Below are 144,179 nucleotides of genomic sequence, written 5' to 3'. Positions count from 1 at the left end.
ACACAGAAAGCAAGTAACAAAATGGTAATAAGTGCATACCTCTATCCATAATCACTTAAGACATCAATGGACTAAATGCTCCAATCAAGAGACAGAGAGTGGCTCACTGGATAAAAAAAAAATTAAAAATATAAAAAAATAAAAACTATACATATGCTTCTTACAAAAGATTTATTTCAGAGCTAAAGAGACACATAGACAATAAAGGGGAAGGAAAGAGATATTTCATGCAAATGGAAATGACAGAAAAGCTGGGAGCTAACAATACTCATATCAGACAAAAAGATTAAAAGTCTATAACAAAAGACAAAGAAACATGTTATGTAATGATAAAGAGATCAATATAAGAAGAAAATATAACACTTGTTTACATAAACACACCTTATATAAGGCCACTTAAATAAGTAAAGTAAACAATAACAGACAAAAAGAGAGAAATTGACAATAACACAATAATACTACGGGACATTAACACCCCTACATCAATGGACAGATGATCCAGACAGAAAATCAAGAAGGAAACAGGAGTCTTAAGTGACACATTAGACCAGTTGAATTTAATAAATATCTATAAGATATTTGATTCCCAAACAGTAGAGTATGTATTCTTTTCAAGTTCATGTGAAACATTCTCAAGAATAGATCACATGGTAGGCCACAAAGAAAGTCTCACCAACATAAGAGGATAGAAATTATATGAAGCATTTTTTTCTGAACAAAATGGTATGAAGCTAGAAATCAGTTACAGGTAATAAAATGAGAAAAAAACAAACATGTGGAGACTTATCAAAATGCTACTAAAAAACCAATGGGTCAATGAAGAAATCAAAGAGGAAACTAGAAAATACCTCATGGCAAGTGAAAATATAAACATAATTTTCCAAAATCTATGGGATTCAGGAAAAGTAGTTCTAAGAGGAAAGCTTATAGCAATAGAGACCCACCTCAAGGAACAAGAAAAATTTTAAATATACAACTTAATTGATCATCTAAAGGAATTAGAAGAAGAACAAACGAAGCCCAACATCAGTAGAAAGAAGGAAATAATAAAGATCAGAGAGGAAATAAGTAAAATAGAGATGCTCCCTCCCCCAAACAGAAAAGATCAACAAAGCCAAGAGCTGGTTTTCTGAAAGGATAAACAAAATTGATAAGTCTTTAGCCAGGCTCATCAAGGAAAAAAAAAGAAAAAGAAAAAGAAAGAAAGAAAGAAAGAAAAAAAACAGAGAGGACAAAAATAAATAAAATAAGAAATGAAAAAAAGAAATTTCAATCAATATCACACAGATACAAAAAATCATAAGAGAATACTGCAAACAGCTATATGCTAATAAATTCAACAACTTAGAAGAAATTGATCAATTTCTAGAAACATACAATCCACCAAGACTGAACCAGGAAGAAACAGAAAATCTGAACAGATTGATCACTTCAAATGAAATTCGATTTGTAATTTTAAAAAAAACCTCCCAGCAAACAGAAGTCCAGGATTGGGCGGCTTCAACTGGGAATGCTTGTGACAGAAGCCCAGACCACAACAGAAGTGAAGTGCCATTGATGAGTGATACACAGAGGGCAGGGCCACCTTTGCAGCTTCTCTCCTCACACACCAGCCCCTGCCTCCAAGGGCACTAGAGAGGGATTCCACCAGAGCCAGCTCAGGTGCCCCTGTAATCACCTCCTCCACCACCCGACTGCCTGGGTGGCCTGCTCCTCCTGACAGCAGTCTCATGGGCTCTCATATTCCAATCGCTACCCCAGCACCTTCCTGCCTGAGTAGCCAGCTCGCCCTGACAGCCACCTCGGCTCCTTCCTGCCTGATGGGCTCCTGTGCTCCAGCAACCTCTGGAGCAGATTCTGGTGGGAGGAACACATGCAGAGGTGGGGATAAAACCACAGCTGCGTCCCAAGAGCTCTGTGACTAAGAAAGAAGAGCTGAAATATCTTCTCACAGCTCTGGGAAATATGGAGTTACAACTCTGCAGAAGGCTTCCTAAATTCAGCACCTGCAAAATATCCAAAAGGACTACAAGTGCTCCTGCAGCTGGGTCAGGTCTGGTTTTGGCAGCTGTGGGCTTTGTGGGCATGTACACACAGGTGTTGGGCCAAGCCAGAGTCTGAGTGGCCTCCGTACCTCCCACAGCAGGTCCAGGTGCATGACTACTGCAGTCCTGGGAACTGACCTCAGTGGATCTGCACCAGTGGCCTGATGAAAACAATGCTTGAGAGACACCAGGGCCAATATCCATCATACTCACCATTAAGGTGGGACTGGGAGCAGAGCCTAAAACAGTGTACTTTGTGAGCCCACACAGTGGGTGAAAGGAGAAACGACAGAACACATTCACAAGTGAACAGCTCCAGAGCAGGAATACTCAGTGGCTTCTCTCCCAGTGGAAGTGCTCCAGTTCTGCCTAACTTACACTGCAGATCAGAGACACAGCTAAAAACAGATCTGAGGGCCTCTATTCCAACAACTAGGGAGCAGATCCTGCCCCTGACACAGCTGTGACAACCACAGAACAAAGGAGAGACCCTGCTCAATATCCAGGGTAGGCTCTGGTCTCCACAAGACCAATCAAACCACCTACCAAAGGGATAATGGCATGAGTCTCTGGACTAATCTCATCCAGCAGGGGGCAGACACCAGAAGCAAGAGGAACTACAATCCTGCAACCTGAAGAAAGGAGACCACAAACGCAGTAAGTTTGACAAAATGAGAAGACAAGGAATTATGTTGCAGATGGAGGATCAAGATAAAAACCTACAAGAACAACTAAATGAAGAGGAGATAGGAAAACTACCTGAAAAGGAATTCAGAGTAATGATAGTAAAGATGATCCAAGATCTCGGAAAAAGAATGGAGGAACGAATCGAGAAGATACAAGAAATGATTAACAAAGACCTAGAAGAACTAAAGAACAAACAAACAGAGATGAAGAATACAATAACTGAAATGAAAAATACACTAGAAGGAATCAATAGCAGAATAACTGAGGCAGAAGAATGGATAAGTGACCTGGAGGACAGAATGGTGGAAATCTCTGCTGAGGAACAGAACAAAGAAAAAAGAATGAAAAGAAGTGAGGACAGTCTCAGAGGTGTGGGGGACAATATTAAACACACTAACATTTGAATTATAGGAGTCCCAGAAGAGGAAGAAAAAAAGAAAGGGACTGAGAAAATATTTGAAGAGATTAGAGTCGAAAACTTCCCTAATGAGGGAAAGGAAATAGTCACCAAGTCCAGGAAGCACAGAGAGTCTCATACAGGATAAAATCCAAGGAGAAACATGCCAAGACACATATTAATCAAATTCACAAAAATTAAATACAAAGAAAAAATAATAAAAGCAACAAGGGAAAAGTAACATATAACATACAAGAGAATCCCCATAAGGTTATCAGCTGATTTTTCAGCAGAAACTCTGCAGGTCAGAAGGGAATTGCATTATATATTTAAAGTGATGAAAGGGAAAAACCTACAACCAGGATTACTCTACACAACAAGGTTCTCATTCAGATTCAATGGATAAATCAAAAGCTTTACAGACAAACAAAAGCTAAGAGAATTCAGCACCACAAAAGCAGCTTTACAACAAATGATAAAGGAAGTTCTCTAGGCAGAAAACACAAGAGAAAAGAATAAAAGAGGAAGGGAAGAAAAAAGACCTACAAAAACAAACCCAAAACAATTAAGAAAATGGCAATAGGAATATACATATGGATAATTACCTTAAATGAAAATGGATAAAATGCTCCAACCAAAAGACATAGATTGGCTGAATGGATAAAAAACAAGACCTGTATATATGCTGTCTACAGTGGAACCATTTCAGGCATAGAGAAACATACAGTCTGAAAGTGAGGGGATGGGAAAAGATATTACATACAAATGGAAATCAAAAGAAAACTAGAAATACTCATATCAGACAAAATATACTTGAAAATAAAGATTGTGACAAGAGACAAGGAAGGAAACTACATAATGATCAAGGGATCAATCCAAGAAGAAGATATAACAATTATAAATATATATGAACCCAATATAGGAGCACTTCAATATATAAGGCAAAGCTAACAGCTGTAAAAGGGGAAAACAACAATAACACAAAAATTGTGGGGGACATTAACACCCCAATTACACCAATGGACAGATCATCCTGACAGAAAATTAATAAGGAAACGCAAGCGTTAAATGACACATTAGACCAGATAGATTTAATTGATATTTATAGGATTTTTGAACCGAAAGCAGCAGAATGCACTTTCTTTTCAAGTGCACACAGAATATTCTCCAGGACAGATCACTTTTTGGGTCAGAAATCAAGGCTCAGAAATTTAAGAAAATTGAAAACATATAAAGCATCTTTTCCGACCACAATGCTATGAGATTAGAAATCAATTACAGGAAACAGTGTGTATAAAACACAGACATATGGAGGCTAAGGAATATGTTACTAAATACCCAATGTATCACTGAATAAATTTAAAAATCAAAGGAAAAATAAATGAAATAGAGACAAAGAGAACAAGAGCAAAGATCAATGAATATAAAAGCTATTTTTCTGAGAAGATAAACAAAATTGATAAACCTTTAGCCAGACTCTTCAAGGAAAAAAGAAAGGAGAGGACTGAAATAAATAAAATTAGAAATAAAAAAGAAGTTACAATGGACACCACAAAAATGAAATGGATCTTTGTGACTACTACAAGCAAATATACACAAATAAAATGGACAACCTAAAGAAATGAACAAAATCATAGAAAGGTACAACCTTCTAAGACTGAACCAGGAAGAAACAAAAAATATGAACAGACACATCACAAGTACTGAAATTGAAACTGTGATTAAAACTCTTTCAACAAACAAAAGTCCAAGACCAGATGGCTTCACAGGTGAATTCTATCAAACATTTAGGGAAGAGTTAAGTCGTACCCTTCTGAAACTCTTCCAAAAAATTACAGAGGAAGGAACAATCCCAAGTTCATTCTATGAGGTCACCATCACCCTGATACCAAAACCAAAGATATCACAAAAAAAGAAAATTAGAGGCCAATATCACTGATGAACGTAGACAAAAAAGCCTCAACAAACTACTAGCAAACCGAATCCAACAACACATTAAGAGGATCATACACCATGATCAAATGGAATTTATCCCAGGGATGTAAAGATTCTTCAATATAGACAAATCAATCAGTGTGATACACCACATCAACAAATTGAAGAATAAAAACCATATGATCATCTCAATAGATGTAGAAAAAGCTTTTGAAAAAATTGAACACCGTTTATGATAAAAAAAAACAAAACAAAACTCCAGAAAGTGGGCATACAGGGAACCTATCTCAACATAATAAAGGCCATGTACGACAAACACACAGCAAACATCATTCTCAATGGTGAAAAAATGAAAGCGTTTTCACTAAGATCAGGAACAAGACAAGGATGTCCACTCTCATCACTTTTATTCAACATAGTTTTGGAAGTCCTAGCCATAGCAATCAGAGAAGAAAAAGAAATCAAATGAATCAAAATTGGAAAGATGTAAAAATGTAAATGTTTGCAAATAGCATGATACTATACATAGAAAATCCTAAAAATGCTACCAGAAAACTACTAGAACTAATCAATGAATTTGGTAAAGTTGCAGGATACAAAATTAATACACAGAAATCACTTGCATTCCTATACACTAATAATGAAAGATCAGAAAGAGAGATAAAGGAAACAATCCCATTTACCATCACATTAAAAAGAATAAAGTACATAGGAATAAGCCTATCTAAGGAAGCAAAAGACCTGTACTCAGAAAACTATAAGATACTGATGAAAGAAATAAAGGTGACAAAAACAGGTGGAGAAGTATGCCAGGTCCTTGGATTGGAAGAGTTAATATTGTTAAAATAACTATACTACCCAAAATAATCTACAGATTCAATGCAATCTATATCAAATTCTCAATGGCATTCTTCACAGCATTAGAACAAAATTTTAGAATTTGTATGGAAACACAAAAGACCACAAATAGCCAAAGCAATCTTGAGAAAGAAAAAGGAAGATAGAGTAATCAGGCTCCCTGATTTTAGACTACACTACAAAACTACTGTCATCAAAAGACTATGGCACTGGCACAAAAACAGAAATATAGATCAATGGAACAGGATAGAAAACCCAGAGATAAACCCACGCACCTATGGTCAACTAATCAATGACAAAGGAGGCAAGGATATACAATAGAGAAAAGACAGTCTCTTCAATAAGTGGTGCTGCGAAAACTGCACAGCTACATGTAAAAGAATGAAATTAGAACACTCACTAACACCATACACAAAAATAAACTCAAAATGGATTAAAGACATAAATTCAAGGCAGGATAGTATAAAATTCTAGGAGGAAAGCATAGGTAGAAACCTTATTGACATAAATTGTGGTCAAGTATTTTTTAGTCTACCTCCTAGAGTAATGAAAATAAAAACAAAATAAACAAATTGGACCTAATGAAACTTAAAACTTTTGAACAGCAAAGGAAACCATAAACAAAATGAAAAGACAACTCACAGTATGAGAGAAAGTATCTGCAAAAGAAGCAACTGACAAGTGATTAATCTCCAAAATACACAAACAGCTCATGCAGCTCAATATCAAAAAAACAAACAACACAATCAAAAAAATGGGCAGACAAGCAACTATATGCCAATAAAATGGACAGCCTCAAAGAAATGGACAAGTTATTGGAAAGGTAAAATTTTCCAAAACTGAACCAGGAAGAATTAGAAAATATAAACAGACTTATCACAAGTAATGAAATTGAAACTATTATTAAAAATCTTCCAATAAACAAAAGTCCAGGACCTGATGGCTTCACAGGTGAATTCTATCAAACATTTAGAGAAGAGCTAACACCTGCACTTCTGAAACTCTTCCAAAAAAATTGCAGAGGAAGGAACACTCCCAAGCTCATGCTATGAGGCCACCATCATACTGTAAGCAAAACCAGAGAAAGATATCATACACAAAAAATTAGAGACCAATATTAATGATGAACATTGATGCAGAAATCCTCAACAAAATACTAAAAAACAGAATCCAATAACACATTAAAAGTATCATACACCATGATCAAGTGGGATTTATCCCAGGGATGCAAGGATTCTTTAACATATGTAAATCAATCAATGTGATACACTACATTAACAAACTGAATAATAAAAATCATATGATCATCTCAATACATGCAGAAAAAGCTTTTGAAAAATTCAACACCATTTATGATAAAAATTCTCCAGAAAGTGGGCATAGAGTGAACATAACTCAACATAATAAAGGCAATCACACAGCAAACATGATTCTCAATGGTGAAAAAATGAAAGCATCTCCTCTCAGATCAGAAACAAGAAAAGGATGTCTACTCTTGCCACTTTTATGCAACAGTTTTGGAAGCCCTAGCCTCAGCTATCAGAGAAGAAAAAGAAATAAAGGAATCCAATTTGGAAAAGACAAAGTAAAACTGTCACTGTTTGTAGATGACATGATACTATACATAGAAAATCTTAAAGATGATACCAGAAAACTACTAGAGCTCATCAATAAATTTGGTAAAGTTGCAGGATACAAAATTAATACACAGAAATCGGTTGCATTCCTATACACTAACAATGAAAGATCAGAAAGAGAAATTAAGGAAACAATCCCATTTACCATCGCATCAAAAAGAATAAAATACCTAGGAATAAACCTACCTAAGGAAGCAAAAGACCTGTACTCAGAAAACTACAAGACACTGGTGAAGGAAATCAAAGATGACATAAACAGATGGAGAAATATACCATGTTCTTGGAATGGAAAAATCAGTTTTGTGAAAATGACTCTACTACCCAAAGTAATCTACAGATTCAATGCAATCCCTGTCAAATTACCAATAGCATTCTTCACAGAATTAGAACAAAAATTTTACAATTTATGTGGAAACACAAAAGAACCCAAATAGCCAAAGCAATTTTGAGAAAGAAAAATGGAGCTGGAAGAATCAGGCTCCCTGACTTCAAACTATACTACAAAGCTACTGTCATCAAGACAGCATAGTACTGGCACAAAAATAGAAATATAGATCAATGGTATAGGATAGAAAGCCTAGAGATATACCCACGCCCATATGGTCACCTAATTTATGACAAAGGAGGCAAGGACATACAATGGAGAAAACACAGGCTCTTCAATAAGTGGTGCTGGGAAAACTGGACAGCTCATGTAAAAGAATGAAATTAGAACACTCCTTAACACCATACACAAAAATAAACTCAAAATGGATTAAAGACCTAAATGTAAGAGGGGACAATATCAAACTCTTAGAGGAAAACATAGGAAAAACACTCTTTGACATAAACTACAGCAAGATCTTTTTGACCCCCCTCCTACAGTAATGAAAATAAAAACAAAAATAAACAAATGGGACCTAATGAAACTTAAAAGCTTTTGCACAGCAAAGGAAACCATAAACAAGATGAAAAGACAACCCTCAGAATGGGAGAAAACATTTGCAAATGAATCAACGGACAAAGGATTAATCTCCAAAATATACACAGGTCATACAGCTCAATATGAAAAAAAACAAACAGCGCAATCAAAAATGGGTGGAAGAGCTAAATAGACATCTCTCTAAGGAGGACATACATGGCCCAGGGGCACATAAAAGGATGCTCAACATCACTAATTATTAGAGAAGTGCAAATCAAAACTACAATGAGGTATAACCATATACTTGTCAGAATGGCCATCATCAAAAACTCTACAGTCAATAAAACCTAGAGAGGGTGTGGATAAAAGCAAACCCTCCTACATTCCTTGCGGGAATGTATATTGGTACATCCACTATGGAGAACAGTATGGCAGTTCCTTAGAAAACTAACAGAGCTACCATATGATCTAGCAATCCAACTCTGGGGCATATATCTGGAGAAAACCAATCAAAAAGATACCTGCATCCCACTGTTCATTGCAGCACTATTTACAATAGCCAGGACATGGCATTAACCTAAATCTCCATCAACAGAGGAATGGATAAAGAACATGTGGTACGTATATACAATGGAGTATTACTCAGCCTTAAAAATGAACCAAATAATGCCATTTACAGCAACATAGAAGGTCCTAGAGATTGTCATATTGAGGTAAATCAGACAGAGAAAGACAAATATGAGATGGCATTGCTTATATGTGGAATCTAAAAAAAGGGGGTACAAGTGAACTTATCAAAAAACAATTAGAGTTACATATGTAGAAAACAGACATTTTTACCAAGGGATAGAGTGGGAAAGATAAATTGGGTGATTGGGATTGACATATACATACTACTATATATATATAATAGATATATAATAGATAGCTAATAAGAACCTACTGTACAGCACAAGGAACTCTACTCAATGCTCTGTAATGGCCTAAATGGAAAAAGTATCTAAAATAGTAAATATAGGTATATGTATAACTGATTCACTTTGCTGTACACCTGAAACTAACACATTATAAATCAACTATACTTCAATAATTTTTTTAAAAAGAGAGGCCAGCCATAAACCCATGTACCTATGCTCAATTAATCTATGACAAAGGAGGCAAGTATATACAATGGAGATAAGACAATGTCTTCAATATGGTGCTGGGAAACTGTACAGCTCCATGTTAAAGAAGGGAACTAGAACATTTTCTCACACTGCATACAAAAGTAAGCTCAAAATGGATTAAATACCTAAATGTAAGGCCAGAAACTAAAACTCCTAGAAGAAAACATAGTCGGAACACTCTTTGACGTAAATCATAGCAATATTTTCTTGACTCTGTCTCCTAAGGCAAAGGATACAAAATGAAAAATAAACAAATGGGACTTAATTAAACTTAAAACCTTTTGTACAGCAAAGGAAACCATAAAAAAAAAGGAAAAGACAACCCTCAGAATGGGAGACAATATTTGCAAATGATATGCCTGGTAAGGGGTTAATATCCAAAATATATAAAGAACTCATCAACTCAATACCCCACCCCCCAGAAATAAGCAACCTAATTAAAAAAGTGGGCAGAATACCTGAAGAGACATTTTTCCAAAGAAGTTATATAGATGACCAACAGGCATATGAAATGATGCTCAACATTGCTGATCATTAGAGAAATGTAAATCAAAACCACAGTGAGATATTCCCTCAAGCCAGTCAGAATGACTACTATTGAAATGTCTACAATAAAAAACAATGGTGAGGATGTGGGGAAAAGGGAACATTAGTTCACTGTTGGTGGGAGTGTACATTGGTGTACCCACTATGGCAAATTGTAAGGAGGTTCCTCAAAAAACTAAAAATAAAATTACCATATGATCCAGCAATTCCAATCCTGGGTACATACCCAAAGAAAACAAAAATGCTAATTCAAAAAGATACATGCTCCACAATGTTCATAGCAGCATTATTTACAATAGCCAAAATATAGAAGCAACCTAAATGTCCATCAAGAAATGATTTGATAAAGAAGATGTAGTAAATAAATATATATATAATCTATATTTATATCAATCTATCTTCTATCTATATTAGCCATAAAAAGGGAAATTTTGCCATTTGCAACCACATGGAAAGTATTATGCTTAATGGGAAAAGTCAGAGAAAGAGAAATACTCTATTTTATCACTTATATGTGGAATCTAAAAAATAAAACAAATGAACAACTATAACAAAACAGAGAAAAACTCACAGATATATAGAACAAACTAGTGGGTACCAGTTAGGAGAGGGAAGGTTGGAGGGGCAAGGTAGGGAAAAGTTGGAGGTACAAAAGACCATGTGTAACATAAATGAGCTATAAGAATATATTGTACAGTACAGGGAATATAGCCAGTATTTTATAATAACTTTAAATAGAGTATAATTTATAAAAATAGTGAATCACTATGTTGTACATCTGAAACTAATATAATATTTTAAATCAACTATACCTCATTAAAAACACAGATAATTGCCTGTAAATATCCATTCTCACCTTCTTCTTTAGTAACAGAACCCTAGATTGGGAGCTGATACTGTAGAAAAACTACATTTTCAGCTTTCTTGTAGATAGCATTGGCTATGAGATGTAAGCAGGCATTCTGTGATAGTTCCTTAAAACATGGATGTCTTATTCAGCTAAAAGATGTTTACCTTTTGCCCTAACCTTTTTTGCTACCTGGAACGTGACTAAGTTGTCCTGACCAACAGAAACCATGTAGTGAGCGTGACACAAATTTGAAGGTTGAAGTTACTTACATGTTAAGTGTAACAAAGAAGCAAAATAAAAAGAGCTGATGATATCATGGAACCAATCAATGAGCCCTAGATTGGCTACCTCCTGAATACATTTTTTTTGTGTGTGAGAAAAGCAACAACAACAAAAACCCTACAACTTCCTTAAGCCTATATTTTTTTTCAGGTATTTTTTTACTGACTATAAATGCAATTCCTAGGCAATTGAGTCTTGGAAGTTAAAGAATCTGGTTCTAGGTAAATGCCCATTAACCTGGAAAATGGAAGTTACAAGAAACAAATCTGTCATGTGTTTCCTTTACTGGGACCACACACATCGTTACATGTCTTCCCAGGTCCTGCCTAATAACCCAAACAACTTTAAATGCCAAGAGCAGGGGATGGGTAAAATATGTCTCAAACTCAAAACTGTCTCAGTTCTCTCTTCAAGTATGCTAAAATTTTGTCAAGGTTTTATCATCAATCATCCATTTAGGAGATTAGGTCTACATTGGCACATTAATGCCTCTGCCCTTAGGTTTGATATGCTGAACTCCATAGTAGAAGAGACAAATAAACTAAAGAGGGTATAAAAAGCTCATCTTTTAGAACAAAAGAGTAAATACATGTATACTTTATCAATTTTTCAACCTTCCCAAACACTTAGCAGCTTTCAATTAGCAACAAATATATTACCCAACCATAATAAAGGTAGAGATCATATGATCATAGCAAAACAAACTTACTAGATTGAGCATTGTGATGTCACACAGGGAATATATACTAATTTTGATTGCCCACAGACTGTGGACAATAGTGAAATAAATGTAAATGAAAATTTCAGCTGAACAATTTATTTCATGCCACAGAGGAAAAATAAAAATGGATTACAAATGGTAATAAGTTACAGTCGAATTATATTGTAACCATTGTTGCTTTTAAGGCTAAATTGAGAATTAAAACTACTTACAGGCGTCTTATAGGAAAATAGAAATCAAATCATCTGTGAAGTACTGAGCCACTGGTTTATTGTAGTGTGAATCACCAACAGCTATGAAGGACTAAGAACTGAGAAGCTTGAGTAAAGGAGAGATGGTAATCTTCCAGCTTGCAGAGATTGTGGAATTGTCAAGAACAGAGAGAATGAGAAAAGAGTTACTTTGCAAATTCAGGATAAATACCAAATAAACAGTGAGCTATGAGGAAGGGATTGGGAAAATGCGAGGCAGGCTGGCCAGACATAAACATGAAAGGGAATAAGACAAAATAGTTAAAAGAGAAAAGTGAAAAAAAAAAATCAGATGTTAGCTAGCAAGGAAAAATGTGATGGAAATATTACAGGCATGTTGGGCAATAGGGTGCTAAACACTGTTCTCTATTTTTTTACCTCTACCTGTCACATTTAATGTTTTAGAGTTGAGCATCCCCAGCATTGTTATGTATATTCACTTAGATCAAAGCATCAGGCAAAGTCTTGTAGAATAAAATCCATAGAGAAAAGGATCTATTCATCAATATAGGACATTAGAGAAAATATTAAAGCTCTCAAAACCAAGAGAGTGAAGTAATCACTGAGTAGCCAGATAGACACAAATTCCTTTGCCAGAAGTGTTTAAAAATAATTTGAGGAGGGAAGTGGCTTATTAGAGTGGCAACAAGGGTGATAAAAGGAAAAACTTGGAAGTACATATTATAGGAAATAATGAAAGATTAAAGCATAAACAATAAAATTTCCAAATTCCTGAGTCAGCAAAGGGTTGCAGGTTATGATTGCATAATTGAAGAATTCTGAAAGAAAGTTCTTAAATTGTGCATTAATCAGGTATTTACCATTTGCAAATGATGGAAAACTATAATCAGACTGGCTTTAGCAAAAAATATAAAATAAAGGGCCTCTCCCTCTCTCTCTCTCTCTCTCTCTCTGTCTCTCTCTCTCCCCTCTACGCTGTACTCTGTGCTTCTTTCACAGTCAAATTCTCCCCAAGTGTCTCTCCTCGGAAGCTTCGGTCTTACTTCCTACTGGGTTGGTAACCTCCAGTAGATAAATAAAATGTTATCACCTTCTGTGACCAAAACCAGATTTCTGAGCCTAATGTCTTCCAATCTTTGACTACTCTCAAACTATTCTGGATCTTGTTTTCTCAAGACATAAGGATTTGAAAATAAGCAGTGGGAAATGGAGCTGAGAAACTTGTGAAGATATAATAAGTAGAGCTCAGAAACTAGGCTGGGATTTCTAGATTTCTAATTGAGAATAATTATTATATACCTTTCTCTTAGAGATCATCCACACTGCAATAAGGATATCCTGCATTCCAGACAGCTGACAGTGTGTGAAAATTTAGACTTGCTAGAGAGGAAAGGGGACTGAATGATGTAGTCTAGGCTGTAACTGAAATAGAAGGTATCCCCTTCCTTCCTTGACTGGTGGTGGAAGGCAGTAGTAGAAGATTTATTTGAAGTCCTTGATACCTTGTTACAATACACATGATAGAAGAGAGGCCCAGTCTCTTTCTTTTGGTCTATAAAGTCCAGCAAAGAAAGGCATAGAAATGTAAATAACATAAAATTTGGGACCAAATAGTGGGGAATAGGAAGGGAGAAAGTTTAAAAATTCTCCTGTATCTAGAGAAGAGGGCCATAACAAGATGTATTTCTCAGAAGGAAACAAGAAGAAACTAGAATGTGAAAGGAATTTTATGTCATGAAGACAGAGGAAGATCACCACAAAAGGCCAGTCAAAGGCAAATAGTGGAACTTTAAGGTCAGTCAATTTTATTTTCATTGCTGGATAATCTTTTAATGCCAACTTAAAGTGTAGCTGAAATGAAGAGGGCACATCCCTCCTGGTTTATGAAATTGTGGTAAAGGTGTAGAAATCTCATTGGAAAATATGACCTTTGTTCAGCAACCACTATGTTGTATTCACCTGCTGTCATCTTCTGCATTCACAGTTTTTGAAGTTGAATCTTTTTAAAGGAATAAATTCTCTCACCAGGCAAAAGGATAGATTTGATTACAAGTCTACATCTTTCCTGCATCTAGCACTTAGAGGTCTCCCCAGCAAATGGGAGGGCAGTAAAACCTTTACATTTAAATCTTACAACATTAGTCCCTAATGAACTATATTCTTCTTCCTTGGAAGATGTGTGTGTGTGTGTGTGTGTATGTGTATGTGTGTGTGTGTTGATATAGAAAATTGTTGCCCTTCTAGGTTAAGATAGGGATAGGGGCAAGGAAAGAAGCGATGCTTAGGGAGACAAAGAGCCTGACTTTGGCTAGGGCTATGAGATGAAATGCAAGACGTTCAATTAAATTTGAATTTCAGATAAATAATAAATGATTTTTAGTATAAGTGAGTCCCAAATATCTCAAATATTGCATATTAAATAATATTTGTTGTTTTACTGAAATTCAAATATAGCTTGAAATTCTGTATTTTTATTGCTTAATCTGGCAACCTTAGTCTCAAAATGGTAAATCTAGAGGTGAGAAGCTGTCAGTCTTCTATGGTATCTCTAGAAAGATATTTGAGTGATATATTTTCACGACCTACACAATCCACCCCATACATCATATAGATCTACTTACCCATACAGGTTTTAGAAGTAGCTTCTCCATGGTTCCAATGTATAACATATTGAAATTTGGGGGGATAGATGAATGTATTTTGCATGTTGGATAGACATAAATCTCTGGTGCCCAGATGGTAGACTGTGGAAGACAGAATAATGCCACCTCCCAAAATATCCACATCCTAATCTCCAAAAACTGAATATGTTACCTTTCACAGAAAAAAGGACCTTTTAAAAGTGATTAAGTTAAGGATCTTGAGATGGGGAGATTATTCTGGATTATCCATAGGGGCCAAGTATTACCATAGAGATCCTTATAAGAGGGAGTCAGGAGGGTCACAGTCAGAGATGGAAGCAGAGGGTGAATAGGCAATGTGATGTTAAAAGAGAGATAGAGAACATGTGACAAAAGAGCCAGAGGTAAGAGTCAGAGAGAGACTTAAAGTTGCTACACTGCTAGTTTTGAAGATGGAGTATGAGACTATGAGCCAGGTAATCAGGCAATATCTATAAGCTGGAAAAGACAATAAAACAGGTTCTCCACTAGATCCTCTAGAAGGAACAATCCCGCTAACACTTTGACTTTAGCCCAATGTGACCTATTTTGTACTACGGACTTCCAGAAGTCTTAGAAAATAAATGTGTGATGTTTTAAGCCACTATGTGGTAATTTGTTAAAATAACAATAGGATACTACTACAGCGTTAGACTCACTTCCTGAGGGTAAACCTAAAGGGACAAGGCCAGTAAAATAAACTATAACACTTATCACTGCATTTGGTCTAGGAGTACACAAATTGTACTCCTCCTTCTTCTCCTCCACTATTATAATTTCCCTTCTCTTTCATCTATTACTTCTTGCAGGTTTTGATGGCTTTTCTGGGTGCTCTAAAACCTTTATCTTTTTAGAGGTCTGCTTCCTTGGTAATTATGCCTTTCTCAGGTGGGGGATATTACAGGTCTTTCCATAATTACAATTGAACAGAAGAATTCTATGTGTTCCCAGGTAGATCACCTGGGCTCTACATGTATTCTTTTCTATCCCTATTGTATAAAAACATCCCTACCTCTTCGTGCTGATCAGATTCAGTTACCTCTGCCAAAATAGCAACTCCTTTTCTTACCTGCTAGTCTCTAGACATGAGGAGTTCAACATGCCAAGGCAGAAGCTGTGGCTTATAGTTCAATGGGACTTTTGCTTTCTCATGACAAGAGTGTGCCCCTTTTTGGCAACCTGGATCATCAATTTTATACACTTTGTATTTGTAAGAATGGGAAAGCACAAAATCTTCCAGTGGGTCGTTGAGAATGATAGTGAGTGGAGTCATTCTCGTTTCCACCTTTTGATCCTATTGGAGACACAGCAGCATAGAGATTTCTGATTAAGTGAGCATTCACCTTGAGTAATCCAGGATGATAACCCATCTTTTCAAAGTACTTCCTCTGACCTGACAATCCAACTCTTCCTTCAGCAAAATACCCCAGTTACTCTATTAGGCAAGATTCTTCTGTATGGTTTGGTATATAACACAGTTGATGGATTTTTTGATCATAGGTCCATTCCTTTTTCTCCTTCACTGTGCAGGATGTCCCGTAGTAGGATGATATGTTGTGTGGGATTCTATGACTATGGATTAAACATTTAATAAGCCCCCCCAGATAGTGATACTAGTTGAAGGACTGTCAGCAGGAGATGCAAAGTTATCCATCCTGTGAGAATAAATTGCTGTTCCTCCCAAGATACACAGAACCAAGACCATTGTATGTTTTAGATTATTAATATTAGCAATAATCTCAGTCATTATAATATAGTTTTATGAATGCTATCTTGCATCAGTTCTGAGTTCCTGTCCTGGGGCTAGTCAGTTAGCCTTCTTGAGCAGCTGATTAAATCCACACCCCTAACCAGCTCCCTTATTGTGCTTTCACACTTTGAGCCACAGTACACACACACTAACTATCCCAGGGCCTAGTAATAGACAACCAGGGACATCCTAATTCAGAGCCTGCTGAAATTGTTCAAACTAATCAATCCTAAAGCTGCTTGCCTTGCCTCTCCCATTTCTTCCTACAAAAACCACAGTAAGGTCCTCACCAGCAGTTTTCCTCTCTCCCTCTGCCTCCTGACCAACACTGGTGTTTCCCTTGAGAGGCCCTGCATGACATCAGTATTCTCCTCAGGAACTAAGTATAGTCAGTCCTGCATATCTGCGGATTCCACATCCACAGATATGAAGGGCTGACTGTACTACGCCATTTTCTATGAGGAACTTGAGCACCTGTGGATTTTGATGTGCCAGGGGAATCCTGGAACAAATTTCCCGTGACTACCTAGGGATAACTGTATACCACAACAAGACTCTTATTTCTCTCTTTTGATATGCATCTGGCCTCACCATACCTCATCCAAAGTAATATAGTTAAAACAGTCTTCTCCCATGGGAAGTGAGATTGTTTTTAAGTCTGTGATCACGACAAATGGAGTTTCAGAGGTTTCTACTTGGCCTTCTCCACCAGATAAATTTTATTCTACATGCTAAAGACTCAACGTGGAGGTTACTTCAGTTGGAAGTATATTGATTCAAGTTATACATTTGGAGACACATTGGAAAAATGACTACTAGGTGGGTCCTTGGACCCTGATGGCCCACTTTGAGCTGGACTTCAGGTAGGACACCTTTTGTTAACTGACTCTTTTATGCCTCTACTCTAGCAAGGTGGCTGTGATTATCCATTGGATCTCTAGGCATCAATGTCAATCTAGTCCTTTGTCTAATAGTCATTGAAATATCAAAGTATTCCGTTTTCTTCGAACTTCTTGTAGCTGTGTGTTTTCCCTATTTCGACTAGTCCTTTCAGCTAATGCTAGAGAAGTGTTAGCTCATAATAGAAAGAGGTGGTAAATATCAGGAAGCTCAGAGGGTCCAGGAGAGTCTACAGAGTCAAAATATTCCAGGGCAACCATCCAGATGCACCCATTCCACATTTCAAAGCCCCAAATATGGGACTGGAATTACCATAACAGACTTGCCTTGCTGAGAAATTAAATGTGTCTGAAGCTCGGCCTTACTATTAAATTCAGTGTCTGCACCTTAGCTATGTCCACTCTTTCAATAAAGAAAATGTGTCTTTTTGTAAGTTACCAAAGAGGTCCACTGGTTTTCACACTTAGTCTTTTTCTTTAATTTTTATTTTATATTTGAATATATTAATTTACAACGTTGTGTTAGTTTCAGGTGTACAGCAAAGTGACTCAGTTATGCATAAGCATATATCTATTCTTTTTCAGATATTTTTTCCATATAGGTTATTACAGAGTATTAAGTAGAGGTTCCTGTGCTATACAGTATGTCCTTGTTGATTATCTATTTTATATATAGTAGTGTGTATCCGTTAATTCCAACCTCCTAATTTATCCCGTCCCCCCTCCCCCGCATTTCCCCTTTGGTAATCATAAGTTTCTTTTTGAAGTCTGTTTCGGTTTTGTAAATAAGTTCAGCTGATTCATATTTTTAGATTCCATACATAAGAAATATCATATGATATATATCTTTGTCTGACTTACTTCACTTAGTATGATAATCTCTAAATTCATCCATGTTGCTTCAGATGGCATTAGTTCATTCTTTTTTATGGCTGAGTAATATTCCATTGTATATATGTACCACATCTCCCATATCCATTCATCTGTTGATGGACACTTAGGTTATTTCCATGTCTTGGCTATTGTAAATAGTGCTGCAATGAACATTGGGGTGCATGTATCTTTTTTGAATTATGGTTTTCTCCAGATATATGTCCAGTAGTGGGATTGCTGGGTCATATGGTAGTTCTATCTTTAGTTTTTTAAAGGAACCTCTATACTATCCTCCATAGTGGCTGTACCAATTTACATTCCCACCAAGAGTGTAGGAGAGTTCCCTTTTCTCCACACCCTCTCCAGCATTTATTATTTGTAGACGTTTTGATGATGACCATTCTGACCAGTGTGAGGTGATACCTCATTGTAGTTTTGAGTTACATTCTCTAATAATTAACGAAGTTGAGCATCCTTTTATGTATTTTTTTGGCCATCTGCATGTCTTCTTTGGAGAAATGTCTATTTAGATCTTCTGCCCATTTTTTGATTGGGTTGTTTGTTTTTTTGATAGTGAGCTGCATGAAGTGTTTGTATATTTTGGATATTAATCTCTTGCTGTCACATTGTTTGCAAAATTTTCTCTCGTTCTGTGGGTTGTCTTTTTGTTTTGTTGATGGTTTCCTTTGCTGTGTGAAAGTTTTTGTTTACTTAGGTCCCATTTGTTTATTTTTGTTTCTATTTTCATTATGCTAGGAGGTGGATCCTTAAAGATATTGCTGTGATTTATGTCAAAAAGTATTCTGCCTATGATTTCCTCTAAGATTTTTATAGTATCTATCTTTACATTTAGATCTTTAAGACATTTTGTGTTTATTTTTGTGTATGTGGTTTGAGAATATTCACACTTAGAATTTAATAGTTTGTTAACTGCCCTCAGTTTCTCATGATGCCTATGGAGGCTATCAGTTCCACTTAGCAATAAACAAAAAACTCCACTGTCCTTACAGATATTGTCTTTCTCAATTATTTCAAACCCTTTAATTTTTGCAAATGTAAGGATATTCTACACTGGAAAAGTGTCAGTACAAGTGAAATCATTGGCAATTGTACTGCCACGTTTTCCCAAAAACATTCATTTCCCCACATACCAGTGAGAATGGGGTTCTTTTGCTAGCTGAGATATGAGTGACTCAAACTCTTTCTTACTGGTACTATTTACATCCACTTGGTTCCTCTGAGAAGCAGATTCCAAGGTGGGATTAGATGTGCAAGAGACTTACTGGTGAGAGGGATAAGGACTTATGTTGGAAAAAGGTAAGGATAGCTTTCACACTGTGATGTGTATCTGACACTTGTGAAAAGAGAAAAGAAATGAAGGACGATTAGATAGGAGGAGTTTCAGCACTCTTCTAAAGAGAGTGCTGGAGCACTGCAGCACTCTTCTAAAGAAAGTTCTGGGTTAGCTGATGAGACTACCTTAAGTTAATGTTACCTGATAGAAGATTCCAGAGAAATGGGCCTGTCCTAGTACTCTTACTGTGCTCAGTCATTGGCTGGGAAGAAACCTATAGATGTGTGGACATAATGTGAATGTAGCAGTATTCCAAAGAAATGACAGGGTTGTCAGTCAAATATACTTACCACAATCTAAGAACTGAATGGTGCATTTTGATTGCCGTCATATGTGATTAGAACATTTTTTTCAGACATATTGTGGTCCAAGTTCTCTTATCAGCTATTGAACTTTATTTGACCTCTCTGAACCTTATTTTACTGCCCAGTTTCATTAAACAAATGTGAAAATTTCATTCTAATAGGGCTACTGTAAGTGCATGATAAAGTATAAGTAAAGGATCTTGGGAAATTTTCAGATACTAGATAGATATGAGGACATTTATTATCATACAAAATTAGGTAAGTTAAAGGAAGACTTCTCTTCTATGCATATTTAATTTTAAATCACTGAATTGAAACAAGAAATTATATTTCAGGTATAGCTTCCATGTACAAATGAACTACTCTGTAGCTCAATTAATTAATTTTATTCAAATGATACATTCAGTCTGTTCTGTCCCAGGTATTTTCCCAGACTTCTCTCAGGCTCACCCATTTCAATTTGCTCTTTCTTGCTCTCAATTCCTTAACTAACCCTCCTATCCTTTGGCTTAATGTCTTACTTCCAATTATTTGCCTCTTGTCCTCTTTGTTTTGGACAGGGTTTTCTGGCTCTGAAAAGTGTACTAATCCTTGATCTCCATTTGTGTTCACCCACTGGCTAAACATATCAACAGATTTGTAATGAGGTGTGCTTCCCACTTCTGCCCTGGTTCTGCATAGTTCATGCTATCTAGGCTGTCTCCACCTATCCTCCAATGAGGATGTTGGAATCAGACACTTATTAGATTCTAATTTCTGACTGTTTAACACCGCAATCTATTTCTAACACCTAATACTTTTGGTGCTCATTGTTAAATACATTAATGAATAATCAATCATTTTTCTCATATTTTGGGTCCTAGGCACATTAATGGCCTTCCCAGTTTCTTCCCCAGTCTTTTCTCACTCTTATTTCTGCCAGCTCTGATTATGGCGTTGCTTGCTCAAAAACTTTTAGTTAATATCTACTGCCTTAAAAATTCAATAAAGAGTCCTTTGTACTCAAAATTCTCTTTTTGAGAGATGCTTCCTAGTTCTAAGTCTGTGCTAATGCTTACTCATTGACGTAGAACAGCCTTTGAAATATGTAAAGCTGTTTTGCTCACATACTAAGACCTATGCCAAATGCTATATCTCCCTTGATTAATTGTTCTTAATCAAGGGACAAACAAATATTCTTGAGAATCTCCCCCTTTCCATGGAGGCCATTATTCCTAAGAATATATTTGTTTTCTAAACAGAGTGGATAATGGATATGGGAAATCCAAGATTATAAGAATCTGGACAGAGCTTTTGCTCTACATAAGGAAAGGAAATATTTGTATAGATATACCTAGAGGGAAGGTCCAAGGACCTTGAGGTACAGAGGGGGCTGAATAGGAGATATTTGAGGCTTTTCTGGAAAGCAATTATAAGTAGGAAGCCTGGTTAGGTGGCAGTTGAAAAGGAAGTGATTCTGATGTAAACATATCTAATTTGGGATTATTAAAACATACTGTTATGAAATATAAACTATTTGTCCTTAATTTTCACAAAATATGCAGCAAAATATCCATTATGCACCCTTACTGTGTAGAATAAATTTTCTTGGAAGAGTTGGTTGAAGGGTGATATAGGATGGGTGGAATAAAACCAAGTATGGAGTTCTTGGGTTGGCCAACAGGATTAGCTAACACTGAAATCAGTGTCTACCACATGTGGGTTAAATAACATTGTCCAAACAAATGTGATTTCTCCCCTTTTGAACACCCCAAACATTTTGTCTATACATCTATTTGTCATATTCTGCCATGTGTTTAAACCTTGTTTACTTGACTTAGACTCTTTTCTTGACTACTTCATTAAAAGTACCTTGAAGGTAGGAACTATATGTAGTCTCTCTGTATCCCTTAAAGGGGTAATTTTTACATAAAGTACCACTTATTCTCATTGATGTTGCTTGAGAAACTCATAGGTGTGCTATAATAGTTGAGATAATTTTTTTCAAAATTATCCAATTTCTGTTATTGAAACAAATGCAAGGTAGCATTTTTAAAATGTGTATTTCACATGATTAAATTACTTTATGTAGATATTTCTGTGTATTTTACTTTTTGGCAATATTTGTTTACATTTTTGGAGGGGTAGAATATTTTAATTTTTCCCCAACAATGTATTGTTTAATATTCTGTGCTAGTTTAGACCATGACTTGGCAGTCAGCATGGTTTGATTCCTACTTCTGCCACATTCTAAATGTGTGACACTGAGAAAATTTTTGAGCTTTAGTGTTCAACCTGTACAATTGAAATGCTAGAAACACCTAACTCATAGGAAAGCTGTAATGATTAGATGAGCTAGCCTTTAAAAAGAGATTTATAAATGGCAACTGTATTAGTCAGCTCTTACTACTGTAAAGGAATATTCTAGCCTGGGTGGCTTAAACAAGAGTAATTTATTTCCCCATGGTTCTGGAGTCTGGAAAGTCAAAGATCAAGGTTCCTGCAAGGTTTGATTTCAGGTGAGAGCTCTCTTTCTGGCTTGCAGATGGTCATCTTCTCACTGTGCCCTCAAATGGTTGAAAGAGAGAGGGTGAGCTCTCTGGAGTCTATCCTTATAAAGACATTAATTCTATCAAATCAAAGTCCCACATGTGAATCTATATGCTACATTATTTCAATGTCTATGTTAAGGGTAGTTGAATCAGACCTCATTTAACCTTAATTAACTCTTTCTAGGCCCTATCTCCAAATACAGCTGCATAGGTGTTAGGACTTCAACACATGAATTTTAGAGGGATATAATTCAGTCCATTGTAGCAATCCAACTAGTATTTTTAAATGTTGCATATCTGTACAATGTACCAGGTTTTGTATTCAGTAGATATACAGTAAACATTTGTAAGTTAATTTTGTGGGGGAAGGCAAAAAGTGAGAGGAATATCACTCTTCTTCATCTGCTCTTTCCTTTAAAATCTCTCTCCATCTTACTCTTTCTCTTTTCCATTCATTTACACTATCCTTTCTTACCAAAGTTGAAGCAGCATATGAGAGAGGGAGCCAGGCAGTTCTAGGAGATATGGTCAGGATTGGGGGATTGAATCAGGCTTAGGAGAATCATTTCAAATTACCCACCTTCAAGTCTTCCTTAATTGACTACATTATAATCATTAAATGATCCTAATTACCTGACATATGTGTAATTGAGTATGTAACATAATAAGAAGTGTATATGTTTCCTCAAAGCACATGTCTCATCACTAAAAAATATTTCAATGAAAGTGAATACAGAGCTTGAAGAAGAAAAACTTCATTTATATTGTGAAGGTGTTTTATTTCATAAAGTTACAGACAAATATCCAACACTGTGTGGCACAGTTCTACTTTACCTCAATACATGTGCTTAAGAAATGTAATTACTTTTTATTTATTTATTTCTCCAAGCTACATAAAAGCCTCACAAAGCTAGGAGGAGAAAAATACTGATACACATCATCTCATTCCAGCCCTGAGGAATACCTAGGGTCCAATGGAAGGTCTTGAGAGGATGGAGAGTATGTGCCCATATGGAATTCTTTCACAGGCTCTAGTGAAATCATCTCAACTAGGGAAACATGTTATTTACAGCATTAAAGCAAAGCAGAAAATATTTACCTAAAGGATAAGCAGGAATTCATACTGTCAAGTAGATGTTGGTATTTGGGGCAAGATTTTATTTGAGGATAAGGACAATCACTATTGCTGCTTCATGTCTTGGAAATATAATAGAAAATCCTTAAGCTGCATCACATGACCATGGAACAGAATGAAGCAACTAATACTAACTGGGGAAACTGCAGCCATGGTCTTAGTATCTAGTATTAACCCAATGGATCTCAAAATTGAGCATGCATGAGAATCACCTCAAGGGGTTTTAAAAACACATATGCTGGACCCCACTTCAAATATTACTAAATCAGTAGGTATGAGATAGGGCCTGATCACTTGAATTTATAAAGAATTTGGTGGTGATATTGATGCTGTCTGTCTAGACACCACACTTTATGTTAACCAACTGAGCTTAAGACTAGCCCCATCGCCTTCTAGGAGGCACCTTTTATAAATATTTGCTAAACTCTGGTGCCAAACTTTTTAGTTGAGAGATGTTCACAGCACAGATTCTGCAGGCCTCTGTCGCCACTAAAAGTATTCCTTATGAGATAAGGAATTAGATACCTTATATAGAGGTATAAAGTATACCTCTATAACCTCTATAGTATACCAATATAACCTATTGTAAGTCTGTCCATTTTAGGAGCAGGAGAAATCTAGAAAACATAGAGACCATGGATTCTGAAGCCATCTCTTCAACAGCTGAGGAAAATGAAGTCCTAAGAATGGAGTGGACTCTCATAAGGGCATAGTGATGGAACTGGCATCTAAATCTCCTGATTCCTGATGTACATTTTTTTCATCTGTCATTTTTACCCTTACAGTATGACATTTTAAGATGTGGGGTGCAGAAACCTCTGTCACAATCAATTGGAGACTTTGTTAAATGTACATTCATGGGCTCTGTATCAGTCTACTAAATCAGAATGTGTGAAGATGGAAGCCTGGCACGTGCATGTCTATTAATTTCTGATACTTATCCTTAAAATCACTAGTTAAAAAACAAACACACTAATCTTCTACATGTGAATCTAAATGCTACATCATTTTGTTGTTGAACCATAGTTGATTTATAATATAGTGTTAGTTTCAGATGTACAACATAGTGATATAGTTACATATTTTTTCAGATTATTTTACATGCTAGACTATTACAGGATATTGAATATAGTTCCCTGTGCTATACAGTAAATCCTTGTTGCTTATCTATTTTATATAACATATTGTGTATCTATTAATTCTATATTCCTAATTAATCCCTCCATCCCTTCCATTTTCCCTTGGGTAACCGTAAGTTTGTTTTCTATGTCTGTGAGTTCATTTCTGTTTTGTAAATAAATTCATTTGGATTAATTTTTAGGTTTGATATCACATAAAATTTTCTTTCTCTGTCTGAGTTACTTCACTTAGTATCATATTCTCTAGGTCCATCCATGTTGCTACAAATGGCAATAATTAATTCTTTTTATGGATGAGTAATATTCTGTGGTGTGTGTGTGTATATATATATATATATATATATATATATATATATATATATATCCTCATTCTTGATGTATATATTTTTTCATTTGTCAATTTTACCCTCATTGTATGGCATTTTGATGTGTGGGGCACAGAACACCTCCATTACAATCAATTGGAGACTTTGTTAAATGTAGATTCTTGGGATCCGTATCAGCTATAGTGAATCAGAATGTGTGAAGATGGAAGCCTGGCATGTGATATATATACATATATATATATATATATCACATCTTCTTTATCCATTCATCTGTTGATGGACACTTAGGTCACTTCCATGTCTTGGCTATTGTAAATAGTGGTGCTATGAACATTGGGGTGCATGTATCTTTTTGAATTAGAGTTTTCATCTTTTCTGGAGTAAGTCTGCTACATATGAATGAGTTCCATTTTGAGAGCATGTTCGTAAGTCCAATTTGTTCGTAACTCCAAAAAAGTTAGCCTAGGTACCCAAATAACAAAATCAGCTATTTAGTACTGTACAGTAATAGGTTTATAATACTTTTCACAGAAATAATACATACAAAACAAACACAAAAAATAAATAAAACATTTTTAATCTTGCAGTACACTACCTTGAAAAGTACAGTAGTACAGTACAACAGCTGGCATACAGGGGCACATTCGTATCTTTGAAAGTTCGCAATTTGAAGGTTCTTATGTAGGGGACTTACTGTATATGCCCAGGGTGGGATTGCTGAATCATATGGTAGCTCCATTTTTAGTTTATTAAGGGACCTCCATACTGTTTTGCATAGTGGCTGCACCAGTTTACATTCCCACCAATAGTATATGAAAGTTCCCTTTACTCCACACCTTTTCCAGCATTTATTTGTTGTAGACTTTTTGATGATAACCATTCTGATCCATGTGAGGTGATACCTCACTGTGGTTTTAATTTTAATTTCTCTAAAGTTAGCGATTTTGAATATCTTTTCATGTGCCTCTTGGCCATCTGTATGTCTTCTCTGGAGAAATATCTATTTATGTTTTCTGCCCATTTTCTGATTGGGTTATTAGCTTTTTTGTTATTGAGTTGTTTGAGCTGTTTATACATTTTGGAAATTAACATCTTGTCAATCTCATCATTTACAAATATTTTCTCCCATTCCATAAGTTTTCCCTTCATTTTGTCTATCGTTTCCTTTGTCGTGCAAAAGCTTTTAAGTTTGATTTGGTCCTATTTGTTAATTTTTGTTGTTACTTATTTTGCCTTGGGAGAATGACCTAAGAAAATATTGCTACAATTTATGTCAGAGAATGTTTGCCTATGTTCTTTTCTAGGAGTTTTATGGTGTTATGTTTCATATTAAGGTTTTTAAACAATTTTGAATTTATTTTTATATATGATGTGAGGTAGTTTTCTAATTTCATTGATTTACATGAGGCTGTCCAGCTTTCCCAACATTACTTGCTGAAAAGACTGTCTTTTTCCCACTGTACACTTTGCCTCCTTTGTCGAAGATTAATCAACCGTAGGTGTATGGGTTTAGTTCCAGGCTCTCTATTCTATTCCATCGATCTATATAACTGTTCTTGTGCCAGTAGCATGCTCTTTTGATTACTGTAGCATTGTAGTACTGTCTCAAATCTGGGAGGGTTATGTCTCCAGCTTTGTTCTTTATCCTCAGGATTCATTTGATGATTCTAGGTCTTTTGTGGTTTCACATAAGTTTTAGGGTTATTTGCTCTACTTCTGTGAAAAATGTCCTGAGTATTTTGATAGGGCTCACATTAAATCTGTACTTTGGGTAGTATGGCCACTTTAACAATATTAATTCGATCCAAAAACATGGGATATCTGTACATTTCTATTAATCACCTTCAATTTCTTTTATCAATGTAGTTCTCAGTGTATAGATTTGTCACCTACTTCGATAGGTTTATTCCTGGGCATCTTATTTTTATTAACATGGTTTAAAATGGGATTTTCTTAAACTTTCTCTTCCTGATATTTCATTGTTAGTGTAAAGAAATGTAACAGATTTCTGTACATTTATTTTGTATCTTGCCACCTTGCTGAATTTAATCATTAGTTCTAATAGTTTTTGTAAGGGGTCTTTACGGTATTTGTATATAGAGTATTCTGTCATCTGCACATAATGACAGATTTAACTCTTCAATTTGGATACCTTTTATTTATTTTTTATTCCTGAATGCTGAGGCTAGGACTTCCAATATTATGTTGAATAGAAGTGGTAAGAGTGGGCATCCTTGTTTTGTTCCAGAATTTATCAGGAAGGCTTTCAGCTTTTCATCGGTGAGTACTTGAGGACAAAGTTTGCTGTGGGTTTGTCATAACTGACTTTTATTCTGTTGAGGTATGTTCCTTCTATATGCATGTTGGTGAGCGTTTTTGTCATGAATGGATGTTAAACATTATCAAATGCTTTTTTTGCATCTATTGAGATGATAATGTGGATTTTCTCTTCTATTTTGTTAATGTGGTGTATCACATTGATTTATTTCTTTATGTTGAACCATACTTGCAACACTGGAATTAATCCAACTTCATCATGTTGTATGGTCTTTTTTATGTATTGTTGTATTTGGTTTACTAATATTTTGTTGATGATTTTACATGTATATTCATCAAATATATTGGCTTGTAATAATTTTCTTTGTAGTGTCTTTGGTTTTGATATAAGGGTGATGGTGGCTTCACAGAATGACTTTGAGAGTATTCCCTCCTACTCAATCTTTTGGAATAGTTTGAGAAAGTTAGATAACTTATTATTTGTATGTTTGGTAGAATTCCTGAGTGAAGCCATCCAGTCCTGGACTTTGGTTTGCAGGAAGATTTTTTTTTTTTTAATTACAGATTCTATTTCAGTTCTAGTGATCAGTCTGTTCAAATTGTCTGTTTCTTCTTGACTCAGTTTTGGAAGGTTGTATGTTTCTAGAAACTTTTCCATTTCTTCTATGTTGTCCAATTTGTTATTGTGTAACTGTTCAAAGTGTTTCTTAGGATTTTTTTTTTTGTATTTCTGTGGTATCAGTTGTTATTTCTCTCCTCCTTTATTTCTTATTTATTTCTTTGGGTCCTCTCCCTTTCCTTCTTGGTAACCCTGACTTGAAGTTTCTTGATTTTGTTTATCATTTCAAAAAACCAGCTCTTGGTTTTATTGATATTTTGTATTGTTTTTTTAATCCCTATTTTATTTATTTCCTCTCTGATCTTTATTATTTCCTTTCATCTGCTGACTTTGAGTTTTGTTTGTTCTTTTCTTTAGCTATTTTAGCTGGTAGTTTAGGTTTTTCATTTGAGGTTATTCTTGTTTCTTGAGGAATGTCTGTATCATTATGAACTTCCCTCTTAGAACTGCTTTTGCTGCATACCATAGATTTTGTAATGTTCTGTTTTTATTGTCATTTATTGTCAAGGTATTTTCTGATTTCCTCTTGGATTTAATTGTTGAACCCCTGTTTTTTTTTTTTTTAATAGCATGTTGTTTCAGGGGGCATGTAACCACTTTTTTTTCATTTTTCTTTCTGTGGTTAATTTCTAGTTTCATACCATTGTGGTCAGAAAAAATGCTTGAAATAATTTTTTTTCCTCTTAAATTTGTTAAAGCTTGTTTTGTGTCCTAGTATGTGGTCAGTCATAGAGAATGTTTCATGCATGCTTGTTGATTTTTGGTCTGGAAGATCTGTCTGAAAGATCTGTCTATTGATGTTAGTATAATGTTAAAGTCTTTTATTGTATTCCTGTCAAATTCTCCCTTTATATCTATCAGTCTTTCTTTTGTATATTTAGGTGCTACTATATTGGGTGCATATATGTTAAGGAGTGTAATATCCTCCTCTTGTATTCATCCCTTTCTCATTATATAGTGTCCTTCTTTGTCTTTATTTATAAATTTTGTTTTAAAGTCTATTTTGTCTGAGTACTGCTAACCTTGCTTTCTCGTCATTTCCATTTGCATGAAAATCTTTTTCTGTTCCCTCACTTTCAATTTATGTGTCTTTTGCCCTAAAGTGAGTCTCTTGGAGGCAGCATATTGTAGGTTCATTTATTTTTAGACAATCTGCCACTCTATGTCTTTTGATTAGAGCATTTAGTCCATTGACATTTAAAATAATTATTGATAAGTGTGTATTTATTGGATTTAAACCTTGTTTCCCAGTTGATTTTGTATCAATAGTTCTTATGTGTTCCTTGCTTCTTTTGTGTGTGTGTGTGTGTGTGTGTGTGTGTTATGATGGTTTTCTTTTTTATTATGCTTGAGTTCCTTTTTGTTTTTTGTGACTCTATTGTATGGTTTTGATTTATGGTTATCCTGATTTTCAAGTATGTTAGCCCAGAACTATATCTACTTGTTTTAGACTGATAGTCATGTAAGTTCAAACACATTTTAAATGTTGTACTTTTTTTACTCCCCTCTCCCACAGTTTGTGATTTTCTTGTCCTATTTTATATATTCATGTTTATCCTTTTTCTGCTAATTGTAGTTGTAATTGCTTTTACAAAAATTTTTGATGGTTTCTTCATCTATGTTCTGGCTTATTTAAATGATCTTCAGTTCTTACTACATGTTCGCCCTTTCTATTTCGTTATTCCCTTTCCTCTAGATTCTTGCTTCTTTCCTATTTAGAGAAGACCTTTCAAGATTTCTTTTAGGTTAGATTTAGTATTAATGTATTCTCTTAATTTTTGCTGGTGGTAGTCTTGCTGGATAGAGTATCCTAGGTTGCAGGTCTTTCCCTTTCAGGATTTTGAATATATCACACTACTCCCTTCTGGCCTATAAATTTTCTGTAGAGAAATCAGCTGATAGCCTTATGGGAGTTCACTTGTAACTGACTTTTTGTTTATCTCTTGCTGCCTTTAGAATCCTCTTTTAAAAAAAAATTGTGAGGATTTTATAGTTTTAAGCTTTTACACTTAAGTCTTGGGTTCATTTTGAGTTAACTTTTGTATATGGTGTAAGGGAATGACGCAAAATTTTTTTTTTTTAAAGTAGATATGCGGTTTTCACAGCAACATTTTATTTTTCCATGAAATGGCCTTGGTTCCCTGGTTAGAAAATCATTTAAACATATATTTGAGAGTTAATTTTTGGACTATCTATTCTATTTCATTGGTTATTGTGTCTGTATTTATGCCACTCCACACTGCCATAATTTCTGTAGCTGTTAAGTAAGTTTAAAATCAGGAAGTGAAAATCCTCCAACTTTATTCTTTCTATTTTCAAATGTGTAATTGTTACTTAGGGGTCCTTGAGATTTTCTATTTCTGCAAAAACATCATTGAGATTTTGATTAGGATTACATAGAATCTGTAGGTCAATTTGAGTACTATTGACACCTTAAAAACTTTGTTGTTCAAGCCATGAACAAAGGATGTTTTTCCTCTTATATGTTTTCTTTAATACTTTCAGCAATATTTTGTACATTTTAGCCTACAAGTCTATTGACTACTTGGTAAATTATTCCTCAAGTTTTATTTTTTTTTATGCTATTGTAAATGGAATTGATTTCATAATTTATTTTAAATTACTAGCATATAAAGTAAAACTGATATCTGTGCATTGATTTTATGTCATGCAATTTTTTTCTTTATTCTGTAAATGAAATATATTGCATTGATTGATTTTATTTTCTTTCCAGGTTTATTGAGCTATAAATAACAAATAAAATGGTATACATTGAAATTTATAATTTGATGATTTGATACACATATATATCGTGAAATACTTGCAAAATCAAGTTATTTAACACATCTATCATATCATATAGATGCATTTTTTTTTTAAAGAGCAGGTGATATACAAGCTGGCTTTTTTAAAATTTTTTTTATTTTTATTTATTTAAACACTATTTTATTTATTTATGGCTGTGTTGAGTCTTCGTTTCTGTACGAGGGCTTTCTCTAGTTGTGGCAAGTGGTGGCCACTCTTCATCGCGGTGCGTGGGGCCTCTCATTATCGCAGCCTCTCCAGACGTGCAGGCTCAGTAATTGTGGCTCACGGGCCTAGTTGCTCCGCGGCATGTGGGATCCTCCCAGACCAGGGCTCGAACCCGTGTCCCCTGCATTGGCAGGCAGATTCTCAACCACTGCGCCACCAGGGAAGCCCCTAGATGCATTTTTTAAAATTTATTTTATTGAAGTATAGTTGATTTTAGATGTCTAAATTTTTTGTGGTGACAATGCTTAAGATTTATTCTCTTAGCAAATTTCAAGTATACAATACAGTATTATTAACTAAAGTAACCATACTGTACATTGGATCCATAGAACATATTAGTCTTGTAACTAAAATTTGTACCCTTTTAAAATTATCTCTCCATTTTCTCCACCACCCAGTCCCTTGTGACCACTATACTTACTATTCCTTGATTCTACTAGTTTATAGATATAGTTTCCACATATAAGTGATATCATACAGTATTTGTCTTTGCCTGGCTGGCTTATCTCACTTAGCATAATGCCCTCCAGAATCACAAAGATCACAAATGGCAGGATTTTCTTTATTACAGCTGAATAATTCTCCATGGTGTATATACACACCATATTTTCTTTATCCATTAATTCATCAATGATGGACACAGGTTGTTTCCATATCTTAGCTATTGTGGATAAAGCTGAAATGAACACAGGAATGCAGACATTTCTTTATGAGAGTAATTTTATTTCCTTTGGATTTATACTCAAAATGGATTGCTGGATCATAAGGTAATTCTATTTTTAATTTTTCAGGAATCTCTACAACGTTTTCCATACTGGCTACACCAATTTACACTTCCATCAATAATACACAAAGTTTCCTTTTTGTCAACATCCGTGCCAACACTAGTTGTCTCTTGTCTTTTGCTACTAGCCATCTGAACAGGTGTGAGGCAGGTTTTATTTGCATTTTCCTGATGATTAGTGATGTTGTTGAACAACATTTCATGCACTGTAGGCCATTTGTACATCTTCTTTAGAAAAAGTTATTTTGCCTGTTTTTTTCAACATCATTATTGCAGTATAATTGCTTTACATTGTTGTGTTAGTTTCTGCTGTATAACAAACTGAATCAGCTATACATATACTTATATCTCCATACCCCCTCCCTCTTGCGTCTCACTCTCACTCTCCCCATCCCACCCCTCTAGGTGGTCACAAAGCACCAAGCTGATCTCCCTGTGCCATGAGGCTGCTTCCCACTAGCTATCTATTTTACATTTGGTAGTATATATATGTACATGCCACTCTCTCACTTTGTCCCAGCTTACCCATTGTCCTACCAGAGTCCTTAAGTACATGCTCTACATCTGCATCCTTATTCCTGTCCTGCCCTTAGGTTCATCAGAACCACTTTTTTTTTTAATCCATATATATGTGTTAGCATACAGTATTTGTTTTTCTCTTTCTGACATACTTCACTCTGTTTGACAGATTCTAGGTCCATCCACCTCACCACAAATAACTGAATTTCATTTCTTTTTATGTCTGAGTAATATTCCATTGTATACATGGGCCACATCTTTATCCATTCATCTGTCGATGGACACTTAGGTTGTTTCCATGTCCTGGCTATTGTAAATAGTGCTGCAGTGAACACTGTGGTACATGCCTCTTTTTGAATTATGGTTTTCTCAGGGTATATGCCCAGGAGTGGGATTGCTGCGTCATATGGTAGTTCTATTTTTAGTTTTTTAAGGAACCTCCATACTGTTCTCCATAGTGGCTGTATCAGTTTACATTCCCACGAACAGTGCAAGAGGGTTCCCTTTTCTCCACACCCTCTCCAACATTTATTGATTGTAGATTTTTTGATGATGGCCATTCTGACCGGTGGGAGGTGATACCTCATTGTAGTTTTGATTTGCATTTCTCTAATGATTAGTGATGTTGAGCATACTTGCATGTGTTTGTTGGCAGTCTATATATCGTCTCTGGAGAAATGTCTATTTAGGTCTTCTGCCCATTTTAGGATTGGGCTGTTTGTTTTTAGATATTGAGCTGCAAGATCTGCTGGTATATTTTGGAGACTAAGCCTTTGTTTGCAATTATTTTCTCCCATTCTAAGGGTTGTCTTCTCTTCTTGTTTATGGTTTCTTTTGCTGTGCAAAAGCTTTTAAGTTTCATTAGGTCCTATTTGTTTATTTTTGCCTTTATTTCCATTTCTCTAGGAAATGAGTTAAAAAAGATCTTGCTGTGATTTATGTCATAGAGAGTTCTGTATATGTTTTCCTCTAAGAGTTTTATAGTGTCTGGCCTTACATTTAGGTCTTTAATCCATTTTGAGTTTATTTTTGTGTATGGTGTTAAGAAGTGTTCTAATTTCATTCTTTTACATGTAGCTGTCCAGTTTTCCCAGCACCACTTATTGAAGAGGCTGTCTTTTCTCCACTGTGTATTCTTGTCTCCTTTATCAAAGATAAGGTGACCATATGTACATGGATTTAACTCTGGGCTTTCTATCCTGTTCCATTGATCTATATTTCTGTTTTTGTGCCAGTACCATACTGTCTTGATTACTGTAGCTTTGTAGTATAGACTGAAGTCAGGGAGCCTGATTCCTCCAGCTCCGTTTTTCTTTCTCATGTTTGCTTTGCTTATTCGGGGTCTTTTGTGTTTCCTTACAAATTGTTAATTTTTTTATTCTAGTTCGTGAAAAATGCCATTGGTAGTTTGATAGGGATTGCAGTGAATCTGTAGATTGCCTTCGGTTGTATAGTCATTTTCACAATGTTTATTCTTCCAATCCAAGAACATGGTATATCTCTCCATCTGTTTGTATTGTCTTTAATTTCTTTCAACAGTGTCTTATACTTTTCTGCATACAGGTCTTTTGTCTCCTTAGGTAGGTTTATTCCTAAGTATTTTATTCTTTTTGTTGCAGTGGTTAATGGGAGTGTTTCCTTAATTTTTCATTCAGATTTTTCATCATTAGTATATAGGAAAGCAAGAGATTTCTGATCGTTAATTTTGTATTCTGCTACGTTACCAATTTCATTGATTAGCTCTAGTAGTTTTCTAGTGGCATCTTTAGGATTCTCTATATATAGTATCATGTCATCTGCAAACAGTGACAGCTTTACTTCTTCTTTTCCGATTTGGATTCCTTTTATTTCTTTTTCTTCTCTGATTTCTGTGGCTAAAACTTCCAAAACTATGTTGAATAATAGTGGTGAGAGTGGGCAACCTTGTCTTGTTCCTGAACTTAGTGGAAATGGTTTCAGTTTTTCAACATTGAGAACGATGTTGGCTGTGTGTTTGTTGTATATGGCCTTTATTATGTTGAGGAAGGTTCCCTTCTATGCCTACTTTCTGGAGAGTTTTTTTTTTATCATAAATGGGTTTTGAATTTTGAGGACATTGATTTTTTGTCTAATATTTTTCTGCAGCTCTTTGAGACAATCATATATGTTTTAGGTGTCAGTATGTTATTTTGTTGTATCACATTTTTTGATTTGCATATTTTGAACCATTCTAGAACCCCTGGATAAATCCTATTTGATCAAGCTATATGATCTTTTTATAAGCTTTTGAATTCAGTTTATTAGTATTTTGTTAAGAATTTTTGCGTGTATCTTTATTAGGGTTATTGGCCTGTGTTTTCATTTTCTTTTATTTTCCTTGTCTGTCTTTGGTAGCAGGGGAATACTGGCTTCACAGAATAATTCTGAAACTATTTCCGCCTCCTCAATTTTTTCAAGGAGTTGAGAAAGATTGATGTTATCTATTTTTTAAATGTTTGTTTCAATTCACCCAATAATTCATCTGGTCCGAGTAATTTATTTATTTATTTATTTATTTATTTATTTATTTATGGCTGTGTTGGGTCTTCATTTCTCTGCAAGGGCTTTCTCCAGTTGCGGCAAGTGGGGGCCACTCCTCATCACGATGTGCGGGCCTCTCATTATCGTGGCCTCTCTTGTTGTGGAGCACAGGCTCCGGACATGCAGGCTCAGCAACTGTGGCACACAGGGTTAGTTGCTCCGTGGCATGTGGGATCCTCCCAGACCAGGGCTCGAACCCATGTCCCCTGCATTGGCAGGCAGATTCCCAACCACTGAGCCACCCGGGAAGCCCTGAGTAATTCTTTTCTTGGGAAGTTTTTGACTACTGAGTCAACCTACTTACTAGTTATAGGTATACTCAGATTTTCTATTTCTTCATCATTTCAGTCTTGGTAGATTGTATCCTTTTTTTAAAACTTTACCCAATTCTTTAATGTACAATTGTTCATAGAAGGTTTCTTATGATCTTTTGTATCAGTTGTTATGTTTCCTCTTGCATTTCTGATTTTATTTATTTGAGTCTTATTTTTTGTTAATGGAGTTAAATGTTTGTCAATTTTGTTTATCTTTTCAGAAACTGCTATATTTGTTGATCTTTTTCTAGTCTTTATTTCATTTATTTCTGCTCATATCTTTGTTATTTCTTTCCTTCTACTAATTTTGGACTTTGATTTATCTTCTTTATGTAGTTCCTTGAGGTATAAAGTTAGGTTGTTTCATTGAGAGCTTTCTTTTTGTCTTAATTTAGGGGTTTATTGCTGTAAACATTTCCTCTTATAACTGCTTTTGCTGTGTCCCATAAAATTTGATATGTTGTGTTTCCAGTTTCGTTTATCTCAAGATATTTTTCAATTTTCTTTTTAATTTCTTATTTGACCCATTCAAGAATGTGTTGTTTTGTTTTCAGATATTGTGAAGTTTCCAGTTTTCCTACAGTTTTTGATCTCTATTTTCACATGATTTTGGTCAGAAAATGTTCTTCTTATAAGTTCAATGTTTTAAATTTGTTAAGATTTGTTCTGTGATTTAACATATGATTGATCCTGGAGAATGTTCCATGGGCACTTGGGAGAATGTATATTCTACTGCTGTTTGACAGAATGTTCTATATATGTCTTAGATCACTTTGCTCTAAAGTGTAGTCCGAATCCATTTTATCCTTATTAATTTTCTGTGTGCATGACCTATCTATTGTTGAAAGCAGGCTATTTAAGTCTATTATTATTATTAAATTGCTGTCTATTTCTCTCTTCAGAGCCATTAACATTTGCTTAATATATTTAATTGCTTCAATGTTGGGTATACATATATTTACAAGTGTTATATCTTTTTCATAAATTGATCCCTTTACTATTATTCAATGACATCCTTTGTCTTTTTTTTTTAAATTAATTAATTTATTTATTTATTTATTTTTTGGCTGTGTTGGGTCTTCGTTTCTGTGCGAGGGCCCTCTCCAGCTGTGGCGAGCAGGGACCACTCCTCATCGTGGTGCACGGGCCTCTCACCATCACGGCCTCTCCTGCTGTGGAGCACAAGCTCCAGACGTGCAGGCTCAGCAGTTGTGGCCCATGGGCCCAGCCGCTCTGCGGCATGTGGGATCCTCCCAGACCGTGGCACAAACCCATGTCCCCTGCTTTGGCAGGCGGACTCCCAACCACTGCGCCACCAGGGAAGCCCCTCCCTTTGTCTTTTGTTATAGTCTTTTACTTAAATATTTTCTCTCATATATTTATAATTACCCATGTTCTTTTTTGCTTGTTTCCATTTATGTGAAATCTTTTTCCATCTCTTAACTTTTTCACTTTTAGTCTATTTGTTCCCTTAAAGCTGGAGTGAGTCTCATTTAAGCAGCATAGAGTTGGGTATTTTTTTATCCATTCAACCACTCTGTGTCTTTTGATTGATAAATTTATTTTTGTACATTTAAAAGTAATTATTGATAAGTTATGTACTTACTGTTGTCATATTATTGTTTTCTGGCTGTTTTGTAGTTCATTTCTTCCTCTCTGCCTTCCCTTGTGATTTATTGATTTTCCATAGTGGTATGTCAAAAAAAAAAGTTTTTGACAAATTCCGTCACCTGTGACAACATCTTTAGCACTGATGAGGTGAAGACAGGCTCTTCATGTCTTTCTCCTTTGGAGCTGCCAGAAAGGTCAAAACAATAGTGACAATTCTTTGTGAATGAAGTCTGTTCTACAACTTTCAGAACCAGAAATGTGGACTGTTATTTTCAAGGCTATTTTTGCACTGGGTATTGGGAAATGACACTGTGATAATTTAAAATGCCACAAAGCTAATTTTTCTTACTGAGATTTATCCATTTTCTTGAATAAGCAATCCCTGTGTTTCTGCAACACTTTGGTTAATTTCCACGATTCTGAAAAAGTTAATTCTTTTTCTTTTTTGACTTTTTTTAAGTTTTTTTGAAAACATCTTTATTGGAGTATAATTGCTTTACAATGTTGTGCTAGTTTCTGCTGTATAACAAAGTGAATCAGCTATATGTATATATTAATTCTTAAAAATTATGGAGTGGCAGAAATTCAGAGTTTCTTCTACACTGTTTTCTCTGAAATGTTCCAGTGAATTTTGTAATTTACATATTGTAATTTTTAGTTACAAATTTAAATTTAGTTCTGTTTTATATTTCTTATCTTGAGTTGAGATTTTCTATTTTTAATTTTTTTCAAGAGCCTGTATTTCTTGTAGTATTTTTTTTTTTTTTAATGATAGCTGCTTTAAAGTCTTTTTCCGGCAGTTCTGACATGTGTGCTTTTACATTGTTTGTGTGTGCAGATTGTCTTTCTCTTGGTAAACTGACATTTTCCTTGTTCTTATTATGTACAGTGATTTTAGATTATATTCTGAAATCTTTGAATATTGCATTATTGGATATTCTGTTTTATTTAAGTTCTGTTTTAACATGCAGTGGACCTTTGGGTTCAAGCCTCAAGTTCTGTGGGTGGCAGTTTCAATATCAATTCCATTTTAAAGTCATTTGCAGCATTATTTAGAACCGTCCCATGTATATGCCATTCAGTGATAAGTCTGGACCACTGGGAGGCAATCTATCACAAAGCTATTACTATGTTCTCAATGCCTTTGTTATGCTGAATAGAATGAAATACAAGCAGTGAGCCTAGGAATCTATGCACGTCTTTATATGGTTGGTTTCAGAACTCTCCTTTCTCCATGATATTGCTAGTACTTTATGGTTCCCAGGGCCTCCCCATTTTGATTTTCCAGACAGAAAGCAGGGACTTTATTTACACTGTGTGCTTTCTATGTCTGTGCTAACATTCAGCGCCAAGCAATAATAGGACAGATGGTAAAATATCAGTTGGGCTCTGCCCCACGCTTTTGGGTCCACGACTACTCCAGTACAAAAATAAGATCCACCTCTCTGAGGTTGTTAGGCTTCCATTGGCCCCTATTTTTGCTATTCTGACCATCATAGGATTAATTAGGAGAGGAACAAGAGTATCAAGAAAAGAAAAATAAAATCAAGTTATTCTTCTCTACTTTTACTGAGCATTAGGAAATACTCTCTCCAATATTTGAGCCAGAGTTAGAATGTTTATTCTGAAGCTCTGTCTGTTGGTGCCAACTCTGACTTCCAGGTTTTGAGCTGTGGTGGATTTTGGCCAGGCCAAAAGAAACAAACAAACAAAAAAAAAGGTAAACTAATGACAATTTTGGTACTACTTCAAATTCTTTTCTTCTTCCCTAATCCATTTGTAACTATTTAATATCGATGTTTTCAAATAACTGTACCATGCATTCTGTCAAGTTTTTATAGCTACTTTCTGTAGGAGAGATTGGATGGGAATGTATTTACTACACCATACTCAGAAGAGGAGCATGTAGGTATTATTGTAATCCATGTTTTAGGGGTGAAAAAACCAAGGCTCTTATAAATGTGAAAACATGTCAACGATCAACAGCAAAGAAGTGGCACAGCCAGAATATATACCTCAATTTATGTTGCTGCAGAGTCCTGACATTGAGACACAATACCATTCTACCTCTTACCATGAAGATACTCCAAAACAAATATATGTTTTGTTCTTGACTGTCCAGCTGACATTCTTTCCAACATGTCTAAGAATTCTTAGATACAATATCTGGTAGCTCATGCCAATTCCTAGAAAAGCAGTCTTATGTATGGTTCAACCACATTCCTCCATTCCCATCCACCATTCCACAGCTCTCTCATCTCTAAATCTCAACTCACAGTGCACTGACAAAGCCTCTACCTATACTGTGAATTTATTCCTTTCTGCCCTCTCTACCTAGCCCTATCTCCTGACACCTCTCACTCTGAATACTTGTATAATGGCTATAGTTTTCTATAAATTTTCTCATTTATTACATTTGTCTGTTTTCATGTCCACTCTCTATCTTCCTTTATTTTAGATATCTCTGGAGCCTGTTTGCATTTAAAAAATTTGTATCCTGTGACATTAGTACCAGGAAATTATTTTACACAGTAGTTTATTTTTTTTCATTTAATTTATCAACAAACATGTTCCTCTATGTACCAAGTACTTTGAGAAATGTTGGGAACTCAGAGATTTAAAAATCAAACAAACAAACAAAAATACACTTGCTTTCTTCAAGAGACTCAAAATTTCTTCCTTCATTTCCTTCTTTCTTTCCATCTTTCTCTTTCTTTCCTTCTTTCCTTCTCTTTCTTTCTTTCTTTTTCTTTCTTTCTTTCTTTCTTTCTTTCTTTCTTTCTTTCTTTCTTTCTTTCTTTCTTTCTTTCTTTCTTTCTTTCTTCTCTCTCTCTCTCTCTCTCTCTCTCTCTCTCTCTCTCTTCTTTCTTTCTTTCTTTCTTTCTTTCTTTCTTTCTTTCTTTCTTTCTTTCTTTCTTTCTTTCTTTCTTTCAAGGGGACAAAGAGAACAACTTATAAAAGTTATCAAAAACAGAATGGTTAAGTTATGGGAACATAGAAGAGGATTCCCAATGTACATTTGAGGTGGGGAGTATTACAGAAGGATTCTGGTTAGATACTTGGCACCTAACTGCTCAACCTGTTTCACAGAAATTAATGTATATACTTAGTTCTGCCAATCTCTTCTGTATCATTTCCACAAACATTCAGTGGCCAATGGAAACAGTTGGATCGATGTCACTGTGTCACTGTGACTATATCACTGGGCCTATGCCATTGCAGTATCTACGCTTCAGCCCTAAAAGATGAAACTATTTTATCAGCTGCTCCAACATGGAGAATGCATCTTTTTACTCATCCCTCATGCAGTCTATCCTAGACTTCTTGACACTATTGAGTGGGCAAAGCCAGAAGAGTCAGTTCCTTACACTGCAGTTTAGATAAGGCATTTTCCTTTCAGTTCTGTTTTTTTGATTCTGAGAGTTGCTTCTTCCTTGATGTATATTTGACACCAAGAATTGCCTCACATTAAAAAGTGAAATTTGCCTGTACATAAAAGCCCAATAATTTAACAGCATATTAAACTTATAACAACCCTAATATACATTTATTTATTTATTTATTTTTAACATCTTTATTGGAGTATAATTGCTTTACAATAGTTTGTTAGTTTCTGCTTTATAACAAAGTGAATAAGCTATACATATATATATATATCTCCATATCTCTTCCCTCTTGCGTCTCCCTGCCTCCCACCCTCCCTATCCCACCCCTCTAGGTGGTCACAAAGCACCATGCTGATCTCCCTGTGCTGTGCAGACCCTTCCCACTAGCTATTGATTTTATATTTGGTAGTGTATATATGTCCATGCCACTCTCTCACTTTGTCCCAATTTACACTTCCCTATCCCTGTGTTCTCAAGTCAATTCTCAAGTAGGTCTGAGTCTTTATTCCCGTCCTGCCCTTAGGTTCTTAATAACGTTTTTTTTTTTTTTTTTTAGATTCCATATACATGTGTTAGCATATGGTACATGTTTTTCTCTTTCTGACTTACTTCACTCTGTATGACAGACTCTAGGTCTATCCACCTCACTAGGAATAACTCAGTTTTGTTCCATTTACTGGCTGAGTAATATTCCATTGTATATATATGCCACATCTTCTTTATCCATTCATCTGTTGATGGACACTTAGGTTGCTTTTGTGTCCTGCCTATTGTAAATAGAGATGCAATGAACATTGTGGTACATGACACTTTTTGAATTACGGTTTTCACAGGGTATATACCCAGTAGTGGGATTGCTGGGTTGTATTGTAGTTCCATTTTTAGTTTTTTAAGGAATATCCATACTGTCCTCCATAGTGGCTGTATCAATTTACTTTCCCACCGATAGTGCTAGAGGGTTCTCTTTCCTCCACACCCTCTCCAGGATTTATTGTTCATAGATTTTTAATGATGGCCATTCTGATGGGTGTGAGGTGATAACTCATTGTAGCTTTGATTTGCATTTCTATAACAATTAGTGATGTTGAGCATCCTTTCATGTGTTTGTTGGCAATCGGTATAACTTATTTGGAGAAATGTTTATTTAGGTCTTCTGCCCATTTTTGGATTGGGTTCTTTCTTTTTTTGATACTGAGCTACATGAGCTGCTTTTATATTTTGGTGATAAATCCTCTGTCACTTGCTTCATTTGCAAATATTTTCTCCCATTCTGAGGGTTGTCTTTTCATCTTGTTTATGGTTCCCTTTGCTGTGCAAAAGCTTTTAAGTTTCACTAGGTCCCATTTGTTTATTTTTGTTTTTATTTCCATTTCTATAGGAAGTGGGTTAAAAAGATCTTGCTGTGATTTATGTCAGAATGTTCTGCCTATGTCTTCCTCTAAGAGTTTTATAGTGTCTGGCCTTACATTTAGGTCTTTAATCAATTTTGAGTTTATTCTTGTGTATGGTGTGAGGGGGTGTTCTAATTTCATGCTTTTACATGAAGCTGTCAAATTTTCCCAGCACCATTTATTGAAGAAGCTATCTTTTCTCCATTGTATATTCTTGCCTCTTTATCAAAAATAAAGTGACCATATGTGTGTGGGTTTATCTCTGGGCTTTCTATCCTGTTTCATTGATCTATATTTCAGTTTTGTACCAGTATTGTACTGTCTTGATTACTGTAGCTTTGTAACATACTCTGAAGTCAGGGACCCTGATTCCTCCAGCTCTGTATTTCTTTCTCAAGACTGCTTGGGCTATTCTGGGCCTTCTGTGTTTCCATACAAATTGTGGAATTTTTTTTTCTAGTTCTGTGAAAAATGTCATTGGTAGTTTGATAGGGATTGCATTGAATCTGTAGATTGCTTTGCTTATTATAGTCATTTTCACAATGTTGATTCTTCCAATCCAAGAACATGGTATATCTCTCCATCTGTTTGTATCATCTTTAATTTCTTTCATCAGTGTCTTATAGTTTTCTGCATACAGGTCTTTTGTCTCCTTAGGTAGGTTTATTCCTAGATATTTTATTCTTTTTGTTGTAATTGTAAATGGGAGTGTTACCTTAATTTCTCTTTCAGATTTTTCATCATTAGAGTATAGGAATGCAAGAGATATCTGTACATTAATTTTGTATACTGCTACTTTACCAAATTAATTGATTAGCTCTAGTAGTTTTCTGGTAACATCTTTAGGTTCCTCTATGTATAGTATCATGTCATCTGCAAACAGTGACAGATTTACTTCTTCTTTTCTGATTTGGATTCCTTTTATTTCTTTTTCTTCTCTGATTACTGTAGCTAACACTTCCACAACTATGTTGAATGATAGTGGTAAGAGTGGGCAAGCTTGTCTTGTTCCTGAACTTAGTGGAAATGGTTTCAGTTTTCCATCATTAAGGGCAATGTTGGCTGTGGGTTTGTCACATTTGGACTTTATTATGTTCAGATAAGTTCCCTCTATGCCTACTTTCTGCAGGGTTTTTATCATAATTCCATGTTGAATTTTGTCAAAAGCTTTTTCTGCATCTATTGAGATGAGCATATGGTTTTTCTCCTTCAATTTGTTAATATGGTGTATCACATTGATTGATTTGTGTATATTGAAGAATATTTGCATTCATGGGATAAACCCCACTTGATCATGGTGTATGACCCTTTTAATGTGCTGCTGGATTCTGTTTGCTGATATTTTGTTGAGAATTTTTGCATCTATGTTCATCAGTGATATTGGCCTGTAGTTTACTTTCTTTGTGACATCTTTGTCTGGTTTTGGTATCAGGGTGATGGTGGCCACGTAGAATGAGTTTAGGAGTGTTCCTCCCTCTGCTATATTTTGGAAGAGTTTGAGAAGGGTAGGTGTTAGCTCTTCTCTAAATATTTGATAGAATTCACCTGTGAAGCCATCTGGTCCTGGGCTTTTGTTAGTTGGAAGATTTTTAATCAAAGTTTCAATTTGAGTCCTTGTGAAAGGTCTGTTCATATTTTCTATTCTTCCTGGTTCAGTCTGGGAAGGTTGTACATTTCTAAGAATTTGTCCATTTCTTCCAGGTTGCCCATTTTATTGGCATATAGTTGCTTTTAGTAATCTCTCATGATCCTCTGTATTTCTGCAGGTTCCATTTTTACTTCTCCTTTTTCATGTCTATTTCTATTGATTTGAGTCCTCTCCCTTTTTTTCTTGATGAGTCTGGCAAATGGTTTGTCAATTTTGTTTATCATCTCAAAGAACCAGCTTTTAGTTTCATTGATCTTTGTGATTGTTTCCTTCATTTAGTTTTCATTTATTTCTGATCTGACCATTAAGATTTCTTTCCCTCTGCTAATTTTAGGGATTTTTTGTTCTTCTTTCTCTGATTGCTTTAGGTGTAAGTTTAGGTTGTTTATTTGAGATGTTTCTTGTTTCTTAAGGTAGGTTTGTATTGCTATAAACTTCCTTCTTAGAACTTCTTTTGCTGCATGCCATAGGTGTTGCATCATTGTGTTTTCATTGTCATTTGTTTCTAGATTTTTTAAATTTCCATTTTGATTTCTTCAGTGATCTCTTGGTAATTAAGTAGTGTATTGTTTACCTTCCATGTTTTGTATTTTTTACAAGTTTTTTCCTGTAATTGATATCTAGTCTCATAGCCTTGTGGTCAGAAAAGATACTTGATATGATTTCAATTTTCTTAAATTTACCAAAGCTTGATTTGTGACACAAGATATTATCTATCCTGGAGAATGTTCCATGAGCACTTGAGAAGAAAGTGTATTCTGTTGTTTTTGGAAGGAATGTCCTATAAATATCTATTAAGTCCATACTTTTTAATGTATCATTTAAAGCTTGTGTTTCCTTATTTATTTTCATTTTGGATGATCTGTCCATTGGTGAAAGTGGGGTGTTCAAGTCCCCTACTATGATTGTGTTACTGCCGATTTCCCCTTTTATAGCTGTTAGCAATTGCCTTATGTATTGAGGTGCTCCTATGTTGTGTGTATAAATATTTACAATTGTTATATCTTCTTCTTGGATTGATCCCTTGATCATTATGTAGTGTCCCTTTATCTCTTGTAGTAATCTTTATTTTAAGTCAATTTTTTTCTGATATGAGAAATGCTACTCCAGCTTTCTTTTGATTTCCATTTGCATGGAATACCTTTTCCTTCTCCTCACTTTCAGTCTGTATGTGTCCCTATGTCTGAGGTGGTTCTCCTGTAGACAGCATATGTCCAGGTCTTGTTTTTGTATCCATTCAGCCAGTCTAGGCTTTCTGGTTGGAGCATTTAATCCATTTCCATTTAAGGTAATTATTGATATGTATGCTCCTATTACCATTTTCTTAATTGATTTGCGTTTGTTATTGTAGTTCTTTCCCTTCTCTTGTGTTTCCAGCCTAGAGAACTTCCTTTAGCATTTGTAGTAATGCTGGTTTGGTGGTGCTGAATTCTCTTAGCTTTTGCTTGTCTGTAAAGTTTTTAATTTCTCCATCGAATCTAAATGAGATCCTTGCTGGTTAGAGTATTCTTCATTTTTCCCTTTCATCAGTTTAAATATGTCCTGCCACTCCCTTCTGGCTTGCAGAGTTTCTGCTGAAGTTCAGCTGTTAACCTTATGAGGATTCCCTTGTGTTAGTTGTTGTTTTCCCTTGATGCTTTTAATATTTTTTCTTTATATTTAATTTTTGATAGTTTGATTAATATGTATTTTGGTGTGTTTCTCATTGGATTCATCATATATGGGACTCTCTGTGCTTCCTGGACTTGAATAACTATTTCCTTTCACATATTAGGAAAATTTTCAACTCTAATCTCTTCAAATATTTTCTCAGTCCCTTTCTTTTTCTCTTCTTCTTCTGGGACACCTACAATTTGAATGTTTGTGTGTTTAATATTGTCCCCGAGGTCTCTGAGACTGTTCTCAGTTCTTTTCTTTCTTTTTCCTTTATTCTGCTCTGCAGTATTTTTTTCCACTATTTTATCTTCCAGGTCACTTCTCTGTTCTTCTGCCTCAGTTATTCTGCTATTGATTCCTTCTAGAGAATTTTTAATTTCTTTTATTGTGGTGTTCGTCATTGTTTGTTTGCTCTTTAGTTCTTCAAGGTCCTTGTTAAATGTTTTTTTGTATTTTCTCCATTCTATTTCCAAGATTTTGGATCCTCTTTACTATCCTTACTCTGAATTCATTTTCAGTTAGACTGGCTATTTCCTCTTCATTCTTTTGGTCTGGTGAGCTTTTACCTTGCTCCTTCATCTGCTCTGTGTTTCTCTGTCTTCTCATTTTGCTTAACTTACTGTGTTTGGGGCTCCTTTTTGCAGGCTGCATGTTCGTAGTTCCCTTTGATTTTGGTGTCTGCCCCCAGTGGCTAAAGTTGGTTCAGTGAGTTGTGTAGGTTTCCTGGTGGAGGGGACTAGTGCTTGTGTTCTGGTGGATGAGTCTGCATCTTGTCTTTCTGGTGGACAGATCTTCGTCTGGTGGTGTGTTTTGGGGTGTCTGTGAGCTTATTATGATTTTAGGCAGTCTTTCTGCTAGTGGGTGGAGTTGTGTTCCTTTCTTGCTAGTTGTTTTGCATTGGGTGTCCAACACTGTAGCTTGATGGTCATTGAGTAGAGCTGGGTCTTGACATTGAGATGGAGATCTCTCGGAGATTTTTGCTCTTTGATATTTTGTGGAGCTGGGAGGTCTCTGTTGGACCAATGTCCTGAACTCGTGACTCCCACCTAAGAGGCACATGCCTGACACCCAGCCGGAACACCAGGATCCTGTCATCCACATGGCTCAGAATAAAAGGGAGAAAAAAAGAAAGAAAGAAAAAGAATAAAATAAAGTTATTAAAATAAAAAATTATTATTAAATATAAAAAATTAAAAAGTAATAAAGAAAGAAACATTAAAGAAAGAAGAGACCAACCAAATCAAAAACCAAATCCACCAAAAATAAGAAGCTTTAAAAACTATACCAAAAAACAAAAACAAAAACCCAAAAACTGGCCAACAGAACCCTAGGAGAAATGATAAAAGCAAAGCTATACAGACAAAATTACACACCAAAGCATACACATACACACTCACAAAAAGAGAAAAAGGAAAAAAATATATATATATATATCGTTGCTCCCAAAGTCCACCACCTCAATTTTGGGATGATTCGTTGTCTATTCAGGTATTCCACAGATGCAGGGTACATCAAATTGATTGTGGAGTTTTAATCCACTGCTCCTGAGGCTGCTGCGAGAGATTTCCCTTTCTTTTCTCTGTTCGCTCAGCTCCTGGAGTTCAGCTTTGTATTCGGTCCCACCTTTGCCTGTAGGTTGCCTAGGGGCATCTGTTCTTTGCTGAGACATGACGTGGTTAAAGTAGCAGCTGATTAGGGGGGCTCTGGCTCACTCATACCAGGGGGAGGGAGGGTCGCGGGGTTACACTGAGGTGGCAGAGGCCGTCGTGACATTGCAACAGCCTGAGGCGTGCCATGTGTTCTCCCAGGGAATTTGTCCCTGGATCATGGGACTGTGGCAGTGGCTGGTTTCACAGGCTCCCAGGAGGGGAGGTGTAGATAGTGACCTGTGCTTGCACAGAGGTTTCTTGGTGGCTGCAGTAGCAACATTAGCATCTCATTCCTGTCTCTGTGGTCTGCGCTGATAGCCGGGTCTCGTGCCCCTCTCTGGAGGTCATTTAGGCAGTGCTCTTAATCCCCTCTCCTCGTGCAACATGAAACAAAGAGGCAAGGAAATGTCTCTTGCCTCTTTGGCATTTCCAGACTTTTTCCTGGACTCTTACCAGCTAGCTGTGGCACACTAGCCCCCTTCAGGCTGTGTTCATGCAGCCAACCCCAGTTCTCTCCCTGGGATCTGATTTCCAAAACCGGAGCCTCAGCTCCCAGCCCCCATGCACCCCACGGGGTGAGCAGACAGGCCTCTCTGGCTGGTGGGTGCTGGTCAGCACCAATCCTCTGTGCGGGAATTTCTCCACTTTGCCCTCTGCACCCCTGTTGCTGCGCTCTCCTCCGTGGCTCCAAAGCTTACCCCTGCCCACCCCCCGTCTCTGCCAGCGAAGGGGCTTCCTAGTGTGTGGAAACCTTTCCTCCTTCACAGCTCCCTCCCACTGGTGCAGGTCCCGTCCCTATTCTTTTGTCTCTGTGTTTTCTTTTTTCTTTTGCCCTACCCAGGTATGTGGGGAGTTTCTTGCCTTTTGGGAGGTCTGAGGTCTTCTGCCAGTGTTCAGTAGGTGTTCTGTAGGAGTTGTTCCACATGTAGATGTATTTCTGATGTATTTGTGGGGAGGGAGGTGAACTCCACATCTTACTCTTCTGCCATCTTTAATGTCTCCTAACATACTTTTTTTTTTTTTTTAAAGCTTTGGGGCCACTTGTTTGTTTGTTTGTTTGTTTGTTTTAACAAGTTATATATTTTAATTTTTATTTATTTATTTATTTTTGGCTGTGTCGGGTCTTTGTTTCTGTGCGAGGGCTTTCTCCAGTTGCGGCAAGTGGGGGCCACTCTTCATCGCAGTGCGCGGGCCTCTCACCATCGCGGCCTCTCTTGTTGCGGAGCACAGGCTCCAGACGCGCAGGCTTAGCAATTGTGGCTCACGGGCCCAGTCGCTCCACGGCATGTGGGTTCCTCCCAGACCAGGGCTCGAACCCGTGTCCCCTGTATTGGCAGGCAGACTCTCAACCACTGCACCACCAGGGAAGCCCCTAACATACATTTTAAATGAATCTATTACATGTATAAACAGAAGGCATTTCCAGTATGTTTTCAGGTATACCAAATTTAGAATTAATAATTTTTTATTTTATCATTTAATAACAAAATTCTTATACTTCTATTATGGTTCTAATTTCTCTATGCCTTGTACTCCGGGTACAGATATATCACTCTAATAGATTGCAAAGTCCTTCAGGGCAGACTATGTGTCTTTGTTGTTTGTTTTTTTTCTCTTCCTCTACAACAGCACTTTACATGAAGTCAGAATTCAAAAAATGGGTGTTTAATAAATTGGTTTTAATGCACTTTTAATGTAGGAAGTAAATATAATTAACTTCACTGTGGAAAATATTTTGTTAAAATACATCTAGAGAAAAAGATGTAGAAATTGATTTTTTAACTAAAATAATGCTTTGTCTTCAAAATATACTTTTCTAAACCAGATTACAATTTCAGTTTCCCCAGGTGTCTCTGTAGGATTTGAAAAGGTTCTAAAAAGGTAATAATCAATTTTAATAGTTTCTTAAGAAAATTGTATTTCCTTATATGTTTAATGTGTCCATGCTGTGAGAAATAGATAAATTACTGGACAAAATTATTCCTTCCTGTGAGAATATCTGTGTTCAGATAATCATGAACATTAAAAATCCTTTGGTTTAATTTCCTAATTTTAAAGAAAGGAAAATTATAACAAATAAATGAAGTGACTAAACCAAAATTACAGGCTTAGGTTGATGGAGAATTTGTAGTATTATCCATAGTTTAAACAGTCACAGTTTTAAGAGGTCTTTCATATATATGTAGAGCAATGTAAATTAGAGTTAGTTGGTAAACTAATAGTGTAAAATCTAGGTAATAGGGTCAGCCTGCATAGCATATGAAAAAATCTACTTTGGATGGTAGTTCCCTGAGAACAGCATGTAGCCTGATTTCCTAATCCCATCTCAGGCTCCTCAGTCACCTAAGGTGAGGTGTGGAGTGGTGGTCTGTGCTGGTGTATGATGGCTCTAGGCTAACTTCTACACAAGTTCTCACTTGATATCCTAATTTTATCACATTTATAGGCTTAATGCAGACAGAAATTCTGAATTCTCACCTACGACTCTGAACAAGCTGGCATTACCAGTAGAGGATATTTACCATATTCAAGGTATTATATGAGTCCACACAGATTGTGTGTGGATTCACTTCAGTTCTTTGAAGGTGATTTCTTGCCAATAATTTTGCCTAAAGCATGTCAAATGGTTCCATTTTATTTAGCTATTTTTATAGTTCTCAGTTATGTGTAATTCTTTATTATTTTTTAATTCTCAAGTGAAGGAGGCCAGATAAGGTCCCAAGATTGGTGTACTTGCTTCTAAACCAAAAACTCACAAAATTTTTGCTTGGGATTTTCCTTTAAGTATTTCATTGATTTATTCAAATACTGTTTAATATAAATTTAATACCCACTGTGCTGCTTGACTCTAAGTGATGTTATGTTCTGAGGTATACTAAGATATAGTCTTTGCCTCTAAGGAACTTGCAGCCTAGTGGGCTGCAGTTGGGGGATAGAAGGGCTACAAGAATTATAAATATCTATGCAAAAGGAAAAATTCTGCAAGTAACATAAAAATGGTGCAAAATGGAATGGGGATTTGGAAAGATAAGAGCTTGCATTTTATTCAGGAAGTCTTTGCTCATTCCCAAAAGTGATCTTTCTTCCCTGAGAGTTTCCCACAACACTTTCTCAACATTTTTCTTATGCAATTTCTCATATTCTACCTTATATGTATTTATATACTTATGTTTCTTCTATAAGAAACACATAGATAGAAAAGTAGAGTTCTTTATTTGAGTGGGGTTCTTCTCAAATGGATTTATTTTAATTGGGATAATATTAAGAAGAATGAATAAAGTGAGTTCTAAAGTCAATCACTGACAGCTCCTATAAACTTAATTTGGAGGTGATGCCAATGAAATGGTACAGTATAAATCTTGGACAAGAAATGCGAAAATAGGCTACAATTGTAAAAATCAACATTTTCAGAATTCTAGAAATTAATCTAAGGCTTGCAGCAATCGAAAAAGCTTTTATTTTAGAGAAAAAGGTTATTACTTGGTAATATCAGTGAGCTTTTACACATTTTAACTTGACCTATTCCTATATCTTCCTCTACAGCTCCATGGTAGTGTTCAAGTTCTACAGCTCATGATTCACAATTAAATATAGCAACCTGGCATCAACTAGGGGAAAAACAGGGTTAGAGCTCCTTCAAAACCTCATTTTCAGGGATTTGTCAATTATATGGCCTGCCTCGTGGTTCCCTGAAAGACACAACTTGAAAGGCTTTTTTTTCACATGACTTGGAGTTTGTCAACTGTGAAGTCTTTTCCATGTGGGCATATTTTGAAAATATTTACAGGCAATTGTTTAACTTTAAGACTGTCTGAGATAGTGGATAGGAGCTGGGACCAACGATAGGCTAACCAAAAAGCTTAACAAGAAAAATATGGAGAATTAGCCCCCATTGGGGCCTTGAAAATTTTTAGCATATTCTTGCTAATGTAGAAGGAGATGTATTCATAGGACTATGTGCATATTAAAACTAAGAAGCCTCTAAGCTCTTGCTGTGGCTGAACTCAAGGCTCTGTACAAGCAGGAAAGGAAGGCTAAGCCAGTTATAAACTACTTTAGTGAGTGTTGAAGATGTGTCCTCACACACAGAGAACCCAGGAAATGACTGTGAGACTTTTTGGTTCCAGACATTTGAGGAATTATATGTGCAATCACTAGCTGATTGCTGACATAACTGAGAAGGTATTTCATTGGCTAAACAAGCCAAAGAATAAAGACTTTACAAAATAAGATAAGAAATGTCACTAAGCAAGCAAACAATGCCACAAACAACAAACAATGAAAGCAAACACTGTACAGGGACAATCTGATTTATAGGGCTAACACATTTTTTATTTAAAATATCCAGTTTTCAACAACAAAATCAATCATGTCATTCAAAGAAGCGTGAAAGATTGGCTCAAACATGAATAAAAAGGCGATCATTAAAAACTTTCCCTGAGCGAGCACCCAAAGACTTTAAATTGGTTTTAAATTGGCTACAGAATATATTTTCAAGGAACTAAAGAAAAACATTTGATAGAATTAAAGGAAATACGAGAACAACATCTTACCAAGTAGAATATCAATATAGAGATAAAATGATAAAAAATTGAATAGAAACTCTGCAGTTGAAAGTAAAATAATTGAAATAAAAAAAACATTCTAGAGAGACTCAAATGCAGATTTTAGTAGGCAAAAGAAAAAAATCAGTGAATTTGATGACAGGGCAATTGAGAGTGTCTAGTCTGAAGAAATGACAGGGGAAAAAAAAGAAAATAAACAGTCAGAAAACTCTGAGACATCATCTTGCTTACCAACATACAATAAAATAAATTCCAAAGGATAGGAGAGAGTAAATGGTGCAGAAATAATATGTGAAAAAATAATAACTGAAAAGTTCAACTTTATGAAAACCATTGATCTAGACATCCAAGACACTCAGTGAACACAAGTAGTACAAACTCAGAGATCCAAAACTAGACAGATTTTAATAAAATTATTTGCGATGGTTAATTTTATGGGTCAACTTGGCTGTGGTAAGAAATGTTCAGATAGCTGGTAAAACATTATTTCTGGGTATGTCTGTGAGGTTGTTTCTGGAAGAGGTTAATATTTTAATTGGTAGACTGAGGAAAAATAATCACCTTCACCAATGCAAGGGAACGTCATCTAATCTGTTGAGGGCCTGTACAAAATAAAAAGACAGAAGAAGAGTGACTTTTCTCTCTGCTTACTCTGGACATCCATCTTTTCCTGTCCATGGACGTTAGTGCTCTTTGTTCTCAGGTCTTTAGACTCAGACTGAGACTAACACCATTGACTTCTTTGCTTCTTAGACCTTTGGGTTTGAACTGAAACTACACCATGGGCTTTCTTGGGTCCGCAGCTTGCAGACAGCAGATCATGGGACTTCTCAGTCTCCACAATCCCTTAAGCCAATTTCTCATATTAAATATCTTTGTATATATATTTATATATCCTATTGGTGCTATTTCTCTGGATAACTCTGACTAATATGCCTTTGAAAGCAAGAGACAAAGAAAAAATCTTGAAAGTAACAAGAGAGATAACTACACTGGATCCTCAATAAAAGCAGAGGTAAATATAAATACATAGACAACTTTTAAGAGGATTCATGTGCTTTTGTTTGTAAAACTTTTTTCTTTCTACCTAATTAAAAAAAACTTATAATTATATAAGTATGATGGGTATAAAACATATAAATATATAATTGGTATGTCAATAACAGCACAATGCAGCAGGGGAGGGAACTGAGCTATAGAGAAGAAATGATTTTGTAAACTATTCAAGTTAAGTTTGTACTAATCTAAATTGTTATAAATTAAGATGTTAATTCCAATATACTGTGAAACTAAGAAAACAACTCCAAAAATATACTAAAAGAAATGACAAAGGCATTAAAATGGTATGAGAGAAAGTATCTATTTTATACAAAAACAGAACTGAAGGAATTAAGAAACAAAAAAGACATAAGACCTATGGAAAACATAAGCAAAATGCACACATACATTCTACTTCAACAGGAATTACATTAAAAATGGATTAGAGAGTGACATCTTCAAGTTAATGACAGGTTATTCCAGACTTTGCTCCACTTCACAAGAACAACTAACAACCATTCATGTACAAGACTTCACTGAGAAAATCCTAGAACATGGGGATGAGGATGAGGCAGTCCACTGAACCACAGAGACCAAGATAGACTGCATTAAAAGGTTAAGAGGAGTGGTTACTGACTTGCCCCTCCACAAAGACAGTATAGCAGGACACCCAGAGTTCTCCCTTTAGTGTATGGTTCCTCCAGTGAGAAAAGAGAGCTCAGGATAAACATTCAGCTCCCCCAGCATTGTATATTTCTTCTTAAGAGTTCCCACTCTGGTCTCACCTCACAAGGAAGGTGGGGGAATCTGTGGGGCTTGACCACTAAGAATCTGATTGTGATGGAGAAGGGGAGGGGCTTGTGACAAGCAATTCTCAGATCTTGGCACACCAATCCTACATGCAGCACCAAAGTAATAGTTTCAACCCATAACTTTGCTTACCTGCAGAGCCAAGACAGTGATGCAGTCTGACCAGGGACTTCAGCAGGGTGCAGGTCTTCCTGATTTGTGTCTTTAAATGAAGAGTTTGCCAGCACTGAGCCTGGTTTATCATCACCCTTCCTCCTGTTCAGGTAGAGAAACTGAGCATAGTCCATTGCTGAGTGTAAATCTTGTTGCTGCCTGAACAGAAATCCTGGTTCAAACACCCAGAGGCTATGTAGCTCAGTAACACTTGAGCAGAGAGTACAGCAAGCAAATCTGGTCTTCCACAGGGAAAAGCCCATGTCACCTTTCAGCCAGGAACTTAGAGTGTGAGCCAGTTTGAGTCAAGACCACAGGCAAAGAGCCTTTCTGAGCTTGGAACTAGTTTCTCCCACTACCACTACACCCAGGCAAGGGAGGTGATTCATAACCTTATCCACTACTGAATGTAGCTCCCAGCACCTCCCAACCAGAAAGGCTGACTGGGAATAACTGGAAGTTTGCATGGAGGTAGATTTTCTCTTTTGCTCAGAGAAGGGAGCAAATTTATAGTCATACCCATTGCTTATTGCAGGTCCTGATCCTTTTCAACCAGAAAGCCTGACTGGGAACACTTGGGGGACTGCTTGGACCTGGCTTTACTGTTTGACCCAGGCAGTGGAGCTAATACATAGCCCCACCCACTGCTGAGTGTAGATTTTGGCCCTGTCCCCCAGAAATCTTGGCCAAAACACTTGAAAATCTGCATAACTCAGCAACACTTGAGTGGAGAGTCGAGTAGGCAGGGCTGATTGTCTATAGAGAAAAAACTAGTGGCCCTGTTCAGTCAGAAAACTTGGGGTGTGGGTTGGCTTGAGACAAGACCACAATCAGAGAGCCTTTTCATCCTTGGAATTAATCTTTCCACTCCATCTGGGCAGAGAACCTTATTCATAGCCCAATCAATTGCTGAGTATAACCTTCAGTCAGTGACCAGGGAACCTAACCAGAGCACATGGGAAGTTGCATAGCCCACCCTTGCTTATAGTGGCACTTGAACAGAGAGCATAGTTCATGGCTTGCCCTATCTGCTGAGGAAATCAGGTGGCTTTCCCTGGCCAGAAAATTTTGTACCAAGTCTTGCCTAATTTGGGTCCCCAAACAATGAGCTATGCAGGCCTTGGGGCTCATTCTGATGTCCTGCCAGGCAAAGGAGGCTAATTCATATCCATACCTACCTTTGAGTATAGTACCCAGTGATGACACTCTAGAAAGCCTGGCCAGAGAACACAGGCAAACTGAAGTCTATTCTACAGCCTTTAATGGACAGGGAACCAAGCCAGCTGTTCTATCCAACTGTTCTCAGCCAGTGATACCCTTCCCTACACTAGAGCTTAGGCAGTGGCCTTGACCAAAAATAGAACTTAATAGCCAGCCACACCTGCCCAAGGACATTACCAGCTGACACATCCAGAAACCCAAACTGAGCTGACTAGTGAAGTACTGTCTATGCCAAGTCAAATCTGTAAAGTCTGGAAGAGGAGACTGCTTACACAAATGCCAGCTATGAATGTAATAAATCAAGAATCTTGAAAAATCAGATAAGCATAACTCTACCAAAGGAAACTAATAAAGCTCCAATAATCTATCTTAAAGAAATGGAGTTCTGTGAACTGTCAGACAAATAATTCAAAATAACCTTTTTAAAGAAGTTTAGTGAACTACAACACACACAGATTAGAAGTTGAACAAAGAAATAAAAACCATTAAAGCAAAACAGTAATGCTAGAGCTGAAAAATATAATGACTGAACTGAAAAGTTTAATATAGAGCTTCAAAAGCAGACTCAAACATGCAGAAGAAAAAATAATTGATTTACAAGGTGAGACATTTCAAATTATTGAGTCAGAGGAACAAAAAGAAAAAAAAAAAGAATTAAAAAAGAGTGACGAGCACCTACAGTATTTATGGAATATAATCCAAAGAACAATATCCTCATTATGAGAATTCCAGAAGCAGAATAGAAAGGGACAGAAGGTGTATTTAAAGCAATAATGGCTGAAAACTTCCCAAACCAAGGGAGAGAATTGGACATCCAGATCCTGAAGCCCAAAGTATCCCAAATAGATTGAACTTAAATAGGGCTACAATGAAACAGATTATAATTGTCAAAAGTCAAAGACAAAGAAAGAATTTTGAAAGCAGCAAGAGAAAAGAGAGAAGTTACATATAAGGGAACCCCCAAAAGACTACAGATGGATTTGTCAACAAAAACTTTTCAGGTCAGAAGAGAATAAATAATATATTCAAAATATTGATAAAAAAATAAACTGTCTACCAAGAATTCTATACCTGAAAAAGCTGTTCTTCAGAAATGAAGGATAGATAAAGACTTTCTCAAAAAAGTACTGAGGATACCACTGTCTTAGATCTGCCATACAAGAAATAATAAAGGGAGTTCTTTGGGTGGAAGTAAACGTATGCTAACTTTATTTTATGCTAATTTTATGCTAATTTTATGATGCTAACATCATAAAAACATAAGAATGTAGCATAAAATTACAGTTGAAAGACACAGAATGGCTGAATGGGTAATAAAACAATATCCTGTGTTATTCTGCTTACAAGAGAGTCACTTTAGCCTTAATGACATACATAGACTAAGAGTGAAGGGATAGAAAATTATTTCAAGCAAACAGTAACCCCCAGAAAGCAGGAATAGCTATACCTATAACAGACAAAAGAGACTTTGAATTAAAAATAGTAACAAGAGACAAAAAACTGTCATTATATAATGACAAAGTCAATGTATCAAGAAGATATATCAATCATAGATTTTCAGGAACCCAACATTAGAGCACCTAAATACATTATAAAAAAATTAACAGAGCTAAAGCAATACAATAATAGTTGGGGGACATTAATATCCAATTCTCAACACTGAGTAGATTATCCAGAGAATCAACAAGGAAACAAGAGATATGAACAACACTGTAGACCAAACAGACCTCATGTATACCCACCATTCTATCTGAGAACAGCAGAACACATTGTCCTTGAGTGCACATGGAACATTTTTCTAGGAAATATCGTATGTTAGGCCACAAAACAAGTCTTAAAATTTCAAGAAGATTTAAGTCATACCAAATATTTTCTCTGACTACTATGGTATGAAACTAGAAATCAAGATGAAGAAAACTGGAAAACTCATGAATACATAGAAATTAAATTACACTCTCCTGAACAGCCAATGGATCAAAGAAGAAATTAAAGGAGAATATAAAAAGTATCCTGAGACAAATAAAAATGGAAACATAACATACCAAAACTTATACGATGCAGCAAAAACAGTTCTAAGAGGCAAGTTCAAAGCCATAAATGCCTACATTAAGAAACAAGGAAAATCTTAAACAATCTAACTCTATGCCTCAAGGAACTAGAAAAAAGAAGAACAAAGTAAGCTCAAAGTTAGCAGAAGGAAGAAAATAATAAAGATTAGAACAGTAATAAATGAGAAACAATAAAATTATTAACAAAATATTTGGTTATTTGAAGAAAATAAATAAAATTTACAAACTTTAACTAGGAGAAGCAAGGAAAAATTAGAAGACCAAATCAACAAAACTATAAATGAAAGAGGAGACATTACAACTGATAACACAGAAATACAAAGCCTTATAAGAAGCTACTATTAACAACTGTAACCAATACACTGGACAACCTAGAAGAAATAGAAAAATTCTTAGAAACATAGAACCTACCTAGACTGACTCAGGAAGAAATAGAAAATCTGAGCAGACCAATTAATAGTAAGGATATTGAATCAGTAATCAAACCTATCCCAGGGGAACAAAGCCTAGGACTAGATAGCTTCACTGATAAATTTTATCAAACATTTAAAGAAGTAAAACCAATCCTCCAAATCTTCCAAAAAATCAGAGGAGAGAACACTCCCAAACTCATTTTACAAGTCCAACATTATCCTAACCTCAAAGCCAGAAAAGAACACTGAAAGATAAAAAAAAAGTACAGATCACTATCCCCAATGCACATAATGCATATAGATGCAAAAATTCTCAATAAAATACTAGAAAACCAAAATCAGCAACACATTAAAGGATCTTTCACAATGATCAGGCAGAATTTGTTAGTGAGAAGCAAGAATAGTCTAACAATCAGAAAAGAAAATGTGATACATCACATTAATTGCATGAAAGATAAGAAGCATATGATCATCTACATTGATACAGGGAAAGCACTTGAAAAAATTCAACATCTATTCATGAAAAACTCTTAACAAAAGAGGTATAAAAAGAACAAATCTCAACATATTAAAGTTCATAAATGGCAAGCCCAAAGCTAACATCATACTCAATGGTGAAAGTTTGAAAGCTTTCCTCTAAGATCAAGAACAATACAAGGGTGCTCTATCTCACCACTCCTATTCAACATTCTTCAGGCATTCTTAGCCAAAACATATATATATATATATATATATATATATATATATATATATATATATTACTTAGTCATGGGAAAGAAGAAAATCCTGTAATTTATGACAACATGTATGGACATTGAGAGCATTATGATAAATTAAATAAGTCAGATAAAGACAAATACTATATAATATGTGCAATCTAAAAAAAATCATAGAAAAAGAGATCAGATTTGTGATTAGCAGAACAGGGATGAGCAGTGTGGTAAATGGATGAAAATGGTCAAAAGGTACAAACATCCAGTTATAAGATAAATAAGTACCGAAGCTGTAATGCACAACATGATGACTATATTTAACACTGCAGTATGGTATATTTGAAAGTTGTAAAGAGTGTAGATCCTAAGAATTCTCATCAGAAGAAAATTATTTTTCTTTTTTATATCTAAATGAGATGATATATCAACTAAATTTATGGTGGCAATAATTTCAAAATATATGTAAGTCAAATCAGTGTCTTGTACACCTTAAACTTACACAGTGTATGTCAATTACTTTGCAATAAAGCTAAGAAAAAAAACAAATACATAAAGACAAAATGTGATACATAAAATTGATTAAATGCTGCAATGAAAAGGCAGAAATTGGCAGAATGAATTAAAAAAATGATTCTACTGTATGCCTTCCACAAGATACATGTAGATATAAATAGATTCAAAGATACAAATAGATTGAAAGTAAAATGATGGAAAATGTATTCCATTCAAACAGTAACTAGAAAAGAGATGGAGTGGCTATACTAATATTAGACAAAACAGATTTTACAACAAGAATTTTTGTTAAAGACAAAAGATATTTTATAATAATAAAAGTGTCAATCTATCAAGAAAATATAACAATTATAAACATGTATGCACCAAACAACAAAACCTTGAAATAAATGATTTAAAAATTACAGAATTGAAAGGAGAAATACAGAATACAACAGAAATAGTACAATACAATACTCCCCCTTCTGTAATGGATAGGACAACAAGATAAATACTATCTTATGAAAATAGAAGATTTGAACATCTGTATAAAGCAACTTGATCAAATTATAGAGCACTATGCAACAGTAAGAGAATGTACATGAAAAAATCTACAAGATATACCATATATTAGGCCATAAAGAATTCTCAATACATTTAAAAGAACTGAGATCATGGTACCGAGTCCAAGCTCACTCTGCATGCCACACGACAGGCCAATAAATTGGGAGATGGGGTGTTGAGGCAAGGAATACAACTTCATTGAAAAGCCAGCAGACCGAGAAGATGGCAGACTAATGTCTCAAAAAAAAAATCTTATCAGGGTCGGGATGCCAGATTCTTCTATAGAATCAGAGAGGGAGAAGGAGTGAGGAAGTAAAGTAAAAAGGGCCATCAGTCTTGCAAAACAACTCCTGGAATGGCCAGCCTCAGAGAGGGGCTGTGTTAATTTCTTCATTCTTGCTGCCGTTCACCGGTGGGCAAGGTCAGATTTTCTCCCTGTGAGCTGAACAAAGGCACTTTAGTTTAACATTCAGGCAGAGGGGCAGAGTTCCCTGAGGCAGGCCATTATGTATGATTGTAATAACAAAAGCAACTAAAAGCCAATGTTAAAGTCAAAGAAACAGATCCAACATGGAGTCCAATTTAGCTCTTCTCTGTTATAATCACACTAAGTATATTCTCTAAACACAATGAGACAATATTAGAAATCAATAACTGAATGAAATTTGGAAAATTCAAAAATATAGGGAAATTTTATAATGCTCTACTTAATAATCAATGGGTCAAAAAAATAAGTCATAATATAAATTAGAAAATACTTTGAAATTAGTTGAAATAAAAACACAACAAACCGAAATATGGGACACAGCTATGACAGTGTCTAGAAAGAAATTTCTAACTGTAAATGCCTTATTGAGAAAGAAAAAAGTTATGAAATCAATAATCTCACCTACCACCTTAAAACTTATGAAATAGAAAAGACTAAACCCATAATCATCATAATAAAGGAAATAATAAAAATTTAATATAACAAAACAGAAACTAACAGATACAGAAAACAAACTAGTGGTTACCGGGGGAAGAAGGGTGGGATTAAGGACAAAAGAGGGGAAAGGGATTAAGAGGTACAAACTACTAGGTAATAAAATAAATAAGATATAAAGATGTACTATAGAGCAAAGGGAATATAGCCAATATTTTATAACTTTAAATGGAATATAATCTATAAAAATATTGAATTACTATGTTGTACACTTGAAACTAAAAAATATTGCAAATCAAATATACATCAATTAAAAAGATTACAGTGCAAAATACTAAAATAGAGAATAAAGAAATAAGAAAACTAATGAAATCAAAAGTTGTTTTTTTTTTCTGAAAAGACAATGAGACTGAAACATTTTAGCTAGATGGACAAAGAAAAAAATTAAATTACTAAAATCAGAAAAGAATGAGGGTATATTACTGTCATTCTTAGAGAAATAAACAAAAGTATTATAAGGCAATACTATGCATGATTGTATGAAAACAAATTAGATTACCTAAATGAAATTTAAAAATCCCTTGAAAGACACAAATTATGAAAATAGACTTAAGAAGAAATAGAAATTATGAATATACATATAACAAGATACTGACTTAGTAATGAAAATGTTCCCATTTTTTTAAAAGCCCAGGAACATTTGGCTCTTCTTCATAATTATGCCAAATATTTGAAGTAGAATTATTACCAATTCTTCACAAACTCTACCAAAAAATAAAAGAATGAGTTCCCAAATTATTCCAGCATGCTAGCATTATCCTGATACCAAAATCAAAGAAAGAAATAAGAAAATTATCTACACGGACATTTCCTTATAAATATAGATACAAAAATTCTAAAAGAATACATGCAATCTGAATCCAGTGACATATAAAAAGCATCATAAACCATGACCAATTGAGATTTATTGTCTGGAATACAAGGTTAGCTTAATATGTTATACAGCTAAAATCAATAAATGTAATATTCCATACCAATTGAATAAAAGTCAAACACCAAATGGTCATCCTAATAGATGGATAAAAAGCATTTGACATAATTTAACAACCTTTCATGATACAAACACTCAATAAACTAGGAATAGAAGGGAACATTCTCAAACTGATAAAATCACTTGTGAAAAACACACAGCTACATCATAACAGTGAGAGACTGATTGCTTTCACCTTTAGATAAGAAACAAGATAAAACTGTCTTCCTTTGCCACTATTATTTAACCTTCTACTGGAGGTTCTAACAATGACAACTAGGCAAGAGAAATAAATAAAAATCATACAGATGAGAAATAAAGGAATAAAACTACTTTGCAGATGGCATAATCTGTTTATAGGAAATCCCAAGGAATCAACAAAAAATTATTAGAGCTAATAACAAATTCAGTTCATTTTCAGGATACAAAGTCAATAGAAAAAAATTATATTTCTATACACTAGCAGCAAACAACCTGAAAATGAAAACAGTTACATTTAAAACAGCATAAAGATTAAATTACAGATAAATACAAAGAAGTGGAAGACTTGAACACTGTAAACTTCAAAACATCATTGAAAGACATTAAAGAAAATCTAGAAAATGAAATAGCATACTGCTTACTAGGATTGGAAGTCCTAATATTTTTAAGATTATAATATTCCCCAATCTGACCTACAGAGTCAGTGAGATATCTATCAAAATCCCAACTGCATTTTTTTTCAGTAATTGACAGGTTGGCATTACAATTCTTATGTAAACTCAAAAATCCAGAATAATCAAAACAAACTTGAAGAACAATAGAGTTGGAGGATTTACACTTCCCAATCTCAAAACTTGCTACAAAACTACAGTAATCAAAAAAGTGTAGTACTGTCATAAGAATAGATATATAGACCAATGAAATGGAATTGAGAGCTCAGAAATAAACCTATGCATTATCATCAATTGATTATCAACATAGGTGACAAGACATTTAATAGGAAAGGAATAGTCTTTTCAACAAATGGTGCTGAAACAATTGGACCTCCACATGGAAAAGAATGAAGTTAGCCACATACCTCAGAAATAACCCCAAATGGATCAAATACTCAAATGTCAGAGATAAACTATAAAAATCTTAGCAGAAAAATGAGGTGCAAATCTTCTTGACCTTGGATTAGGTAGCAGTTTCTTAGATAAGACACCATAAGCAACAGCAACTTATATGGAATGGATGATTGTGTCTTCTCAAAATTTATGTGTTGAAGGCCTTACCCTCAGTGTGGTGGTATTTGGTGGTGGGCCTTTGGGAGATAATTAGCTATAGATGAGGTCATGAGAATGGGATGGGATTAGTGTCCTCATGTGAAGAGGAAGAGATCAAAGTTTTTAACCTTCCTGCCATGTGAAGAGACAATGAGAAGGCAGCAATCTACAAATCAGGAAGAAGGTTCTCACCAGGAACCAAATCTCCCAGCACCTTGATCTTGGACTGCTTAGTCTCCAGGACTATGAGAAATAAATGTACATTGTTAAAGCTATACAGCCCATGGTATTTTGTTATGGTAGCCAGTGGTGACTAAGACAGCAACCAAAGAAAATACACATAAATTGGACTTTGTCAAAATTGAAAAATTTTGTGCTTCAAAGGACAACATCAGAAAGTAAAAAGAAAACCTACAGAATGGGAAAAATCATTTGCAAATCATATGTATGATAATTGGCCTGTTTTCAAAAATACATATATATACACACAGACATATATATATATATATATATATATAATTTTTTATTGAACTGTAGTTGATTTACAATGTTGTGTTAGTTTCAGGTGTACAGCAAAGTGGTTCAGTTATACATACATATATATCAATTTTTTCAGATACTTTTCCCTATAGATTATTACAAAATACTAAGTATAGTTCCCTGTGCTATGCAGTAGGTCCTTGTTTATCTATTTTATATATAGTAGTGTATATGTGCTAATTCAAAGCTCCTAATTTATCCCTCCCCACCTTGCCATTTTGGTAACCATAAGTTTGTTTTCTATGTCTGCTGATCTGTTTCTGTTTTGAATATAAGTTCATTTGTATCACCTTATTTTAGATTCCTCATGTAAGTAATATCATATGTCTGTCTTTGTCTGGCTTACTTCACTTAGTATAATAATCTCTAGGTCCAACCATGTTGCTGCAAAAGGCATTATTTCATTATTTTTTTGGCTGAGTAATATTCCATTGTATAAATATACCACATCTTCTTTATCCAGTCATCTGTCGATGAACGTTTAGGTTGCTTCCATGTCCTGGCTACTGTAAATTGTGCTGCAATGAATATTTGGGTGTGTGTATCTTTTAGAATTATGGTTTTCTCAGGATATATGCCCAGGAGTGGGACTACAGGATCATGTGTAGCTCTAGTTTTAGTTTTTTAAGGACACTCCATATTGTTTTCCATAGTGGCTGCACAAATTTACAATCCCCCCCCAAAAGTGTAGGAGGGTTCATTTTTCTGCACACCCTCTCCGGCATTTATTATTTGTAGACTTTTTCATGATGACCATTCTGACAAGTGTGAAGTAGTTTGAAGTTTTGATTTGCATTTCTCTAATAATTAGCAATATTGAGCATGTTTTCATGTGCCTGTTGTCCATGGCATGTCTTCTTTGGAGAAATGTCTATTTAGATCTTCTGCCCATTTTTGAATTGGGTTGTTTAGCTTTTTGGTTTTTTTAATAAATTTATTTATTTTATTTATTTTATGTTTGGCTGCATTGGGTCTTCTTTGTTGCGGGCTTTGTGGGCTTTCTCTAGTTGTGGCAAGCTGGGGTTACTCTTCATTGAAGTGTGCAAGCTTCTCATTGAGGTGGCTTCTCTTGTTGCAGAGCATGGGCCCTAGGTGTGCAGGCTTCAGCAGTTGCGGTGTGTGGGCTCAGTAGTTGTGGCTCACGGGCTCTAGAGCACAGGTTCAGTAGTTTTGGTGCACGGACTTAGTTGCTTCACAGCATGTGGGATCTTCCTGGACAGGGATTGAACCCGTGTCCCCTGCATTGGCAGGTGAATTCTTAACCAGTGCACCACCAGGGAATTCCCAGGTTGTTTGTTTTTTTGATATTGAGCTGTATGAGCTGTTTGTGTATTTTGGAGATTAATCCCTTGTGAGTTACACTATTTGCAAATATTTTCTCTCATTCTGAGTGTTATCTTTTCGTTTTGTTTATGGCTTTAAGTTTAGTTAGGTCCCATTTATTTATTTTTGTTTTAATTTCCATTACTCTAGGAGAGGGTTCCAAGAAGATCTTGCTGCAATTTATGTCAAAGAGTGTTCTGTGTTTCCTCTAAGAGTTTTATAGTGTCTGGTCTTAGATTTAGGTCTTTAATCCATTTTGAGTTTATTTTTTGTGTATGGTGTTAGGAAGTGTTCTAATTTCATTATTTTACATGTAGCTTTCCAGTTTTCCTGGCACCACTTATTGAAGAGACTGTCTTTTCTCCATTGTATATTCTTGCCTCCTTTATTACAGACTAATTGACCATAGGTGAGTGAGTTTATTTCTGGGCTTTCTATCCTGTTCCATTGATCTATATTTATGTTTTTGTCCCAGTACCATACTCTTCTGATTATTGTAGTTTTGTAGTATAGTCTGAAGTCAGGGAGCTTGATTTCTCCAGCTCCATTTTTCGTTCTCAAGATTGCTTTGGCTATTCAGGGTCTTTTGTGTTTCCACACAAATTTTACAATTTTTTTTCTTGTTCTGTGAAAAATACCACTGTTAATTTGTAGGGATTGAATTGAATCTGTAGATTGTCTTGGGTAGTATAGTCATTTTGACAATATTGTTTCTTCCAATCCAAGAACATGGTATATCTTTCCACCCATTTGTGTCATCTTTGATTTTTTCATCAGCATCTTATATTTTTCAGGGTACAGGTCGTTTTCCTCCTTAGATTAATATATTCCTAGCTATTTTATTCCTTTTGATGCAATTGTAAATGGGATTGTTTCCTTAGTTTCTTTTTCTGATCTTTCAGTGTTAGTGTATAGAAATGCAACAGATTTCTGTGAATTAATTTTGTATCCTGCAACTTTACGTAATTCATTGATGAGCTCTAGTAGTTTTCTGGTAGTATTTTTAAGATTTTCTATGTATAGTATCATGTCATCTGCACACAGTGACAGTTTTACTTCTTCTTTTCCAATTTGGATTCTTTTTATTTCTTTTTCTTCTCTGATTGCTGTGGCTAGGACTTCCAAGACTGTGTTGAATAAAAGTGGTGAGAATGGACATCCTTGTCTTTTTCCTGATCTTAGAGGAAACACTTTCAGCTATTCACTGTTGAGTATGGTGTTAGCTTTGGGTTTTTCATATATGGGCTTTATTCTGTTGAGGTAGATTCCCTCTATGTACATTTTCTGGAGAGTTTTTTTATCATAATTGGATGTTGAATTTTATTGAAAGCTCTTTCTGCATCTATTGAGATGATTGTATTGTTCCTCTTCAATGTATTAATTTGGTGTATCACACTGTTTGATTTGCCGACATTGAAAAATCCTTGCATCCCTGGGATACATCCCACTTGTTCATGGTGTATAATCCTTTTAATATATTCTTGGATTAGGTTTGTTAGTATTTTGCTGAGAATTTTTTGTGTCTATATTCATGAGTGTTTTTGGCCTGTAAATTTTTTGTGTGTGGTATCTTTGTCTGCTTTTGGTATCAGGGTGATAGTGGCCTCATAGGATGAGTATGGAAGGGGTAATGTGAAGTGAGTAATGACTGCTATTGAGTATATGGAATTTCTTCTGTGGTGATGGAAATGTTCTGGAATTAGGTACTGGTGATGGTTGGACAATTTAGAATGTAAATGAATTTGAATACAATAAAACATCCACTGAATTATATAGTTTAAAAGAGTAAATTTTATGGTATGTGAATTATATCTCAATTTTAACAAAACTTTGTCATCAACATGCATATTTATATAACCCAACTTCTTGGGAATACTATAGAGAGTAGATTTTTGGAGAGCCTGTTTCAAGTCTTGAGGAATACCTACAGTTTATGGCCTCTGCTCTTTATTTGGTTCATTCTTAAGAGTAGCTGCTTTTAAAGTCTTCTCACATCCTCCAGGGTTCCAAAATTTTCCATGAGAGAGCTTAAAACACTTTACTTATTTGAACTTAGCAAGTGGTTATGTTGAAGCCACATCATAAAAGTGGTAACTGACTCATTTCTCCTCATTCCCCGGGCAAAGAAAAATCCAATGGGTTTTAGGTGTTTGACACTAAGCAAGTCATATAGTCTTTCTGTGGCATAAGTTTCTTTTCTGTAGAATGGAGGTGAAGTTTGACCCCTGCATACTTCTCATGGATGCTCTACTAATTGAGAAAATCTCTGCAATGAAGACATTAGAACTTCTCAGTGCTCAGGTACAATTTTAAAATGATTTTGTTTTTACTTTTGCTTTATGAGGGAGTTGGAAAAAAATTATTCTTCATAAGCATATAAAATATTTTACATGTAAACTTTAAAAGATTATTGGGAAATTCTGGAAATTGAGGCTACTTATACTGCTTTGATTGGATGCACCATGTATAATAATACAGCAGAGAAACAACTGAACATAAACAATGCTCTTTAAACTTTATTGTGCCAGTATTGATTGGTATTAGAATATATACTATGTAAACATGTGTCAAAACAGTAGGAGAAGGGTTATTCCTCCAGAATTTATTCCAGTTAGGCAAAATCAGAGAAGAAATTTTTTTGTGGCTTCTTTTGTTTTGGTACATGTCTCTGAAGAAATATCAATATTAATTGCTGTTATTGGGTTCGTACTATGTTCCAAGGTGTTTTCTATATTCTTTAGATGCATTAATTTGTCAGCCCTCACAAAAATCTCATTATCATTTTAGTTAGGCACTACTAGTGTCATCTTGTTTCAGAAATGAGGCAATTAAGTTTGAAAAAACCTAATTAATTTGTTGAAAGTGAAATATGTGATAAGTGGTAGAATCAGGATGTGAACTCTGGAAGTGTGTCTCCAGAGCATGAGCTCTTAATCAGTATGCTTTACTGCCTCCATAAATAAGGTTTAAGTTGTCTGTGTAAATGTGGTATAAGGGATATGGGAAGGGGAGTACTAATGATGTGGGATGGTATTGTGCCATTTTATTGAGAATATAAATCCATTTTTACTTCCCAAAAATTATGCCTTTGTGTCCATTATTGAAAAGTTTGATTAGAAAAATCAGTAATCAAAAATTAACCATTTATTTGCGACCATTAAGGCATAGTACTTGTATATTAAATTTATTTAACAGCATCCTTAATTTATACCTGTATGCATTTAAAATGTGTTAACATTTAAATTTATTTTGTTTTGCAATTACCTTTATTTGGTGACTTCAAACAGTATGCAATCAGTAAATATGTCAGAGTGTATTTGTGATTTTAATGAGAGACTGCACGTATGAGATCTTATTTCTAGTTTTTAAATGGGAATTTTATGAACCTGTGAGGCTTTTGAGGGACAGAAGTAGATGTACCCGTATGATCCTAAGCATGACACAAAAAGCCTGACCTCAATTTCAGCTTCCAATGTGACATTTAGGCATTTATTAAAAAGAATGTTAAAAATATAAGATACTACCTACCATTTTTTGAGCTCATACTACCTTCTACCTTCTAGTTGCTCTTATAATCTTTTTACATGCTAATTCATTTAATCATCACAACAATACTATGAGGCATGCATTATTATTATTCCCATTTTACATATAAGAAACTGAGGCTCAGGGTATTAGGAGAAGGAACTATCTTAAAATACTGCTTCTTTTTTTTCCTTTTTCTGTTTCATGAGCTCTAAGTTAAAAATGCCAGCTGGACCAAGGGCCATGATGAACAGCTAGGAAATACATCATTCGTGTTTCAGGCTGAGTCGTACTTAGGATTTTCCATCAGAAGGTGAACAGGAAGGGATTTTTCTAGCATTTGAATTTGGTAAATAAATGTTATTAAATGCATGCTGAAATATGAATTTTAACTAACAGTTTAGAGGATAAAGAAATGTCTATAATTACAGAAAACCTAAACGTTCAGGGTGCAAGTTAGCTGGTCGTTTTATAAATGTTGTTTTCTAAAAGATAAGTAATCTTGAGGCATGATTTTTAATTATTTTTCATGAATCAACAATTCAGGACTAACAAATAAAATCGGGAAGGCTAATTTAAAAAGTTGAAAGTGAAATATAGTTGAAGAAAAAAAAAAAACAAAGACACTGTAAATGGAGAGAAATATATCACAAAATAGCTGCAGCTGTATATCTCATGAACATAGTAGCAAACAAGGCCTAATTAGTGAGTACAAGTTTATAAAGAGGAAGAAGTCAACTATACATTCTATTTAGTAGATGATTCTCATCTTTAATATTTGGGAAACCAAAGTTTTATGCTCTAAGTGTTGCCACAAGAATGAGCTACTTAAGAAATTTAAGTCGTGTGTCTATTTGGAAATCTATTGTTATTGTTCCTAGGGATCTGAGCCAAGTAAAATATTGGATCAGTTCATGTTAATTTTGGGAATATTTTGGAATTCGTGCTTGATCCTGGTTCAATAGAGTAGGAGAATATATTGGCCTGGTCCAAGTTCAAACATATTCAATTAACATTTTTGCTTTTAACTTTGGTTTCATTTGGTAACTCAGTAACTTTCTTCCACTTTTATATTTGATGTCTCAGTTTATTTGAAGTCCTCACCTATTTGGAATTCATCCAGGTAGATTATCCCAAATATTTTCCTAGAAGTGTATAGAATTTAAGTTGTGAAGAAATCTGCTTATGATTAATGTATACCTGCTTGGTTAAGTGGTCTACCTCTCTTATACTATTTTAGCTTAGTGACAAGATAGTCTAGGCCCCTTAAATGGCCTGGCTGTTGAATTTTACTTGTAAAGATAGCTGAGAATAGGAAAATTGGGAATAGCTACAGTAGGCAAAGTACAAGAATGGGCTTCAACTAAGAAAAAAGGCAATAAGAAGAAAAGATCTCCACAGCAAATCAAGAAATTGTTCTAAAAGGAGTCTGCTCCAGAAGAAACAACTCATAAATAAGGCAGAGAAGAAAGAGTAGCTCATAAAGAAAGACAAAGAGATAGAAAAACAGAGAATGACTACCTTGAATATAAAGAAATGATTTGAAAAAATGAAGAAAAAACTAAACAACAAAAGTTACAAAAGAGCTGGCTGAGTCATTTATGATTTAGTAAGAACAATCAATATGTTTAAACACTTAGATGCTGAAAGCTGAGTGCAAGCTAGAAAAGGCAAAATTAAAGAGGAGTTTAGGCATACAGTTCAGATTTTTTAAATTTTATTTTCTTTTTGGTTTTGCTTTTCATGGTGATGTTTTAACCATTTAATTCTATTTTTTAAAACAAATGAATATCTCGTAAATAAGTCACTTTCTTACTATATTCAGGAAAACACTACTGGCATATAACCTAGATTTTCTAGGATCAGAGTGCTCTGTGTCAAAGTTCTAAGATAGGTAAAAAGTATATAATTGCTTCATGAACTTGGAGATAAGATTACTGCCTTGGAGATAAAAGTAGTAAAACATACAATGAATAATATTAGCCATCTGCAGAAGGTTATCATCATTCATCTTACAGGACAATATGTAGTTGTGGTTATTAGGAGATAGTGTGTCTCCTATAATCATGGTGATTGTCTTATTTCCTCAGGACTAAGATGTAATTAAAGTTGTAACTTGATCAGTGCTTTGGTGCTCTGAAGAAAGAATGCATCATAGCTGGAGGTGGTCTGCCAAATTCTTCACAAAAGAGAAGAAAAGAGTAATAATTTAAATTAGCTTTTTAATTTTAGTTTTATTGAGATATAATTGGCATACAAAACCATATAACTTTGTGTTCAACATAATGACTTGATTGACACATATTGCAGAATGATTATCACAATAAGTTTAGTGAACATCCATCACCTCATATAGTTACAAAAAAAAAGACAAAAAAGTTTTCACTTGTGATGAGAACTTTTAGGATCTACTCTCTTCATAGCATAGTTTATTCAGTAAAATACACTGAAGAGATACACTGCATCTGGTGGACATAAGGTTTCTGTCACTAGATGTCTCTTTTATTGTGGATCAATAATAAATCATAAATCTATCTTATGGTCTAGATTTCATATGTCTCAATTCTTGCCATGTTTGGATTTCTTGTTAACTCTTCCCATGACTACCTTCAGTCTACCAAGTACTTTGATGTCATATACATTTTCTTTTTTACTGTTAGATTGAGGTATCTCCCATTGCAAATTAAAAAAAATTAGCATTATGGTTTATACATCTATCCCTTCTGAAATCGGTTCATGTGAGACTCATTAAGAGATTATCACCTCTGGGCATAGAAAGAAAAAGGAGTATCTGAGCCTGTATATTTTGTATGGTAAACTAAACTTTTGTAACAAGTAGAATAAAAAGTTTAATATCCCAAACCCAAACACAGGCTTATTTCTTGCTATTTCTAACATTTCAATTTGGGAGCTTCTTGCTGGCAGGATACTCTCCTCCAGGTGGTGTTTTTTGAACGATATTTTTTTTTCTATCTTGTGAATGTGCCACCCTATAAAGTTTTATTGTCATCTGCATTTAGTTTAAAGAAGAGAAAGTTGTGGGGAAGGTGTACTCACTACTTATAAGCCTTACCAGAAAATAGCACAACTTCTGCTCTTATTCCATTGACTAAAAATCCACCACATAGCTACATCTAATTTCCAAAGAAGCTGAGACACTTAGCCTGTGTGCCCAGAAGAAGAATAAGTGGTTTGGTAATCAGCTGGTAGTTTCTGCCAAAACCTGTGAGGCTGAGAGTGACTTTATACCTTGATGAGAACACCAAATAATGCCAGACAGCCATATTATTAGATATTTATCTTTAATCTCTAACTGTGCTACCAAAAACAGGAATTTATTACTTTGTGATAATAACTGAAGATAAGGTTAAAGTGCTAAGTTCTAGAAGGATTTCATTCTGACATTGGGATTGTCATAATTTTTAACACCTCAATAGTAATTAGTGGATCATAATAGGTAGCTAGACACAACTAGGGGAGAATGTGACTTTGACCTCAAGTCTTAGGGTTTATTGCAAATGTGGGCAAATAAAGGAAACTTACAGAAATAGAAAGGATTAAAATCCTTAGACTATTTAGGACAATTTATTTTACATAGATTATTGGCATTACAGATGACTTAAATACCTAGTCAGCCTATGTTCCCAGTAGTTTTAAAGTTAGGAGGGAGGGAAGAAAAACTGATGAAAGCTAGACATAAACAACTGAGTAGAAAGAAACTATATGTTAGCTAGAGCCTGAATAGTAGTGAACACCAATTTATCATCCTATTCATTCCTCTTCTCTATACCCTAGCTAGTCTTTCCATTTCATATTATTTTCACGTGGTTCTGATAAGATAGAAAATCCATTCTTAACATTAAACTTACAAAATCAAGATCATAAGAAAAGATTCTTCTAAAGTAAATGAAAAAATGTGATAAAGAAACAGAAATCATTCTCAATTTTGTTTAGTATCAGATCAAGTTTTATATAATAAAGACAAATATACTTCTTATAACTCAATATAACATTAAAACAAATACTTTATATAAGTACCATACTCACTGCCTTAAATGCCTTCTCTCTACAATATTGTCAGATATTAAAATGTTAATTGTGTCTTGTGAATTTAATGCTATGCATTTTTTTAACATCTTTATTGGAGTATAATTGCTTTACAATGGTGTGTTAGTTCCTGCTTTATAACAAAGTGAATCAGCTATACATATCCATATACCCCCATATCTCCTCCCTCGTGCGTCTCCCTCCCACCCCACTCTCCCTACCTGCTATGCATTTTTAAAGGCCTAAAAAATAACAGCTACCACTATGCTAATACTTTTAATTGATTGAAAGTAATTCATGAAAATTGTAATGCATTAACCTGTGTATATATGGTGACAGCATTGAATAGTGTGTCTGAGAGAACATGATATAAGTGAAAAATTAAATGATTTCTTACTCATGATCCCAATTCATATTTTATAATCCAGGTTTCTTTCACCCATTTCTCAGGTTTTTGGGAAATATATATTGGAGAAGCCTTGGAAGGAGAAAATAACTGCAGAAAATAAATATACATTACTATTTATAAGTGCCATATAGAAGACACCATAAATTCCTTTTTTTTAAAGTTTATTTTATTTATTTATTTATTTTTGGCTGTGTTGGGTCTTCATTGTTATGTGTGGGCTTTTCTCTAGTTGCAGCAAGCCTGGACTACTTTTAATTGTGGTGTGTGGGCTTCTAATTGTGGTGGCTTCTCTTGTTGTGAAACATGGGTTCTAGGTGCATGGGCTTCAGTAGTTGTGGCACATGGGCTCAGTAGTTGTGGCTCACCAGATCTAGAGCGCAGGATCAGTAGTTGTGGCTCACTGTATTAGATGCTCCACAGCATGTGGTATCTTTCCAGGCAAGGGCTTGAACCTGTGTCTCCTGTATTGGCAGGTGGATTCTTAACCACCACACCACCAGGGAAGCCCAACTCCTTGGGTTTAAAGCGAGTAAAATACTTGATCAACATGAAAGTCTTCATTACTCAAAATGTCATATATAAACATATAAATTAAAACTTGTCTATGCACCCAGATTAACTTATTTGGGAAGCTATTCACAAAGATCTAATAAGGCTGCCATTGCTCAAAAATGTTTTACACATTCCTCCCCTTTGAAAAACGCTTCTGGGAGTGAGTAACATTATTTTCAAGATTCTTAGTGGTGACAAATAATAATCTTTTGAGGATGAACTTCATTTTTAAATAAAATACCATCAAAACTTAAAGAAGCTTACTACAGGGGAAGACCTTCAAGATGGATGGGGAGTAAGACGTGGAGATCACCTTCCTCCCCACAGATACATCAGAAATACATCTACATGTGGAACAACTACTACAAAACACCTACTGAACACTGGCAGAAGACCTCAGACTTCCCAAAACGTATATTTTTTTTTAACCTTTTTCTCTTTTTGTGAGTGTGTATGTATATGCTTCTTTGTGTGATTTTGTTTGTATAGCTTTGCATTTACCATTTATCCTATGGTTCACTCTGTCTGTTATTTCTTTAATATTGTTTTTAGCACTTGTAATCATTGGTGGATTTGTTTTTTGGTTTGGTTGCTCTCTTCTTCCCTTCTTTTTTATTTTTTTTAATATTACTTTTTAAATTTTAAATTTTAATTTTTTTAAATTTTTTTAATTTTAAAAACATTATTTGTTTTTATTTTATTTTTTCTTTCTTTATTTCTTTCTCCTTTTTCTTCTGAGCTGTGTGGCTGACAGGGTCTTGGTGCTCTGGCCGGGTGTCAGGCCAGTGGCTCTGAGGTAGAAGAGCAGAGTTCAGGACCTTGTTCCACCAGAGTCCTCCCAGCTCCACATAATATCAAATAGCAAAATCTCTCCCAGAGATCTCCATCTCAATGCTAAGACCCAGCTCCACTCAACAATCAGCAAGCTACAGTGCTGAACACCTTATACCAAACAACTAGCAAAACAGGAACATAACCCCACCCATTAGCAGAGAGGCTGCTTAAAATCATAATAAGGTCACAGGAACCCCCAAACAAACCACCAGACACAGTCCTGCCCAAAAGAAAGAAAAGATTCAGCCACATCCACCAGAACACAGGTGAACAATCCCCTCCACCAGGAAGCCTACACAACCCAGTAAACCAATATTAGCCACTGGGGGCAGACATCAAACAAAGGGGATTACAAACATGCAACCTGTGAAAAGGAGAACCCAAACGCATTAAGTTAAGCAAATGAGAAGACACAGAAACACACAGCAGATGAAGGAGCAAGGTAAAAACGCAACAGACCAAATAAATGGAGAGGAAATAGGCAGTCTACCAGAAAAAAAAATTCAGAGTACTGATAGTAAAGATGATCCAAAATCTTGGAAATAGAATGGAGGAAATCAAAGAAACATTTAACAAGGACCTAGAAGAACTAAAGAGCAACAAACAATGATGAACAACACAATAAATGAAATTTAAAAATCTCTAAAAGGAACCAATAGCAGAATAACTGAGGCAGAAGAACGAATAAGTGACCTGGAAGATAAAATTGTGGAAATAACTACTGCAGAGAAGAATAAAGAAAAAAGAATGAAAAGAATTGGGGACAGTCTTAGAGACCTCTATTACATTAAACACACCAACATTCAAATTATAGGTGTCCCAGAAGAAGAAGAGTAAAAGAATGGGACTGGGAAAATATTTGAAGAGATTATAGGTGAAAATTTCCCTAACATGGGAAAGGAAATGGTCAGTCAAGTCCAGGAAACGCAGAGAGTCCCATATAGGATAAATCCAAGGAGAAGACGCCAAGACACATATTAATCAAACTATCAAAAATTAAATACAAAGAAAAAATATTAAAAGTGGCAAGCGAAAAACAACAAACAACATACAAGGGAACCCCCATAAGATTAACAGCTGATCTTTCAGCAGAAAATCTGCATGCCAGAAGGGAGCAGCAAGACACGTTTAAAGTGATGAAAGGGAAAAACCTAAAACCATGATTACTCTACCCAGCAAGCATCTCATTCAGATTTGACAGAGAAATTAAAACCTGTACAGACAAGCAAATCTAAGAGAATTCAGCACCACGAAACCAGCTTTACAACAAATGCTAAAGGAACTTCGCTAGGCAGGAAACACAAGAGAAGGAAAAGACCTACAATAACAAAAACACAAAACAATTAAGAAAATGGTAATAGGAACATACATATCAATAATTACCTTAAATATAAATGGATTAAATGCTCCAACCAAAAGACACAGACTGGCTGAATGGATACAAAAACAAGATCCATATATATGCTGTCTACAAGACACCCACATCAGACCTAGGGATACTTACAGACTGAAAGTGAGGGGATGGAAATAGATATTCCATGCAAATGGAAATGAAAAGAAACCTGGAGTAGCAATTCTCATATCAGGCAAAATAAACTTTAAAATAAAGACTATTACAAGAGACAAAGAAGGACACTACATAATGATCAAGGGATCAATGCAAGAAGAAGATATAACAATTGTAACTATTTATGCACCCAACATAGGAGCACCTCAATAAATAAGGCATATGCAAATAGCCATAAAAAGGGAAATCAACAGTAACACAATCACAGTAAGGGATGTTAACATCCCACTTTCACCAATGGATAGATCATACAAAATGAAAAATATAAGAAAACACAAGTTTTAAAAGATACATTAAAGAAGATGGAGTTAATTGATATTTATAGGACATTCCATCCTAAAACAACAGAATACACTTTCTTCTCAAGTGCTCATGGAATATTCTCCAGGATAATTCATATCGTGGGTCACAAATCCAATCTTGGTAAATTAAAGAGAATTGAAATCGTATCAAGTATCTTTTCTGACCACAATGCTATGAGACTAGATTTCAATTACACGAGAAAATCTGTAAAAAATACAAACACATGGAGGCTAAAAAATACACTACTTAATAACCAAGAGATCACTGAAGAAATCAAGGAGGAAATTTAAAAATACCTAGAAACAAACGGCAAAGTAAAACGATGACCCAAAACCTATGGGATTCAGCAAAAGCATTTCTAAGAGGGAAGTTTATGGTAATACAACCCTACCTCAAGAAAGAAGAAACATCTCAAATAAACAACCTAAACTTACACATAAAGCATTTAGAGAAAGAAGAACAAAAAACCGCAAAGTTAGCAGAAGGAAAAAAATCATAAAGATCAGATCAGAAATAAATGAAAAAGAAATGAAGGAAACAACATTAAAGATCAATAAAACTAAAAGCTGGTTCTTTGTGAAGATAAACAAATTTGATAAACCGTTAGCCAGACTCATCAAGATAAAAGGGAGAAGACTCAAATCAATAGAATTAGAAATGAAAAAGGAGAAGTAACAACTGACACTGCAGAAGTACAAATGATAATGAGAGCTTAATACAAGCAACTATATGCCAATAAAATGGGCAAGCTGGAAGAACTGGATGAATTCTTAGAAAAACACAACCTTCCATGACTGAACCAGGAAAAAATTAAGCAGAAAATATAAACAGACCAATCACAAGCACTGAAATTGAGGGTGTGATTAAAAATCTTCTAACAAACAAAAGCCCAGGACCATATGTCTTCACAGGTGAATTCTATCAAATATTTAGAGAAGAGCTAATACATACCTTTCTCAAACTCTTCCAAAATATAGCAGAAGGAGGAACACTCCCAAACTCATTCTACGAGGGCAACATCACCCTGATACCAAAACCAGACAAAGATGTCACAAAGAAAGAAAACTACAGGCCAATATCACTGATGAACATAGATGCAAAAATCCTCAAAAAAATACTAGCAAACAGAATCAAACAGCACAGTAAAATGATCATACAACATGATCAAATGGGGTTTATCCCAGGAATGCAAGGATTCTTAAATATACGCAAATCAATCAATGTGATAAAACATATTAACAAATTGAAGGGGAAAAAATATATGATAATCTCAAAAGATACAGAAAAAGCTTTCAAAAATTCAACATACATTTATGATAAAAGCCATCCAGAAAGTAGGCATAGAGCGAACCTACCTCAACATAATAAAGGCCATATATGACAAACCCACAGCCAACATCATTCTCAATGGTGAACAACTGAAACCATTTCCTCTAAGATCAGGAACAAGACAATGTTGTCCACTCTCACCACTATTATTCAACATAGTTTTGGAAGTTTTAGCCACAACAATTAGAGAAGGAAAAGAAATAAAAGTAATCGAAATCAGAAAAGAAGAAGTAAAACTGTCACTGTTTGCAGATGACATGACTATACATAGAGAATCCTATAGATGCTACCAGAAAACTACTAGAGCTAATCAATGATTTTGGTAAAGTAGCAGGATACAAAATTAAGGCACAGAACTCTCTTGTATTCCTATACACTAATGATGAAATAACTGAAAGAGAAATTAAGGTAACTCTCCCACTTATCACTGCAACAAAAAGAATAAAATACCTAGGAATAAACCTACCTAAGGAGACAAAAGACCTGTATGCAGAAAACTATAAGACACTGATGAAAGAAATTAAAGATGATACAAACACATGGAGAGATATACCATGTTTTTGGATTGGAAGAATCAACATTGTGAAAATGAGTATACTACCCAAAGCAATCTACAGATTCAATGCAATTCCTATCAAACTACCAATTGTATTTTTCACAGAACTAGAAGAAAAAATTTCACAATTTGTATGGACACACAAAATACCCCAAATAGCCAAAACAATCCTGAGAATGAAAAACAGAGCTGGAGAAATCAGGCTCCTTGACTTTAGACTATAGTACAAAGCTTCAGTAATCAAGAGAGTATGGTACTGGCACAAAAACAGAAATATAGATCAATGGAACAAGATAGAAAGCCCAGAGATAAACCCACGCACATATGGTCACCTTAGTTTTGATAAAGGAGGCAAGAATATATTATGGAGAAAAGAGAGCCTCTTCAATAAGTGGTGCTGGGAAAACTGTACAGCTACATTTAAAAAAATGAAATTAGAAAACGCCCTAACACCATACACAAAAATAAACTCAAAATTGATTAAAGACCTAAGTGTAATGCCAGACACTATAAAACTCTTAGAGTGAAAAACAGGCAGAACACTCTATGACATAAATCACAGCAAGATCCTTTTTGACCCAGCTCCTAGAGAAATGGAAATAAAACCAAAAATAAACAAATGGGACCTAGTAAAACTTAAAAGCTTTTGCACAGCAATGGAAAATATAAACAAGATGAAAAGACAACCATCAGAATGGGAGAAAATATTTGCAAATGAAGCAACTGACAAAGTATTAATCTCCAAAATTTACAAGCAGCTCATGCAGCTCAATCTCAAAAAAGCAAACAACCTAATTCAAAAATGAGCAGGAGACCAAAATAGACATTTCTCCAAAGAAGATATAGATTGCCAACAATCACATGAAAGGATGCTCAACATCAGTAATCATTAGAGAAATGCAAATCAAAAGTACAATGAGGTGTCACCTCACACCAGTCAGAATGGCCATCATCAAAAATTCTACAAACAATAAATGACGGAGAGGGTGTGGAGAAAAGGGAATCCTCTTGCACTGTTGGTGGGAATGTAAATTGATACAGCCACTATGGAGAACAGTATGGAGGTTCCTTAAAAAACTAAAAATAAAACTACTGTATGACCCAGCAATCCCACTACTGGGCATATACTCTGAGAAAACAGTAATTCAAAAAGAGTCATGTACCATAATGTTCATTGCAGCTCTATTTACAATAGCCAGGACATGGAAGCAACCTAAGTGTCCATCGACAGATGAATGGATAAAGAAGATGTGACACATATATACAATGGAATATAACTCTGCCATAAAAAGAAACGAAATTGAGTTTTTTGTAGTGAGGTGGATGGGTGAGGTGGATGGACCTATAGGCTGTCATACAGTGTGAAGTAAGTCAGAAAGAGAAAAAATAAATACCATATGCTAACACATATATATGGAATCTAAAAAAAATAATGGTTCTGAAAAACCTAGGGGCAGGACAGGAATAAACACGCAGATGTAGAGAATGGACTTGAGGACACGGGGAGGTGGAGGGGTAAGCTGGGACGAATTGAGAGAGTGTCATGGACTTATATATACTACCAAATGTAAAATAGATATCTAATGGAAAGTGGCTGCATAGCACTGGGAGATCATCTCGGTGCTTTGTGACCACCTAGAGGGGTGGGATAGGGAGGTTGGGAGGGAGATGCAAGAGGGAGGAGATATTGTGATATATGTATATATATAGCTGATTCACTTTGTTATAAAACAGAAACTAACATATCATTGTAAAGCAATTATACTCCGATAAAGATGTAAAAAATAAAATAAAAATAAAAATAAAAGGTTACTACAGTCCTGAATAAATTGGCTAATATTACTTTAGGCTAACAAATAAAATTTTAAATTACAGCGACATGGCTAGCATATCAGTGTGATTAAAACTAGTTTCATTAAACATGCATTTACTGAGTATTTGACATGTATGAAAAACTCTCTTCTGGATGGTATAGAGAGTTCTTAACTCTGGCTATACAATAAAATTACTTGGAGAGCTTTAAAAATACTGAGTCCCACTCTTATAAATGATGACTTATTAGTGAGGAGCAGCCAAGTTATTGACAAAAGAATTTTTAATAACTTCAACTGACTGTAATGTGTTGCCATAGTTGTAAATGGACGAAGTAAAAAATTTAGAGATAAGTAAGAGAAATAAGATATAACTCAAATTGCTTCTAACTCCCTATTTTATGAACTTCTCTTTTGGGGTCACAATCTATGGAGTAAGACTAAAAGATGAAATCCAAGTACCATTTACTGAGTGTTTCCTTTGTACCAACCAGGTTTTTTTGGTCTTTATATGTTATTTAATTCACAACAATTATATAAATATATAATTGCTATGGTCTGAATGCTTGTGTCACTTTAATATTAATGTTTTGAAATCCTAACCCTCAAAGGTGATGGTGCCAGCAAGTGAGGCCTTTAGGAGATGCTTAAGTCATGAGGCTGGAACCCTCATGAATGAGATTAGTGCCTTATAAAGAAGCTCCAGAGTGATCCCTGCCCCTTCGGACTTGTGAGGACACAGCAAGAAAGCACCATCTGTGAATCAGAAAGTAGACCCTCACTAGACACTGAATCGTCAGGTGACTTGATGTTGGCATTCCAGCCTCCAGATCTGTGAGAAATAAACTTCTGTTGTTTATAAGCTACCTAGTCTGTGGCCTTTTATCATAACAGTCTGAACAAAGTAAGATAATTATTTTGTCCCTTTTTTCATAAATGAGGGGGGAAAAAAAGTCCAGAGAGGTTATATAACTTGCATGCAATCACACAGTAAATAATAGAGCCAGGATTCAGATCCATGCCTTCTGGCTTCAAAATTTTTGTTCCTTCTACTCTACAAAATTGATTCTAGTAAGAATAATATAAGGTAGGACATATTAAGTTTTTGAAGATGAATTCCGAAGGAGGAGAGAGAATTTCTAGCTGAAGATAATAAGTGAGAAGCTGTAAAATATAACATTTAAGTTGAAGTATTGAAGACTGGTGGTATTTTTACAGGTGGACATGAAAAGGCAGGGATTTTAAATGTGAGAAAAGCATACAGAAAGAAAAACATGGCGTATATGTTAATGATTAAAAATGGTCCAGATTAATGGACCTCAAACATGGCAGTACTGCTGTGATGTTTAGAAATGAATCTGAGCAATTTTGATTGTCTCAGAATTGGGGACATTCTACAATGCATACAACAGTCTTGCCGAATTAAAAATTACACTGTAAATACCAAAAGTGTCTTCATTGATATTTATGCAGGTCGTATGTGTAGGAAAGGGGCAGGAGATAAGCTATGGTAGAAAATACTAGTGCTTACTAATACTTCCAGTTCTTTCTTTCTGGATACATGGGAAGATTGAATCTCTTTGCATCCTAGAACTTAGGTACAGCTAGTGAAAGATGAGATAAGGCCAATGAGTTATTTGCAGGCAGAAATATTTACAAGTAGGCATACATTTCTAACTCTCTTCCCCTGCTGATTTAAACTCTGAAGCTTAGTAGTGAGAAAGTGGTGGCACAAAACCAAAGCATCTTATATAACTAAGCCATCACAGGGAGGAGAGTTATCCTGAAAAGATGGCCGAGACCACATAAGATTTTGTAATATACTTTTGTTACTTTTAGCCATTGAGATTTTGGTATTGTTTGTCATAACCTAGCTTGTAGAAACTAAGTTTAGATAGATGAATTAAAAATACTTTCCAAAGTATTTGAATATTAGAACATGGAGTTTTGACATGGCTCTGAAAGCCTTTCAAATATAGGATTTCCACCAATGTTCAGAGTATTGATAGCATGATTGGATTATATGTGTAATCTGCCAATTTAAATTCTTTGAAGGATAGCACTCATCATCAGATGTACAGTTCTGATATTTTAAAAATCACTATCATTCCTTTTTAGTCACAAAGCATGCAAATGATCAGAACAACTACTAGATATGTCTTGCTGCTCAGCATCAAAAGCAACTGTACAGGTGAACGAAGGGGAAAACTGTTACTGAAATGCAACTGAACCTCAACAGTAAATACAACTGTTCACCACATGGAGTAGAAAGCTATCCTTCATGCATGTTTGGATGTACTTAACAGTAAGAAACATTCATTACCACTGTATCCTTTATATAAAGAGGGAGTTTAAGTTCCTCTTATGAAATTACTCATCTCTGTAACAAACATAGATTCTAATAGTCTGGCTTTCTATAGAAATGGGAGGCGTGCTCAAGAAACATTACAATGCTCTTCTGCTCAGATACAGCCTTCTCTAGATCTGTATGAAGTTAAGATAAGCTAAAACCATTTTAAGACAAATTGGCAACATTTACTAAAGGACTAAACAACGTTTATAGTTTTCAATTGAAGTAATTTCATTTTGGGAAATCTAGCCTAAGAAAATAATACCAAATATAACCAAACTTTAACCACAAAACTATTCAATGCAGCAGCATTTATAATAACAAAAGATCATAAGCAAGTTATTTTTCTAGCAATGGAAATTTACTGAAGTAAATTATAATACATCCATATTATAAAATATTTTTATTTTTAATATATAAGTAATCTATAAATAAGATAATATTTTAATGATTTTATTAAACATATACATGTTTATATTTAAAAAATAAAAATAAGAACTAATATAGTATGCACAGTATGTACAGTACTATGCTAAATAGATTTGAAGAAAATAGAAGTATACCAAAACTGTTAAGTGGTCATATCAGGGTGGTAGAATTATGAGTCCTTTTTCCCATTTTAGGCTTTTCTACATTTTGCAAAATTTCTATACTAAATATGATTCGTTTTAAAATCAAAATATAAATATCCTAAATTCTGCAATTGCTTCAGCCCAGTCAAGCCCAGCACAACAATAAGGGACAGAGAAAAGAGGTTTTTATAGTGCATCTTGCTTCATTTCTAACATATATATCACTCTATTTTACTCCAGCTATCTATCTACTCTTTCACTCATATTTAGAATATTAGAAGACATTGTTTCAATCCCAGGCCATGATTGCATAAATAAATGATTCATCAGTAAGAAGGCTAGATCATTTATACTAACTCACATATATGTTTGTAAATTATGGGAAATATTTCCATTTTATATGCATATATAGATATATATGTATATATTAGTACAAATATAAGCATATATATGTACATGTGTACATGCAAACACAAATATATATTATAAGAGAGAGAAATGAGAAATACATTTTTCCATGGACCAGAGTTGATCTGTGATTAAGTTTTTGCTAGTCTTATAAGAAAGTGAAAGGTAAATGAGAAAAATAAAGATCATGCAGTGGGATTTTTCCTGTTTTATACTTACACTTAATTTATTGATTTATGTTGAGTGTTTCCCTTTCCTGCTATTTGGCATTGATTTTATTTAGCATAAAACTTGTGACGGTGTATGGTTGTTTGTTGTTGTTTTTTTCAATGTTTCTATTTAGCAAAAAGAAAATGACAATCCTATGAAATAATCAGTGAAATAAATAATCTCTAGAGTGGCATTTCACATCTTTGATACAGTTTAAGCCTGTATTTTGAGGCTAGAGAGCCTGTCTGATCTTTCACCATTCAGAACTTGTATGTAGCTGCTTATATGAGACTAGCACTGACTAGAAGCCTTGGAAGATAAAACCCATTCTTCAAGTAGGACCTATAACATTATTAAAGCTAAAAAAAAACAAAAAACAAAAAAAACTGAGTTTCCTATACTCCCTTATTTCACTCTCCAAAAAGAAAAAAGCTTCTGTTTCTCTGGGGTCAGAAGCCTGGGAATGGTGATGGAAAATAATAAAACGAGGAGAGAACCATGTTTAAACAATAAACAGTTGTTACTGCAATACAATGGTCACCTATTTTCTGGCAGCTTCTGAATTAGAGGGGTAAAGTTTGTCCTACGCATCCCTCATTCTAACATATATAGGTGAAACCTGCCACCGAAGCTATGATATCTGCTGCTGTTCTCTTCATAGCCTGCTAAAGGCCTCTTCATGCTTTTTACTTGGTGTGCTGTTCCCTTCAGGCTGCTGTAATAAAAATACCATAGACTGGATGGCTTAAACAACAAACATTAATTTATTATAGTTTTGGAGGCTGAGAAATCCAAGATCAAAGTGCTGGCAGAGTCAGTGTCTGGTGAATGCCCTTGTCCTGATTCATAGAAAGCCATCTTCTTGCTGTGTCCTCACATGGCAGAAGTGGCAAGAGAGCTCTCTGGTCTCTTTTATAAGGGCAATAATTCTATTCATGAGGGCTTCACCTTCATGACTTAATCACCTCCCGAATGTCTCACCCTTTAATATCATTACATTGGAATTAGTATTTCAACGTATGAATTTTATTTAGGAGAAACACACATTCAGCCCATAAAACTTGGTCTTTCCTAGTGTCTTCCTGGCTCTATTCTAAAAAGGAGCCCTTCAGATCAGTCTCAGGTGAACCAGTTAGTAAGTCTATAAATACATTCCTCTGACTTGACACCTCAGGTCTCTAGCCCTGCTGGCCAGGGAGCCAGGGGCAATCTTAGGTAGCAACAGTGGTTATGGCATCTGGAAGAAAAGCAGGGGCTCAAGTTACTTGGTTTCTTCCCTTATGGGACACTATCACTCTCCATTTTACTTATTTATTTTTCTGTATTGACCTTAGCAGAAAACAACACAACAAAAAGAAGGAAAAAATGTTTTTGTGTTGCCCCATCATGTGGTAGGCAGAGAAAACATTATGTTTGGTTATTTTGGCAAAAGGCAACTGTCCATCCACTATTTGAAAGAAATTGACAAACAAAATACACATAAATGACATGAGCTATATATAGCAATTCTAACACACCCAATAGTCTCTGTGGTTGCTGGTTCCAGTAAGGCAAAGCTTGGAGGCTGCTATTATGGGTCTAAAATGTGAGAGAGATGGATCAGACCACCACCCTTTAAATGCTCTTTTCCTGCAAAAGAAATTGAGGCTTTGCAGGAAAAGGGTGCCTCTTTGTATAATTAATGAAGATAAAATCCCTACTCCTGTGGTCATAAAATTCTTTTTATGGAACAACCCCCCCCCATTTTAGACCCCACTTCTAATATTCCTAACTCTTGCTATATGATGGGGAATAAAGGTTTCCATATATTTTCACCAAGTATTGGGTTGGGGACACTCAAAGCCTTGCATCATACACACTGCTATATTTAAAATGAATAACTGACAAGGACCTACTGTACAGCACAGGGAACTCTGCTCAATATAATGTAACAACCTAAATGGGAAAATAATTTGAAAAAAGAATAGATACATGTATATATATAACTGTCACTTTGCTGTACACCTGAAACTAACACAACATTGTTAATCAACTATACTCCAGTATAAAATAAAAAGTTAAAAAAAAAACCTCACCTTGCATCATGTATATTTGTGAACAGAACACCTGGCTTTGACGTCGATTAACCCCTATTGCTGGGTCATTACCATTCAGACAATGAGTGTGTCGGCAAGAAACAGAGAAAAAAAGACTTCTGTGGCTGAGACTGGCCACTCCAGCAGCTGTGGTTCTTTATTGCCTACATTAGAGGGGCAGGGACTTTTCGCACCTGCCATTCCCTTCAAATGTAAAAACTCACTAAAAGGTGAATTCCTGTGGGGGTGCAACTGGACTTTAAACAGACAATGTCAATGTAAAACTCATTTGCTTTTTCAAAGTTGGTTTCTTTTTTTTAAGTTTTAGCACCCTCATGATTATCACTCAAAAAAGAAAAATATGCTTTTTTATCTGGGTTATTTATATAGTCAACTGATTCACTGCCACCTCTGACATCTAATTTTTCATTTATTGAAAATAAGCTATTAAAAGTATTGTAGTCTTTTGCTCCCACTTGGTAGGAAAAAATTCTAAAAATTGGCTAGTTTATTGGCTATGGTTTTCATAATATGTGCCTAATGTTGTTCCAGTTTATTTTTGTAAAAGTTTTCTAACCTATTCCATCACCCCTTAACTGATTTTCGAAGGCAAAGAAAATATGGCTATTCTCTTTCTCACAAGGTTAACATAAAGCTAAATGTCTTATTGAAATAGTTAAGACTGGAAATAGGAGACATTGATAAACATCTCCAAATAGTTTTACTGGTTAAGATGTTACATTTCTCTTTATGCTGTAATTCAATATGTCATTTGTCTCCAAATTAGAGTATCAGAGAATTAACAAAAGGTAATGATTTCTCCCAAAATTAGTATGAGCTCCAAGAAATCACCCAATATTTATATGTCGGTAAGCATTACTGTGTTTACTTTCTGTTAAAGTCCCATCATTAGACACTATGGGAATAATTAAAATGAGAAGGTTTCTGTGGCAAGACCTAACATCAACAACAAAATTTAAAATGTCTTTGTTCAAATCTGCCGGTTAGAGAAGCAAAATGTCCTCTCAGTAAAGACTTTTTTTTGTAATATTAAGAAACTGTTTTATCCATGTATATGATTTATTTATTTTGAACAGTTGAAACCATTGACATTTTCTCCTTCACAACTCTCATAAACCAAATCTGACAAAGATAGACCATTCAAAGTACCAAGCTCCAAGAAATGTCTTTCTTCCATTAGTGGCTACAGGGAGAACTGTAAAAAGCTCTGAAATACCTTCACCTGTAGGAAGTGGGCATCTAAGGAGATCATTATGAAAAGGATTGGTAATTGCTAATGGAGGCCTTAAAAAAAGATATATCTATACAAACAAAAAAATGAAGCAGTTTGTAGATTGGAAGAATGTAGGTTACTCATTTGCAGGGACCAAAAGTGTGAGTTTTCTTTAACCCTCTATATACCTTGACTGAAATAGAACATACTATTCATTCTTAGTTGACTACAGAGACTAGTTCCTTATTTCCCATAACAAAAAGCTGCTATGAATCTTCTTGCTCTAATTCTCATTCTCCATCTTCCTGAGCAGCCTTCTCTCCTTTTCTCAGCCTTGGCTACCTCTTTGTATTTGTAAAGGCCCAGTTAATACTGGCCTTCTCTTCCAATTTCTTATCATCCTTGTCAAAATTTCCTCCTTTAGTTCACTGTGGCTCCCATTTTCTATGCTCCTTCATTTATGCTATATTTAACTGTTTATATGCAAATAAGTTTTAACCATCAAATGAAATGATAAGTTCCTTAAGGGTAGAGGCTCTTTGAAATGTATTCATATCCCCCTACAGGACTCACAACTAAAATAGAGAGCCCAGAAATAAACTTTCACATATATGGTCAATTGATTTTCAAGAAGGGTACCAAGACCATTCAATGGGGAAAGGAAAATCTTTGTAAAACATGGTGCTGGGAAACTGAATATCTAATGCTTAAGAATATAATTGGACCCTTATCTTATATCATATATAAGAATCAGCTCATAATGGAACAATGACCTAAACTTAAGAGATAAAACAATAAAACTCTTAGAAGAAAACATAGGGAAAATTTTCATAACATTGGATTTGACAACAATTTTTTGGATATGACATCAAAAGTATAGGAAACAGAAGAAAGAATAGATAAATTAGACTTCATGAAATTATACTTTTGTTCATCTGGGGACACAATCAACAAAATGAAAAGGTAACCCACAGAATGGGGAAAAATTTTGCAAATTATATATCTGAAGGGGATTAATATCCAGAACATATAAATAAGTCCTACAACTCAACAACAACAAAACAATGTAATTCAAAATGGGCAAAATATTTCAATAGGCATTTGTCTGAAGAAGATACACAAATAGCTATTAAATGCATGAAAATGTGCTCAATATCATTAGTCATGAGGGAAGTGAAAATCAAAACCACAATAAGATAACAATTCACACCTACTACGATGGATATAATCAATAAATTGGAACATATTTTTGGCATGAATGAACAGTAATTGGAGCTCTTGTGTTTTACTGGTGGGAATCTAAAATGGTACAGCCATTGTGGAAAACAGTTTGACACTTTCTCAGTAGCTTAAAAAGAACTACTATATGACCTAGCAATTCCACTCCCAGGTTTATATACAAAGGAATTGAAAACAGGGACTTGAACAGATATTTGTACACTAATGTTCATAACAATATTATTCATAATAACCAAAAGGTGGAAACAACCCAAATGTACATTGATGGATGAATGGATAAACAAAATGTAGAATACGCATACAATGATGTGGGGATGTGTGTGTGTGTGTAGCTGATTTGCTTTGTTGTGGAGCGGAAACTGACGCACCATTGTAAAGCAATTATACTTCAATAAAGATGTTTATAAAAAAAGATATTGATGGTTGTATAAAAGAAAATAAATGAGATAATAATACGCACACACAAAATGTTGTCTTTCTATTTGAGTAAGGAAAGATCATGGATTTTCTCTCCTCCTTCTTCACCTTCTTTTCTTCTTTTAATATTGAAAAAGAAACAAATTCCATTTTCCCCCTAGTCTCTTGAATCAGTCTTCTTCCTCTACTACTTGATGTGGATACTCAGGCCCTGAAAAGCTTTCTATTATTTAATCTCAGCCTCCTGTGAACTATCTTTTCATTCCTTACTTTTGTGTTTAAAATCACTCTTAGTGCCCCCTTAAACTTCATTAAGCTATCATTGGCATTGGTCTCTCAATTTGAGGTATTGTAACCTATGGATGCACTTTCTGCATGCTTGATTACCTTTTGCACTTCTCCTTTTCTCTACTCTGGCCTTTAAAACCCACCACTCCACATGCTCTCAATTGTAATTATTTCTATATGGTGTGCATAACCCATGGGAATACATTAATTTACCTTTGAGCACTTTTCTATTTCCCCTCTGTCCCTTGCCTCCATTGTACTAGCCTGCTCAAATTTATCATGCATTTCCAGAAGATGTCTGTGACTGGCTTTGCTGACTATCACACAGCTCAGTTTTCTATTCCTTTAATTAAAACTCAATTATGAGGAATGACTGTTTAACTGTTCCACATCTCCCAACACAGCAAGTCTAATAAGTGTGGTTTTCTCTATATCAAATCAAAACTTCCTCTTAACCTTAAATATTTTTAATTATACTGTGAGAAATTTTAAAGTCTAAAAAGTAGACCACCTAGCCCAATGCTTTTCCCATACAAAATCCTCAAAAGAGGGTAGGGCTTAGTGGTTAAGGATAACAGTCTTAATATCTACACTGCCTAATTCAGTAGCTACAAGCCACATTTGGAAATTTAAATTTAAATTAAATGAAATGTTATTCCTTAGTTGCACTAGCCACATTTCAAGTGCATAATAACCACACGTGGCTAGTGGTTACCATATTAGACATGGATAGATAAAAGTTTCATCATCACAGGTAGTTTTAGTAGACAGTATAACACTAGAGTCTAATAGTCCCAGATTTGACAGCTGTCTTCATTTCCAGCTTTATAATTTTGAGCAAACAAATATATAACATCGCTAAGACACTATTTCTTGGTCTGTAAATAGTGGATGATTACCAACTGAAAGGTTTATTTCCTAGATACATAGCATAATACATGACATATAATGCATGCTCAAAAAAGTGTTTGTTATTATTAATATTATCACAAGTATCTGTTCCCTTCCTCTCACTATCAAACATACATCACATTAATAAGTAATAAAAATATAATTAAGTAAATATATTTTAATTGAAATATTATCAATATATATAGTACTTCTGTTGATAATTATGCCCAAGTCAGACATAACTATTACTCCTCTTTTATTGAGGATTTCCACTGGATTCACAGAAGCATTCTTTTAGGAACCTTTTAGGTGACCCTAATCTAGTAGGATAGCTCAAACAGAAAGTTTTGTATTTAGCAAAAAAAAAAAAAAAAAAAAAAAAAAACCTCTGGGTTACATTTACACAGCAAAAGTGAAGCAGAAATAGAGCATATTCCCAGTGAATTCAAATCATCTATCTATCTAATCAGCCAGAATGGATTTAACTATGCCTCTGTGTGTGTTGTGAATTTTACTAAATTTAGAAAAATGACTGACTCAGCACCACACTACATCTTGGTAACAGTTCAGGTATTGACTTTAAAAATTGCTTTATGTATGTTGTGCTTTCAGCAATTTTATTTTTCTGTTATCTTAGAGAGTTGTAAGTTGGCAGATCCCAAAGACTGAAACTGTATTTGACTAACTTCTGTATGGCATACTGTTTCACTGGCCTGTGTGGTTATTAATATGACTTTGGACATGATTTCTTTTTCCTTATTGGAAATGTTGATTGTATTTTTTCCTTTTAGATCTAAGCAAAGTGTTACGTTAAATTTTTTCATATAAAAAAAATGTCATCCTTTTCCTGGCTTTGGAAAATTCTTGTTTTTAATCTTCTCTTTAATAATATAAACATTTCTGGTACATAACACTTTCCTTTGAATATGCTGCAGTAAATGCAAATAGAAGAAAAAAAGGACCAATATTTTTCAATATTTCAGCAAAATATTTAAAATGCATTACCTGTCTCAGTGCTTTTTATACCATTGAATTTTTGTGTCTGATTGGTTTCAATAATAACAATAATAATATTGGTTAAAATTACAGCAGGAAAAATGAACAACATAATACACAGAAAATTCTCTGTAGCTATGATTTATTGAACTTGGTTCTAATTTTTACTACTTAGCTCTCTGTTTAGTAACACAGACAAATAAGATGATATACCACAGCCTGTATTTCACAATCTTCCAATCTGCAAATCAGTATACTTTGCTTATAATGCCTTAGGTTACAATCTACAGCATATTGTGCTGTTTTAATTTAGTAGTAAACAAGAGACCTTTCCAATTTTCATTACTAATTAGAAGTTAAGAAAATTCATACCATGGTGCAGAAAAATTTGAAATGGTAATCTATGAATTCCCAAATGTAATTAAGATAATCTAAACCAGCAGTTCATATATTTCTTGATCTGAGAAGGACCCACAAAGAGCTTTGGACTATGTGGGTTATACCTACCAATAACATCCGTATTAGAAATTAAATGGAAAGTTTTAAAATATATTAATATATTAATTCATTAAAAATCATAACAATATTAAACCCATTATATGTTTATATATAGAGTATATTATGAAAAATTACTATTATTTCTATAACAAAAATAGTGAGAATAATAACTTACCAGATGACAGCTGGATTCTTCTATCAAATTCTGCATTCAGTACTTTGAGATATTTCTTTAATCAAAGAATGTGAAGAAAATCTGGGTTTATGCAGATATATATGGAAAAGGGAGTGTTGCTTGAACAGTGTTTTTAGATAGCTAGATATATATTTTGATATTACAGCAAACTGGACATTAGTATTTTCTTAAAGATTATAATTCAGAATTTGAAATTCTCAACGTATTTTATAATGTTATATTAAATTTAATTTGCCTATCTTGCACTTGGGATGAATTTTTTGCACATGTAAGATTTTGCACATCACACATTGGTCATTTGAAAAAGATAATTGTTCATGGAATTAGGCAGTATACCCAAATGTGATAAATATCATTATATAATATTAAAAAAACATTTATTAATATCACTACTGATCTCATCAGAAAAGATTGTAAGTTAGGGAAGCTATCATGTACATGGTGACGTGTACAAGTTTTCCAAAATTCTACTATATCTTGAAAGCTTAAATTTTAACAATGGCTAAAAATATCCCTGTTTCCCATTGAAGTGAAAGGTTCACTGTTAGTTTTTCAGAATATATCTGCCAAATGCCAACAGCTGAATAATCATAGACACTTTGTTAGGTATTCTTCGAAGTAAAAATTGTTTCTTAAAAATTTAGACAGTTCAGCCAGAGAGTCAAACAATGGCAAAAACTTTTCTCCTTAAGACAATTAAGTATGTTTATGTTTCCTTCAGATCCTGCAAGAAAAAATATGTATTATTTTTCACAGCTGGTTAAAATTAGTAGAGATTAATTTTTAGGAATAAGTTTCTAGAAACCTAACCTAGGAATGTACTCTCATTCAATTTTTTTTAACATCTTTATTGGGGTATAATTGCTTTACAATGGTGTGTTAATTTCTGCTTTATAACAAAATGAATCAGTTATACATATACATATGTTCCCATATCTCTTCCCTCTTGCATCTTCCTCCCTCCCACCCTCCTTATCCCACCCCTCTAGGTGGTCACAAAGCACAGAGCTGATCTCCCTGTGCTATGCGGCTGCTTCCCACTCGCTATCTATTTTACATTTGGTAGTATATATGTGTCCATGCCACTCTCTCACTATGTCCCAGCTTAATCTTCCACTCTCCATGTCCTCAAGTCCATTCTCTACGTCTGCATCTTTATTCCTGTCCTGCCCCTAGGTTCCTCAGAAACTTTTTTTTTTTAGATTCCATATATATGTGTTAGCATACAGTATTTGCTTTTCTCTTTCTGACTTACTTCACTCTGTATGACAGACTGTAGGTCCATCCACCTCACTACAAATAACTCAATTGCGTTACTTTTTATGGCTCAGTAATATTCCATTGTATATACGTGCCACATCTTCTTTATCCATTCATCTGTCGATGGACACTTAAGTAGTTTCCATATCCTGGCTATTGGAAATAGAGCTGCAAGGAATATTGTGATACATGACCCTTTGAATTATGGTTTTCTCAGGGTATATGCCCAGTAGTGGGATTGCTGGGTCGTATGGTAGTTCTATTTTTAGTTTTATAAGGAACCTCCGTACTGTTCTCCATAGTGGCAGTATCAATTTACATTCTCACCAACAGTGCAAGAGGGTTCACTTTTCTCCACACCCTCTACAGCATTTATTGTTTTTAGACATTTTGATGATGGCCATTCTTACTGGTGTGAGGTGATACCTCATTGTACTTTTGATTTGCATTTCTCTAATGATTAGCGATGTTGAGCATCATTTCATGTGTTTGTTGGCAATCTGTATATCTTCTTTGGACAAATGTCTATTTAGGTCTTCTGCCTTGTATTTGGTTGTTTGGTTTTTTTTTGATATGGAGCTGCATGAGTTGCTTGTAATTTTGGAGATTAATCCTTTGTCAGTTGTTTCATTTGCAAATATTTTCTCCCATTCTGAGGATTGTCTTTTCATCTTGTTTATGTTTTCCTTTGCTGTGCAAAACTTTTAAGTTTCCTTAGATCCCATTTGTTTATTTTTGTTTTTATATCCATTTCTTTAAGAGGTGTGTCAAAAAAAGGGTCTTGCTGTGATTTATGTCATAGAGTGTTCTGCCTATGTTTCCCTCTAAGAGTTTTATGGTGTCTGGACTTACATTTAGGTCTTTAATCCATTTTGAGCTTACTTTTCTGTATGGTGTTAGGGAGTGCTCTAATTTGTTTCTTTTACATGTAGCTGTCCAGTTTTCCCAGCACCATTTATTGAAGAGGCTGTCTTATCTACATTGTATATTCTTGCCTCCTTTATCAAAACTAAGGTGACCATATGTGCATGGGTTTATCTCTGGACTTTCTATCCTGTTCCATTGATCTATATTTCTCTTTTTGTGCCAGTACCATATTTTCTTCATTACTGTAGCTTTGTAGTATAGTCTGAAATCTGGGAAGCTGATTCCTCAAGCTCTGTTTTTCTTTCTTAAGATTGCTTTGGCTATTAAGGTCCTTATGTGTTTCCATAAAAATTGTGAAATGTTTTGTTCTACTTTTGTGAAAAATGATATTGGTAGTTTGATAGGGATTACATTGAATCTGTCAATTGCTTTGGGTAGTACAGTCATTTTCACAATGTTGATTCTTCCAATCCAAGAACATGGTGTATCTCTCCATCTGTTTGTATCATCTTTACTTTCTTTCATCAGTGTCTTATAGTTTTCTACAAACAGGTCTTTTGTCTCCTTTGGTAGGTTTTTTCCCAGGTATTTTATTCTTCTTGTTGCAATGGTAAATGGGAGTGTTACCTTAATTTCCCTTTCAGATTTTTCATCATTAGTGTATAGGAATGCAAGAGATTTCCGTGCATTAATTTTGTATCCTGCTACATTACCAAATTTATTGATTAGATCTAGTAATTTTCTGGTAGCATCTTTAGGATTCTCTATGTATAGTATCATGTCATCTGCAAACAGTGACAGCTTTACTTCTTCTTTTCCAATCTGGATTCCATTTATTTCTTTTTCTTCTCTGATGCTGTGGCTAAAACTTCCAAAACTATGTTGAATAATAGTGGTGAGAGTGGACTACTTTGTCTTGTTCCTGATCTTACAGGAAGTGGTTTCTCTTTTTCACCATTGAGAACGATGTTGGCTGTGGTTTGTCATATATGGCCTTTATTATGCTGATGTAAGTTCCCTGTATGCCTACTTTCTGGCAGGTTTTTATCATAAATGGGTGTTGAATTTTGTTGAAAGCTTTTTCTGCTCTTTTGAGATGATCATATGGTTTTTCTCCTTCAATTTGTTAATGTGGTTTATCACATAGATTGATCTGTGTATGTTAAAAAATCCTTGCATTCCTGGTATAAACCCCACTTGATCATGGTGTATGATCATTTTAATGTGTGGTTGGATTCTGTTTGCTAGTATTTTGTTGAGGATATTTGCATCTATGTTCATCAGTGATATTGGCCCATAGTTTTCTTTCTTTGTAACATCTTTGTCTGGTTTTGGTATCAGGGTGATGGTGCCCTCATAGAATGAGTTTGGGAGCATTCCTCCCTCTGCTATATTTTGGAAGCGTTTGAGAAAGATATGCGTTAGCTCTTCTCTAAATATTTGATAGAATTCACCTGTGAAGCCATATGGTCCTGGGCTTTTGTTTGTTGCAAGATTTTTAATCACAGTCTCAATTTCAGTGCTTGTGATTGGTCAGTTCGTACTTTCTATTTCACTTCTTCCTGGTTCAGTCACGGAAGGTTGTGTTTTTCTAAGAATTTCTCCATTTCTTCCAGGCTGTCCATTGTATTGACATATATTTTCTTGTAGTAATCTCTCATGATCCTTTGTATTTCTGCAGGGTCAGTTGTTACTTCTCCTTTTTCATTTCTAATTCTATTGATTTGAGTCTTCTCCCTTTTTTTTCTTGATGAGTCTGGGTAATTGTTTATCAATTTTGTTTATCTTCTCAAAGAACCAGCTTTTAATTTTGTTGATCTTTGCTATTGTTTCCTTCATGTCTTTTTCATTTATTTCTGATCTGATCTTTATGATTTCTTTCCTTCTGCTAACTTTGGGTTTTTTTGTTGTTCTTCTTCTTCTTTAATTGCTTTAGGTGTTAGGTTAGATTGTTTATTTGACCTGTTTCTTGTTTCTTGAGGTATGATGTTATGGCTATACACATCTCTCTTAGAACTGCTTTTGCTGCATCCCATAGGATATGGGTCATCAAGTTTTCATTGTCATTTGTTTCTAGGTATCTTTTTTATTTCCTCTTTGATTTCTTCAGTGATCTCTTGGTTATTTAGTAATGTATTGTTTAGCCACTATGTGTTTGGTTTTTTTTACGGATTGTTTTCCTGTAATTGATATCTAGTCTCATTGCATTGTGATTGGAAAAGATACTTGATATGATGTGAATTTTCTTAAATTTATCAAGGCTTGATTTTTGACCCAAGATATGATCAATCATGGAGAATATTTCATGAGCACTTCAGAAGAAAGGGTATTCTGTTGTTTTTGAATGGGATGTCCTATAAATATCAATTAAGTCCATCTTGTTTAATGTATCATTTAAAGCTTGTGTTTCCTTATTTATTTTCATTTTGGGTGATCTGTCCATTGGTGAAAGTGTGATGTTGAATTCCCCTACTATGATTGTGTTTCTGTCGATATCTTCTTTCATGGCTCTTAACATTTGCCTTATGTATTGAGGTGCTCCTATGTTGGGTACATAAATATTTACATTTGTTATATCTTCTCCTTTCTTTGATCCCTTGATCATTATGTAGTGCCCTTTTTTGTCTCTTGTAATAGTCTTTATTTTAAAATCTATTTTGGTGGATATGAGAGTTGCTCCTCCAGCTTTCTTTTCACTTCTATTTGCATGGTATATCTTTTCCCATCCACTCTCTTTCCCTCTGTATGTGTCCCTAGGTCTGAAGTGGGTCTCTTGTAGACAGCATATATACAGGTCTTGTTTTTGTATCCATTCAGCCAGTCTACGTCTTTTGGTTGGAACATTTAATCCATTTATTTAAGGTAATTATCAATATGTATGTTCCTATTACCAGTTTCTTAATTGTTTTCCATTTTTTATTGTAGGTGTTTTCCTTCTCTTGTGCGTCCTACCTAGAGAAGTTCCTTTAGCATTTGTTGTAAAGCTGTTTTGGTGGTGTTGAATTCCCTCAGGTTTTGCTTTTCTTTAAAGGTTATAATTTCTCCTTCAAATCTGAATGAGATTTTTGTTTCGTAGAGTAATTTTCGGTGTAGGATTTTCCCTTTCATCACTTTAACTATGTCCTGCTGCTCCCTTCTGGCTTGCAGAGTTTCTGCTGAAAGATCAGCTGTTAACCTTTTGGGGATTGCCTTGTATATTATTTGTGGTTTTTCCCTGCTGGTTTTAATAATTTTTCTTTGTATTTAATTCTTGATAGTTTGATTAATATGTGTCTTGGCATGTTTCTCCTTGGATTCATCCTGTATTGGACTCGCTGTGCTTCCTGGACTTGATTGACTATTTCCTTTCCCGTGTTAGGGAAGTTTTCAACTATAATCTCTTCAAATATTTTCTCAGTCCACTTCTTTTTCTCTTCTACTTCTGGGAGCCTTATAATTCGAATGTTGTTGCGATTAATGTTATCCCTGTGGACTCTGACACTGTCCTCAATTCTTTTCATTCTGCTTTTTCTTTATTCTGCTCTGCAGTGGTTTTTTACTCTTTTATCTTCCAGGTCACTTATCTGGTCTTCTGCCTCAGTTATTCTGCTACTGATTCCTTCTAGATAATTTGTAATTTCATTTACTGTGTTGTTCATCATTGTTTGTTTGCTCTTTCATTCTGCTAGATCCTTGTTAAACGTCTCTTGTATTTTCTCCACTCTATTTCCAAGATTTTGGATCATCTTTACGGTCATTATTTTGAATTCTTTTTCAGGTAGACTGCCTATTTCCTTTTCTTTTGTTTGGTCTGATGGGTTTTACCTTGCTCTTTCATCTGCTGTGTGTTTCTCTGTCTTCTCAGTTTGCTTTACTTATTGTGTTTGGGGTCTCCTTTTCACAGGCTGCACGTTCGTAGTTCCCGTTGTTTTTGGAGTCTACCCCCAGTGGCTACGGTTGGTTCAGTGGGTTGTGTAGTCTTCCTGGTCGAAGTGACTAGTGCCTGTGTTGTGGTGGATGAGCCTGGATCTTTTCTTTTTGGTGTGGAAGACCACGTCCAGTGCTGTTTTTTGGGGTTCCTGTGACCTTATTATTATTTTAGGTAGCCTCTCTGCTGATGGTGTGGTTGTGTTCCTGTCTTGTTAGTTTTTTCGCCTAGGGTGTCCAACACTGTAGCTTGCTGGTCATTGAGTGGAGCTAGTTCTTAGCTTTGAGATGAAGATCTCTGGGAGAGCTTTCACCATTTGATATTATGTGGAGCGGGGAGGTCTCTGGTGGACCAATATCCTGAACATGGCTCTCCCACCTCAGAGGCACAGACCTGACACCCAGCCAGAGCACCAAGGCCCTGTCAGCCATGTGGCTCAGAAGAAAAGGGAGAAAAAAAGAAAGAAAGAAAATAATAATTAAATTAAATTAAATTAAAAGATTTTTAAAATATAAACTTTAAAAAGTCATAAAAAAAGAGAAAAAAACAACTTACACACAGAAACCTAGGACAAATGGTAAAAACAAAACTATACAGAAAAAATCACACATGGAAGCATACACATACACACTCACAAAAAGAGAAAAAGGAAAAAATATATATATATGTATATTTAAAAAGGAATGGAGCACCCAAATCAATAAAGAAATCTACCAATGATAATAAGCTCTAAATACTAAACTGAGATAATCATAAAACCAGAAACATATTAGATACAGAAAGCAAACCCCAAGTCTACAGTTGCTCCCAATGTCCACCACCTCAATTTTGGGATGATTTGCTGTCTATTCAGGTATTCCAGAAATGCAGGGTATATCAAGTTGATTGTGGAGATTTAATCTGTTGCTCCTGAGGCTGCTGGGAGAAATTTCCCTTTCTCTTTGTTCGCACAGCTCCTGGGGTTCAGCATTGGATTTGGCTCCGCCTCTGCATGTAGGTCACCTGAGGGCATCTCTTCTTCATTCAGACAGGATGGAGTTAATATAGCAGCTGATTAGGGGGCTCTGGCTTATTCAGGCTGGGGGAGGGAGAGGTACAGAATTCAGGGCAAGCCTGTGGCGGCAGAGGCCAATATGACGTTGCTACAGCCTGAGACATGCCATGTGTTCTCCTGGGGCAGTTGTCTCTGGATGAGGGCACCCTGGCAGTTGTGAGCCACACATGCTCTTTGGAGGGAAGGTGTGGATAGTGACCTGTGCTTGCACACAGGCTTTTTGGTGGCTGCAGCAGCAGCCTTAGTGTTTCATGCCCATCTCTGGTGTCCGCGCTGATAGCTGCAGCTTACACCCGTCTCTGCAGCTCGTTTAGGCGGTGCTCTGAATTCCCTCTTTTTGCACACCCTAAAACAATGGTCTCTTACCTCTTAGGCAGTTGCAGACTTTTTCCAGGACTCCCTCTTAGCTAGCTCTGGTGCACTAGCTCCCTTCAGACTGTGTTCACACAGCCAACCCCAGTCCTCTCCCTGGGATCTGACCTTTGAAGCTGCAGCCTGAGGTCCCAGCCCCCACTCACCCTGGCAGGTGACTAGACAAGCCTCTCAGGCTGGTGAGTGCTGGTTGGCACCAGTCCTCTGTGCAGGAGTCTCTCTGCTTTGCCCTCTGCACCCCTATTGCTGCCCTCTCCTTCATGGCTCTGATGCTTCCCTTCCCCCTGTCTTCTCTAGTGAAGGGGCTTCCTAGTGTGTGGAAATTTTTCCTCCTTCACAGCTCCCTCCCAGAGGTTCGGGTCCTGTCCCTATTCTTTTGTCTCTATGTTTTCTTTTTTCTTTCGCCCTACCCAGGTACGTGGGGAGTTTCTTGCCTTTTGGGAAGTCTGAGATCTTCTGCCAGCGTTCTGTAGGTGTTCTGTAGGCGTTGTTGCACATCTTGATGTATTTCTGATGTATTTGTGGAGAGCATGATGATCTCCAAGTCTTACCCCTCTGCCATCTTGAACGTCTACCCTCTTATTCAATTTTTATTGTCTAAAAAATGAAAACATTTAAATACATTTCATCTGTGACATTTTCACACATACTTATCTCTAAAGAGGTAATCAAATGGAACTAATGATAGTTTTCAGAAAAATATAATATGTTTACAGCACCATGATTTTCAAGCTTTTTAAGAAAATGCTATAAATAAATTTTTCTGTACTTGACTCCCTCCACCAGTCTAATTTTAAAATGTTTTACTCTATCTGTCCTACAAGGCCCACCAACAATGTGATTTCTTTACAAAATATTCCCTGAATTTTTCAAACAGCAGTAATATTTCCTTCCTCTCAATTCACACAGCTGTATGTTCATAACCCCTATTTTGGCACTTCTCAGTCTCATATTTAGTATAATGAATTTTATAAATGTCCTCTCTTCACAACTCTAGTGTAAGCTCCTTGAGGTCAAGGGCCATAACCTTACCAAAAATAAAAATAGAAAAGCCCAAAACATTGCAAAATATTTTTCTGTATTTCTTTTTTTCTTTTTTGTATTTTGGTAAAATGTAGATAATTAGATAATGTATAATTTATCATTTTAATCATTTTAAATGTACAATTCTGTGACATTAATTACATTTGCATTGTTGTGCAACAACCACTGCTATACATCTCCAGAAAATTTTCATTACTTCCAATTGAAACTCTGTACCTATTAAATAGTAACTCCCCATCCCCGTTTCATATAACCCCTAGTACTCTGTATTCTACTTTCTTGCTCGATAAATTTACCTCTCCTAGGTACATCAAGTCTATGAAATCATACACATGTGTCCCTTTATATCTAGCTTATTTCACCTAACATAATGTGTTTAAAGTAAATCCATGTTGTATCATGTATCAGAATTTCATCGAGTGGAGTTCTCAATGGCAGAGTAAGAGGATATGGAGCTCACCTCCTGCCACTAACAAACACATCAAATTTTATTGTCATATGGAATAATTCTCATGGAAAACTAACTGGAAACTGGCAGAAGGACTCCTTTACAACCAAAGCTGTAAGAAAGATACACGTGTATTTGGGTAGGACAAGAAGAAAAGCATCAGGTCAGTACCAGTGTCCCTGGGAGATGCCTATGAAGAAGAAGGAGGTCGCGCAGGTAAACACTTGCCCTGGAGATTGTAACCAGGTCGAACCACAGACTGGGTATCTCAGACCTGGGCTCCTACATGTAGGAGACAAGCACCATTGGCTGCTTGGAGGATACCTGGAATGGATAGAAAGTCTGGAGAAGCCTTGGATCCACTCCTGGGGAGTCCACCTTGGTGCTAGCTTGACCCAAGGCAGGGCAAAAAGTGGTCTGCTTTAGAGGCTCTGCCTTGCCACACTCCCCAGTCCTAGCTGAGTGAATGTCCCTGGTTACTCACTACATGCCACAGATTAGCACCAGATTTAGGGTGGCCAGGACATGGAAAACACTTGATCTAGGGATGAAGTGGTAACCCAGGGCCTCAGGGCTCAGCTCAGATGGGACAGCAGCAGACATTTTTGGTGCTTACTCAAACAGTGCCCCAGAAGCAGACCAGGCTTCTGATAGCATCCTGGCCACCAGAATTCCCATAACTGCTTCACTGCACTCAACAGCCCCAGCCAAAGGAATATGCTGGCCCCACCCATTCCATGTCACAGCATTGTACTGAATCTGGCATAGACACAACATGGGAAAGAACATAAATTTAGGCAGTATCTGAGCAGAGCCACAGACACCTACACAGGCAGGGCATCAGACCTCTGTAAGCATATATGTCCCGCTTTCTTCAGTACTCCACTCCTTTGGGGCAAAGGTCACAGCACATGGAGAAGCAAAAAGCACACATTTATAGAGAATAGAGCCAGCTCAAGCCTGACCCTCAGTGCTTCCACTCCAGCAACTTGGGAGCAGACCCTACCCATGAAGGGGTGATAACTGCCACCAAGCAGAAAGGAAGTCCCTTTTAACACCATGTGCAGGCTCCATCACCAGCCACATGCCTTACCAAGGTGATAGCTGCCAGCTCAACCTGAGGAAAGCCATGATTGGTGATTACATTAAAACCAGCTCTCTCACCAAATGCATAGGGCACACAGTTTACATAGGGGTGTTCACACTTAAGAACACCTCTTCAAGATCATACTAGGCAACTATTTCACCTAAATTCATAAAGACAGAGAAAGTTAAGTAAAATAAGTAGGCAGAGGAAATACTGTCAATTGAAAGAGCAAGATGAAACACCTGAAAATTACATAATAAAACAGAATTAAGCAATCTACCTGACAGAGAATTCAAAACGTTGGTTAAAAAAACTGCTAACCTAATTAGGAAAGAAAATTGATCTAAGCACAGATCATTTTAGCAAGTAGTGGGGAACGATAAGGACCAAATCAAAATATATACTTCAATACCTGATATTAAAAGCATTCTGGAAACAATGAATAGCAGACTGAATGACACTGAAGAACACATATTTGATCTGGAAAATAGGATAGTGGAAATAACACAATCAGAACAGCAGAGAGAACGACAAATGAAAAAAAAAAGATGAAGACAGCATACAAGATCTCTGGGGTAAGATAAAATGTGCCAACATTTGCAATATAAAATTATCAGAAGGAGAAGAGAGAGAAGGGTATTGCAAATGTGTTTGAAGAAATTATGGATGAAAACTTCCTAAACCTGAAGAAGGAAACAGATCCAGGTACTGGAAACGCATAGGGTCCCCCACAAAATTAACCCAAATAGACCCACACCAAGACATATCATAAATAAAATGGCAACAGTTAAAGAGAATTCTAAAGGCAGAAAGAGAAAATCAAAGAGTCATATACAAGGGCATTCCCATAAGGCTACCAACAGATTTCTCTGCAGAAACTTTACATGCCAGAAGGGAGTGGCGTGATACAATTAGACTGCTAAAAGGGGAAAAAAAATTACAAACAAGGATACTCTATCCAGCAAGATTATCATTTATAATACAAGGAGAGTAAAGAACTTCTCAGACAAGCAAAAACTAAAAGAATTCATCAATACTAAACCTACCTCATAAAATGTTGAAGGCTCTTCTCTAAGTAGAAAAGAAGTAAGATCTATAGAAAAGGGAGAATTCCAATAAGAAAGGCAACTACATAGGATGGAAGATCACTTAATTAAGCCAGTACATAAATTAAAGAATAACAAAATTGTAAAAGCAACTATGATTATAGTAAACAGTAAAGAGATAAGTATGAAGATGTAAAATATGACATCAAAAACACAAAATGTGAGGGAGAGGTATAAAAATGTAGTTTCCATAGAATGTGTTTTAATGTAAATGACTATCAGTTTAAATCAAGTAGAGGTCAACATATATAAACCCCATGGTAACCACACATCAAAAAACAACAACAACAAAAAATCATACATTAGATACATAAAAAACAAAAGGAAAGGAACCCAAGCATATTACAGAAGAAAATCATCAAACCAAATGGAAGGAACAAAAAGAATAAGAAATGAACAGAGAATAACTACACAAACAACTGGAAAACAAGTAATAAAATGGCAATAACTACATACTTATAAATACTTACCTTAAATACTTGCCTTAAATGTCAATGAACTAAAAGCTCATATCAAAATACGTATGGTAACTTACTGGATTAAAAAAAGAGAGAGACCTTTCAACAGGCTGCCTACAAGACACTCTCTTCAGTGGTGAAGATGCACACAGACTGAATGTAGGAGGATAGAAGAAAGATATTTCATGCAAACAAATATGACAAGAAAGCAGAGGTAGGAATACTCATCAGAAAAAAAAAATAGACTTTAAAGCAAAGGCTATAAGTAAAGACAAAACAGGGCATTATATAATGCTAAAAGGATCAATACAGGAAGAGGATATTGCACTTGTTAATGTACACACCCAGTACAGGAACAACTAAATAGATGTTAAAAAATTAACAGACATAAAAGGAGAAATTGACAGTAACACAAGAGTAGGAGACTTTAACACTCCACTGACATCAGTGGAAAGATCATCAGATAGAAAATCAATAAAACAACTGTAGTCTTAAATGGAACTATAGACTAGTTGGACTTAATTGATACCTACAGGACAATGCAAAGAAAACAGTACAATACACATTCTTTTCAAGCTCACAGTCAACATTCTCCAGGATAGACCACATACCAGGTCAAAAAAGAATCCTCAACAAATTTAAGAGAACAGAAATTATATCAAACATTTTTTTTCCAATTACAATGGTATGAAACTAGAAATCAACTAAAGAAAAAAATAAAAACAGGAAAAAAAAACACGTGGAGAATTAACAGACTGCTACTAAAAAAAAAAAAACAATGGATCAACAGTGAAATCAAGTAAGAAATCAGAAAATACCTGGAGACAAATGAAAGTGGAAACAAAACTTTCTTAAATCTATGGGATACAGCAAAATATTTCTAAAAGGGAAATTCATGGTGCTTCAGGCCTTCCTCAAGAAACAACAACAAAAATAAAAACCCTCAAATAAACAATATAACCTACCACTTAAGAGAATAGAAAAAGAAGAATAACCAAAGCCCAAAGTCAGCAGAAGGAAGGATTATAAAAGATCAGAGAGAAAATAAATAGAGATTTAAAAGAAAAAACAATTGAAAAGACCAACAAAACCAAGGGCTGGTTTTGTGAAAAGTTAAGCAATACTTATAAACCTCTTTTAAATTGTTTTTATTTTACATTGGAGTATAGTTGATTTACAAAGTGTGTTAGTTTCAGATGTACAGCAAAGTGATTTAGTGATACATATACATATATCTACTCTTTCTCAGATTCTTCCCCAATGTAAGTTATTACAGAGCATTTAGTATAGTTCACTGTGCTATACAGTAGGTCCTTGTAGATTATCTATTTTATATATAGTAGTGTGTATATGTTAATCCCAACTTCCTAATTATCCCTTCTCCCTACCTTTCTCTTTTTTGAAATTTGTGAGTATGTTTTCTGCTTTGTAAAAATGTTCACTTGTATCATTTTTTAAATTATATTCCACATATAAGTGACACCATATAATATTTGTCTTTCTCTGTCTGACTTACTTCACTTAGTATGATAATCTCTAGGTCCATCAATGTTGCTACAAATCACATTATTTAATTATTTTTTATGGCTGAGTAATATTCCATTGTGTATATGTATCACATCTTCTTCATCCATTCTTCTGTTGATGACACTTAGGTTGCTTCCATGTCCTGGCTACTGTAAATAGTGTTGCAATGAATATCGGGGTGCATGCATCCTTTAGAATTATGGTTTTCTCCAGATATATGCCCAGGAAGGGGATTGCAGGATCATATGGTAGCTCTATATTTAGTTTTTAAGGAACCTCCATACTGTTCTCAATACTGGCTGTACAAATTTACATTCCCACCAACAGTGTAGGAGGATTCCCTTTTCTCCACACCCTCTTCAGCATTTATTGTTGTAGACTTTTTGATGGCCATTCAGACTGGTGTGAGGTGATACCTGATTGTAGTTTTGATTTGCATTTCTCTGATAATTAGTGACGTTGAGCATCTTTCCATGTGCTTTTTGGCCATCTGTATGTCTTCTTTGGAGAAATGTCTATTTAGATTGCCTGCCCATTTTTTATTGGGTGGTTTGTTTTGATATTGAGCTGCATGATCTGTTTGTATATTTTGGAGATTAACCCCTTGTTGGTTGTATTGGTTGCAAATACTTTCTCTCATTCTGTAGGCTTTCTCTATGTTTAGTTAATGCTTTCCTATGCTGTTCAAAAGCTTCTAAGTTTAATTAGGTCCCATTTGTTTAATTTGTTTTTATTATCATTATTCTTGGAGCTGGATCAAAAAGATATTGCTGTGATTTGTGTCAAAGAGTGTTCTGCTCTGTTTTCCTCTAAGAGTTTTATAGTATGTGGTTTTACATTTAGGTATTTAATCAATTTTGAGTTTATTTTTGTGTATGGTGTTAGAGAATAATCTAATTTTATACTTTTACATGTAGCTGTCTAGGTTTCCCAGCCCCACTTTTAGAAGAGACTATTTTTTTCTCCATTATATATTCTTCCCTCTTTGTTGTAGATTAACTGACCATAGGATGGTGCATTTATTTCTAGGATTTCTATTCTGTTCCACTGATCTGTGAGGTCTGTCTCTGTGCCAGTACCATACTGCTTTAATTACTGTATCTTTGTAGTATAGTCTGAAGTCAGGAAGCCTGATTCCTCCAGCTCCGTTTTTCTTTCTCAAGATCATTTTGGCTATTCACGGTCTTTTGTGTTTCCATACAAATTTCAAGATTTTTGTTCTAGATCTGCAAAAAATTCCACTGGTAATTTCATAGAGATTAAATTGAATCTGTAGATTTCTTTGGTTTGTATGGCCATTTTGGCAACATTCATTCTTCCAAACCAAGATTATGGGAAATCTTTTGATCTGTTTGTGTCGCCTTTGACTTCTTTCATCAACATCTTATACTTTTCAGAGTACAGTACAGGCATTTTGCCTACTTAGTTAGGTTTATTTCTAGGTATTTTATTCTTTCTGATGGGCTGGTAAATGTGATTGTTTCCTTAATTTCTTGTTCTGATCATTTGTTGTTAGTGTATAGAAATGCAACAGATTTCTGTGTGTTAATATTGTATCCTGCAACTTTAGCAAATTCATTGATGAGCTGTAGTAGATTTCTGGTAGCATCTTTAGGATTTTCTATAATATCATGTCATCTGCAAACAGTGACAGCTTTACTTCTTCTTTTCCAATTTAGATTCCTTTCATTTCTTTTTCTTATCTTATTGCCATGGTTAAGACTTTTAAAGCTATGTTGAATAATATCGGCAAGAGTGGATATCCTTGTCTTGTTCCTGATCTTGAAGGAAGTGCTTTCAGCTTTATACCTTGGGCATGATATTAGCTGTGGGTTTGTTATATATGGCCTCTATTATGTTGAGGTATGTTCCCTCTATGTCCACTTTATGGAGGGTTATTTATCATAATTGGGTGTTGAATTTTGTCCAAAAGCTTTTTCTGCAACTACTGAGATCATATGGTTTTTATTCTTCAGTTTATTAACATGATGTATCACACTGATTGATTTGCAGATATTGAGAAATCCTTGCATCTCTGGGATAAATCACACTCGATCATGGTGTATGATCCTTTTAATGTATTGTTGGATTTGGTTTGATAATATTTGGTTGAGGAATTTTGTGTTTATATTCAAGAGTGATATTGGTCTGTAATTTTCTTTTTTTTGTGGTATCTTTGTCTGGTTTCGGTATCAGGGTAATGGTGGCATCATAGAATGAGTTTGGAAGTGTTATCTCTTCTCCAATTTTTTGAAATAATTTCAGGAGGATAGTGTTAACTGTTTTCTAAACGTTTGATAGAATTTGCCTATGAAACCAGCTAATCCTGGACTTTTGTTTGCTGGAAGTTTTCAAATCACAATTTCAACTTTAGCACTTGTGATTGGTCTGTTCATATTTTCTATTTCTTCCTTGTTCTGTTTTGGGAGTTTGTACCTTTCTAAGAATTTGTTCATTTCTTCTTGATTGTCCATTTTATTGGTATATAGTTGCTTGTAGTAGTCTCTTATCATCCTTTATATTTCTGCAATGCCATTTTAACTTCTTTTTCATTTCTAATTTTATTGATTTGAGACTTCTCCGTTTTTTTCTTGATGAGTCTGGCTAAAGTTTTATCATTTTGTTTACCTTTTCAAAGAACCAGCTTTTAGTTTTATTGATCTTTTCTATTGTTTTCTTTTTGTCTATTTCATTTATTTCTGCTCTTATCTTTATGATTTCTTTCCTTCCACTAACTTTGGGTTTTGCTTTTTCTTCTTTCTCTTGTTGCTTTAGTTTTAAGGATAAGTTGTTTATTTGAGATTTTTCTTGTTTCCTGAGACAAGATTTTATTGCTATATACTTCTCCCTTTGAACTTTTTTTACTGCATTCCATAAGTTTTTGATTACCATGTTTTCTTTTTCATTTGTCTTTAGGTATATTTTTTATTTCCTCTTTGATTTCTTCAGTGATCCATTGGTTATTTAGTAGCATGTTGTTTAGCCTCCAAGTGGTTTTGATTTTTACAGTTTTATTCTTGTAGTTGATTTCTAATCTCATATTGTTGTGGTTGGAAATGATGCTTGATATGATTTCAGTTATCTTAAATTTACTGAAGCTTGCTTTGTGGACCAGCATGTGATCTGTCCTGAAGAATGTTCCATGTGCTCTTGGAAAGAATGTGTATTCTGCTGTTTTTGGAATGCTCTATAAACATCAATTAAGTCTATCTGGTCTAATGAGTCATTTAAGGCCTGTGTTTCCTTATTAATTTTCTGCCTGGATGATCTGCCCATTGAACTAATTGTGGTGTTAATGTGCCCCATTATTATTGTGTTAGTGTCAATTTCTCCTTTTATGGCTGTTCACATTTGCCTTAAATTATGATGTGTTCCTATGTTGCATGCATATATATTTACAATTGTTATATCTTCTTCGTGGGCTGATCCCTTGATCATTATGTACTGTCCTTCTTTGTCTCTTGTAACAATCTTTATTTTAAAGTCTATTTTGTCTATATGAGTATTGTTGATCCAGCTTTCTTTTTATTTCCATTTACCCATTACCAAACAATCCTTATAAAAAAGAACAAAACTAGAGGTATAACACTCTCAGACTTCAGATTATACTACAGTGCTACAATAATCAAAATAGTATGATACTGGCACAAAACTAGACATATAGATAAACGCAACAGAATAGAGAGCCCAGAAATAAACCTATACACCTATGGTCAATTAAGCTATGACAGCAGAGGTAAGAATATACAACGGAGAAGATAGTCTCTTCAACGAATGGGGCTGGGGAAAACTGGACATCCACATGTTAAATAACGAGATTAGAACATTCCCTCACACCATATACAAAAATAAACTCAAAATGGTTTGAAGACCTAAATTTAGTTCATGAAACAATAAAACTTCTGGAAAAGAACATAGCTGGAACAGTCTTTGACATAAATCATAGTAGCAATATTTTCTTGTACCAGTTTCTTAAGGCAAAATAAATAAAATCAAAATTAAACAAATTTGACCTAATTAAACGTCAAAGCTTTGCACAACAAAGGAGACCATCAACCAAACATAAAGACAACCTCCAGAAAGGGGGAAGATATTTGCAAAGTATGCAACTGACAAGGGGTTAATATCCAAAATATATAAACCACTCATATAACTCAATATTGAAAAAACAGAGAGTCCTATGAAGAAATGGGCAGAAGACCTTAATAGACAATTTTTTTGCAAAGACGACATATAGATGGCCAACAGACAAATGAAAAGGTACTCAGCAGCTTTATTTTTTAGAGAAATGCAAATATAAACAACAATGAGATATTACTTCATACCTGTCAGAATGGCTATCATCAAAACGTCTATGAATAACAAATGCTGGAGAGGATGTTGAGAAAAGAGAACCGTTTTACACTGTTGATGGGAAGGTAGGTTGGCACAGCCACTATTTGAAACAGCATGGAGCTTCCTCAAAAAACTAGAAATAGAACTACCACCTGATCCAGCAATTCCACTCCTGGGTATATATCTTGAAAAAAACAAGGACACTAATATAAAAAATATACATACACCCTAATGCTTATAGCAACACTATTTACAATAGCCAATACATGAAAGCAATACAAATTGCTCATCAAAAAAATTGGGTTAAAAAATGTGGCATATATATATGTGTGTGTGTGTGTGTGTGTGTGTGTGTGTATGTATACCCAATAGAATATTAGCCATTAAAAAAGGATGAAATATTGCTATTTGCAGCAACGTGTATGGAACTAGAGAATATTATTTTTAGTGAAATAAGTCAGACAAAGAAAGGCAAGTAGTGTGATATCACTTATATGTGGAACCTAAAAAAAATACAAATGAATGCATATGCAAAATCAGATACAGTCTCAGAGATATAGGAAACAACGTTGTGGTTAACAAAGGGGAGGGGGAAGGGGGAGGGAAATTCTGGGTAAGGAATTAACAGATAAAAACTCCTATATATAAAATAGATAAGCAAGGAGGATACACTGTTAGCAAAAGGAATTATACCCATTATCTTGTAATAACCTATAATGTTGTATGACTGCAGAAATATTGAATCATTATGCTGTACACCTGAAACTAACATAATATTGTAATTCAACTATATTTCAATACAAAAGAATGGCACACACACTAAATAGAATTTCATTCCTTTGTAAGATTAAATAATATTCCACTTTATGTATATACCCCATTTTTTATCCATAATGTAATTGATGAACATTTTGGTTGTTTCCATCTTTCAGTTATTGTGAATGATACTGTTATGAACATTGGTGTGAAAATATTTGAGTCTCTGCTTTCATTTTTTAAATTAATAACATTGATTTGAATTTTATTGGCTTACTTTCCAAAATTTTTATTGTGCTAATAGCACTGAACATAAGATCTACTCTCAACAGATTTTTAAGTGAACAATACAGTATTGTTATTTATAGGCACAGTATTATATAGCAGATACCTGGAGACTATTTATCTTGTGTAACTGAAATTTTATAAATATTGATTAGCAACTCTCCCTTTTCCTATTCCTCCAGTCCCTGGCAATCATCATTCTATTCTTTGCTTCTATAAGTTTGACTGTTTTAGATACCTTGTATAAGTGCAATCATGCAGTGTTTGTCTTTTGGTGACTGTCTTACTTCATTAGAAAAATGTCCTCAAGTTTCTTCTGTGTTGTCATATAATGCAGGATTGATATTTTAAGGCTGAATAATATTCCATAATATGTGTATAACACATTTTTAAAAGCATTTATCTAGCAGAGGGCATTTAGGGTGTTTCACATCTTGGCTCTAATGACTATTGCTGCATGAACATGGGATTGTCAATATCTCCTCAAAATCCTTCTATTAATTCTTTTTGATATGTACGCAGATGTGAAATACCAAATCATATGGTGATTCTATCTTCAATTTTTTGAGGACTGGCTAAACTCTTTTCACAGAGACTGCATCATTTTGCATTCCAATCAGCAAATACAGTGATTCACATTTCAATTGTTCCTCCACGACACTTGTTATTGCCATATATATAAAATATATAATGAATACAATAGAATAGAATAAAAACTATTCTCCCCAGCATTTGCCTTTTCATTTTGATATTATTCATTCTAATGGACATGAGGAAATATCTTCTAGTTTTGATTTGCATTTCCTTAAAGATTAGTGATGTTGAGCACCTTCTCATATAACTGCTAGCCATTGCATGCTTTCTTTGAAAAAGTGTCTATTCAAGTTATTTGCCCATTTTTAAATTCGGTTATTATTTATTTATTTATTTATTTATTGCAATTGAGTTGTATGAGTTTCTTGTATATTTTAAATATTAGCCCCTTACCAGAGGCTTACCCCTGTGTCTATTTGTAGTAGTTTTAGGGCTTCAGGTATTATGTTAAAGTTAATTAACTCACTTTTAGTTAATTTTCATGTTTGACATTAGAAGGGGTTTCAGTTTCATTCTTCTGCATGTAGTTATGCAGTTTTCCCTATACCTTTTATTAAAGGTAATATACTTTCTTATTATATATTCTTGGCCTCTTTGTTGAAAATTAAATTGATCATACATGCAGGGGTTTATGTCTGGGCTGTCTATTCTGTTCCATTGATCTATGTGTCTGTTTTAATGACATGATCATACTGTTTAATGACTATGGCTTTGTAAAATAACCTGAAATCAGGAAGAGTGATGCCTCTGTCTTTGTTCTTTCTCAAGATCACTTTGGCTAGTATGGGTCATTTGTGCTACCATACAAATTTTAGAACTCTTTTTTTCTTTTTCTGAGAAAAAATACCATTGGTATTTCAATGAAGATTGCATTGAATTTATAGATCATTTTGGGAAGTATGGACATTTTAACAAAATTAGTTCTTCTAATCCATGAACACAAGATATCTTTTTTATTTATTTGTGTCTTTTTCAATTTATTTCATCAGTCTTATAGTTTTAATTATAAATATCTTTATCCTACTTGGTTAAAGTTATTCCCAAGTGTTTTGGTCTTATAATACTGTAAATGGGATTGTTTTCTTTATTTCTGTTTCTGATAGTTTATTGTTAGTATACAGAAAGACAACAGATTTTGTATATTGATTTTAGATCCTGATTTTATATCCTCCTGCTTTCTATATATAATATCATTTTATTTGCAAATAGAGATAATTTTACTTCTTTTCTGATTCAAATAACTTTTGTTTCTTTGTCTAGCCTAATGCTCTGGCTAGGACTTCAAGTACTCTGTTGGGTACAAGTGGCTAGAGTAAGCCACTTTGCCTTGTGCCTAATATTTGAGGAAAAATGTTCAGCTTTTCATCACTGAGTATGACATTAGCTTCTCATATGTAGGTTTTAGTATGTTGAAGTATGTTCTTTCCATACCCGATTTGTTGAGAGTTTTTGTCATGAAAGTGTGTTGAATTTTGTCAAATGTTTTTTCTGCATCTATTGAAATAATCATATGATTTTCATCCTTAATTTTTTTAATTCAGTGTATCTTATTGATTGATTTGCAGCATCTTTTCATCCTTGGGATAAATCCAGCTTAATCATAGAATGTGATTTAATGTATTGTTGAATTTGATTTGCTGATATTTTGTAAAGAGTTTTGTCTCTATGATTGTCAGGGATATTAGCCTGTAATTTTCTTTTCTCATATTGTCTTTGTCTGGCTTTGGTATAAGGTAAGCTGGTTTCATAAAATAAGATTGAGAGTGTTCACTCTGCTTCAATTAAAGAAAAAAAAGTTTGAGAAGAATTGTTATTTCATTTTTAAATGTTTGGTAAAATTCACCAGTGAAACCATCTGGTACTGAGCTTTTATTTTTTGGGAGTTTTTTTATTACTGATTCAAACTCCTTACTCATTAATGTTCTATTTTTTTTTTCATGATTTAATCTAGGTAAGTTGTCTTATGATCCTTTGTTTCTGTGGAATCAGTTGTAATGTGTCTTTTTTCTTTCTGATTTTGTCTTCCCTCTTTTTGTTTTAGTTGGTCTAGCAAAAGTTTTATCAATTTTCTCTTTTCAAAAAACCAGCTCTTAATTTGTTGATCTCTTCTGTTGTTTTGTTGTTGTTGTTATCTATTTTATTATTCTCTAATCAAAGTTATTTCCTTCCATCTGTTAACTTTGGAATTAGTTTTATTTTTTCTAGTTCCTTGAGATGTAAAGTTATGATTGAGATCATACTGATTTCTTAATGTAAAATTTTGTTTTATTTTATTTTATTTATAAGCTTCCCTCTTAAAACTGCTTTTGCAGTGTGTTTTCAATTGTGTTTGCTTCAAGATATTTTGTGATTTCCATTTTAATTTATTCCTTGATACATTGATTGTACAGGAGGGAGTTGTTTAATTTTTATATATTTGTGAATTGTTTAGATTTCCTCCTGTTATTGATTTCTAGTTTCATATAATTGTGATCTGAAAAGGTATTTAATATGATTTCAATCTTTTTAAATTTATTTAAACTTGTTTTGTAGCCTAACATATTATCGACTCTGGGCAATTTTTCATGTGTGCTTGAGAAGAAAATGTATTCTGAAGCTGCTGGATGCAATGTTGTGTATATGTCTATTAAGTTTATTGGTCTAAACTATGGTTCAAGTTCAATGTGTCCTGCTTGATTTTCTGTCTAGATGATCTATCCCTCTCATGAGCCTTTGCATTTCTGTAGTATTATTTGTAATGTGTTCTCTTTCATTTCCAATTTTATTTAATTGTGACCTATCAGTTTTCCTGAGTTAGTTTAGCTAAAGGTTTGTAAATCTTGTTTATTTTCTCAAAAAAATGGCTTTTAGTTTCATTTGTTTCTATTGTTTTTATGGAACCTATTTCATTTATTTCAGCTCTGATCTTTATTTCCCCTCTTCTGTTAATTTTGGGCATAATTTGTCTTTCTTTTTGTAGTTTCCTGTGCGGTGACCTGCTGTTGTTTATTTGAATTATTTCTTATTTCTTAATGTAGGTATTTATCACTATAAACTTCACACTTAAAACTGCTTTTGCAACATCCTGTAGGTTTTGATATGTTGTGCTTTCAGTTTTATTTGCTTCATAATATTTCTTGATATATGTTTTGATTTCTTTTTTGACCCATTGGTTGTTCAGGAGCTTGCTTATTAATCTCCACCTTTTTTGAAATTTCCAGCTTTCCTCCTGTTACTGATTTTTAGTTTCACCACTGTAGTCAGGAAAGATACTTGGTATGATTTCCATCTTTTAAAATTTTCTAAGACTTATTTGTGACCTATCTTTAATCTACCCTGGAGAATGTTTTTTGTATGCTTGAAAATATTGTGTATTCTGCTCTTCTTGAATGGAATATTCTGCTATATATTTCTGTTAGGTCCATTTAACCTAACTATATTTCCAGCCCAACCCTTTCTTATTGATTTTCTGTCTGGATGATAGATCTATTTTTGAAAGTAGGGGATTTAATTCCCCTACGATTACTACATTTTTAAAATTTCTCTCTTCAAATCTGTTAGAATTTGCTTAGTAAACTTATGTGCTCTGATGTTGGGTGAATAGTTATAATTACTATATATTGTTGATTAATTAACCCTCTCATCACCATACAATGACCATCTTTATATCTTTATAAAATTTTGTTTTAAAGTCTATTTCACCTGATATAAGAATTGCTATCCCTTCTCGTTTTTTTGTTTACACTTGCATGGAATATCTTTTGTCATCCCTCGCTTTACTTTGAACCTATGTGTGTCCTTAAATCTGAAGTGAATCTACTGTAAGCAGCATATAGTTGGGTTTTCTTTTTTTATCCATCCAGCTACTTTTTATTAGATAATTAAATTCATTACCATTTATAGCAATTATTGATAGGTGAGGACTTACTAATGCCATCTTGTTAACTGTTTCCTGGTTATTTTGAAATTCCATTTTTTAAATACCACCTTGCTTCCGTCTTTGTAAATTGATGATTTGTAATAGTGGTATGGTTTGTTTGCTTTCTCTTTATCTTCTTGTATATTGTGTATTTTTGCTTTGTAGTTTTCATGAGGTTTACAGAAAACATCTTATAGATGCAAAAGTCTGTTTTGTTCTGATAATTTAACTTTGTTTACATACAAAAACTCTATCATTTTGATCCTCCCCTTCTTATATTTTTTTATGTTACCATTTACATCATTTTTAGAAGTTTGTTCTGTGCAAAGATTAATAAAACTGATAGGCCTTTAGAAATACTGATAAAAAACAAGGAGGAGAAAAATGACAATATTAGAAATACAAGAGTGCCTATCACTTCAGACCACACAGACATTACAAAAATAGTAATGAAATATTATGAAAAACACTAGATACATAAATTATACAACTTATGTGAAACAGACCAATTCCTTGAAATCTATAAACTACACAATGACTAATGAATCTTAATTGCCCTGTATATTAAATATTAATATATAGTTAAAAACCTCCATAAAAATCTCCAGTCCAATAGAATTTCAATGGCAATTTCCACTAAACACTTAAAGAAGTAACACTAATTCCACACAGTCTCTTTCATAAAGTAGAAGGAAAGAAAATCCTTGGCACCTCATTTATGAGGACACTACTTCCCTAGTGCCAAAAGCAAAGACAATTTGAAAAGAAAGGAAAGCTAAGACCAATATCCCTTACAAATATAACTTCAAAAATTCTCAATAAAAAGATGAAAATATCATATTCAACAATATATACAAAGTATAAGACACCACAATCAAATGGGTTTTATTCCAGAAATTTAACACTATTTTAATATTTGAAAAAATTATTAATAGCATTCTGTTTTCTGGTCCAGCATGTAAGGAGCTTAGAAATTGCCACTCCATCTTAACAAAAAGCAAAAAGCTGAACAAAGTGAAAAATCAAATCTTTTAGGTCCAAAAAAGAACTGCAGTGACAGAGCAGACCACTGCCCCCAAAATTGAAGAATCAGAGAGGAAAATACAGAGAATCTCAAATTGCCAGAGTAGAAACCCACAAGCAAAAATATCCACAAGAACCAGTACTGAGGCTGGAAAAGCTAAAGTGTCATTGACAAATTGCCAGTAGCTCAATATGCTCAAGTCTGATAATTAAAATCTCCAGGTAGAACTGGTCATAAGGGGGCTCTCACACTGCTGTGAATTTTACCTCAGGAGGTCTGGCAAAGTGAAAAATTAAATAAAAATCTCCACTTTTCTGGCAGCAAGAGGGAAGAAATAAACATTTTGAAATATGTAAGAACATTCTGTCCTTAACAAGGCTGGCCCTCAGGACAAACTATTTTCCCAGGGCCTAACCTGCTGGGGTATTAGAGGCTAATCATTCATGGGCAAAGAAATACTCAAATCCAGTACCTTCTAGCCATCTTGTCCATTTAAGTGAAGGGGATAACTCAGAAGCACTGGGAAATTTACAGACCAGGGACACAAGATTACTAAATGACTGAAACCTAATTATAAGACTATGGAAGGCTTCCGTTCCCACCACGCATAATCACTACATTATTAAGGTTTATTCACTGTGGTTCATTCTATCTAATATATCCTGTCCACTTTCCAATAAAAAATTATGGGGCATACTACAAAAAATAGACATAGCAAGCAGCAAAACCAGACACAGATATGACAGTGATGTTGAAGATATCAGACCAGGAATTGAAAAGAACTCTGATTAACATGCTAACAGCTGTGATGAAAAAAGTAGACAACATGCAAGAATAGATGGAAAATATAAGCGTAGCAATAAAAATCTTAAGAACCAAAAAGAAAAGCTGACAGAAAGAAAGAATGTCTTTGATGGGCTCGTTTGTAGACTAGACAGAGTAAAAAAAGAACCTCTGAGATTTAGTATACGGCTATAGAAGTCCCAAAAATGGAAAGAAAAGGGAAGGCTGGGTGAGAAAAGAAGAGAATATTCAAGGAATGTGGGACAACATTCAAAGGTGTGGCATACACATAGTGGGACTACAAGGAGGAGAAGAAAGAAAGGAATGGAATAAATATTTAAAATAATAATAATAGAGAATATCCTCAAATTAATGTTAGACAACAAGCAACAGTTCCAAGAATCTCAGGCAACACCAAACAGAATAAATGACAAAAAAAGCACACCTAAGCACATCATATTCAAAGTGTAGAAAATCATATATTTAAAAAATCTTGAAAGAAGCCAGAGCAATAAAAAACTTACCTATAGAGGAGCAACAGTAAAAATTACATTTGTCTTCTAAGTAATCATGAAAAGAGGAGAGAATGGGGTGACATATTTAAAGTATTGACAGAAAAAAATCTAACAACTTAGATTTCTGTACTTTGCAAAATTATCCTTCAAAAGAGAGAAGAAATAAAAAACTATTTAGACAAGCAAACTGAGGGAATTTGTTGCCAGTTGACTTGCTTTTCAAGAAATGTTCAAGAAGTTCTTCAGGAAGATATAAAATATGGGTCAGAAATTCAGATCGACATAATGAAAGGAAGGGCACTGGAGAAAGAAAAAGTGAAGATAAAAAGTTATATCTTTCTTATTCTTTTTTTTAACATGTTTATTGGAGTATGATTGCTTTACAATGGTGTCTTAGTTTCTGCTTTATAATAAAGTGAATAAGTTATACATATACATATGTCCCCATATCTCTTCCCTCTTGCATCTCCCTCCTTCCCAACCTACCTATCCCACCTCTCTAGGTGGTCACAAAGCACCGAGCTGATCTCCCTGTGCTATGCGGCTGCTTCCCACTAGCAATCTATTTACGTTTGGTAGTGTATATATGTAAATACCACTCTCTCACTTTGTCCCAGCTTAACCTTCCCCCTCCCCGTACTCTCAAGTCCATTCTCTACTAGGTCTGCATCTTTATTCCTGTCTTGCCCCTAGGTTCTTCATGACAATTTTTTTTTAGCTCCCATATATATGTGTTAGCATATGCTATTTGTTTTTCTCTTCCTGAATTACTTCACTCTGTATGACAGACTCTGTGTCCATCCACCTCACTACAAATAACTAAGTTTCATTCCTCTTTATGTCTGAGTAATATTCCATTGTATATATGTGCCACATCTTCTTTATCCATTCATCTGCTGATGGACACTTAGGTTGCTTCCATGTGATGGCTGAGGTAAATAGCTGCAATGAACATTTTGGTACATGACTCTTTTTGAACTATGGTTTTCTCAGGGTATATGCCCAGTAGGGGTATTTCTGGGTCGTAATGTAGTTCTATTTTTAGTTTTATAAGGAACCTCCATACTGTTCTCCATAGTGGCTGTATCAATTTACATTCCCACCAACAGTGCAAGAGGGTTCCCTTTTCTCCACACCCTCTCCAGCATTTATTTTCTGTAGATTTTTTGATGATGGCCATTCTGACCAGTGTGAGATGATAGCTCATTGTAGTTTTGATTTGCATTTCTCTAATGATTAATGATACTGAGCAATCTTTCATGTGTTTGTTGGCAAACTGTATATCTTTGGAGAAATGTTTGTTTATGTCTTCTGTCCATTTTTGGATTAGGTTGTTTGTTATTTTGATATTGAGCTGCATGAGCTGCTTGTAAATTTTGGAGATTAATCCTTTGTCAGTTGCTTCATTTGCAAATATTTTCTCCCATTCTGAAGGTTGTCTTTTCATCTTGTTTATGGTTTCCTTTACTGTGCAAAAACTCTTAAGTTTCATTAGGTCCCATTTGTTTATTTGTGTTTTTATTTCCATTTCTCTAGGAGGTGGGTTAAAAAGGATCTTGCTGTGATATATGTCATAGAGTGTTCTGCCTTTGTTTTCCTCTAAGAGTTTGATAGTGTCTGGCCTTACCTTTAGGTCTTTAATCCATTTTGAGTTTATTTTTGTGTATGGTGTGAGGAAGTGTTCTAATTTAATTTGTTTACATGTAGCTGTCCAGTTTTCCCAGCACCACTTATTGAAGAGGCTGTCTTTTCTCCACTGTATATTCTTGCCTCCTTTATCAAAGATAAGGTGACCATATGTGTGTGGGTTTATCTCTAGGCTTTCTATCCTGTTCCATTGATCTATATTTCTGTTTTTGTGCTAGTGCCATACTCTCTTGATTACTGTAGCTTTGTAGTATAGTCTGAAGACAGGGATCCTGATTCCTCCAGCTCCATTTTTCTTTCTCAAGATTGCTTTGGCTATTCCGAGTCTTTTATGTTTCCATACAAATTGTGAAATTTTTTGTTCTAGTTCTGTGAAAAACGCCAGTGGTAGTTTGATAAGGATTGCCTTGAATCTGTAGATTGCTTTGGGTAGTATAGTCATTTTCACAATGTTGATTCTTACAATCCAAAAACATGGTATATCTCTCCATCTATTTGTATCATTTTCAATTTCTTTCATCAGTGTCTTAAAAATTTCTGCATACAGGTCTTTTGTATCTTTAGGTAGGTTTTTTCCTAGATATTTTATTTTTTTGTTGCAATGGTAAATGGGAGTGCTTTCTTAATTTCAGTTTCAGATTGTCATCGTTAGTGTATAGGAATACAAGAGATTTCTGTGCATTAATTTTGTATCCTGTTACTTTGCAAAATTCATTGATTAGCTCTAGTAGTGTTCCGGTAGCATCTTTAGGATTCTCTATGTATAGTATCATGTCATCTGCAAACAGTGACATCTTTACTTCTTCTTTTCCGATTTGGATTCCTTTTATTTCTTTTTCTTCTCTGATTTCTGTGGCTAAAACTTCCAAAACTATTTTGAATAATAGTGGTGAGAGTGGGCAACCTTGTCTTGTTCCTGATCTTAGTAGAAATGGTTTCAGTTTTTCACCATTGAGAACGATGTTGGCTGTGGGTTTGTCATATATGGCCTTTATTATATTGAGGAAACTTCTCTCTATGCCTAGTCTCTGCAGTGTTTTTATCATAAATGCATGTTGAATATTGTCAAAAGTTTCTCTGCACCTATTGAGATGATCATATGGTTTTTCTCCTTCAATTTCTTTATATGGTGTATCACATTGATTGATTTGCAGATATTGAAGAATCCCTCCATTCCTCGGATAAACCCCACTTGACCATGGTGTATGATCCTTTTAATGTGCTGTTGGATTCCATTTGTTAGTATTTTGTCGAGGAATTTTGCATCAATATTCATCAGTTATATTGGCCTGTAGTTTTCTTTCTTTGTGACATCTTTGTCTGGTTTTGGTATCATAGTGATGGTGGCCTCATAGAATGAGCTTGGGAGTGTTCCTTCCTCTGCTATATTTTGGAAGGGTTTGAGAAATATAGGTGTTAGCTCTTCTCTAAATATTTCATAGAATTCGCCTGTGAAGCCATCTGGTCCTGGGCTTTTGTTTGTTGGAAGATTTTTAATCACAATTTCAATTTCAGTGCTTGTGATTGGTCTCTTCATATTTTCTATTTCTTCCTGGTTCAGTCTCGGAAGGCTGTCCATTTCTTCCAGGTTGTCCGTTTTATTGGCATATAGTTGCTTGTAGTAATCTCTCATGATCCTTTGTATTTCTGCAGTGTCAGTTGTTACTTCTCCTTTTTCATTTCTAATTCTATTGATTTCAGCCTTCTCCCTTTTTTTCTTGATGAGTCTGGCTAATAGTTTATCAATTTTGTTTATCTTCTCAAGCAACCAGCTTTTAGTTTTATTTACCTTTGCGATCATTTCCTTCATTTCTTTTTCATTTATTTCTGATCTGATATGTATGATTTCTTTTCTTCTACTAACTTTGGGGGTTTTTAGGTCTTCTTTCTCTAATTGCTTTAGATGTAAAGTTAGGTTTTTTATTTGAGATGTTTCTTCTTTCTTAAGGTAAGTTTGTATTGCTATAAACTTCCCTCTTAGAACTGCTTTGGCTACATCCAATAGGTTTTGGGTCATCGTGTTTTCAATATCATTTGTTTCTAGCTAATTTTTGATTTCCTCTTTGATTTCTTCAGTGATCTCTTGGTTATTAAGGAGTAGTTTAGCCTCCATGTGTTTGTATTTTTTACAGAATTTTTTCCTGTAATTGATATCTAGTCTCATAACGTTGTGGTCGGAAAAGATACTTGATATGATTTCAATTTTCTTAAATTTACCAAGTCTTGATTTGTGATGCAGGATATGATCTATCCTGGAGAATGTTCCATGAGCACTTGAGAAGAATGTCTATTCTGTTGTTTTTGGTTGGAATGTCCTATAGATATCAATTAAGTCCATCTTGTTTAATGTATCATTTCAGACTTGTGTTTCCTTACTTATTTTCATTTTGGATGATCTGTCCATTGGTGAAAGTGAGGTTTTAAAGTCTCCTACTATGATTGTTTTACTGTTGATTTCCCCTTTTATGGCTGTTAGTATTTGCCTTATGTATTGAGGTGCTCCTATGTTGGGTGCATAAATATTTACAATTGGTTTATTTTCTTCTTGGATTGATCCCTTGATCATTATGTAGTTTCCTTCTTTGTCTCTTGTAATAGTCTTTGTTTTAAAGTCTATTTTGTCTGATATATGAGAATTGCTACTCCAATTTTCTTTTTATTTCCATTTGCATGGAATATCTTTTTCCATCCTCTCACTTTCAGTCTGTATGTGTCCCTAGGTCTGAAGTGGGTTTCTTTTCAACATCTTATATATGGGTCTTGTTTTTGTATCCATTCAGCCAGTCTATGTCTTTTGGTTGGAGCATTTAGTCCATTTAAATTTAAGGTAATTATCGATATGTGTGCTCCTATTACCATTTTCTTAATTGTTTTGGGTTCATTATTGTAGGTCTTTTCCTTCTCTTGTGTTTCCTTCCTAGAGAATTTTCTTTAGCATTTGTTGTAAAGCTGGTTTTGTGGTGCTGAATTCTCTTAGCTTTTACTTCTCTGTAAATGTTTTAATTTCTCCTTCAAATCTGAATGAGATCCTTGCTGGGTAGAGAAATCTTGGTTGTAGGTTTTTCTCCATCGTCACTTTCAATATATCCTGCCACTCCCTCTGGCTTGCAGAGTTTCTGCTGAAAGATCAGCTGTTAAACTTATGGGGATTCACTTGTGTGTTATTTGTTGCTTTTCCCTTGCTGCTTTTAATATTTTTTCTTTGTATTTAATTTTTAATAGGTTGATTCATATGTGTCTTGGCGTGTTTCTCCTTGGATTTATCCTGTATGGGACTCTCTGTGCTTCCTGGACTTGATTAACTATTTCCTTTCCCATATTAAGGAAGTTTTCAACTATACTCACTTCAAATATTTTCTCAGTCCCTTCCTTTTTCTCTTCTTCTGGGACCCCTATAATTCGAATGTTGGTGTTTTTAATGTTATCCCAGAGGTCTCTGAGACTGTCCTCAATTCTTTTCATTCTTTTTTTTTTATTCTGCTCAGTAGTTATTTCCACTATTTTATCTTCCATGTCACTTATCCTTTCTTCTGCCTCAGTTATTCTGCTATTTATCCCTTCTAGAGAATTTTTAATTTCATTTATTGTGTTGTTCATCAGTGTTTGTTTGGTCCTTAGTTCTTCTAAGCCCTTGTTAAACGTTTCTTGTATTTTCTCCATTCTATTTCCTAGGTTTTGGATCATCCTCACTATCATTATTCTGAATTTTTTTTTCAGGTAGACTGCCTATTTCCTCCTCATTTATTAGGTCTCGTGGGTTTTTGCCTTGCTCTTTCATCTGCTGTGTGTTTCTGTGCCTTCTCATTTTGCTTAACTTCCTGTGTTTGGGGTCTCCTTTTCGCAGGTTGCAGCTTCTTAGTTCCAGTTGTTTTTGGCGTGTGTCCCCAGTGGCTAAATTTGGTTCAGTAGGTTGTGTATGCTTCCTGGTGGAGGGTATTAGTGTGTGTGTTCTGGTGGATGAGGCTGGATCTTGTCTTTCTTGTGGGCAGGTCCATGTCTGGTGGTGTGTTTTGGGGTGTCTGTGCCCTTATTATGATTTTAGGTAGCCTCTCTGCTTCTGAATGGGGTTGTGTTCCTGTCTTGCTAGTTGTACTGCATAGGGTGTCTAGCACTGTAGCTTGCTGGTCATTGAATGGAGCTGGGTCTTGGCGTTGAGATGGAGATCTCTTGGAGATTTTCACCATTTGATATTACATGGAGCTGGGAGATCTCTTGTGCACCAGTGTCCTGAACTTGGCTCTCCCACCTCAGAGGCACAGCCCTGACGCCTGGCTGGAGCAACAAGAGCCTGTCATCCACTCGCCTCAGAATAAAAGAGAGGAAAAAAAAGAAAGAGAGAAAGAAGATAAAATAAAATAAAATAAAATAAAATAAAATTTTAAAAAGTTATGAAAATAAAAAATAAGTATTAAATTTGTTTTAAATAATAAAAAAGAAAGAAAGAATGAAGAGAGCAACCAAACCAAAAAACAAATCCACCAATAATAACAAGTGCTAAAAACTATATTAAAAGAAAAATAAAAAACAAAAACAGGCAGACAGAACCTTAGGACAAATGGTAAAAGCAAAGCTATACAGACAAAATCACACACAGAAGCATACACATACACACTCACAAAAGAGAAAAAGGGAAATATATATATATATATATATATATATATATATATATATATATATATATAGTTGCTCCCATAGTCCACCTCCTGAATTTGGGATGGTACGTTGTCTATTCAGGTATTCCACAGGTGCAGGGTACATCAAATTGATTGTGAAGATTTAATCTGCTGCTTTGAGGCTGCTGGGAGAGATTTCCCTTTCTCTTCTTTGTTTGCACAGCTCCTGGGGTTCAGCTTTGGATTTGGAACTGCCTCTGCATGTAGGTCGCCTGAGGACGTCTGTTCTTTGCTCAGACGAGACGGGGTTAAAAGAGCAGCAGTCAGGGGCTCTGGCTCACTCAGGCCAGGGGGATGGAGGGGTACAGATTGTGGGTTGAGCCTGCAGCAGCAGAGTCCAGCATGACATTGCACAAGCCTGAGGTGTGCCATGTGTTCTCCTGGGGGAGTTGTCCCTGGATCATGGGACCCTGGCACTGGTTGGCTGCACAGGCTCCCAGAAGGAGAGGTGTGGTTAGTGACCTGTGCTTGCACACAGGCTTCTTGGTGGTTGCAGTAGCGGCCTTAGCGTCTCATGCCAGTCTCTGGGGTCCACGCTGATAGCCGTGGTTCATGCCCGTCTCTGGAGCTCCTTTATGTGGCGCTCTTAATCCCCTCTCCTCACGCACCAGGAAACAAAGAGGCAAGAAAAAGTCTCTTTCCTCTTCGGCAGCTCCAGACCTTTCCCCGGACTCCCTCCCAGCTAGATGTGGTGCACTAGCCCCTTCAGGCTGTGTTCACACAGCCAACCCCAGTCCTCTCCCTGGGATGTGACCTCCGAAGCTGGAGCCTCAGCTCCCAGCCCCCACCTGCCCCGGTGGGTGAGCAGACAAGCCTCTCGGGCTGGTGAGTGCTGGTCAGCACCAATCTTCTGTGCAGGAATCTCTCCCCTTTGCCCTCTGCACCCCTGTTGCTGCTCTGTCCTCCGTGGCTCCAAAGCTTTCCCTCTCCACCACCTGCAGTGTCCTCCCACGAAAGGGCTTCCTATTGTGTGAAAACCTTTCCTCTTTCACAGCTCCCTCCCACTGGTGCTGGGCCATCCCTATTCTTTTGTCTCTGTTTTTTTCTTTTTTCTTTTGCCCTACCCAGGTACGTTAGGAGTTTCTTGCCTTTTGGGAAGTCTGAGGTCTTCTGCCAGCGTTCTGTAGGTGTTCTGTAGGAGTTATTCCATATGTAGATGTATTTCTGATGTATTTGTGGGGAGGAGGGAGATCTCCACGTCTTATCTTCCACCATCTTGGAGCTCCTCCTCTTTCTTATTCTTAGTTGTTCTTATTAAAACCTTTTTCTTCAAAATTATAATGACAACAATGTATTCACATTTATATGTATGTTTATGTATAAGTGAAATGATTGATAGCAATAATACAAGAGATGTGCAGGAGGGATGACTTTTTTTTTCTAGTAAGGTACTTGTACTACATGTAAAGTGATGTAGTATTATTTGAAAGTGAATTATTTGTAAGTGTATATTGCAAACTTTAGAGCAACCACTAAAAAGTAATTTCAAAAATTATATAATTTATGTTCAAAGAGAGGAGAGAATTGGAAGCATAAAATACACTCAATTTAATCTAGAGAAGACAGAGAGGATTCAAAGATTTTAAAAAGGCAAGAGCCTGAAATAGAAAAAATTGGCAAATATGACAAATATAAATATATTCATATGGTAGATATCAATAATTATTTTAAATGTCAATGGATGAAATACACCAATTAAAAGACAGAGACTGTCAGGGTTGAATAATAAACAAGACACAACTATATGTCATCAACTAGAAACTCACTTTAAATATAAAGGTAAAGATAGATTATGGGGAGAAAGAAAGGAAAAGAGGGAATATAGGGGTAAGGGATTAAGAAGTAAAAATGATTATGTATAAAATAAGCTACAAGGATATATTATACAGCACAAGGAATACAGCCAATATTGTATAATAACTGTAAATGGAGTATAACATTTAAAAATTGTTAATCGCTATGTTTTACACCTATAACATATAATATTAGAAATCAACTATATCTCAATTTTAAAATTTACAGAAAAGTAAAGGAACAGAGGAAAGCATATATAACTAATACTAATAAAAAAGAAATAAAGAAGGTAGGAGTAGCTATATTAATTTCCAACAGAGAAGAGTTCAGAACAAGGAAAATTATCAAGGATAAAGAGGGGCATAACACAAGAAGACATAACAATTCTAAACAATAATGCATCTGACAAATGAGGATAAAAATACATAAGGTGAAATCTGATAGAACTGAGAGGAGAGAGAAACATATCCACTATTGCAGTTGGTGGCTTCGATACCCATCTTTCAGTTGTTAACAGATCCAGCGAAAGAAAAAAAAAAGGTTAAAGAATAATTGAACTGAAGAGTCAATCAAGTTGGATGTAATTCATATGCGGTGAATAATATGTCCAACAACAGTAGAATACTGTTTCTTATCTCACACAGGATATTCACCAAATGCTCTGTAATAAGTTTAAAAGATTATAAAACATACAAAGTAGACTTTCATACCACAATAGAATCAAGCTAGAAACCAATGACAGAAAGATAGCCAAAAAACCCCAAAGCACTTGGAGATGAAACAACACACTTCTAAATAAAACATAGATCAAAGAGAAGTCTCAAGAGAAATTTCATTTTTTTAATAAAATGAAAATTAAAATACAAATTTTCAAAATTAATAGGATGCAGCAAAAGCTATGTTTAGAGAAAAATAGCTGGTATTAAATGCATATATTAGAAAAGAAGAAAGAGATAAAATCAGTAAACTAAGCTTACACTTTAGGAATCTAGAAAAAGAGGAAGTTATTAAATCTAAAGTTCACAAAAGAAAATAAATAATAACTATTAGAGCAGAATTAACAAAGCTTAGGGAATCAATAAGTAAAATTAATAAAACAGCAAGAGGCTCTTTTAAAAGACCAATAAAATCAATGTCTCAGTCAAGCTAACTAAGAATAAAAGAAGAGTACACAAATTATTAATATAAAAACTGAAAAAGTGACATCACTATAGATTCCCTGAACATCAAAAAATAATAAAGAAATACTATGAACAACTCTATGTGAACAAATTTAATAACCTAGATAAAAAATGAGATGATTCCTTGAAAGGCACAGTCTGACAAAATCATACATCAAGAAAAAGACAATCTGAATAGGCCTATATATAGTAAACAAATTGAATCAGTAAGTAATAATCTTCCATAATTGAAAACACCAGACTCAGGTTCTTTGGTGAATTCTACTAAACACTTAAGGAAGAAATTATACCAATTATCTGCAATATCTTCCAAAAGATAAAATCAGTGGTAATACTTCCCTGACTCATTCTATGAAGCTAGCATTACTCTTCATCGAAAACCAGACAAAGGCACTACAAGAAAAAAATAAAACCTGCAGATCAAAATCTCTCATGAAAGTAGGTGACAAATTCCTCAACAAAATAATAGCAAATCATATTTGTCAATTTATAAAACTAATTATATCTTATGACCAAGCAGGATTTATCTTAGCATTCAAGACTGGTTTGAAATTCAAAAATTAATTAATATTGAGTGCTCCAAAAAGTTCCTTCAGTTTTTCAAGTACAAATAAAAGACACATTTTTCATTTTCACCAAGAACTTTATTGCACAACGTATTCACCCTTTTGTTCCACTACCTTCTGCCATTTTTCAAGCAAATACGTAATTCCATCTTCCCAAAACTCTTTATGTTTTTGAGCAAAGAACTGTTCCAGGTGCCTTTTACAGTCTTCTAGGGAATTGAAACTTTTTGTATTAAGAGAATTTTGTAAAGACCAAAATAAATGGAAATCCGAAGGTGCAATGTCAGGTGAATATGGTGGATGAGTCAGAACTTTCCAACCAAGCTGTAACAGTTTTTGCCTTCATCATGAAACAGGTGGTCTTGCATTATCCTGATGGAAGATTATGCGTTTTCTGTTGACTAATTCTGGACACTTCGTAGAGTGCTGCTTTCAATTGGTCTAATTGGGAGCAGTACTTGTTGGAATTAATTGTTTGGTTTTCTGGAAGGAGATCATAATACAGGACTCCCTTCCAATCCCACCATATACACAACATCATATTCTTTGGATGAAGACCGACCTTTGGTGTGGTTGGTGGTGGTTCATTTCACATGATGTTTTCCATTCCACATTATTGTACAGTATCCACTTTTCATCATCCATCACAATTTGTTTTAAATATCAAACATTTTCATTATGTTTCAGTAGAGAATTGCATGCAGAAATATGGTCAAGAAGGGTTTTTTTTTGCTTAACTTATGTGGAACCTAAACCTCAAAGTGATTCATGTAACCAAGCTGGTGCAAATTATTTTCAACGCTTGATTTGGATATTTTGAGTATGTCAGCTATCTCCCGCGTGGTATAACGTTGATTGTTCTCAATTATTGTTTTGGTTTGATATCTATCAACTTAAACTGTCCTACCCAACAGTGGAACATTGTCCAGTGAGAAACCTCCAGCATAAAACTTTGCAAACCACTTTGGACATGTTCGATCACAGTACCTTCTCCATACACTGCACAAATCTTTTTGTGTGTTTCAGTTGCATTTTACCTTTCTTGAAATAATAAAGCATAATATGCTGAAAATGTTGCTTTTTTTCCATCTTCAATATTATAATGGCTACACAAAAATTAACCAATTTTGATAAGTCTTATTTTAAATGCACACTGATATGACAGCTGTCACATACAAGCTAACAAAATTGTTTAGAATGAAGTTAAAGACAACTAAGTGCTACTAGAGTCATCTTATAGAAAAAAAGCAAACGAACATTTTGGTCCACCCAATATAATCTATCACATCAGCAGACTAAAATTTTTTTAAAAAAACACATGATAATATCTATAGATATGAAAAAATTATTTGACAAAATCCAAGGCACATTCTTAATAAAGACTCTCAACAAACTAGTAAAAGACAAAATGACATGACTGTTTACATAGAAAATACCAAGGAATCAACAAAAGTTTCCTGGAACTATTAACTAATTATAGAAATATTTCAGGATTTAAGGTTAATACACAAAAGTCAATCACTTTCCTTTATAACAGCAGTAAAAAAACGGAATTTTAAACACAAACACATTATTATTTATATTTGCACTCAAAGTAATGAAATCCTTAGGTATAAATCTGAAAATTATGTGCAAAAACTCTATGAGAAAAACTGCAAAGCTCTGATTAAAAAAACACATCTAAATAAATGGAAATATATTTTATATTTATGAGTAGGAAAGGTCAATATTGTCAATTTATCAGTTCTTCCCAAATTAATCTACAGATTCAACACAATCCCAATTAAAATTCCAGGAAGTTATTTTGTGGATACTGACAAATTTATTCTAAAGTTCATATGCAGAGAAAAAGGATTCAGAATATCCAACACAATAATGAAGGAAAAAGCAAAGTATAAGAACTGACCTTACAAGATATCAACATTTACTATAATGCTTCAATAATCAAATAGTGTGAAACTGGCAAAAATATACTCAAATTGATAAACAGAATAGTGAGCCCATAAATAGATCATATGTATATACTCCACTGAACATTGTCAAGGAGCAAAAGTAATTTGATGGTAAAAAGATAATCTTTCCAACAAACTGTTCTAGAAGAACTGTACATCTGCATTTTAAAAAGTGAATCCAGACACAGACTTTATATCTTTTACAAAATTTAATTCAAATTGATTCATAGAAATAAATGCAAAAATTGCAAGACTATTAAAATTCTAGAATATAGGTGAAAACCTGGGTGACTTTGAGTGTAATTATGATTTTTTAGATAAAACATCAAAGGCATGGTCCATGAAAGAAATAGCTGATAAAGTGGACTTCATTAAAATTAAAAATGTGTATTCTATAAAGGACAATATCAAGCAAATAAAAAAAAAAATCCACAGACCAGCAAATCATATTTGCAAAAGAAACATGTGATAAAGAAATGTTATTCAAAATATGCAAGGAACACTTAAAACTCAAAAATACGAAAATGAAAAATTTGATTTAAAAATGGGCCAAAGACCTGAATGGACACCTCAACAAAGAAGATATGTAAATGACAAATATGCACATGAAAAGATGTTCAAGATAATAAGACATTAGGAAATTGCAAAGTAAAAAACAAACAAAAACAATGAGATTTTGCTACACACCTATTAGAATGCCCAAAATCCAAAACACTGAGAACACCAAATACTGCTTAAAATGTAGAGCAACAGAAATGCTCTTTTAGTTCTGGAGGAAATTGAAAATTGTACATTTACTGTGGAAGAGTTTCACAGCTTCTTAAAAAATTAAACATACTCTTGCCATTTGATCCAGCAATTGTACTCCTTGGTATATACCCAAATTAATTAAAATTTTGTGCCCATACAGAAACTTGCACATGGATCATGGATGTTTATACCCACTTTATTCATACTTGCCAAAAGTTGGAAGTGACCAAGATATACTTCATTAGGTAAATGGATAAATAAACTGTGGTACATCCAGAAAATGGAATCTTATTCAGTGATATAAAGGAAAGGAGCTTTGAAGGCATAAGAAGACGTGGAGAAAACCTAAATGTATATTAATAAGTGAATGAAGCAGGTATGAAAAGCCTACATACTGTATGATTTCAACTATATGGCATTCTGGAAAAGGCAAAATTATGGAGACAGTAAAAAAGATCAGTGGTTGCCAGGAGTTATGGGGAAAGAGATGGATTAGCTGGCAGAGAACAGAAGAATTTGTTTTTAATAGATCTTTATTAGAGTATAATTGCTTCACAATACTGTGTTAGTTTCTGATGTACAACAAAGCAAATCAGCTATATGCATACACATGTCCCCATATCTTTTAAGGCAGTGAAAATATTCTGTTTAATTCTATAATGGTGGATTCAAGTCATTATTCATTTGTTAAAGTCCATAGAATGTAGAACACCAAGCATGAATCCTAATGTAAATTATGAACTTTGAGTAATAATGATGTGTTAATGTAGGTTTATTGATTATAACAAATGCACCACTGTAGTGTGAGCTGTTGATAGATGGGAGGTTGTTGGGGTCAGGGAGCAGGGATTATGTGGGGACTTTCTGTATTTTCAGTTCAATTTTGCTGTGAACCTAAAACTGCTTTAAAAATGAAGTATATTTTTTAATGTAATAAATCATATTAATAGGCTAAAGAAGAAAAAACATGTGGTCACATCACTTCGTGAAAAATAAAAGAATTTGACAAAATTCAACTTGTATTCATGATAAATGTCCTCAGAAAACTAGCACTAGAGGGAAACTTTCTTAATCTTAAATAGAGATTCCACCAAACAAACAAAAGAAAGACAAAAAACCCAAAAAGGTAACATTTTACAAGGCTAGGATGTCCACTCTCATTTCTCCTATCCAACATAGTACTAGAAGTCCTTACCAGCACAATAACATAAGTGCAAGGAATAACAAGAATGTACATATTGTACATACATAGACATCCCAAGAAATGTACAAAAATGTATGTTAATGTGAATACAATATATAAAGATTTAATTTGTGATATCAATAACAAAGTGGGGGGGATAAAGGTGTAGAAAAAGCTGTTAAAACAGACAAAGAATATTATATAATGATAAATATGCCAATTCACCAAGAAGATATAACAACTGTAAATATAAACATTAACTATCAGTGGCCCTAAGTGTGAAACAAACTATGACAGAATTAAAGGGAAAAATAGATAGCAACACAAAAATAGTAGGAGACTTCAGTACTCTATTTTCAATAATAGAAAAACCAGACATAAAACTAATAAGTAAATAGAGGGCTAGAAAATCAACATAGCCCAATTAGACAAAACAGATATGTACAGAATACTCCACCCAACAAGGGCAAAATATATATTCTTCCCAAGTGCATACACACCATTCTGCAAGATAGATCACATATTAAGCCACAAAACTTAACAACACAAGAAGATTGAAATCATGCAAAGTATATTTTCTGATGACAATGACATAAAATTAGAAATCAGCAGGAAAGATAACTGGAGAATCCACAAATATCCGGAAATTAATCAATACACACTTACTTACACAACAAATAGATCAAATAAGTCACAAGGAAATTAGAAAATATCTTGAGACAAATGAAAATTAAAACACAACATACCAAAACTTGTGGAATGCAGTAAAATCAGTGTTAGAGGGAAATTTATGGCTGTAAATGGTTACATTAAACAGAAGAAAAATCTCAAATCAACAGTCTAACTTTACATCTCAAGGAATTGGAAGAAGAAATACAAATTATCCCCAAAATTAGAAGGCAGAGAAAAATAATGAATCTAAGAGCAGAAATGGATGAAATAGAGAATAGAAAAGAAATAGAATCAATAAAACAGGTTTGTTTTGAAAAACAAATTGACAAACCCTTAGCTAGATTAGCTAAGAAATAAAAATATGATTCAAATAAATAAATTGTGAATAAAAGAATAAACATGTCAACTGATACCACAGAAATAAAATAATTATAAAAGAGTTACATTAACGATTTTATTAAAAATATTGGATAAGAAAGATAAAACCGATAAATTCATAGGAACACACAAGCTACTAAAACTAAATCAGAGACAAATTAAAAGTCTGAATAGACCAACAATAGATAAGGAGATTGAATGAGTAATCAAAAATCTACAAACAAAGAAAATCCAAGTCCAGATGGCCTCACTAAAGAATTCTCCCAAACATTGAACACTTAGTACTTATTCTCCTGAAACTATTCCAAAAAAACGGGAATAGATTTTTGTCCAGGAAGACGTGGGAACAATTCCAAGGTCACTCTATGAGGCTAGACTTATCTTGATATGAAAGCCACTATAAGAAAAATAAACTACAGACCAATATTCCTGATTATTATTCATGCAAAACTCCTAAAAAATGCAAGCTAATTGAATTCAACAGCACATTAAAAATATTATGAATCATGGCCAAGTGACAATGATTCCTGTAATGCAAGGATGGTTCAAGATAAAAAAAAAAAATCAATCAGTGTAACACACCACATTAATATAATGAGGGACAATAACTACACAGTCACCTCAATTGATTCAGAAAAATAAAATCATTTGCCGAGATTCAACACCATTTCATGTTAAAAACAATCAACAAACTAGGAACAGAAGGAAACTGTCTCTACATTATGAAGGCCATTTTTGAAGATTCCACAGCTAAATTTGTTTCAGTGATGAAAGTCTAAAAACTCTTCCTCTAAATTTGTGAACATGGCAAAGTTGCCCATTCTCGCCTCTTTTATTCAAAACAGTATTGTAAATCTTAACCAGAAATTCCATTTCAATAGCATCAAAAAAATGAAATACATAAGATTAAACTTAACCAAGGTGGGAAATTCTTGCACTCTGAAAACTACAAAACTGCTAAAAGAAATTATAGAAGACACAAATAAGTGGAATGACATCCTGTGTTCATGAATTAGAAGACATAATATTGGTAAGATGACCATAATGACCAAAGTAATTTATAAATTCAACACAATCCCTATTAAAATTCTATTTTTTGCCATAATAGAAAGTTCATCTAAAATTCATATGGAATTTCAAGAGATACTGAATAGCCAAAATGAGTTTGAAAAAGAAAAATAAAGTTGCAATCCTCATACTTTCTAATTTCAAAATATATTGCAAAGCTACTTTAATCATTTTAGTACTGGCATAAAGACAACATATCAATGGAATAGGATAGAGAGTATAGAAATAAAGCCTTGCATAAACAGTCAAATGATTTTTGACAAGAATGCCAAGACCAGTACATGGGAAAAATTTTCTTCTACAAATTTTGGAAAAACTGGACATCCTCATGCAAAATAATGAAATGGAAATCTTCTCTACTTTTTAAACAAAAATTAACACAAATTGGAATAAAGACTTAAATGTAAGCCCTAAAACTATAAAACTTCTAGGATTGAAGATAGGGAGAATGCTTCAATACATAGGACTAGGCAATAATTTCCTTGATATGATACCAATAGCACAGTAACAAAAGCAGAAACTGACAAGCGGGAATGAAACAAAATTTTTTGTGAATCAAAGAACACAACAGTGTAATAAAGCAACCTATGGAATAGAAGAAACTATTTACAAATCATATATCTGACTAGGATCAATATCCAGAATATATAAAAAACTAAACATCAGCAAAAAGTAAAAATAACAAATGATTTGAATAAACATTTTTCCAAAGATTATATACAAATGGTCAAATACACATTGTGAAAAGCCACTCAACATCACTAATAATTAGATAAATCCAAATCAAAACTGCATTGTTACACTTTTTATTTTTGTGGAAGTACAGTTTATTTATAATATTATGATAGTTTCTGGTGTACACCATAGTGACTCTATATTTTTGCTGATTATACTCCACTTAAAGTTATTCCAAAAATGTCAATAATTCAGTGTTCAGTACATCATGTCCTTGTTTTTTATCTACTTTTTGTGTAGTAGTTAGTATCTCTTAAACTCATACTCCTATTTTGCCCCTCCCCCCTTCTATCTCCTCACTGGTATCCATTAATTTGCTTTCTATATCTGTGAGTCTCTTTCTTTTTTTCTTTTTAGAGTTTGTTTTTTTTTTTTAAGTACAAACAGATTATATTTTAAATTTATTTATTTATTTACTTGGCTGTGTTGGGTCTTCGTTTCTGTGTGAGGGCTTTCTCTAGTTTCAGCAAGCGGGGGCCACTCTTCATCGTGGTGTGCAGGCCTCTCATTATCACAGCCTCTCTTGTTGAGGAGCACAGGATCCAGACGCGCAGGCTCAGTAATCGTGGCTCACGGGCCCAGTTGCTCTGCGGCATGTGGGATCTTCCCAGACCAGGGCTTGAACCCATGTCCCCCCCATTGGCAGGCAGATTCTAAACCACTGCGCCACCAGGGAAGCCCTGTGAGTCTCTTTCTGTTTTGCATGTGTATTCATCTGTATGAGTTTTTACGTTCTACATATAAGTGATAACACAGTGTTTCTCTTTCTCTGACTTATTTTACTAAGCATAATACTCTCTAGGTCCATTTGTGTTGCTGACAAAGGTAGAAATTCATTTACTTAGGGCAGAGCAATATGCCATTGTATATATATACCACATCTTCTCTATCCATTCATCTATTGACAGACACTTGAGTTGCTTCCATATCTTGGTTATTGCAAATAGTGCTACTAGGAACACTGGGGTACATGTACCTTTTCAAATTAGAATTTTTGTCTTCACTGATATATACCCAGAGGTGGAATGTTGGGGTTATATGGTGGTTCTATTTTTACTTTTTGAGAAAACTCCATATTGTTTTCCATAGGAACTGCACAAATTTATATAACCTTCAGCAGTGTACAAGGGTTCTCTTTTCTCCAAATCTTCAAGAACGTTCATTATTTGTAGACTGTTTGGTAATAGCCATTCTGACAGGTGTAAGGTTATATCTCATTGTAGTTCTGATTTTCAATTTTCTAATAATTAGTCAGGTTAAGCATATGTTTGTGTGGGTGTTAACCATCTGTATGTCATCTTTGAAAAAATGTGTCTTCAGCTCTTCTGCCAATTTTTTAATCGGGTTGTTTGTTTTTTGATATTGAGTTATATGTGTTGTTTTTATATTTTAGATTTTAATCCCTTCTTGATCATATCATCCGAAAATATTTTCTCCTGTTATTTAAGTTGTTTTCTTGTTTTGTTGATGGTTTCTTTTGCTGTACAAAATCATTTAAGTTTAGTTAGGTCCTGTTTGTTTATTTTTCTTTAATTTAATTTAATTTATTTTATATACAGCAGGTTTTTATTAGTTATCAATTTTATACATATTAGTGTATATATGTCAATCCCAGTCACCCAATTCTACCCACCACCTCCTGCCACTGCTTTCCCCCCTTGGTTTCCATATGTTGCTTCTCTAAATCTCTGTCTCTATTTCTGCCTTGCAAACAGGTTCACCTGTAACATTTTTCAAGATTCCACATATATACGTTAATATATTATATTTGTATTTCTCTTTCTGACTTACTTCACTCTGTATGGTGGTGTCTAGGTCCATACACGTCTCTACAAAGTACCCAATTTCACTCATTTTATGGCTGAGTAATATTACATTGTATATATGTACCACATCTTCTTTATCCATTCATCTGTCAATGGGCATTTAGGTTGCTTCCATGACCTGGCTACTGTAAATAGTGCTGCAATGAACATTGGGGTGCATGTGTCTTTTTGAATGATGGCTTTCTCTAAGTATATGCCAAGTAGTGGGATTGCTGGGTCATATGATAATTCTATTTTTAGTTTTTTAAGAAACCTCCATATTGTTCTCCATAGTGGCTGTATCAATTTACATTCCCACCAACAGGGCAAGAGAGTTCCTTTTTCTCCACACCCTAACCAGCATTTATGGGTTGTAGATTTTCTGATGATGCACATTCTAACTGGTGTGAGATGATACCTCATTGTTGTTTTGATTTGCATTTCTCTAATAATTAGTGATGTGGAGCAGCTTTTCATGTGCCTCTTGGCCATCTGTATGTCCTCTTTGGGGAAATGTCTATTTAGGTCTTCTGCCCATTTTTGATTTGGGTTGTTTGTTTTTTAAATATTGACCTGCATAAGCTGTTTATATGTTTTGGAGATTAATCCTTTGTCCATTGATTCATCTGCAAATGTTTTGTCCCATAGTGAGGGTTGTCATTTCGTCTTATTTATAGTTTCCTTTGCTCTGCAAAAGCATTTAAGTTTAATTAGGTCCCATTTGTTTATTTTTGTTTTTATTTCCACTACTCTAGGAGGTGGGTCAAAAAAGATATTGCTGTGATTTATGTCAAAGAGTGTTCTTCCTATGCTTCCTCTAAGAGTTTTATAGTGTCTGGTTTTACATTTAGGTCTTTAATCCATTTTGAGTTTATTTTTCTATATGGTGTTAAGGAGTGGTCTAATTTCATTCTTTTACCTGCAGCTGTCCAGTTTTCCCAGCACTACTTATTGAAGAGTCTGTCTTTTCTCCATTGTAAATCCTTGCCTCCTTTATCATAGATTAGCTGACCATAGGTGTGTGGATTTATCTCTGGGTTTTCTATCCTTTTCCATTGATCTATATTTCTGTTTTTGTACCAGTACCATAATGTCTTGATTACTGTAGCTTTGCAGTACAGTCTAAAGTCAGGGAGTCTGATTCTTCCAGCTCAATTTTTTTCCCTAAAAATTGCTTTGGCTATTCAGAGTCTTTTCAGTTTCCATACAAATTTTAAGATTTTTTGTTCTAGTTCTGTAAAAAATGCCATTGGTAGCTTGATAGGGATTGCATTGAATCTGTATATTCTTTGGGTAGTATAGTCATTTCATAATATTGATTCTTCCAATCCAAGCATATGGTATATCTCTCCATCTCTTTCTGTCATCTTTGATTACTTTCATCACTGTCTTATAGTTTTCTGCATACAGGTCTTTTACCTCTTATGTAGGTTTATTCCTAGGTATTTTATTTTTTTGTTGTTGTTGCAATGGTGAATGGGATTGTTTCATTAATTCTCTTTCTGATATTTGTTGTTAGTGTATAGGAATGCAAGAGATTTCTGTGCATTAATTTTGTATCCTGCAACTTTACCTAATTCATTGATTAGCTTGAGAAGTTTTCTGGTGGCATCTTTAGGATTATCTATGTATAGTATCTATGTATGTCATCTGCAAACAGTGACAGTTTTACTATTTCTTTTCCAATGTGTATACCTTTTATTTATTTTTCTTCTCTGATTGCCATGGCTGGGACTTCCAAAACTATGTTGAATAATAGTGGTGAGAGTGGACATCCTTGTTTTGTTTCTGATCTTAGAGGAAATGCTTTCAGTTTTTCACCATTGAGAATGATGTTTACTGTGGGTTTGTCATATATGGCCTTTATTATTTGAAGTTGGTTCCCTCTATGCCCACTTTCTGATGAGTTTATATCATAAATGGGTGTTGAATTTTGTCAAAAGGTTTTTCTGCATCTACTGAGATGAACATATAGTTTTTATTCTTCAATTTGTTAATATGGTGTATCACATTGATTTGCATATATTGAAGAATCCTTTCATTCCTGACATAAATCCCACTTGTTCATGGTATATGATCCTTTTAATGTGCTCTTGGATTCTGTTTGCTAGTATTTTATTGAGGACTTTTGCATCTATATTCATCACTGTTACTGGTCTCTAATTTTCTTTTTTGTAGTATCTTTGTCTGGTTTTGGTATCAGGGTGATGGTGGCCTCATAGAATGAGTTTGGGAGTGTTCTTTCCTCTGCAATTTTTTGGAAGACTTTGAGAAGGATGGGTGTTATCTCTTCTCTAAATGTTTGATAGAATACACCTGTGAAGCCATCTGGTCCTAGACTTTTCTTTGTTGGAAGATTTTTAATCACAGTTTCAATTTCATTACTTGTGATTGGTCTGTTCATATTTTCTATTTCTTCCTGGTTCAGTCTTGGAAGGTTATACCTTTCTAATAATTTGTCCATTTCTTCCATGTTGTCCACTTTACTGGCATATACTTTCTTGTAGTAATCTCTTGTGATTCTTTGTATTTCTGTGGTGTCTGTATTAACTTCTCCTATCTTTTGTCTATGCTCCTTTTAAGAGCAGTGGAACCTTTCCAGAAGCCCACCAGCAGATTTTCCCTCAGGTTCCATTATCTAGAATTGATTAATATGTTATCCTACTACTAATTTTCTGGCAACTAGAATGAGTTTAATATTAGTAGCTTAGACTAATTAGTATTTATTCAATAGACACTGGCATAAAAATAGGATTCTGCTAACAGATGAAAGGGCAATTCATTGCCTGGTAGGCAACCAACTGAATCAGCTACTGTGTTGAATAGATTTAGAGGAAGAAGGAAAGGAGGAAGGGAGGGAGGGAGAGAGAGAGGGAGGGAGGGAGGGAAGAAGGTAGGAAAGAAGGAAGGAAGGAAAGGAAGAAGTTCTAATATTTTTTTATAATTTTTTATCTTTCTAATTTTTTAACATCTGCTGTATAACAAAGTTATCCAGTTATACATATACATATATCCCCATATCCCCTCCTTGTGTCTCCCTCCCACGCTCCCTATTACACACCTCTACATAGTCACAAAGCACCAGGCTGGTTTTCTTGCACTATGTGACTGCTTCCCACTAGCTATTTTACTTTTGGTAATGTGTATATGTCAATGCTACTCTCTCACTTCGTCCCAGCTTACCATTCCACTTCCCTATGTACTGAAGTCAGTTCTGTATGTCTGCATCTTTATTCCTGGCATGCCATTAGGTTCTTCAGAACCTTTTTTTTTTACTTCCATATATATGTGTTAGCATACAGTGTTTGTTTTTCTCTTTATGACTTACTTCACTCTGTATGACAAACTTTAGGTCCATACAACTCACCACAAATAACTCAATTTCATTTCATTTTATGGCTGATAAATATTCCATTGTATACATGTGCCATATTTCTTTATCCATTCATCTGTTGATGCACACCTTGGTTGCTTACATGTCTTGGCTATTGTAAATAGAGCTTCAGTGAACATTTTGGTACATGATTTATTTTTTGAATTATGGTTTCCTCAGGGTATATGCCCAGTATTGGGATTGCTGGGTCGTATGGTAGTTCTATTTTTAGTTTTTTAAAGAACCTCCATACTATTCTCTATAGTGGCTCTATCAGTTTACATTCCCCCCAACAGTGCAAGAGGGTTCCCTTTTCTCCACACCCTCTCCAGCATTTATTGTTTGTACATTTTTTGATGATGGCCATTCTGACCAGTGGGAGGTGATACCTCATTGTAGTTTTGAATTGCATTTCTCTAATGATTAGTGATGTTGAGCATCTTTTCATTGTTGGCAATCTGTACATCTTCTCTGGAGGAATGTCTATTTAGGTCTTCTGCCCATTTTTGGATTGTGTTGTTTGCTTTTTGATATTGAGCTGCATGTGTGTCTTGTATATTTTGGAGATTAATCCTTTGCTAGTTGCTTCGTTTGTAAATATCTTCTCCCATTCTGAGGGTTGTCTTTTTGTCTTATTTATGGTTCCCTTTGCTGTGCAAAAGCTTTTAAGTTTCATTAGGTCCAATTTTATTATTTTTGTTTTTATTTCCATTTCTCTGGGAGGTGGGTTAAAAAGGATCTTGCTCTGATTTACGTCAGAGTGTTCTGCCTATGTCTTCCTCTAAGAGTTTTATAGCGTCTGACCTTACACTTAGGTCTTTAATTCATTTTGAGTTTATTTTTGTGTATGGTGTTAGAGAGTGTTCTAATTTCATTCTTTTACATGTAGCTGTCCAGTTCTCCCAGCACCACTTATTGAAGAGGCTGTCTTTTCTCAATTGTATATTCTTGCCTCCTTTATCAAAGATAAGGTGACCACATGTGCGTGGGTTTATCTCTGGGTTTTCTATCCTGTTCCATTGATCTATATTTCTGTTTTTGTGCAAGTACCATACTGTCTTGATTACTGTAGCTTTTTTGTATAGTCTGAAGTCAGGGATCCTGATTCCTTCAGCTCTATTTTGGTTTATCAAGATTGCTTTTGCTATTTGAGGTCTTTTGTGTCTCTATACAAATTCTGAAGTATTTTGTTCTAGTTCTGTGAAAAATGTCATTGGTAGTTTAATAGGGATTGCATTGAATCTGCAGATTGCTTTGGTTAGTATAGACATTTTCACAATATTGATTCTTCCAATCTAAGAAATGGTATATATCTCCATCGGTTTGTATCATCTTTAATTTCTTTCAGAAGTGTCTTACAGATTTTTGCATACAGATCTTTTCTCTCCTTAGGTAGGTTTATTCCTAGGTATTTTATTCTTTTTTTTGCAATGGTAAATATGAGTGTTTCCTTAGTATCTCCTTCAGATTTTTATTAGTATATAGGAATGCAAGAGATTTCTGTGCATTACTTTTGTATCCTGCAACTTTACCAAATTCATTAATTAGCTCTAATTGTTTCCTGGTGGCATCTTTAAGATTTTCTATATATAGTATCTTGTCATCTACAAACAGTGGCAGTTTTACTTCCTCTTATCTGATCTGGCTTCTTTTTATTCTCTTTTTCTTCTCTGATTGCTTTGGCTAAAAATTCCAAAGCTATTTTAATAATAGTGGCGAGAGTGGACAACCTTGTCTTGTTCCTGAAATTAGTGGAAATGTTTTCAGTTTTTCACCATTGAGAAAGATATTGGCTGTGGGTTTGTCAAATATTACCTTTATTATTTTGAGGTAAGTTCCCTCTATGCCTACTTTCTGGAGGGTTTTTTATCATAAATGGGTGTTGAATTTTGTCAAATGTTTTTTTCTGCATCTCCTGAGATTATCATATGGTTTTTATCCTTCAGTTTGTTAATATGGTTTATCACATTGATTGATTTGTGCATATTGAAGAATCCTTCCATTCCGGGGATAAACCCCACTTGATCATGGTGTATGACGATTTTAATGTGCTGCTGGATTCTGTTTGCTAGTATTTTGTTGAGGATTTTTGCATCTATGTTCATCAGTGATATTGGCCTGTAGTTTTCTTTTTTTGTGACATCTTTATCTGTTTTTGGTATCAGGGCAATTGTGGCCTCATAGAATGTGTTTGTGAGTGATCTTCCCTGTGCTATATTTTCGAAGAGTTTGAGAAGAATAGGTGTTAACTCTTCTCTAAATGTTTGGTAGAATTTACCTTGAATCCATCTGGTCCTGGGATGTTGTTTGTTGGAAAATTTTTAATCACAGTTTCAATTTTAGTGCTTGTGATTGGTCTGTTATATTTTCTATTTCTTCCTGTTTAAGTTTCAGAATGTTGTGCTTTTCTAAGAACTTGTCCATTTCTTCCAGGTTGTCCATTTTATTGGCATATACTCACTTGTAGTAATCTCTCATGATCCTTTGTATTTCTGCAGTGTCAGTTATTACTTCTCCTTTTTCATTTCTAATTCTATTGATTTGAGTCTTTTCCCTTTTTTTCTTGATGAGTGTGGCTAACAGTTTATCAATTTTATTTATCTTCTCAAAGAATCAGCTTTTAGTTTTATTGAACTTTGCTACTGTTTCCTTCATTTCTTTTTCATTTATTTCTGATCTGATCTTCATGATTTCTTTCCTTCTGCTAACTTTGGGGTCTTTTTGTTCTTTTTTCTCTAATTTCTTTATGTGTAAGTTTAGGTTGTTTATTTGAGATGTTTCTTGTTTCTTGAGGTAGGATTGTGTTGCTATAAGCTTCCCTATCAGAACTACTTTTGTTGCATCCCATAGGTTTTGGATCATCGGGTTTTCATTGTAATTTGTTTCTAGGTATTTTTTTATTTTTCTTTTATTTCTTCAATGATCTCTTGGTTATTCAGTAGCGTATTGTTTAGCTTCCATGTGTTTGTATTTTTTACAGTCATTTTCCTGTAATTTTTATCTAGTCTCATAGTGCTGTGGACAGAAAAGATACTTGATACAGTTTCAAATTTCTTAAATTTACGAAGGCTTGATTTGTGACCGAAGATATGATCTATCCTGGAGAATGTTCCATGAGCACTTGAGAAGAGAGTGTATTCTGATGGTTTTCGATGGAATGCCCTATAAATATCAATTAAGTCTATCTTGTTAAATATGTCATTTAAAGCTTGTGTTTGCTTATTTATTTTCATTTTGTATGATCTGCCCTTTGATTAAAATGGGGTGTTAAAGTCTCCTACTATTTTTTTGTTACTTTTGATTTCCCTTTTTATGGCTGTTAACATTTGCTTTATTCATTGAGGTGCTCCTATGTTTGGTTCATCAATATTTACATTTTTTATATCTTCCTCTTGGATTGATCCCTTGATCATTATGCAGTGTCCTCCTTTGTCTCTTCTAATAGTCTTTATTTAAAAATCTATTTTGTTTGATATGAGAAATGCTACTCCAGCTTTCTTTTGATTTCCATTTGCATGGAATATCTTTTTCCATCCCCTCACTTTCAGTCTCTGTGTGTCCCTAGGTGAAGTGGGTCTCTTGTAGACTGCATATATATGGGTCTTGGTTTTGTATCCATTCAGTCAGTCTATATCTTTTGTTTGGAGCATTTAATCCATTTACATTTAAGGTAATTATCGATATGTATGTTCCTATTACCATTTTCTTAGTTGTTTTGTTTTCTTGTTGTAGGCCTTTTCCTTCTCTTGTGTTTCCTGCCTAGAAAAGTTCCTTTAGCATTTGTTGTAAAGTCGTTTGGTGGTGCTGAATTGTCTTAGCTTTTTCTTGTCTGTAAAGGTTTTAATTTCTCTGTTGAATCTGAATGATATCTTTGCTGGGTAGAGTTATCTTGTTTATAAATTTTTCCCTTTCATCTCTTTAAATATGTCCTGCCACTCCCTTCTGGCTTGCAGAGTTTCTGCTGAAAGATCAGTTGTTAAACTTTTGGGGATCCCCTTGTTTGTTATTTGTTGCTTTTCCCTTGGTGCTGTTACTATTTTTTTTCTTTGTATTTAATTTTTGATAGTTTGAGTAATATGTGTCTTTTTGTGTTTCTCCTTGGATTTATCCTGTATGGGACTCTCTGGACTTCCTGGATGTGATTGACTATATCCTTTCCCATATTGGGGAAGTTTTCAACTATAATCTCTTCAAATATTTTCTCAGTCTCTTTCTTTTTCTCTTCTTCTTCTGGGACCCCTATTATTTGAATGTTGGTGCATTTAATATTGTCCCAGAGGTCTCTGAGACTGTCCTAAATTCTTTTCATTCTTTTTTCTTTATTCTGCTCTGCAGTAGTTTTTTCCACCATTTTATTTCCAGGTCACTTCTCCATTCTTCTGCCTCAGCTATTCTGCTATTGATTCCTTCTAGAGAATTTTTATTTCATTTATTGTGTTTTTCATCATTGTTTGTTTGATCTTTCATTCTTCTAGGTCCTTGTTAAACGTTTCTTGTATTTTCTCCTTTCTATTTCAGAGATTTTAGATCATTTTTACTCTCATTTCTCTGAATTATTTCAGGTAGATTGCCTATTTCCTCTTCATTTATTTGGTCTGTTGGGTTTTTACTTTGCTCCTTCATTGCCTATTTTTTTTTTTCATTTTGCCTAACTTACTGTGTTTTAGGACTCCTTTTTGCAGGCTACAGGTTCATAGTTCCCATTTTGTTTGGTGTCTGCCTCCTGTGGGTAAGGTCCATCAGTAGGTTGTGTAGGTTTCTTGGTGGACGGTACTGGTGCCTGTGTTCTGGTGTATGAGGCTGGATCTTGTCTTTCTGTTGGGCAGTGTCACATCCATGATGTGTTTTGGGGTGTCTGTGAACTTATTATGATTTTAGGTAGCCTCTCTCGTAATGGGTGTTGTTGTGTTCCTGTCTTACTAGTTGTTTGCCATGGGGAGTTCAGCACTGGAGCTTGTTGGTCGTTGAGTGGAACTGGGTGTTAACTTTGAGATGGAGATCTCTGGGATAGCTCTCGCTGATTGATATTACATGGTCCTGGGAGGTCTCTGGTGGTCCAATGTCCTGAAATAGTTCTAATAATTAGTGACACAATTTAAATGGAACACTTAATAGAGATTAAATGACTTTTGATTTAAAATTTTTAGCCTCAAGTAGTATATGGGTTAAAATAGGCTGTATTCTTGGTCTACCTTATTGGTTTTCAACCCTGACTGATCAGTTGTATCACCCTTCACGGGTGTGAAAAATAAAGATTTTGGTGTTTGTCTCTATATCTTCTGAATCAAAATCTCTATGAGTAGCCCCCAGCTGTCTGTATTTTTAATTATCCTAGGTAGTCCTGCTGATCCAACAAGTTTGAGCCCTCCTGGCATAGTCCATTCTCTAGCTGTTTTCCAACTGAAAATACATGAGAAGCTGAGTGTCCCATGTTTCCTTGGAATATAGATATAAAAAATATAGAGAATATTAAAAGGAGGAAATTGATTTTAGTATAATTTTTAAAATTTAATTAAAAATAAGTTTTTACATAAACCTGCTTGTTTTGTAGATGTTTTTCCTTCTTTGCATTCATATTCCTCCTAAAAAGCTAGGATATTCTATTATCCAGATTAAGTAAACAAAATGTGAATATTATCAATTGGTTTTCATTTTTGCTTTGTTTTGATACTCCACCTCTTGAAAAGAAAAGCTTAATTTACCACAGAAAGTCAACCTGCTCCAACATCTGGTACTACAATCTAAAACTGACATTGCCGCAAATGCCTAGGCTTCATGACAAAGTTAATAGACAGTATTTGAATTTATAACTGGACTTTCTGCAAAGGTTTTTATGCTTTAAGCCTCAAAAAAAAGCTTATTTTCCAAGAGTGAAGCTCAAAAGTTCCTCTATATCATCATTAATACCACTGTAACAAGGCTTCATAGATGAACAAGATCTAGTTTTTCCTATTACTTGCTTTTACACAAACTTCTTAACTTTCTTGAAAGTACTGTGCTCTAGAAAATGGGTACCATTTGAAGCAAGATACAACTGAATCCTTCTTATAGTTTTCTAATACTGTGTGTACCCTGAAAAATTGTTTTATCACATGCTATGTTTTAGGACGTTGTATCAAGGCATTCCCCAAACTATAAAAGAAATTGTATGGTTATATTTATAAAATTATTTTCAAAGATTTATAAATGCATTAAAACCACAATTTTGAAGAAGATAGGTCTTGACTAATATTTTGAAATATATATATATATATATATATGTGTGTATGTATATATATATATATATATATATAGTTAAATATGTTGGGTTTGGAAATTCTTGGTCAGAGGAATTGTTTATACAAAGAACATTAGAAGAAGCAAGATTATGGAACCATTAGCAAATCCTACCATTTTAACTGGCCTAAAAATGTAATTAAATATGTCCTTTGCGTTATTCTTGACTCAACATCCAAATGGGATATTTTGTCCAAACCACAATATAATGAAAGCCATGTACTACAATATAGAGAAAAAAAATACATGTTAGTGGTTTGAAAATGTATTATAAATGTAATATTTGTAGTATAAATGTATTAATATGTATTAGAAAGCAAAATTTTAATGAACAAAATATGGACACTTGTATTAGATGAGACAGTATGTTCCAGTATTGGTCAGGACTCTTTATTGCACATAACTGAAATTTAATTCAAACTAACTCTAATTTGAAAATTTCTAGGGAACCAATCTGCTTGGCACAAGGTTGTATGCAGTTTTGGACAAAGATGGTGGCTATAAAATAGGTCTTTAAGAAGGTGCCATCCCCCATTTCAGCCACAAATTTAAAAGGAAGAAATCTAAGCAAGACATTGGGTGTGGGAATGGTTGCTGTTCCTAGAAGTGAGAGATCATGGGCAGACAAACAAATATCTGCTCTTCTGCTCACTGTTGAACATTTCTTGAGAATTTTTTTTTATGACAGTCATTTTGCTAGGTGCTTTATAATGTATGATATGATATAAAGAATATACCCTGTAC

The sequence above is a fragment of the Balaenoptera physalus genome, assembly GCF_965194825.1.
Source record: "Balaenoptera physalus genome assembly, chromosome: X".
Lineage (NCBI taxonomy): Eukaryota > Metazoa > Chordata > Mammalia > Artiodactyla > Balaenopteridae > Balaenoptera > Balaenoptera physalus.
The sequence above is the reverse complement of the archived record's forward strand: the minus strand, read 5'-3'. Positions refer to the sequence as shown.